The sequence below is a fragment of the Acomys russatus genome, chromosome 14, assembly GCF_903995435.1.
Source record: "Acomys russatus chromosome 14, mAcoRus1.1, whole genome shotgun sequence".
NCBI classification, from domain to species: Eukaryota; Metazoa; Chordata; class Mammalia; order Rodentia; family Muridae; genus Acomys; species Acomys russatus.
Genome location: NC_067150.1, coordinates 58,096,604 through 58,239,736, shown reverse-complemented (window position 1 = coordinate 58,239,736; position 143,133 = coordinate 58,096,604). Strand labels below are relative to the sequence as shown.

General features: G+C 45.4%; 3 protein-coding genes across 4 annotated transcripts; 2 read left to right on the top strand and 1 right to left on the bottom strand.

Moving 5' to 3' along the window:
• Positions 1-26,819: 26,819 nt before the first annotated feature.
• On the top strand, positions 26,820-41,834 carry Lactb (lactamase beta). 2 transcript variants are annotated; one of them, XR_007831831.1, is made up of 6 exons: positions 26,820-27,188; positions 27,502-27,568; positions 31,500-31,690; positions 31,995-32,346; positions 34,945-35,106; positions 41,309-41,456. XR_007831831.1 is itself a non-coding variant. In XM_051156704.1 (6 exons), exons 1-6 carry the CDS (start codon positions 26,838-26,840, stop codon positions 41,832-41,834), a joined length of 1,653 nt encoding a protein of 550 aa, XP_051012661.1. In that variant the 5' UTR covers positions 26,820-26,837. The 2 variants fall into 2 exon arrangements, 1 of the variants encoding a protein (XP_051012661.1); XM_051156704.1 differs by having other exon boundaries at positions 34,941-35,106; positions 41,309-41,834.
• A 2,672-nt stretch (positions 41,835-44,506) lies between these two features.
• Rps27l (ribosomal protein S27 like) lies at positions 44,507-47,749 on the bottom strand. The gene is made up of 4 exons (XM_051156703.1): positions 47,627-47,749; positions 46,849-46,957; positions 46,204-46,314; positions 44,507-44,664 (listed from the first exon to the last, which is right to left on the bottom strand). Exons 1-4 carry the CDS (start codon positions 47,630-47,632, stop codon positions 44,636-44,638), a joined length of 255 nt encoding a protein of 84 aa, XP_051012660.1. The 5' UTR covers positions 47,633-47,749; the 3' UTR covers positions 44,507-44,635.
• Positions 47,750-73,690: 25,941 nt separating this feature from the next.
• On the top strand, positions 73,691-140,937 carry Rab8b (RAB8B, member RAS oncogene family). Its single transcript, XM_051156700.1, has 8 exons — positions 73,691-73,895; positions 127,547-127,607; positions 130,601-130,661; positions 136,334-136,411; positions 137,282-137,371; positions 138,536-138,601; positions 139,808-139,858; positions 140,664-140,937. Exons 1-8 carry the CDS (start codon positions 73,772-73,774, stop codon positions 140,754-140,756), a joined length of 624 nt encoding a protein of 207 aa, XP_051012657.1. The 5' UTR covers positions 73,691-73,771; the 3' UTR covers positions 140,757-140,937.
• The last annotated feature ends 2,196 nt before the right edge of the window (positions 140,938-143,133 follow it).

Here is a 143,133-nt window from a genome sequence, read left to right as displayed (position 1 = left end):
ACCGGCCCAGACCCACTCCATCCTTAATCCCAGGGTCTCAGTTCAGCGGAGGCAGAATGTTTGAATTATGACTCAAGCGAGAGACAGATTCCCCCTCCGGGCCTCCCCTCCCCCGCCAGGGGCAGAGAAGGATGTGATTTGCTCTGGGAAATCCCTAAGAAATCATCTGTCTGCACAGAACGGTTTCCATACTGCAAGGCTGGGGGAGGCAACAAGCAGAGATCCCGGAAGGCGCATTCTCGAACTCCAGTCCCCAAGTCTCTGGCTGGACCCAGTCCGCAATCGCTTACCACTCGGCAACTTTAAGGAGAGTGAACTGGGGACTAGTTGCCACCACAGGATGTTCAAGTCATCCCTTGGTGGAGGAAGCTGAAGTCATGGGTGACATTCCCTGTGGCTCTTTGGAATTCAAGGGATTCTGTATGGTCTCTGGTATGAGCCTTAAAGCTCTGTTTTCCCTTTTTCACTTGGAATGTCACAACACAAGAATGTGTGAGATTTCCCAGGTGAGGAGAGGTCTGCAAGCCTCTTAGCTTCAGTCTGAATTGCTGAGCATCGTGTGTGTGTGTGTGTGTGTGTGTGTGTGTGTGTGTGTGTGTGTGTGTGTGTACAGAGGTCAGAGGCCAATGTCAGGCTTTCTCTCACTTTCTCTCCACCTTATTCTGTGAGCCAGGAGAGAGGGTCTCTCACTGAATCAGGAGCTGCCCAGCAAGCCCCCAAGGACCCACCCCCCGCAGTCTCCACCACCCCAGAGCTGGGATTACAAATGCCACTGGCATATCCAGCCTTTGTACATGTAGATCCCCATGCCTGCAGAGCAGACATCTTAGCAGCTGTGCCAGCCCCACTGAGGGACGACTTCAAGGTCAGTTCTACCTTGAACATGTTCCATAAGGGTTGTTCGTGGAAGGCCGCAGATGGTCTGCCTACCCCACAGTGAGGGTTTCACCCTTCCTGTTTTCAGAGTGTAATGGAGTGTGTTTCATGACAGGCTTTGAGACTAAGCATCCTTCCTGAAGAGAAGAAACTGTCCAAGTTGCCCAGAGTCATAAAATCATCAAAGATGTTAGAACTGGAAGACGGGCCTAATTTTACAGATGTGGAGGCAGAGACCAGATGGTTGATCTCACAGCTAAGGGGCAAGAGTGGTTGCGTTTGATTTAAGGTTTCTAACATCATACCCAGGGCATTTCCTGTGAGGCTCCTCCATCTGCCTTCTCATAGCTGGTGGAAATGAGGCTGCATATGAAATTAGGAAGGCAAATAATCGGTGGATGGGACCAAGTCATTTAAAAGAAAAGAGAGAGGAAAGGAGAGGGGGCTGTGGGGATGGCTCAGCAAGTGACACTGCTCACCACGCAAGGATGGAAAGCTGAGTGTACCAGCACAGGCCTGTTAACCCTGTCACTGCCGGGAGGGTCACAGGGACTAGAGAACCACACGTCTAGCTCCAGGGTCAGTGAGAGAGACCCTTAGGGAAGTAAAGCTACAGAGCCAGTAGGACACCTGACTTCCTCTGGTCTCCACATGTACCCATATTCTCACATGCCTGCATGCATTCTCTCTATATATAAACCCTGCATTCACACATACACACTCATACACAAAGAAGGAGGAGGAGGAGCAGGAGGAGGAAGAAGAAGGAGAAGGACAAAGAGAAGGCAAGAAGAAGAAGGAAGAGGAAGAAGAAGAAGGAAGAGGAAGAAGAAGAAGAAGAAGTCGACAACAAAGAGAGGGGCTGCTTACATGAAACAGAGGAAGCAGCTGTAGCTAGGGTCAATGAATGAAAAACGTGCAACCCCAGCTTTGACACGCATGCCCTCCACCTTGCTGCCAGACAGATAACACTACACACCCACAGTTCCATGATTTTACTCAGCATATTTTATTTGCGTCAACTATGACCTCAGTCAGTAGTGTTATCCCCATTTTAACTGATAGCCACGCTGAAGGCGCAAAAGGACACAGAGATGAGAAGTGGTCAAGCTGGGCTTGGAGGCCATCTCTGGCTCTCCACCATTAAGAGCAAGGGAGTTGCTGGACAAGGGAGGGGCCGTAGGAGTAGTTGGTTTGCGGGTGAACAGGTTCCGGTCTGTCTGCTGGACGATCCAGGTATCCTTCAGGGACCCTTGAACTGAGCTGTGGAATCCGAAGAAGAAATCAAACTTCCACCAACAGAGAGCCAGTCCCCTTCCTGCAGGGCACGGCCCTGGCTGTACTTGCCTGTCCCTGTGAAACCAGAAGGGCAGTGGACACATGCCCACTGGCTCCGCAGGAGATGAACAGGTATGGTCTGAAGCCAGGCCAAAGCATTCCACTGCTTTGCTGAACGGAAGAAAACCAAATGCAAGCACCCTGGATGGCTTCTCCACTTAAGGAAAGAACCCACAAGAGCGGAGCTTTGGACTCACTGCAGGCTACCTATGCTAACAAACCGGTTTCTACATTGGCTCATTGTTACTGGGCCCAGCCCTGTCCCCAAAGAAGCACACCTATCCTTTAAGATTCCTGAGCCGGGCGTGGTGGTGCACGCCTTTAATTCCAGCACTCGGGAGGCAGAGGCAGGCGGATCGATGTGAGTTTGAGGCCAGCCTGGTCTACAAAGTGAGTCCAGGATGGCCAAGGCTACACAGAGAAACCCTGTCTCGAAAAACCAAAAAAAAAAAAAAAAGATTCCTGCCTGTTAAACAGTACAATGACTACTATAGACCCTGGGTACTTTTGCTTTTATGAGCCCTTTCCTCCATAGATACATAGAGATGCGGCCCTGCCCTCCCCTCACTGACCCTTCTTCCTTCATAGATACATGGAGAAGCCGCCCTGCCCTCCCCTCACTCACCCTTCCTTTCATCCTCCAGAGCATTGTTTGCTTTCAAAAGGCAGCAAGCCTCTGTTTGCTGAAGGAAAATCCAAGGACAAGTCTAGTAGTCAAAGGCAGTGAGGGGCACGGGAGGCCTTCAAGAGCCCAGGACTGTAAAGCTGAGGCCTGGAGCTTAGCTAGGACTTTCCCACCTGACTCCTTAGGGTGTGGAGGAGATCTAGACCCCTCCTTTGAGTCTGCCATCCAGGGCAGCCCAGAGGCAGGAGGAGACACAGGTGAAGAGAGTGCAGAGCCTGTTGGGGATGGTCTGCTGTATGTTGATGCTAATTACTGCTTGCTGTCTCCGTGAGTGAACCTTTTGCTTAATAAAAAGCCATCCCACCTGGGCAGGGCAAAGGAGATAGGTGGGGCTTGGAGAGAAGGGGATGCTGGGAAGAAGAGAGACCACCACAAGGAAAAAGGAGAGAGACCTGAGGGGAAGAGAGAACAACCACCATGGTTAGCTGGAGGAGAAGCACACGGCTGGCATGGATGGAGAATCTGGCCCAGATAAAGAACATTAGCAAGTATTTGGGATTATGGATGGAAGCTAGCATGATAAAAGTTATTAGAAACATATGGCGTGGGATTAAGGCAGGGATCCCATGCCTGAGGTCCTACTATGGAAAGTAGTTTAGAGGATTAATATCTGCCCTGCCCCAGATTAACTAAGGCTATTTTAAAATATAACAAGTGTCTGTGTCTTGATTGATTACTAGCCAGGCCTACAGATAATATAAATAATACATGTAATTTTAAAAACAACAAGAAACCACATCCAATTCCCTACTTCTGCCACCAAAAGACAAACCCAGGTGTCACGCAACAGCTGGTGAGGGCCCTGTCCTGGGGCAGTTGTGGTGGCAGCTCCTACCTCACAGCTTTGAGAGAGAGAGAGAGAGAGAGAAGATGCAACAGTAATGCTTTTGAAAGATGGAGAATAGCTGGGCATGGTGGCACACACCTTTAATTCCAGTACTCGGTAGGCAGAGGCAGGCAGATTGCTGTGAGTTCGAGGCCAGCCTGGTCTACAAAGTGAGTCCAGGACAACCAAGGCTACACAGAGAAACCCTGTCTCAAAAGAAAAAAAAAAAAGAAAAAGAAAAAGAAAAAGAAAAAAAAAAAAAAGATGGAGAATAATGTTCTGTAGATTCAAGGGTTAGGACCAGGGTCTGGGTAGCATCCTGTGCAACAGAGAAGCATCCAGAAAAGAGAAGTGAGCCCTGTAGCCTAGGTCCTTGAAAACCTACCCTGAGCAAGGTAGCTGAGCAATACGCACAGGCAGGTTGGGAGGTAAAGAACGAGGAAGGGTACAGAAAGAGAGAGTACAAACATCAAATGGACAAGCGTGGAGCCAGCCAGATGGCAAAAGGTTGCCAGGTAACCAGAGTGACAGCTGCCCACGTCTCAGACTTTGCCCATTCACCAGCTGCACGCTATGTCCACTGTATTCATAAAAGGGTCAAGCGTCACAACCATGTCTGGTGAACCCGCATCAGGAACAGGCGTCGAGGAGGAGCAATGGGCTGGAATGAGTGGGGAGGAGGCCAAAATCTTGACAGTCGCTGTCAGCAGCCACAAGCAGAACCATCTGCTTAGTTGGTTCCCTGGCACAGGGCCCCCAGCCAATGGGCTATGCCCGAAGGCCTGTGAAGACACAGGAGACACGCAGCAAAAAAGTATTGGACCTAAAACATAAGCGAGGAATGACAGGAAAAGGAAAGCGTTTTAGTTGAGTGTCCAGAAAACATGTAACCACGTCAACCTCATTCACGATTGACTTTAGCGACCTCTAAATTCTCTGTTTGGAAACACTGCTAAGGTCTGACTCTCTTCTGTCTCTATCAGACTTCCTGTGCCTGTGGGAGATGGCCCGGAGAGCGCAGCCACCTGGGCAGTAAAGTGAGTATGTGCAGCTTAACTATTGCAAAAGAGAGACCAGTAAGATCCCGGTGCTGGGAACATGGCTCCGCAGGTAAGACTTCCTTTCTAGTTCATGTAATTTCTAGTTCATGTAAAAATGCAAGTGCGTTCATTGTGCCAGATATGATATTGAAAGCCCACTCCATGAAAGGCCTTTGGGCGTATAACAGGCTTACACCAGCCCCGGGCACAGGCTCTGACACACTGGGGCCCAGGCTTCACCGAGCCAGATACCAGTACGTGGGACTCCATGATAATTGGATTAGCTGAGCCTCAGAGACTTCCAGTTCAGAGTCTGTTCATATCTAAGTGCTTTTAACCCAGAAATGTCATTCAGGGGGATGAGCTTTTACAGCACAGGTGTAAGAGTTCCTTGGGAGGAAAATGAACCTTGCTAGTGTGATAAGCTGTTGTGGTAAGGCTCCCCTGCGGTTGATGGAGCAGAGAAAGGGGAGGGGGGAGACATACATGCTCGTGCACATGTGTGATGCACACATGCACGCACATACACGAGAGAGAGAGAGAGAGAGAGACAGAGAGAGACAGAGAGAGAGACAGAGGGAGGGGAGAGAAAGGAAGGGATGGAGGGAAGGAGTGAGAGAGTTGAAGGAAGAAGAGAAAAACAAACAACAAAATGAATAAGTGAGCACAAGAAGATCTGGTGGTAATTCATTGCTTGGCTGGTAGCAAGTGACCTAGGTAAGACCAGACACCTGGGCCACGGCCTGGCAGGGTCACCTAGCAGTGATGGGTCTCCTGGCTTTGGCTGGAACTTCTGCCAGCATCTTTGAAGGACGCCTTCTTTTCTCACTAATGACTTCATTGGTCCATCCGCTTGAGAACAAGACAGAGAGTAAACAGCATTCCCCAGGCATCTCTCCCCTCCCCTCTGCCCCTGCCCCCTCATGTTTCGTCTTCGATGCTGTTCTCAAGCTTGGACTGTTGCTGTCCTTGTCACCTGCAGCTGTGCTGTCTCTTTTCCTACCCTCCCCACCCAGATCCTTCACTGTGGTCAGCAGGATCCCTTTAACCAGGTCGACTGGATAGCTGTCAGCTGTCTAGCTGGAAAGGGAGGCCACCTGGCCTGATTATGATGGGATCTAGGCTTCTTCTACTTGCCTCACCCTCCACTGACTTCTGGGCAATGATGTCATCCCTGAAATGGACAGTGGAGGCATCGGTGAGGCCACTGGAATTTTCCTGCTCCCCACTGGCAGGTGGCTTGGGGAAATCAGTTTAACAGGTGCGTGTTGCTGCCTACCGTGGATGCTAGTGACCAGAAAAAAACAAGAGACTGGAGAGCACGTTTGGCCTCCAATAATCTCTCCATCGCGGAGCTTGACTTTCATAAGGTTGGACTGTCATCCACCCAGCACTTTGCCAATCCCTGGGAACTACGTAGTTTTCATAGCCGTGCTAAGGACAACTAGATTCGAGGTCAGACTTATCCCTGTGTAATAGACGAGAAGCTAGCTCAAGGTAAACTCCCACGGCCAGTGCTCTGTGGCAGGTGAGAGGATGAGGCAGGCTTGGCCAGAGGAAAGCTGTGACCCTGAGAGGCTTCAGGGGACCACGGACCCTCATTAAGTAGCCTCAGAGTAAGCAGTGAGTGCATTGTGGGTAGGGATGTGTGGGAGGCTGCTTGCATGACTCAGAAAGCGTTCAGGGCTCTCTTCAAATGCTGACATCACATGAAGTCATTGAATACGGAAAGACCGCTTCACTGATGAGAAGATTCCTCTAATTCATCTAATCCATGTATTAATTAACTCAGCAAGTGCATAAGTGCATTGAATACCACTCCGTGTCCAATCAATACAAGTCCATTTGCCAAAATAGTGCAAAATTGGGTTGGAGAGATGGTTCAAAATGGGTCTGGACTCAGCAACCTGCGTCCACATAAGGTGGCTTGTCCAGTTCCAGGGAATCTGGCACCTTCTGACCTCTGTGAACGTCTGTATGCATATGGTGTGCACAAAACTCACCCAGGCACACACACATATGCACATACATTTTTAAAGCTAACTAATTAAAAAAATCAGCATAACCAAACACCAAAATTCACCAAGTTATCAACTTAGCCAATTGTTGGCCGACTGATTCACTGAGGACATTTTAAAACCTAATTTATCTCTTGGCAACAGTTTAGCAACTAGAAGACTGGCTAAAGAAAAAATATTTTAAAAACATGTTTTTCTACACGAAACACTACCTTTCTGGTCATTTCTAGCCCTTATCTAAAATTGTTTTGACTGCCTCTGAATGCTTTCTTTACATGCTTTTTAATTATTTCATTATTTTATTTAGTTATCTGTACTATAACACATGTGTGGAGGTTAGGAATCTAACCCGGGTCCTCTGGAGGGACAGCAAATGTTCTTGGCTGCTGAGCCATTTCTTCAGCCCTCTTCATTTTAAAGGTCTTAGGCATCTTCAGAATAATTATAAGATGCTCTTTCTGGCTTTAAAAAAAAAAAAAATCCTCATAACAAATTTACGTGGTAACTTAGCACCATTTCACAGTCAAACTGAAGAATTAAATAATTTGCACAAATATTTCAGCCGAGTCTGATTTCAAGTCTGTCCAGCTTTGAAGCTCATACACATCTCTCTTCCTGTGCCGCAGCCTGAGTGTCCTTCTCTGTCATCTGTTACACAGGCACGATATTTGCATCCCAGAGTGCAGTGGGAGGGTGGGTGCTCAGAGGTTAAGCGCACCATCTGTTCTGCCAAAGGTCCTGAGTTCAATTCCCAGCAACCACGTGATGGCTCAGAACCATCTAAAATGAGATCTGGTGTTCCATTCTGGCCTGCAGGCAAACACAAGGACAGAATAGTGTACAAATGATATATAAATAAATCCTTAAAAAAAAAAAAAGAAAAAGAAAAAACAAAGAGATGGAAGCCATTGGCAAGGAGCTTTGCCATTATAAACGTGGAAGTGGAATCTCTTTGGAAACATTTACTTTTGATTATGTGTGGAGGCGGTGTGTGCAAACCCTCGGAGGCCAGAGACATAGGATCCCTGGAAGTGGAGTCACAGACTCCACTTGCCAACCTCCTGGCTTGGGTTCAGGGAACCAAAATCTGCAAGAGGCAAGCTTTTAACCGCCACGCCCCTCACTCACTGCTCGGGGATTCACTGCAGAGAATGAGAACACGCCCGAGGCTAGCCCACCTAGCTTAGGGAAAGATGGCTGAAAGGTGGGAGACAGGCCGCAGCTACTCAGGCCTTCCGTGGTAATATTGGCCTTGCTTTCCGAGCACTGCGAGGCACAGCCTGAAACACCAAGGCCACTGGCGCCACCTGCTGTTCACAGTCTGCACCCAGCTGGCTCTTGTCTTCCCTAGGTCAATCACTGCTTAGGCAGCCTTTTTGCTTAAGATTCAGCAAAGGTGATTCCTTGGTAGAAGTAAAAAGACTTGAGTAACTTTGCTTCCTCCTCCTCCTCCTCCTCCTCCTCCTCCTCCTCCTCCTCCTCCTCCTCCTCCTCCTCCTCCTCCTCCTCCTCCTCCTCCTCCTCCTCCTCCGCCTCCTCCTCCGCCAGCCTCCTCCTCCTCCTCCTCTTCTCTTCTTCTTCTCTTCTTCTTCTTCTTCTCTTCTCTCTCTCTCTCTCTCTCTCTCTCTCTCTCTCTCTCTCTCTCTCTCTCTCTCTCTCTCTCTTGATGTTGTTTTCAAGACAGGGTCTCTCTGTGTAGCCCTGGCTGTCCTGGACTCACTTTGCAGACTAGGCTAGCCTCGAACTTACAGAGATCCGCCTGCCTCTGCCTCCCCAGTGCTGTGGTTAAAGGTGTGAGCCACCATGCCCAGCTTGGCTTTTAACTTCTTAGAGTTAGTTTCTGTGTGTAAAATAAAAACCACAGGAATATTGCTTCATACTGTCATTTAGATGAAATACATCTTTTTTATTCTTGATTTTGGTTTTGTTTTTTACAGACAGGGTTTCTCTGTGTAGCCCTGGCTGTCCTGGACTTTCTTTGCAGACCAGGCTGGCCTCGAACTGAAATAGTCTTTAATTTTTTTTCATTATTTTACTTGATTTTATTTTGAAATGGGTCTCATGTAGCCCAGGCTTACCTCAAATTTGCTGAGTAACTGAGGATGACCTTGAACTTTTGGTTCTCTTGTCTCCACCCTGTTCTGAGTGGTAAGGAGAAAGGTGTAGGGGCTGGAGAGCTGGCTCAGAGGTTAAGAACACTGACTGCTGTCCCAAAGGTCCTGAGTTCAAGTCTCAGCAACCACATGGTGGCTTATAATCAGCTATAATGAGATCTGGTGCCCTCTTCTGACCTGTGGGTGTACATGCAGGCAGAGCACTGTATACATAATAAATAAATAAATCTTAGAAGAAGAAGAAGAAGAAGAAGAAGAAGAAGAAGAAGAAGAAGAAGAAGAAGAAGAAGAAGAAGAAGAAGAAGAAGAAGAAGAAGAAGGAGGAGAAGAAGAAACAACAACAACAACCAACAACAACAAAATGGAACCTCATGCGGCCAAACACCTTTGTAAGGCAAAGGCCACCATCACTGGGACAGTGCAGCAGCCTACAGAATGGGAAAGAATTTTACCATCTACACACCAGATCATATTCTTGCTTTTGACCTGCTGCGCCATCACACCAGCCCCTGATCTTATTTTATGAAAAAGAATTCCTATTTCTAATTGTTTCTACCATTTGGGTCTGAGTGTTTCCAAGATTCTGACTCACAAATCTCACATCACTTCTTTTAGACAAATGAGTAATTTTTTTGTTTTGTTTCATTTTTCAAAACAAGGTTTCTCTGTGTAGCCTTGGCTGTCCTGGACTCACTTTGTAGACCAGGTTGGCCTTGAACTCACAGAGATCCACTTGCCTCTGCCTCCCTGAGTGCTGGGATTAAAGGCGAGCGCCACCATGCCCGGTGGCAAATGAGCAATTTAAAACCAAAAAATTGGAGTGGTCTTTTCCCAGTCCAGCTCCCTTGGGAGCTGATACACAAAGGCAAGCCAAGAGGCTTGGAGGCTCGCTCCAAGAAGCTGTAAACACCACAGCAGATTCTGTTTGCCTGGAACTCTCTTCTGAGTGCGGACGGCCGTCATCAGACGGTAACTTGCATGCTGCCAATCTCATCCCTTCTGGACCGTTAGCTTATGTTGCTGCTTTAGAAGTTCAACAGTAGTAAATCTGTCAGTTGGTGAGTTCTAGGGCTGCATATAACTAATTCAGTACAATCCACTTTACTAAGCGTTTCCGCCCTGGATGTGATGGGGGAAAGGGAAGCTGGATTGGCTGTTCTTGCCCTCTCAACAGGGACTGGGTACCAACGTGCCTCCCACCTCTTCTGGGAAGATACAACCTGCCACCCAGACTTCTCATCTTGGCGCCAAATGTTTTTTCTCTAAAACATGGCTTCTGAAATTGCCCCACCCCCACCCCCGCCACCTTCATTTGATGGAAGAGAAATAGCATTTAAAAAAGACAGCATCTGGGACTGGTAGAGGTGGCTCAGTAGTTAGAAGCACTCACTGCTCTTGCAGAGGACTAGAGTTCAGTTTCCAGCATCCAGATAAGGTGGCCCACAGCTACCTGGAACTGTCTTCTAGTCTCTGCTGGCACCTGCATAAAGATGGACACATACTTAAACAGGTACACTCATTCACATAAAGAAAGGCACATTTTTTTAAAAGATAGCATTTTAAATTTATGTAATTAATAAAATACAGAGGCAGGCGGATTGCTGTGAGTTCAAGGCCAGCCTGGTCTACAAAGCAAGTCCAGGACAGCTAAGGCTACACAGCGAAACCCTGTCTCGAAAAACCAAAAAAAGAAAAAAGAAAGAAAAAGAAACAGGCATATGCTTGCAAGAAAGCTGAATATTTTCCATACCCTTTGAGCTAATAAGCCTTTGTGTTTGGAGACCTTATCCTAAAATGGAAAGTGTTGCATTTAAAAGTCTGCCCAAGTGATGCCTGGTGGCTCATGACTTTAATCTCAGGACTTGAGAGGCAGAGGCAAGTGGATTTCTATGAGTTCAAGGCCAGCCTCGTGTAAACAGTGAGTTCCAGGACATCCAGGGGTATGTAAAGAGACCCTGTCTCAAAACCAATAACAATAACAACAAAACCTCTTCATTGAAGTAACAATACCCAAAGCACCAAGATTAGAAAGCAAACTATAGGGGGCTGGAGAGATGGCTCAGAAGTTAAGAGCACTCGCACTCACTGCTCTTCCAGAGGTCCTAAGTTCAATTCCCAGCAACCACACAGTGGCTTACAACCATCTATAATGTGATCTGATGCCCTCTTCTGCCCTGCAGGCGTACATGAGGCAGAGCACTGTATACAAATAAATATTAAAAAAAAAAAAAGCAAACTATAGAAAACCTGATTCCTGACCCGAAGGGATCTTGACTAAACATATTCGTGGAATACTATGCTGGCATTAAAACGATCAGCACAGGGACAGGGAAGGTGGCCTAGATGGTAAAGTGCTTGTTCAGCAGGCATGAGGAGCTGAGTTTGGGTTCCTGCACCCACATAAAAGGTGGGTGTGGCTGTGTGCATGTGTAACCCCAGCACTGGGTGGGGCAGAGACATGGGGCCTCTGGGGTTTGACAGCCAGTAAGTCTAACTCAGTAAGATCTGGATTGGCAGAGGCTATCTCAGAAAATAGAGTGAGTGACTGAGGAAAACATCCAGCATTGACTTGTGGCCTCTGCATACACACGTATATATATGCGTGTGCACATGTACTCACACACATGCACAGTGAGAAACATGGAGTCTACTTAGAAATGCTTACTATAATGCTAAATGGAAAAATGACAGAATACAAAATTATATATGCACTTTCATTATAGTCAACCTGCCATCAGTACTCACAGATGATACCTAAGCTATACTGGGCAAATGCATGAAGAGTCATGTCCGAAAACTGGAATTCTGGGTGATTTTTTTTGGTTTCAATTTCTCTGTAATGTAGTTACATTATAAGAAGGAAGATAGTCATTCAAGGCAGAGTTCTATTCCTAGATCAGTTGGCTTATCCCGTGCCTCTTCTGAGAACAGGAAGGCAACTATTGTCAATTTGAGAGTGTCCCTTTCCCATCACCAATAGACTGTAGAAAAATCATAAAGCAAAGCAATATTTCAATGTACTGCAATTAGCAGCAGAGCAGGGAGAAACACCCTCTAGGTAAGACTTGTGTTCCTAAATCCTCAATGCATTGATCTGTTGCCGAGATCCCAGTGGTTAGAGTGCTTGCTGTTCTGGCAGAGAGCTGGGATTGAGTCCCTAGCATCCACTGGTTCACAACCCCTTGTAACCCCAGTTCCAGTGGGTCTGATGCCCTCTTGGCCTCTGCAGGAATTGCATGCACACGGCACACACACACACACACACACACACACACACACACACACACACGCATGCACGCACGCACACACACACACATACACACAAATACACAATAAAATGAGTGAAATTTTTTTGGAAAATTCCAGTTTTATTAAAATCACATTTTAGCTTATAGAGTTTAGCCCTATAAAAGTGCAACTTGCTTTTGCCTAACAGAGAAGATAACTCTAAAGGTTATAATTTATTGCTTTACAAAGGATGTTGATAACTTTTGTGTCTAACCTATCAGCCAGGCACACACATGGTGCACAGACATACATGCAAGCAAAGCACCAATACATACATGTAAAGTAAAAATAAACATTTAACCTAGCAACTGCCCCCTTATGTTTCTTTATGAAACTGCTCATAAATATTACATCTCACTCTTCAAACCAGTCTTGGCAGTTTCCTGGTTTACTCACAAATTAACTAGTGAACTTAATAATCCCACATACACATACCCTCCCTGTTACTGTGACACACTCTCTCTCTGTTACTGTGACACTCTCTCTGTCACTGTGACACACTCTCTGTTACTGTGACACACTCTCTCTCTGTTACTGTGACACACTCTCTGTTACTGTGACACACTCTCTGTTACTGTGACACACTCTCTCTCTGTTACTGTGACACACTCTCTGTCACTGTGACACACTCTCTGTTACTGTGACACACTGTTACTGTGGCATACTCTCTGTTACTGTGACACACTGTTACTGTGGCATACTCCCTGTTACTGTGACACACTTTCTGTTACTGTGGCACACTCTCTATTACTGTGACACACTCTCTGTTACTGTGCCACACACTCTCTCTCTCTCTCTCTGTTACTGTGACACTCTCTCTGTTACTGTGGCACACTCTCTGTTACTGTGGCACACTGTTACCGTGGCACACTGTTACTGTGGCACACTCTCTGTTACTGTGGCACACTCTCTGTTACTGTGGCACACTCTCTGTTACTGAGTCATCACTTGACCCTATTTTGAAGCTGTCCCCTAGCAACCTCAAGTTTTGACATCGGCACGGGTACTACATTCAGGTTGCTAGTGACAACTCAGCTTTAGTAACATGTCTTTAGACTATACTGCTGTTAATCTGAACTATTTGGGATTTGTGGGTCTGTGTGCTTGGAGGAAAGTATTTTATGGATCTCTAGTTTTGCTAGATTAATTTTTTTTGAATGCTAGCATATCTGTATAAGCTCATATGATGACCAGATCTAATTGTCAGCTGGATGAGATTTAGCATCACCCCAGGTAATGCACATCTGGATTCTGTGAGGGAGAAGTTTAGCTGAAGAGAAGGCCCACCCTCAGAGTTGGGAGACACCTTCTAATAGCAGCCTAGGTCCAAGGGAAAAGCCATGTTGCCTGTCTGCTTTCATGTCTTCCTGAAAACGGAAGCCCATACTGTGGTTGCTCCCATCCTCCATGGACACCAGACTCCAGCTTCTTTGCCTTCTGCCAGCAGCTCTCCAGGGAACGTCCAGGCCTCCAGGGCTAGACTGGACCTGCTGAGCTATGCAGCTTTGTGGACTGAGAAGCTACCAGACTCTCAGCTTCTCTAGAATGCAGATGGCCATTGGTTAATGACGCCCCTAGCATGTAGGTCTACCTAATAAGTCTCCTGTGGTGTGTGTGTGTATATATACACATGTGATATCGAACACAGGAGACACACACACACACACACACACACACACACACACACACACACAAATGCTATTGGTTCTATCCCTCTAGACTAGTAGTTCTCAACTTTCCTATGCTGTGACTCTTAGTACAATTCCTCATGCTGTGGTGTCCCCAACCATATACCATTGTTTTCATTGCTTCTTCGTGTCTGTAATTTTGCTACTTTTATTAGTCATAACATAAATATCTGTGTTTCCCAGTGGTTTCAGTCAACCCCTGTGAAGGGTCATTTGTTGAGGCTGCTGCCCTAGAGAACCTGACCTGACACAATGTGTACCATCTGGAAACTGCTACCTACCTTTATAAACTAAATGTATTTAATAACGCACCCTGAGCCACAAAAACCAAAATACACTCCTGAGTCTCTGGTACATTGAGGAATCCCTGATCCAAGAAGGCAAATATGAACAGGGAACCAGCTCTTGACTCATAGCTGGCGCGAGAGCAGTGTTCACAGGCCACCGACTCCCAGGATGCCTTCATCATCCGCGGAGAACTCACACAAGCGCACAAGGACCTGCTGAGAAAGGCTTAGTATCCCAAGGCAAAAAAAAAAAAAAAAAAAAAAAAAAAAAGTTCCACTTCTTTGAGGCCCTCTGATGAGTAAGAATGCATCTGCATCTCCATTTACCTACCTTGGAGGACTCTCTAGGAGAATAGACATAAAACTGTGCGGCCATTTTTGGCATTTCATGCCTCCACTCTTTCCCCTTGCAGGACCTGTCTTATCTCTCCAATCTTGTTCTCTTGGATGACGCTAGACCCAAACTCCTACACTTTTTCCTTGGCTTAAATTAATTATTAATCTCAAACTATTTAATCACTCTCTTAATCTGTTGCCTTAAATTGGCATAATAATCTCTACCTCATAAATACTGTTGAGCAGATTGCTAATAACAATGTGCCCAGGGCTGGAAAGATGGCTCAAAGGTTAAGAGCACTGTCTGCTCTGCCAAAGGTCCTGAGTTCAAGTCCCAGCAACCACAGAGTGGCTCATAACCATCTACAATGAAATCTGGTGCCCTCTTCTGGCCTGCAGGTGTAATGCAGGCAGAACACTGTATACATAATAATAAATTTAAACAACAACAACAACAGTGTATCCAAAGTAGTGACAGTTAAGAAGACCACAGCAAAGCATGACTAACAGCCTAATGCTCAGCGCCTAAGTGGGAACTAAGTGCCCGATAGCAGTATTCTGATCTGCATGTGTATATGTATTCTTATGTGCTCCTGTGCGTGAGTGCACACATAGAGGCGAAAGGTCAACCTTGGGTGCCTTCCTTGATCCTCTATCCACCTTATGTTTCAAGGCAAGGTCTTTTTTGTTTTGTTTTGTTTTTTGAGAGAGGGGTTCTCTGGGTAGCTCTGGAACTTGCTTTGTAGACTAGGCTGGCCTGGAACTCAGAGATCTGCCTCTGCCTCCTGAGAGCCGGGATTAAAGGTCTTTGGCTGGACCTAGAACTCATGGATTAGGCTCGACTGTCTGGCCAGTGAACCCAGAGAATCTCTGGTCTCCACCTCCCCAGTGCTGAGATTTCAGGTGCATGCTGTTACACTCAGATTTTACAATATTTTTTTATTTTATTTTTTAAAAGACTGATTATATTGTTTTTAAATTATGTAGGGGAAGGTATGTGCATGACTGAGTGAGGTGCCTTCACAGGCCAGAAGGGGGTGTCTGGGCCCCCCTGGAGCTGAAGTTACAGGTGGTTGTGAGCTGCACTATATGGGTGCAGGGAAGTGAACTTTGACCCTCTGGAAGAGTAATGTAATCTCTTCACTGTTGAACCATCCCTCCATCCCTCCATATCTTTAAAAAAATATGAGTGCAGTGCCCACAGCTTAGTCAGCCGCTTCCTGCTACCCAGCCTAGTCTCTTCTGAGCTCACTTGTGTCATGTCTGTGCCTCTAATCTCCACCATCCAAGCCAGTGGGCGGTGGTCATTGCTGCTGTTTGCAAACACATTCACAGAAGCCCATTCTTTGGATTGCAGAGTGACAGAGCAGTGGATTCCAGAACGGGGCAGTGTTTGAGGAGCTCATTAATCTTTCTAGTCTCCCCATCAAGGACAGCACAGAGTCCTACTGCCCAGACTGGTTGGTTGGTTTCTGGTTTTTCAAGACAAGGTTTCTCTGTGTAGCCTTGGTTGTGCTAGACCCTCTTCATAGACCAGGCTGGCCTTGAACTCACAGAGGTTCAACTACCTCTGCCTCCCCAGGTGCTGGAATTACAGATGTATGCCACAGTGCCTGGCTACCAGACTGTTTTTAAGGATCTAAAATCTGGGGCTGGAGAGATGGCTCAGAGGTTAAGAGCACTGGCTAGTTTTCCAAAGATGCTGAGTTCAATTCCCAGTAACCACATGGTGGCTCATAAGCATCTATATGAGATCTGGTGCCCTCTCTGGCATGCAGATGTACATGCAGGCAGAACACTGTATACATAATAAATAAATATTTTTTAAAATTAATCTAAAGCCGGGCATGGTGGTGCATGCCTTTAATCCCAGCACTCAGGAGGCAGAGGCAGGAGGATCGTTGTGAGTTCAAGGCCAGCCTGGTCTACAAAGCAAGTCCGGGACAGCCAAGGCTACACAGAGAAACCCTGTCTCAAAAAACAAAACAAAACAAAACAAATCTAAAATGTGCACACAGTTCCCAAGCACAGCACAGCCCAGACCTGGTCCTCAGATGCTGAAGATAATGAAAGCCAAGAACCCGATGCTGAGGCTGCAAGCCGATGCTCGTCCCAAACAGGTGAACACTGAACTTTATCAAGTGACTTAGGGAGGGAGGAGGAAAGTGAGTTCTGGGCAAGGAAAACCCGACAACAGAATGGAGCTGGAGTGACCCACGGTTTGCGTCACATGCTGTGAGATAAACTATGAACAGAGACGCGTTGGGGTGACTAACAGCATAGGTAATGGATAAAACCGTCACCAAGGCATTCAGTGCCATTGTTTTTTGTAGAGATGCCACCCACCTCCACCTACTTGGTGAATCAACATGTAGCCAAGGCCGAGAATCGTGGCTTGATGAAATAGTGGGTGTGTTCAGGCTCGGGTGTGCATAGAGCTCAGCTGTGAGGTTGTGGGAAGTCCCTTGGGTAGGTGTTGGACGCAACAGCACCACCTTGCTTTCTTCACTCATTCCCCTGTCCATAATGAGTCATTGGGAAAGAACAATGGGCCTTTCAGAGTGCTCTGGCCAAGCTCCCTCCCAAGATGCACTCGCTCGCTTGGCACACACACACACACACACACACACACACACATGCATGCGCGCGCATACGTCTCCCAAATTGCTCCCCAGTTGAGTGTGGCGGGGATGAGAGACCATTGGATAACAAAGTCAGCTTGGATAGTCCACAGGCTCCAGTGAGTTAAATGAGGTCGTCCAGGTATGTCATCAGTACACTTAGGACCAGAGAGTTGACTCTGAAAATGTGGGTATTCTCTCCCAGTAAATTGACTACATGCCACGTTAGAGAAAGGCATGTTGCAGGGGCTGAGGAGATGGCTCTGTGAGTAAAGTGCTTGCTGTTCAAACATAAGGACCTGAGTTCGGATCCCCAGCATCCACATAAAAAGCTGGGTGCGGGAGGTGCACCTGTAGTGTCAGGACTGGAGAGGCGGAGACAGGGATGCCTCGGGCTTTTTAGCCAGCCAGTCTAAGCTACTCAGTGAGAGCCCATTCAGTGAGCGACCCTAATCAACAGGGATGGAGGAAGACGCCAGTGTCAACCTCGGGCCTCCACATGCCCACACATACACACAAACAAGAAAATATAAGGAGAGGCAGTGCAGATAGATTCTTGGACATGAGCAACTGCTATAATGGGAGGAAGGAACATGGCGTGCCCCTCAGAGAGACAAGAGGCGACGAAGCAGAGATTGTTCTGGATTCCGTTGTTGTCTCTTGTGCCAGGAGCTATTTGGTTTGATTGGCTGCCAAATCCTAAAGTTCACAAGACAGTCACAAGTGTGGAAAGAAGCCAGCATTCCTCGGGTGAGATTCCCAGAATTCCCAATTTATTGTAAGCCTCTCATCCCTAAGGTCAGGCCCTCTCCGCTGTGGTTTTAGAAACACTGCAATCCCCGCCGCCCCCCCCCCCCCCCCCCCCCCCACAGACTCAGAAGAATGTTAGGGTCATTTGGAGGATGGGAGAATTAACAATGTTGGCCACCCACGGACATAAATTTGAATATGTAAACTTCCCCCAAGATGCCACCTCTGTGGGATCAGAGGCTCAGGGTAAAGAGTGACTCCCTCAAGCCGCAGACAGCCGGGCACTTTGGCCTTGGCATCAGATACATGGGAGCTGGCATTTCCTCCTTTGAAAATGTGTCCCACTTCATATAAACCTCACTTACTAACTCATATTTGCCTTGAAACTTGGTTTTATCTTTGAAACTTTCCACCGTTTGGTTTTTAAGAAACCCGCCGCCTCTCCCTTTTCTCTACTATCAACACCGCAGCCAAGCGACTTTCATGAATCTCCTCAGTATCCCCCAAATCTCCTCAGCACCCCCCAGCTCCTCAGTACCCCCCAGATCTCCTCAGTACCCCCCAGCTCCTCAGTACCCCCCAGAGCAGTGGTTCTCAGCCTTCCTAATGCTGCAGCCTTTTAATACAGTTCCTTGTGCTCTGGGGACCCCCCTCCAACCATAAAATTATTTTTGTTGCTACTTGAAAACCTTATCTTTGCTACTGTTATGAGTCATGATGTAAACATCTGTGGTTTTGGATGGACTTCAGCGACCTCTATGAAAAGGTCTTTATCCCAGCACTCAGGAGGCAGAGGCAGGCAGATTGCTGTGAGTTCGAGGACGGCCTGGTCTACAAAGTGAGTTCCAGGACAGCCTGGGCTACACATAAAAACCTTGTCTCAAAAAACAAAACAACAAAAAACCAATAACAACCCATAGAGCGCATCTAGTTCCAACTACACAGGATGCTGAGGCAGGGGGATTGCTTCATCTCAGGAGTTTGAGGCCACCCTGGGCAACATAGTGAGACCCTCTTTCAAAAGAACAGCAGTAGCAACAGAAAGCTATTGGTACAAGCTGAGAAAGAACTGTTTCCCTTCAAGAAACTGATGGAGTATAAGAGACCTTAGCAACCATGCTCTTCAGGCGTATGGCCCTGTCCCAGCTTTCTGACTGCAGAGAAGATGTGATCTGATTGGCTGCTTATGCTTCTGTCACCATGACATCCCTCCTTGGATGGGCTGTAAGCCAGGACAAACCTTTCCTCCCATAAGTTGCTTTAGTCAATGTATTTTGTCACAACAACAAGAGAAGTGACTAACTGGCCATATCACTGTAAGCCATCTTCTTAGCCCTGGCCTGGGATGAGGCAGAACATCAAGGTGAAAGGGCATGATGGAAGAAAGCTGCTCACTTCAGACAGCACGGAAACACCAGCAGACAGGAAGGAGCCAGAACCAGGGAGAGCCCTTCAAAGACACAGGACCAGTGGTCTTCCAGCCGGACCCCACCTCTCATATTCCATTCAGTTTGTTGATGAGGCTAGTACTTCCATGATGCATTGCTTCTCAATAGTGCCACCAGTTTGGGGGCAAGCCTTCAGGACATGGCCCTTTTGGAGGGACACTTTACATCCAGATCACAAGACCCCAAGTGACAAATGCGATTGATGCAAACTGATAAATGAAATTGCTTTATAGATTATTGTGCTTATTTAAGAGATGCAGGGTGTTGTAGCACAGAGACAGGTTGGAGAGAAGACAATCTCCCCGACCAGCTAATCAAAGGCTGCTTCCTGGCCTGTGGAGAGGGAGGTACATGTTCATGTGCCACCTGGTACCTGGTTCCACCTTATTTTGAGACAGGGTCTTTTACTGAACCTGGAGCTCACAGTTTGGCTCAGCAGGCTGGCCAGTGAGCTGCAGAGATGCTCCTGCCTCCATTTCCCTGATCCTGGGACTAGAGGTACTTTTGCTTTTTTTTTTTTTTTCCCTCTCCCTGAAACAGGGTTTCTCTGTGTAGCCTTGGCTGTCCTGGACTAGCATTGTAGACCAGGCTGGCCTCGAACTCACAGAGATCTGTCTGCCTCTGCCTCCCGAGTGCTGGGATTAAAGGCGTGCGCCACCTGGCCTTAAAGGTACATTTGCAATGTCATGCTTTTCATATGAGCTGTGGAGATCTGGACTCAGGTCCTCACGCTTGTGTGGTAAACACTTTGCTAACTGAGTCACCTCCCCAGCCCCATTCTTTGTTTTTATCAACCCAAAACAAAAATCCTTTCCGTTTTGCCAGGAAGTAAATATGTCTGAGACTATAGGAGAAATGGCCTGACTGAAAGACAGCATTGAATGTATCATAGCTCATTCATTTGCAGTGGGTCTTTGCTGCTTTTTCTTGTGGTGATTTTAGAAAGGAGTGTCAAACTGAGTGCTGAGATTTCACAAGTGTCCCACCACTCCTGGCATGGCATCTTGTTGTTGTTTTTAATGTTTAATTTTTTAGTTTGTGTATGTGTGTCTCTGAAGGTGGGTTTGTGCATGTTTGTGCAGTACCTATAGAGACCAGAGGAGGGCGCCATACCCTTGGAAATAGAGTTCTAGGAGGCGATCAGCTGTCTGGTGTGCGATTGGGAACATGAACGGTTTAACTGCTGGTCTGCCTCTCCAGCGCAATACTTTTATTTTTGGTAAAATAAAAAACATGTTAGCGGGAAATAAGCAGTTCTGATCATTTCCTGCAACTTAGTCTACTACTTGATTTTTTAAAAAAAGATTTATTATGTATACAGTGTTCTGTCTGCATGTACACCTGCAGGCCAGAAGAGGGCATCAGATCTCATTATAGTTGTGAGCCACCATGTGGTGGCTGGGAATTGAACCCAGGATCTCTGGAAGAGCAGGCAGAGCTTTTAACCCCTGAGCCATCTCTCCATCTTGATTTCTTTTTCACGTTGAAGCATATTTAACTATCACAGCAGCCTGCAATGTAGTTACAGATGAAGTGCGGCCAAAGCTGTGCAGTCAGTGGATCACCGTCTAAATCAGAACAGCAGGCACAAACAAACTAGGCGACTCCCACCGACCAGGGAAGCCTGGGGGAGGAGCCAGGACCTGGGCTGCACATGTTGTGTAATAGGCTTATTAAGGACAGTATGTGAAGAAACACATTGTGAGGCTGACAAGGGTTTGTTTGGTTTTTTTATTGCATTTTAAACTTAACCTTATTTGTTATAAGGAAATAACTGTATGCTCACATGTCCTGGTAAGTAATAAAACATATAACTTATAGATCCTATAACTTTTCTGAAAGAAAAGATTGGTAACATTTTATAAAACTACAGTAAAATACTATCCCTAAGATGGCAACATAAATACAATATGTTACTATAATTCCAGTTGCCCGGCTTCTCGCCTACTCTTTGTGTTTCAGAGACAGTTAGTGACAGGTGCAGCTGAACATGCCTACACTCTCTGTCCTTCTCCCCTCCCTCCCGTCCCTAGCCTCATCTAACCCACTAGTCGGTTCTTCACTTTGTCATCAGGACTGTTATAGAAACGGGCAGATGTGGGGCAGAGAGGCGGCTTAGCGGTTCAGAGCAATTGTTGCTCTTGCAGAGGACCCAGGTTCAAGTCCCAGGCCCCACATGATGGCTTACAATACTTGTAACTCCAGTTCCAGGAAATCTGACCCTCTTCTGACTAGGCACACACATGGTGCACACACACACACACACACACACACACACACACACACACCTATAAAGTCAAATAAAACTAATGCTTAAAATATAAAAGGAACGTGCAGGAGATCCAGCCGTGGTGGTGCACTCTTGTAATCTCAGCACTTGTGACACTAAGGCAGCAGGATAAGGAGGTTGAGGGCAAGCTCGGAAACAGTATGGCTTTTTCTTCTTTCTTTCTTTTTTCTTTTCTTTTTTGAGACAGGGTTTCTCTGTGTAGCCTTGGCTGTCCTGGACTCTCTTTGTAGACCAGGCTGGCCTCGAACTCACAGGTATCCACTTGCCTCTGTCTCCCCAGAGTGATGGGATTATAGGCGTGTGCCACACAGCGCCTGGCTCCATACTTAGATATTCTTACCTGACCATACTGGCCTGGCCTACTTCCCTGGAACTGCCATCTTAGTCTTGCCCTGGCACCTCCTTCTTCATCTGGGTCCCATGGCAACACCCGCCCCCACACACCACTGTCCCCACCTGAGTCCAATTCTCATTCTGTCTCCCTCCTCCTCCTCTTCCTCCTCCTCCTCCTCCTCTTCCTCTTCTTCTTCTTCCTCTTTTTTTTCTCTCTCTCTCTCCCCAGAAGTCCCATCTTTTCCTCTCCTGCCCAACTCTTTGTTTGACCTGGGTACAGAAATCAGCAATAGAATACACAGTGCACACAAACGTCCTCCAACAAAGTGGGGATACTTAGTGATTTCCAGGCAACCTGAGCTATGTAACATGACCCTATCTCAATCAACCAATCAACACAAACAAACACACAAGAAACCAGGGAGTCTAGAGAGATGGCTCAGTGGTTAAGAATACTTGCTGTTGCTGCAGAGGGCCTAGGGTTTGGTTCCCATCAGGAAGATCACAATTACCTGTAACTCCAGTTCTAGGGGATTTGATGCCCTCTTCTGGCCTCCATGGGCACAGCATGCAGGTACCTATATACACTAAGTCACACACACACATTTTTTTTTTTTTAACAAAATGAAGATAATAAATGCAGAAGATTTAAATAGACATCAGTCTACAGAAGATGTATGTGCTGCTTCGATATTCAGACAACTGAATTCATAATGGTTTTTTTTTAATTCTACTGACCATCAGTACAATAGGAATTAGACATGACTAGTCGATGAATACGTTTCTACACTAACCCACTTAGAAAAAGTAGCTTTTTATTTGTTTGGGAGGAGGGGTTTTTCTAACCTCATTCTCTCTTTTTCCTTCTGCTAAAGTGTACTGCCACGCATAGCATACGGCTTAATAAGAACATAGCACTGACAATTAAGGAAGAGTTGTGCACAAAGCTACTGAACTTCACAGCATCAGCTCTCAGAGGAAGTGCAAAACAGAACCTCAGTGAGATCCAGTTCCTACCTGCTGGAGCGACTGTCAACAGAAGGCCAGTGTTGGGCCAGGCATGGTGGCGCACACCTTTAATCCCAGCACCTAGGAGACAGAGGCAGATGGGTCTCTGAGTTTGAGGCCAGCCTGGTCTACAGAGTGAGTTCCAGGACAGCCAAGACTACACAGAGAAACTTTGCCTCAAAAAACAAACAAGAAGGAGGAGGAGGGGAAGAAGGGGGGGGGGCAAACATGCAACGCTGGTGGGCAGGCGAAATGCCACCCTTTGGACCACAGTTAAACACAGAGTTATGAGATAGATGACTCTGCAATTCCACTTCCAGCTGTAATCTCTAAGAGAAACGAAGACCTGCATTTACACAAGAAGTTGTGTTTGTAGCAGTTTCATTTGCAATGGTTGAAACAAAAAGTAACCCAGTCCATTAGTGCATAAGTGAGCCATGTTAGAGCCATATGTGCAACGCTACTGCCCATTGAAAAGCAGCGAGCTGTGCTCCATTGGCAGCACATTAAAACTGAAACAAGCCGGGCGTGGTGGCACACGCCTTTAATCCCAGCACAGGTGGATCGCTGTGAGTTCGAGCCCAGCCTGGTCTACAAAGTGAGTCCAGGACAGGCAAGGCTACACAGAGAAACCCTGTCTTGAAAAGCCAAACAATAGCAACAAAGCTGAAAGCTGACACAACACAGAGAAAGAATGTCAGCATGGTCCCTGTGCAAAGATAATGCTCAGTTTCATGAAGTGTTCCATATTTTTTGAAAAGTACATATATATATATATATATAGAATGGCCTGAAGCAGACACCCCTGTAACTACAGTTGCATTTTTGGAAAGAACATTGATTGTATCATAGTTCATTCATTTGCAGTGGATCTTTGCTCCTTTTTCCTGTGTTAATTTTAGTCTCCTCCCCCCTCCTGTCTCCCCTCCCTCCCTCCCTTTGAGGGAGCAGTCACACTCTCACAACAAAATTGGAGGACAAATTTAGAACAATTTCAAGTTGTATCTTTCTCTATATGAAAAAATAAAATAAATAATAATAAAATAGGCAAGTGAGCTTCAGTCCATGTGTTAGCATGCACTGACTCCAGAATAGTTATCCTGGGTGAAGACGGAAAGCTTTGAAAAGTGTGTGGCCCACATCTTCATAGGTGGACAATCTGGAAAATGCAAAAGACTGATCCTCCTGCCTCCACCTTCCAGGGCTAGAACCCTAAGCATGTGCCACCACGCCCGGTTTTCATAGAACCCAGCAAGCTAGGCAAGCTCTCTGCCAACTCATCTATCTCCCCAACCCACACATCGTCTTTTAAAAAGAAAAGTCTCTTAAAATTAGCACCTGTAATCACACCAAATTTCTGCTCCCCTGTGTTCCTAATCTCCGTGCAGGTTTGTGTCCGTCCCTGCAAATCAGAGTGTGCAGCCCTTTCTGTTTGGAGTTCCCAACTTATCCTTCATTGGGATTTTCCAGATTTTTATTTTGTCCTCAGTGGGAAGGGCCTTGGTCCCTGTGAATCCCAAGGTTTGCTAACAGGCGCTTAGGCTCATCAGGCGAGGCTCCTACCCTCCCCCAGACACTGACGTACAGAAATGATGCCTGCCATTAAATCAATAGGAGTAGAAGTCACTCGTGCACGGTATCCAGCTGTTCATGGTGAGAGCTTCTCCCCCAAAGTATGAACAGCCAATGCTACTTAAGGTCCCCTCCTGGTTTGAATTCTATTATTCAGACCCCCTAAAAGGATTCTTTCAAGTTAAAAGTCAAGATCAGAAAACAAAACTTTAGAGAGTTAAACATCAGGGAATGGGAGACACCCAACTGCAGTAATCCCAAGAAATCAGTGCAAGTATTTTTCTTAAAAAAGTACAAGGTGGGGGTGGGGAGAAGGGAGGAGCACGAGGGGGGAGGGGACACACAGGTCTCATGTACCCAGGATGGCTGGATTCACTATGTCTAAGAAGAGCCTTGAACTTCCGATCCACCTGCCTCCACTTCCTAAGTGTTAGCATCGCAGGCCTGTGTGTCACCACACCCAGGGTATGAGGTGCTGCATAGCAAGCTGGGGTCTCCATGCATGCTAGGCAAGCATGCTGCCACCTGAGCTATACCCCAGTTTCAAAAGCGCATTCTCAAACTCATCCATATAGTTTTCTTTGTGTATGTGTGTATATATGTGGGGGGGTGGAGGTACGTATGCATACATACATATGCATATGCATACATGGGGAGGCTGGAAGACAACACCAGATGTCATCCCCAGGAACACCATCCACCTCCTTTGAGACAGCATCTCTCACTGGCATGGAGCTCGCCAAGACGTGCCGTGCAATGAGCTCCAGGGATCCTCCTGTCTCTACTTTCCCATCACCAGAATACAATTGTTAGAAACAAAGAAGGGCTGGAGAGAGGGCTCAGAGGCCAAGAGTGCTGAGCCCTTCACATCAGGCACACCCTCAGCTGCAAATGCAAAGGCCACTTTATAATATAACACAAACAATTGAGAAACATGGCCAGTGGGAGCTGCTTATTTTATTCCCCCACTTAAGAGGGGAAGAGGGGCATTTTAAAACTACATAGATAGAAAAAAATAACATGCATTAGGACTTTTACTATTTAGGTAACCCCAGAAACTGGCAAATGCTGCAGGGAGCAGGACTGGGCATGCAAGGGCAGCTGTGCCACCCCAGTGGACTCTGGCCAGCGGCCTCCACCAGCGCCAGTGGGAAGCCACAGGAAGCACTAGCCAGAGAAGCCTACCTCAAACCTCCTGACAAGGGAGGAAGGCTGAGAGCGTAAATTTCTGGGCCACCACCTCCCCACTCTGTAGGTTTACACCAACTCTTTAATTCTCCTTTACTCCAATTTCCTCACGTGCCTGATGGCAATAGCCAAACAGCCAACCTTCCAGGGGGCTATGATGCTTAGTGGGGTGACATGTGTCAAGGGCTCAGAATTGTGCCCGGCACAGAATAAGCACTGTGTGTTTGCTAGCATGATTGTCACTGGGCAGGAAGGTGACTCAAGATATGAAATTACCCTAAAAGAATGACAAAACTCCACCTAAGTTTTTTTTCCTTTTTTCCATTTTCATGTGTGTGCACACATGTGTGCATATGTGCGTTTGCAGGTGAAAGCCCCAGATTACATAGGGAATCATCTTTAATTGCTCTTCTAATTTTGGATCGAAGCTGGGTTTCTCGATCAAACCCAGAAGACCTTACCAGTCACAGGCAAGCTCCATGCACACTAGGCATTTTCTCCTGGGGATTTGAGTTCCGTGTTTGCATGGCGAGTATATTTTAGTCACTGTGCATCTCAACGGTGCACAGGGGTGAGTGTTGTTAAGGTGTGCACAAAGCGGCAAGAGGGTGTTGCAGGGGCACTGGACAGGACACTTGTCTAAGGATGCCACGTGTGTTGGGGGAGGAAGAAGCAAGGGAAAGAAGAGTGAGTAGGAGAGAATAAGGAAAAGAAAGAGAGGCTTGAGGGAGAGAGAAAGTAAAGTGCGAAGAAGGAAGAGAAGGGAGAGAAAGAGAAATAGAAAAAAAATGAAAAGTGAAAAGAGACTGGAAGGAGGAATGTGGGATGCGAGAGAAAAAGAAGAGATGGAGGGAAAAGAGAAGGGGAGAGACAGAGAAGATAAAGCAAGGGGGAGAGATAGGAAAGAGAGGGAGGAAGTAGAAAGCGAGAAAGGGAGGGAAGAACCAATGAGGATTAGTAGCCAGAAGGCGAGAAGGGAAGCTGGGACCAGGCGCTCGATGCGCTCGTCGCTCACCCGTCCGGCCTCGGCGGCGCGGTACCGTGAGGCCCCGCCCCCGCCCCGCCCCTCGCCCAGCCCGCCGCGGGCCGGGCCTGCGCCAGCTAGAAGGCAGCGGGCCCCGGGGAGGCGACATGTACCGGCTCCTGTCAAGCCTGACAGCTCGGGCTGCGGCCGCCACGGGCCCAGCCCGGGGCGGAGGGCGGCGCGGGGCGCACGGGCGAACCCGCCTGCCCGTGCTGGGCCTTGGCTGGGCCGGCGGCCTGGGGCTCGGGCTGGGGCTGGCGCTCGGGGCGAAGCTGGCGGTCGAGCTGCGAGGCGCCGTTCCCGTTCAGTCTCCCACGGATCCCGAGGCGGCGGGCGCCACCGAGCTGCCCCACGATCAGGCCCCGGGCCCCGGGAGCCCGCACACGTCTCCGCCGCCCGCCGCCAGGGCCTTCTCCAGAGCCATCGAGAGCAGCCGCGATCTGCTGCACCGGATTAAGGTGCGGGCCCGGCGGACGCCAAGGGCGGCGGCTTCCGAAAAAGACTTCCCTTTTCCCGGCTGCCGAGCCGCGGGCTGACGCTCTTGGGGTTGCTGGAGTAGCAGCTGAGGTCACCGGCTGCGGAGGGGACCGCCCCTTCCCCTTTAGGGAGCGAGCCCAGGCACCCTTCGCCAGCAGCTGCTAGCTGGGCAGAAGCCTTGCCCCGCCCACCGGTGGGCGGGGCCGCAGAGTGGGCGGGGTCATGCGGCCCAACCTGAGAGAGCCTCCCTGTATACAGAGACCATTTTTGAACCGCCTTCATCTTTTCTTTTAGGATGAGGTTGGCGCACCTGGCATAGTGGTTGGAGTCTCTGTAGATGGAAAAGAAGTCTGGTCAGAAGGTGGGTTGAGCAAGTATTATTTAGCTGCTCATTTTGTTGTTACTTGGTGAAGTAGAATACTGTTATTTTACGGGTTGGAGTTGCAAAAAAAAAAAAAAAAAGCACATATTGTAGAGACAATGTATCTGTAGAACAATCAGGCTGTTTTATTTATTGCTACAAAGTTTAAATGTAACTAACTGGGCTAAAAGAATAGCTCAGTGGAAATCGCTTGCTTTTTCTTTGTTTGTATTTAGAAACAGGGTTTTTCTGTATCCTTGGCTGTTTTCAAACTAGCTCTGTAGACCAGGCTGACCTCAAATTTGTAAAGATTCGCCTGCCTCTGCTTCCCAAGTGCTGGGATTAAAGGCGTGCGCTGCCTGGCTGGAAATTCCTTGCTTAACTTTCATGCCTGGGTTCAAGTTCAAAAGTAAGTAAATAATTAAAATGTGACTGAAGTAAATGAGTGACTTCAAAACGGTCTGTTTCTTAGCCCAGTTTACTGTTCAGAGTGCATTTATTGGTCTGAAAATGGAATGTAGAACAATCTATTAATATCCACTATCACATATTAAATAACTCTTATGAGTGATTAAAACTTTAGTTCTGCAAATTTTTTTCTTTAATTCAGTCATATTTTTCCCCATTCCTCACCCTCAGCCCCTCTTCTATTTTTGGTTTTTCAAGACAGACCAGGGTGGCCTTGAACTCACAGAGGTCCACCTGCCTCTGCCTCCCCGAGTATTTGCCATTTCTGGCACTATACCAAGTACTAGGGACATTTGCTATCCCTTGTCCTTAATGAGTTGTGGCCTATTATTTTTTCTAGACAGAAAGGTTAACTGTTTGGTTTGGTTTGGTTTCCCAGACAAGGTTTATCTGTGTTATCTTGGCTGTCCTGGACTCTATTTGTAGACTAGGCTGGCCTCGAACTCACAGCAGTCCACCTGCCTCTGCCTCCCAGAGTGCTGAGATTAAAGGCGTGGGCCACCATGCCTGGCTCTATTGTTTAACAACAAAGAGCTCAGTTGGTACTGCTGTTAGGTTCTGAGTGAGATCCCTGGTACCATGTACATCAAAGTGGTACCAACCTGTGGTCCCACTGCTCAGGAGGGAGAAGATGGAGGGTCAGAGGTTCAAGGTCACATAGTGTCTTTCAGTCCACCTGAGGCACATGAGACCCTGATCATTCCCCCAAAGTTATGAGCTACAGGGAGCCATTTCTATTCGCTTTATGATCAGTTTGCCAGAGTATTATTTCATAACAGAACTCCTCCATTGTGGACAAATTGTTCCACTTCATCACCTAGGTTTTCAGTAAATGATGTTTTCAGGCATTATTTAAGGAAAGAAGTAGTTTTTTTTTTTAGGTTTTAGTGTCAGGGGTTGGCTCTCTCCCATGGCGGGGGGGGGGGGGGGGCGGGCGTCTCAACTTGGGCCAGTCATTGGTTGGCCGTCCCTCAATCCCTACTCTATCTTTACCCTGCACTTCTTGTAGGCAAGACAAATTTTGGGGGAAAGAAGTTTTAGAAGACATTGCCAGAAGTGGTGGAGGTCTTGAAAAATAATACATCCCTTTAGTGTACGTATATTCTAATCAATTTAGCTAATTTGTGAAAAATGTCGTGATAAAAAAATTAACAAGCCAGGCTTGGTAGAGCGTCTATAACCCTAGCACTGAAAAACTGAGAAGGAAGATCACCTTGAGTGTGAGGACAACCTGGGGACATACAGAAACATCCTGACTCAAAAAGTGTAACAGGCAGGGCTAGAGAGATGGCTCAGTGGTCAGGACACTTGCTGCTCTTGCAGAGCATCTGCGTTTGGTTCCCACATGTAAGAGTAATGTTTGTTCTCCTGATTCGGTTGTTGTCTGGGAGGCTCACTGCTTCCTTCTGCTAACCGGGCCTAGTCCTGGAAGCTTCTAGCCTCTGTACAATCTACCCTAGGGCTGGGATGTTTTCAGCCTCCGAGGCTTACTGCTTAATAAGCTCGCCCTTTCTTGTTCTTGCTCTGTGTGGGCTGGCTGGGCTGGCTGCTTCAACTCAGCTGTTCTGGTGGCTTTTATCTGTCACTCCAGTCCCAGAGGACCTGATACCCACTTTAGTCTCTATGGGCAAACAGCGTACATGTATGAGTGTCTTGCCTGCGTGTGCATCTGTACACCACGTGCATGCCAAGCTTTACAACCTGATTCCATCCCAGGGGCCAAGACAATAGAAGGAAAGAATTGACTTTTGTAAGTTGTCCTCTGGCTACTATATGTGCACGTACACACACACACACACACACACACACACACACACACACACACCAGAGAGGATTAGGAAGGAGAGGAAGAATAAAAGCAATAAAAAGAATTTAGTAAGTGCCAGTTTCCTAGGTGGAAACTTTATACAAATATTTTCACATTTACCATTTTATTCTTTCTGTTTTGTTTTTTGTTTTTCGAGACAGGGTTTCTCTGTGTAGCCTTGGCTGTCCTGGACTCACTTTGTAGACCAGGCTGGCCTCGAACTCACAGAGATCCGCCTGTTTTTGCCTCCCAAGTTCTGCGATTTCAGGCATGTGTCACCACACCCTGCACCATTTTATTCTTTTTAGGCTTCAGTTCTTTATATTTCTTCCATCTAATTAAACACTTTTACCCTGTTTAGGAGATGAAAATCAAACTTTTTTCTAGATGAAGCTTTAAAAAATTAGTGTATTAAAAAATAATTAGTGTTGTTGTGAGTTTGAGGCCAGCCTGGTCTACAAAGTGAGTCTAGGATAGCCAACGCTACACAGAGAGACACTGTCTTGAAAAACCACCACCACCACCACCAACAAAAATTAGTGTATTGTTTTTTTCCCCTAGTTGCTGCTGAATTAAGCAAGTGATTAGGGAATTTGACATACATGTTTTCACATTCATTTTATTTGCTGGCTATTTCAAAGAATTCAATGAAGACATTCAAAAATGGAGAAAACTTTAATATGAGGAATTATGAAGAATGGTGATGTTTACTTTGTAAATTATTTAAAATGTAGAATAGCAAACATGGTTATACAGATCTGGCTGCCCGACGTCTGTCACCGCACTTCTTGTTCCAGAATCTATATTGGTGAAATTTCTCTAGAGTAACAGAGCTTAATGAATGAACCTCCTTCTCTTTATATAGAAAGTGGTTTTATTAGAATGACTCATAGGCTGAAGTGCAGATACTCCAACAATGTCTGGCCATAAATGGAAAGTCCAGGAATCCAGTAGTTGCTCAGGCCGTGAGGCTGGGTGTCCCAGCTGGCCTTCAGTATGTGCTGGAATCCCAGAGAAGTGGGCGCTAACGCTGGGGAAGGACTAGACTTGCTAGCATGGTGCAAGCCAGCAGGCAAGGGGCACACGCCTTCTTCTGGTATGTCCTTATATAGAGTCCCAGCAGAAGGCATGGTCCACATTAGATCTGAATTAAGGATCTGGATTAAAGGTGTGTTTCCCCACTTCAAAGCATTAGAAGTAGATCTTCCCACTTCAAATTAAGCAGAAATCCCTACCAAGTGTTCCCTCTATTTTGGGGTTTTAGTTAATTCCAGATGTAGTCAAGTTGACAGCCAAAGATAGCCATTATGGCACCTGAGATCCCGGAGGGAAGCTCAGGAGTACCCTGAGTTCAAGACCAACCTGGGCTGTGTAGCAAGACCCTGCTTGAAAAACAAAAACATAAAAAAGAAGTGTATAATCATCATATTGTTAAGCTAAGAAAAATTAATAACGCCTGAAAGTATCAGATGGGAAATTGTTGAGTGTCAGGTAAAATTCAGTTCAGCTACAAACTTAGATCATTAGGCTAATGACTGTCAGTATTGGTAAGACTCTCACCCCGACCAGTCCAACTTTAAGTATCTCGTAAAAGTGACACAGTGTTTCAGTTGGTACAATTCCAGTGTCAGACTTCCTGCTCCATGTCCCCTGCAGGGTTAGGCTACGCAGATGTGGAGAACCGAGTGCCCTGCAAACCAGAAACAGTCATGAGGATTGCAAGCATCAGCAAGAGCCTTACCATGGTGGCTCTCGCCAAACTGTGGGAAGCCGGGCAGCTGGATCTGGACCTCCCAGTGCAGCACTACGTCCCTGAGTTCCCAGAAAAAGAGTATGAGGGCGAAAAGGTAGTGACTCTCACAGTTCGTTTGCCTGCTGGTATGTTACACTGTTTATACTGGAATATATTTTAAATACTTAATACAAGTCTTTGGTTTCTGTTTTTGTTTTCATAGGTTTCTTTCTCAATCTAGATGATAATCTGTTGCTACTCCTCTGTAATTTAGACTGAGGGTCTGCAGGTGGCATTTTCCCAGCAGCAGCCCCAAGTGGGGACTATGAGTCTTCTTCCTGCTCCAAGGCTGTTGTTGGGTTGTTATTGTTTAGTTTACACTGTAGTCAAATTTTAATGGCTTTCGTTTTTGTTGTCAGGTTTCTGTCACGACAAGATTACTCATTTCCCACTTAAGTGGGATTCGTCATTATGAAAAGGACATGAGAAAAGTGAAAGAAGAGAAAGCATATAAAGCCCTGAAGATGATGAAAGGGTTCCTGCCATCTGACCAAGAGAAAGAACTGAAAGAAAAGGGAGGCAACAGTAACGAAAAGAGGGACTCGCCTAAAGCGAAAGCCGAGCAGGAGACTGAGGGCAGATGCCGGAATGCAAAGCCTGCCAAGAAAAAGAATGATTTTGAACAAGGCGAATTATATTTGAAAGAAAAGTTTGAAAATTCAATTGAATCCCTAAGATTATTTAAAAATGACCCTTTATTTTTTAAACCTGGTGAGTGCTGACTCCTCCTAACACAGTTGTTAGTGTTCAGGTTTTTTTTTGTTTTGTTTTGTTTTGTTTTCAGAAAACCCAGGATGTTGTTATCCTGACTGCTTTCAGTAAGGTTAGTGATTGTAATAGGCCAGTATAGTCCCTGCATTGTGTGTGTGTGTGTGTGTTACACATGTGCATGCGCATGCCAGAAGACAACTTTGGTCATCATTCCTCAGGAAGAGTTCACCTTGGTTTTTGTTTTTTTAGTTTATTTATTGTGATGTGTGTGGAGGTCAGAGGGCAACTTTCAAGTCAATTATCCTTTCACCACATGAGTCCCAGGCATTGAATTCAGGACATCAGGCTTGGCGGCAAGCGCCTCTACTTGAGGAGCCATCTTGCCTCCTGAGAACCAATACTGCAAGTGCCATCACCCTGACTTTTTTCTGTGGGTTCTGGGGATTGAACTCAGGTCTTCCTGCTTGCTTTACAAATGCTTTCCCACCTGAGCCATCTCCCCTAACAGACAGGCAGGGCGCTGTTTGGCATTAGTGCCATGGAAGGTACTTGGTCACAGAAGATTCTCAGTCCCAAGATATTCGTGGCAGCTGTGGAGAGTGACAGGATAATAATTGTCCAATCAAAGCCTGGCGCAAGTGGGGGAGGGAGATGCTGCTGTGGCATCTGTACGTGGCTGGCATGGAAAGGGGTCAGCAGCCTGTTATGCACCTTTGTCCCTTAAGTAGCTAGCACTAGTCAACTTACCTTCCAAAAGCTAATGTATACAAATAATTGTTTTTCCTTTGAGACAGAGGCTCATTTGTGTAGCCCGGGCTAGCCTCAACTGTGATGCTCCTGCCTCAGTTTCCCAAGTGCTGGGATAATAGGTGTGTAGCACCATGCTGAGCTTTAGCTTTATTTTTATATGCTCTTTTTCTTAAACTTATCATATGTTGATGTACTATTTTCATTTTGAAAGTCATTCATGGGCCTGGAGAGATGGCTCAGTGGTGCAGCGCAAGCATGTCCTGCTCTCACAGAAAAGCTGAGCTCCGTCCTCAGCACCCACTTCTAGTGGCTCATAACCACCCACAGCTCCAGCTCATCCTGGGACTCAATATGCACTGCATTCCCCCATGTGCATAAATTTAAAATATATATAAATTAAAGATTTTTACTGTGAATCAACATTATTATAGATGTACTTAAAAGGTCAATGAAAATACAATTATGGATTTTGTATTTAAAGTAAAGTTTCTGCCCATTTTTAGTATAGATCATAAAATCTTAGGAATTAAAAACCCACAACGAACTATATGCATATGTATTTTTGTATTTAAGTATGTATTTGAAACAAAATTTTCATGCCTACAAACATTTTATTAAAATAACTCATAGCTGGGCAAGGATGACACACACCTCTGATGCCAGCACTTAGGAGGCAGAGGCAGGCAGATCTCTGAGTTTTTATATATATGTGTGTGTGTGTGTGTGTGTGTGTAACGCTGTATGTATGTATATATACGTATGTATGTGTGTGTGTGTGTATATATGTGGTTCTCTGTGGCTCATGACTAGTTATATCTTAAACAGTGGCATGTATTGATGGGAACAAGACATTTGGTGAAGGGATAGCTGTGTGTTGCTATGCAGACGTCCACTAAAGCTTCCATCAGGACAAACCTGAGTTAAAGGACAACCTGCGATTGATTCAGTGCATCCGCCCTTTGGCATTCACAACTTCTGAGCAATCGATAGCCAGAAGGATGATGCCTTTAGGTCACTTTTTAGAAAAGTAGCACGCCTTTAATCTCAGCACTCGGGAGGCAGAGATAGGCGGATCGCTGTGAGTTCAAGGCCAGGCTGGTCTACAAAGTGAGTCCAGGATGGCCAAGGCTACACAGAGAAACCCTGTCTCGAAAAAAAACAAAAAACCAAACCAAAACAAAACAAAACAAAAAAATAGAAAAGTAGCAACTCTGAGCCCTAATGGCTGCTAAAGCTGTGGACAAGGCCTGATGCCCCAGTGACCCAGTAACTCTGCGCTGCCCTTTTAATACCTCAGATTGTAAAGTAGATTTGTTCTGCCTCTTGGCCATGAGAAAGCCCAGGAGCCTGTGTGTCTTTCTGCACACGCCATTGCTCTTTGCTTCCAGGAATCCCAGGTCTTAGCTTTGGCCATCGGCCTTTGCCTGTCTGGGGTTCACTCCCACACTTTCCACTCCTTCCTCCCCAAAAGACAACTGACAGAGAAGTCTAATGTGTTTTTCTTCCACCTTTCCATTTTATTGCCCATTTGAAGGAGTTTGTTTTGCTTTGAGGCGGTATATATTTGCTTATTTCATTTTCAGATAAAATAAAAGTGCAGATTCACACAACTTTGCAGTGCTGTGCTGATCACCATGTGACTCTTATGTCCTGGCGCTGGACTAAACACGTACCTTACAGGGTTAGCCGTGTGTTGGCACATTACCTGTGACCTATTTTTAGATGTTGAAGTAACATATTATAGCTTTAAAACTATGACTGTTTTCAGTGGAAATGTGTTTTGCATGTGTTTGAAGAATAATCAAGCATTTTCTCCTCCTCTCCCCATGCAATGATGCCTCAAGGTAGTCAGTTTTTGTACTCAACATTTGGCTATACCCTGCTGGCAGCCATAGTGGAAAGAGCTTCAGGATATAAATATTTGGATTATATGCAGAAAATTTTCCATGACTTGGACATGCTGACAACTGTGCAGGAAGAAAACGAGCCAGTGATTTACAACAGAGCAAGGTAAGCAGACCTCAGCTGTGTCACATCTTCACTTGCCTGTCACTTTAAGAACCAGACTGTCCTTGTTGCCATGCCAACAGCAGCTTGCCACAGTTTTGGAGCTTTTCCACATGTCTATTTTTCAAGAGTAAAGTGAAAGAAAGAAAGAAAGAAAGAAAGGTGTTTGTGGTATCCCAAGATGCTTAGTGAGTCAAGCATGGTGTCTCACTCCTGTAGTCCCTGCCCCAGGAGGATGAGGCACAGGGATTGCTGTGAGTTCAAGAATATTCAAGGCTACCTAGCGAGTGCCACGCTAGAATGAGACTGTCACAAAGGGGAGGAGGGCACAGGAACAGTAAAGGGAGAAACAGTCACAGTGGAAGCAGCTGAGTAGTGACGTCAGATTCTGTCATGTGCACAGACAGTTGGTCTTTAAACATCTTTTCTTATTTTTAGTGTTGTGTTTACCTCTTCATTTTTCATTGCTTTCAGTTTATTTTGAAATAATTCATACTTAGAAAAAGTTGCAATAGTATAAGAAATTCACATGGGGGGCTGGAGAGATGGCTCAGTGGTTAAGGGCACTGATTGCTCTTCCAGAGGTCCTGAGTTCAATTCCCAGCAACCACATGGTGGCTCACAACCATCTATAATGTGACCTGATGCCCTCTTCTGGCCTGCAGGTGTGCATGCAGGCAGAGCACTGTATACATAATGATAAATAACTTTTTAAAAAAGTGTCAAATGAATTTAAGAAGAAAGAAAGAAAGAAAGGAAGGAAGAAAGAAAGAAGTTCACATAGACCTGTCACCCAGATTCCCCACATGATATAATTATGCCGTACTTATATTATCTGTTTGTATATTGGTGTTTCCTGAACCATTTGAAAATAAGCTGTAGACATGGTTGGTATTCATTACCTATAAATGGTTAAATGTGCATCTGTGCATCTTCTAAAAATGGGGACATTTGTGCAGTGGTTTAATCAAATCTACAGACTTTATTCCAATTTTGGCAGTTGTTCTAATAATGCCCTTTGTGACACACACTCATACGTGCACATGGTCTCTGGTCTAAGGACTTTTTTTAAAAAGCTTTTTTCTTTTTTAAAAAAGATTTATTTATTATTTATACTGTATTCTGCCCACATGTACGCCTGCACACCAGAAGAGGGCCCAGATTACATTATAGATGGTCGTGAGCCACCATGTGGTTGCTGGGAATTGAACTCAGGACCTTTGGAAGAGCAGCCAGTGCTCTTAACCTCTGAGCCATCTCTCCAGCCCTGACTTGTTATCTTACACTTCATTTATTGTTCTGTGTCTCAGAAGCTGCATGCTGTAAATTTGTCCAATTAATGGTAACAGTGTTTTAGTGGCTTTAAGGTGGTACCAGCTTTCTTTCTCTCTCTCTTTCTTTCTTTCTTTTTCTAAGGATACGTTTTCATTTTGTTTATGTGTGTCTGTGTGTAGGTATATGTGTGAGTGTGCAGTTGACCTAAGAGCCAGAGGAGGGCACTGGATCTCTGCAATTGGCTATGTGAGCTGCAATGGAATTCTATTAGAAGTATGTTTGTTCATACTAGTATGCATTTGTAGGTTACTTTGGTGAATGAGTCGTAATCTGTCATTACTGTTATATGGGCAAATGGTTATTAGATTGCATATATAATATACATTAAAGATTATTAGGTATGTGTTACGTATGTGCTTGCATGAATTTGTGTGAAATGTGTGTGTATGTGCTCATGGAGGCTAGAAGGTGTCAGATGCCCTGGAACTGGAGTTATATGCAATTGGGAGCCTCCTAATTTGGGTGCTGGGAACTGAACTCACGTCTTCTGCAAGAGCAATAAGTGTTCCTTGATGCCGAACCATCTCTCCAGCTCCCTATTCGTATAGTCCAGACTGGCCATGAACTCAAAATCCTCCTATCCCAAACTCTTGAGAGCCGGGATCAAAAGCATCTAATACTGTCCCAAGTGCATATTTTTAATTAGGGCTTCATCGTTGGTCTTCTGTATGTTAATAAGGAAAACGAGGACGTGCATGTTTGTGTCTTCATTGGGTTAGAGTGATAAATGCGCTCTTTACTATGGGTTCAGTTTTGGGGTTTTGCTTTGTTTTGGTTTTTTGAGACAGAATTTCTCTGCAGCCTTGGCTGTCCTGTCCTCACTTTGTAGAGGCCTAGAACTCACAGAGATCTTCCTGCCTCTGCCTTCCCAAGTGCTGGGATTACAGGTGTGTGCCACTGCGTCTGGCTCTGCATTGAATAGTTTGCCTGTTAATTTTTCTTGCATATTTCCAGCAATGCATGCTTTGAAGAACTTTACTGGCATGCTCAAAAGAAAAAGATAAAATAGTGGTACTTGGGAGATTTTAAGCTTTATTTATCTCATCTCCACATTGGTTTTGTTCAGTCTTAATGTTGTTTTGGCTAAATTATCACTTTAAGTTGCCATCTTATTTTAAAGGATTAAATATATGCATTGCAAGTCAGGCTGTGGCTTAAGAGACACCTAAGAAATCAGGTTAGCAGCACGGAGCCATCTCTCCAGGAGTCTACCCTCTCCCCTAAAAACCCAGCTCATAACTGGGTGAAGTAGGATGAGCAGTTAGCAAAAAGAGGGGATCCCAAGGATGCTTAAGAGAGCAGAAGGGCGCAAGAGCAGTACCAGGCCACCAGTGAGGCAGGGGATGACCAGGACACCAGCAATGACACTAGTGATACAGGATGACCAGGTGAGGACTGCAAGCAAGAATTAACCACAGATAGCAGCTGAATGAAGTGGAGAACAGATGCCTGGTTTTAAGGCTTAGAGAATAATGGAGATTATATCCTATGAGGAGAGTTATAGAATAAATAGGTAAGTAAGGGAAAGAGCAGATGTGAACTGCTTCATGTACTTCAGCGGTAAATAAAGAGAGACAGGAGACTGGTTGTTGGAGACTGTAGCTAGAATAATTTTTTTTCTTCCCTTTGGAAGAAACATGAGCTTTTTTAATGTGTGTGAGCCAGAGTTCTTTGCACAGCACAGAAAGTCCATCATGACCTCCGGCCTGCCCCGTGTCTCCTCCTACAGCGTTTCCTCTTGCTGCCTCCCCTCTCAAGCTCCCCCTTCAGCCGAACAGAATGATTTTGCTCCCTGGTGTGGCCTCATCTGGATCATTTGGAGGCTTGTAAGAAATGTGGAATCTGAGCAAAAGCCTCACTTTAATAAAAATCTCCAAGGATTGTAGCCTCCGCTAATTGTAAATATATTCTAGTTAATATCTGTCTGAAGGGATAGTTGATGGTCTGGCAGGATATGGGAGAATCCATCACAGGTGGAACGTTTCCTTCACAGTACATTTAGGACCTGGGAATACCTCTGCTGAAGACCGTATGTTAAAGGCCATGAAGGAAGTGTGGATTTTATTCCCAGGGCAGTGATAAACATGGGAGGGCTTGGGAAGGGAGAGGACAGGGGTGACATAATCTGTGGCTTCTGACTGGACTGTGGAATTCCTGGAGAGAAAATGTGAGAAGCGTAACCAGCAGAGTCAAGTTTTCCACTTGACTAAGTTTGTGAGCTAGGGTGTGGGAGCCAGAGTTCTTAGCATGGCACAGAAAGTCCTTCATGACCTCCCCCGTGTCCGGTGTTTCCTCCTGCAGCCTCCCCTCTCAAGCTCCTCCTTCAGCCGAACAGAACCACCTTGCTCCATGGTTGGCCTCAGTCATGCTTGTACAGTACTGTTTGGGCAAACCAAGGCAATCACAGGTGCGGGGGCGGGGCTAGGTGTAATGGTGGACATCTGTAATCCCAGTCGGTGGGTCATGAGTGGAGGACCAAGCTGCGTTACATAGTTGACTCTGCCTCAAAAACCAAACAAATAACAGCAAAAACTCCAAAACACAAAAAGGCTCACAGTAGAATTAATCTTTTAAAAACTGGAAGAAATGTCTTAAATCACTACAGAAGAATGGATGATGATGATGATGATGGAAATATCATTTGTAGATAAACTCTGGCTCCCTTTAGATGGCCCTGATCTTCTCTGTAAAGCAGGTCGTGTGGTGATATTCTTCTTGGAGCCAACGTGGGTAGAATGTGGAAAGTGGGAGCGGCTGAGGATAACTGTTACAGATGAACCAGGGGACAGGCGAGAGGAAGGTTTAACGCCACCTAGGGCTGGGGATGTGGCTTCGCGGCAGAGCACCACCTACTATGTGCAAGGCCCTGGGGTCTGTCCCCAGCACTGGACCAAGCAACCAGCACTGATGTCCTGTAGCCAGAGGACACAGCGATGCCAGTCAGCTTTGCTATATGGGTTTCTACTTTGCCTGGCCAGTAGAGACCAAAGAGAAAGGGAGCAGGGGCATTTGGTCAAGATTGTGTGCTCATGTGCCTCAAAGAATGGGACAATATCCTTGAAACCATAGCCAGCGTGACTGAAATAACTGATGCCACAGAACAGGAAAAGCAGGTGAAATCAGGAAGCATCCCAGGAGTGAGAGCTCAGGAGAGAGCCAGGGAGGTCGGCGGAGGATGGAGGGAGGTCGGCAATATTCGTGGGCGATAATCGTGGTGGAGAGCTGGGGAGCAAGTGATGGTGACAGGAAGAAGTTGCCAAGTTTCCGGTGTCAGCATGAGATTGAGGCTGACTACCACTTATGAAGAGTGGGGCTGAAATGAGCTTCCAGCCAGATCACTGAGGGCGGCAGTTAGCGACTCAAACCCTGAGAACACCACTTCAGTAAGGGTCGTGAGAGAAAGGATCTCCATGAGGGAGGTCGTTTGTCCCATGGTCTGCGGCGCCATTGCATTTGCATAGCACCCATGGGGCTTCCTCAAGACAACACTTGGCGCTCCGGAACCCTGCGTCAGAGCAGCACCTGGCTGTAAGATCTCCATCATAGTTATTATATACAAAGTCAACTACAGCTAGCAGCTGTTTCTTAAGCACCCATCAGAAATATGCAAAGTGCTTCATACACATAACCTAGGCTCTGCATGAAAGAAATATTAATCCCAGATCAGAGTACAATTCTAAAGTAGAGAGACAGCATAGGATGACAGGCTGCCTAGTTTTAAATCCAGCTCTGCCACTTCCAGGCCAAGTAAGTATTTATTTGCTTTGTTTTTGTGTGTGTGTTTTTCGAGACAGGGTTTCTCTGTGTAGCCTTGGCCATCCTGGACTCACTTTGTAGACCAGGCTGGCCTTGAAGTCACAGTGATCCACCTGCCTCTGCCTCCCGAGTGCTGGGATTAAAGGCGTGCGCCACCACGCCCAGCCCCAAGTAAATATTTATAATAGTACCTCCCTCGAAGATTCTCGGAACAAATTTGTTTCTATCTTAATGCTTATTAAAATAAGCTGGCATAGTAATAACTGTATGAATATTTGTTTGCCAAAATGATCATCCCAGTGAAGGTGAAAATTAGGATTCAAGCCAAGCTTTGCTGAACCTAGCCTCTCTGACAATCCCTACAAAGTGCCATGTCACATCATCCATCATAGGTGACATTTTGTTGCGTCATCATACATGGCATTTGTGTGCTATTTTTGTCCAAGAAATCTAATCTTTCAAATATCAGCCGAATTTCTTTTCTTTTTTTTTTTTTCAGTTTTTCGAGACAGCGTCTCTCTGTGTAGCGTTGGCTGTCCTGGACTCACTTTGTAGACCATCAGCCTTATTTCTAAACATCCTAAGGTGCACAGTTTTTGCTACAAAATTCATCTGTAGCACGTGACTCAACACTAAGTCCAAGGACTAGGAATATCTACCCAATGTAAATACTAACCTCATGCATGGGGCAAATATGTAGCTTGATCAGTGCATTTTTGCAAGTATTAAAAGTTAGATGTGTGCCGGGCGTGGTGGCGCACGCCTTTAATCCCAGCACTCGGGAGGTGGAGGCAGAGGCAGGCGGATCGCTGTGAGTTCAAGGCCAGCCTGGCTTACAAAGCAAGTCTAGGACAGCCAAGGCTAAACAGAAACCCTGTCTCAAAAAACGAAGTTAGATGTGCTTAGTATGGGAAAAGATTCTCCGCGTTAGTTCATTCAGTAGATTACCTGCCTACCCACTATCATTATCGTTTGAATTACACTGAGAATCATGGTTAGTTTGTAGTGACCATGACAGCCTACTTTATTTGTACACGTTCCTACTCACTGTCATCTGTAAAGTTGATGATAATAGACTATTACATTTTTAATGACCATTCTTACTTCATTTTAGATTTTATGTTTACAATAAAAAGAAGCGCCTTGTCAACACACCTTACGTGGATAACTCCTATAAGTGGGCTGGTGGTGGATTTCTGTCCACAGTGGGTGATCTCCTGAAGTTTGGGAACGCAATGCTGTATGGTTACCAAGTCGGGCTGTTTAAGAACTCAAACGAAACGCTCTTACCTGGATACCTCAAGCCGGAAACGATGGTGATGATGTGGACACCAGTCCCTAACACCGAGATGTCCTGGGACAAAGAGGGCAAGTACGCAATGGCGTGGGGCGTCGTAGAAAAGAAGCAATCTTACGGTTCCTGCAGGAAGCAGCGGCATTACGCCTCACATACCGGAGGTGCCGTGGGCGCCAGCAGCGTCCTGCTGGTCCTCCCTGAAGAGCTGGACCCAGAGACTGTAACCAACAAGGTTCCCCCACGAGGAGTAATCGTCTCCATCATATGCAACATGCAGTCTGTTGGCCTCAATAGCACTGCACTGAAGATCGCCCTGGAGTTTGATAAGGACAGAGCCGACTAATCAGAAACGGCACAGCTCCACAGTGAGCCTTTCATTCTCTGAAATGTTGACATTCCAAAATACATTTAAAAAAATTTTTTAAGAATACATTTTTAACAGAGTACAGCAACTTGTGGAGAATTATGTACCTCTAATTGCTTAGTTTTGTAATTGCCTTTTTATTGGACAATTAGTTCTTTACACTCAGGGAAATAACAGTTGTTTCTACTTTTTGAAAAAGTGTTAACTCTTGAAATAAAATATTCCGATAAAAGAAGGTACTTTTTAGTTTTTAGGTTTTTATTTTTACTTTCTTTATAGTCTTTCTCTATAGCAGAGGCTGCCTTTGAACTTCAATCTTCCTACTTTACTTTCCAAGTCCCAAGACTTAGAGATATGGGCCACTAAACTTGGCTAAACTATGTACTATTTGAATGTGTAATAGTGGAGTTATCATGAAGTAGAAGGCTGTAAATATTGACCTTTTAATATCTTAACAGTGAAAACACATTCATATGAAATGCATATGTATGAAAAAATATATATTTGAAACATATGTTTCAAAGAAACATGTGTCATCTCACCATTCCTGAGGCTCTGGAACTGAAGAGCAATGTAGTTGGGCGGGTCTGGGGCAGAGTCTGTAAAGAGGCTGCAGACAAGGTATCGTAGGTCCCAAGTATCTCTGGGACTGGAGGAAAAGCTCCCAGGATGGCCTGCAGTCCGTCCTGTCACACACAGGCCTCCCTATAGGGCTGCATGGCTGGTTGTGGGCTTAAGAGCAAGTTAAGGAGAGGAAGAGAGGATGGGTGAGCGGGAGTACAGTGTGGCAGGCGCAGTGCATGGTATGTTACAGGCTAGCCAGAATTCACAGTATCCTTAGGTTACACCACTGCGATCAGATACCTGACAGAAATAACGAAGGAAAATGAATGTTTGCATTTTCAGAGCTGCTGTCCGTCGTGGCAAGAAAGGCATGGTGACTGGAGCAGGTAGCACAGAAGAGAGCACTGTCACATGTGGCAAATTCTATTGTCTAATAACTACAGGTCAACCCTGACCCACTGTGGGAGTGGACTGGACACAGGGGTGAATACAGAGACTAGGAGGCAGGCTGCACTGATGGCTTCCCATAGTGCTGATTTTGGGATACTTTGTTGCAACAGTCACAGATGCTATATGCTGGAGACTAGGGCCTAACTGATAAGATTCTAGAATTCTCCTTAGGAAACAAATTACTTAATAGCTACAATTCCCAGTTCTGTTGGGCAGTAACTTCTTTCCATGACAGGTAGAATTGTTTCTCTACCCTCTGGAAGCAGGGTTGGCTTTGACCTGTTCCTGACCTGACGAATGTGGCAGTACTGCCCTGCTCTTTAGCTTTAGGGGACCTTCCAGCTTGCCGTCACTGTCTCAGACTATCCCACTTCGCTTACTGAGGAACCAAGATGCCCTGGACACCCACTAGCACCCACCAGTTATCAGGCCTAAGCGAAACCACGCTGGACCCAACGCAGCTCCACCTCCACTTAAAGCTATGTAAGCGAAATTTGAGACAGCAGAGTACCAGCGAACTTACATAACCATGAGATAAATAAGTCACTATCTTAAGCCATTAAACTTGGGGGTGGAGGGGGCTTGTTTTACAGCATATAGTCAGCACAACTATTTTGTTTGCCAATAAGGACATCTGGAGAAAAATACAATTTTAAAATACTTTTATTATGAATAGACACAATTCCTTTTTTAGCTAAAATCAAAAGGCCCACAACTATCAGCAAAGCACTAATTTTGTGAAAGGAATCATGCTAAGCATTTTGTATGTTACTGTATTTTATCTCCAGTTCTCAAACCTAGCTGGATCTGGACTCTGGAGGCTAATTTGACCATTATCCTGTCTTCTCATGTTTAAAAAATTCTCCTAAAAACTGGCTAGTCCCCAAAAGTCACACTTTGTGGGACACAACTCTATCAGTTCAGTTTAGTAAACTAAGTAAGTCACATCAAAATATAAATTAGGCCAGGGCCTAGGCCGGGATGGGGGTGGGGATGGGCGCGCAGCCTTTAATCCCAGCACTGAGGAGGCAGAAGCAGGGCTATCTCTGAGTTCAAGGACAGCCTGGGCTAGAAGCAGTGGCAGCTCCAGTCTTTGTTGCTACAGACGAAACAGCACCAAAGCCACAACCTTAATATTTACAAGTAGGCTTTAAACTGCATCTACAAGGCTTTTTTCCCTTTTCTACAAGCACTGGGATTTGAACCAGGGCCTTGGGCATGCTGGGCAAGAGCTCGATGACTAATCAACAGCCCCAGCCTTAGTTCTTTTCTTCCTGGGGTGAAGTTTTGGTACACAAGAAAACAAGATCAGGTATAGTAGGAAATGAGCCAGATGTAAAAGAAATTGAGAAACTGCTATTCTGACAATACAAAGAACAGTTACGCATGGATCAAAATAGCAACATCATGGCTTGCCAGAAAATGGAGCTCAATACAATTTAGAATGGTCTGAAAGTCAAATATTTAGGGTATGTGCACTCTTGAAATGGGACACAAACTAGTCAAAATACACTTTTAAGATGTTTAAACCAAGATCACATACACAGTACAACTAAATATATAGCATACCCACATGTACTTTAAAAAAGACAAAAGCAGGGCAGCGAATTTGTTCATAATTAAAACTTTATTGAAAAACTGACACCAAAATAGGAGATCATTGTTGTATACTTTATAAAATCAAAGGTAATTACAGTGTCTTGGTAGAGTAACTGAACTTGATAAGGCTTTCTGTGAAGAGCACAGACTCAGGAACTCGTCCATGATCAGTGCTGCTTTCTTCTAAACGAACAGCCTGCAGAGGAGCAACAACAGTGCGATGAACATCTTACTCTTTCTATGGTGTGACTGCTCTGAACAGTGTGATGAACACCTTCTCTTTCTCTGGTGTGACTGCACTGAACAGTGTGATGAACACCTTCTCTTTCTCTGGTGTGACTGCACTGAACAGTGTGATGAACACCTTCTCTTTCTCTGGTGTGACTGCACTGAACAGTGTGATGAACACCTTCTCTTTCTCTGGTGTGACTGCACTGAACAGTGTGATGAACACCTTCTCTTTCTCTGGTGTGACTACACTGAACAGTGTGATGAACACCTTCTCGTTCTCTGGTGTGACTACACTGAACAGTGTGATGAACATCTTACTCTTCTCTGGTGTGACTGCCCTGAACAGTGTGATGAACACCTTCTTTTTTTGGTGTGACTGCACTGGCAAAAGTACTTCTTAAATAAAAAAGCTTTAGAACTCTTACACGTAAGAATGCTAGCTTTTAAGCAGAAACCTTAAGTTTCTAAATATTATGATCAATATACACTCACTATAACAGCTGTTTGAGTTTATTCTGACATAACCACAATGGTCTGTTTTTTTCAAATTATACAATGGAATCTATTTAGGACCATAAACCTGCACTGAACATTCAAACTGTTCTGCCGATCCTCTTACTTCCCCTTCCTCAGTCCCCTTCAGTCTCCCTAGAAAACAGCTGATTCTTCTTCTCAGGTGTTAGAACTGTGCCAGCTGCACCGCTGGCCTCAGCTGCCAGTGTATGCATAGAGCTTCCAACGTCACGGCATGAAATAAGTTCCAGCTTCTTCTTTTTTTTTTTTTTTAGTTTTGTTTTTTTGAGACAGGGCATCTGTGTAGCCCTGGCTGTTCTCAAATTTACTACATACGCCAGGCTGGCCTTGAACTCAAGAGATCTACCTGCCCGTGCCTCCTGGAGTGCTGGGGCTAAAAGGCATGTGCAGCCACACCCTGAACTCTTGTCTTATGTTGACTCTGGACTCTGATCTCACCCAGCCACACTAAATTGATCTTAGACTCACTGCTAATTCACTTGTAACTCTTCCAGTGAAAACATGGCATTCATAGTTCCCCAAAACACCATAGGCAGATTTTCAGTATTATGGAATTGTAAATTTGAATGTCTTATTATGAAAATCTATATACTTATTATTTTTACTTATTGTATTAAAGTGAAGTTAGACTATCAAACTTTTTAAATTAAGCATTAAATAGTTGTCCATGAAAATAAAACATTTTAATCGATACAACTGAGGTATTTTCTCCTTAACTGGCAACAATTTTAAAAAACCTCTTTTATGCACCAAATATATAATGAAACAAGATTATTTTTTCTTTCATGTGTATTGTATGTCTGTGTGAGGGTGCTGGATTTCCTGGAACTGGAATTAGAGACAATTGTGAACTACCATGTGGACGTTGGGAATTGAACACAGGTCTTTTCTGAACTAGGGACTCTATAAAAAACACACAATAAAACATATTAAATCTCATTACTGGGTTAGAAAATGTCAGAAGATATACCTTCTGTGAGCCTGGCTTTTCCTCCTGTGGGCTGGCACAGCACTGTTGAACAGCCTACACAAAGAACCACTGTCTGAGCGTGGCTGAAAACCGTAGTAATCTTGTAGCAACCTACAAAGGGGAGGGGAGCATACATTAAAAATTGGAAAAGCAGAGGAAAACATAGTAACAGCTCAGCATATTTCTTAATATGCAAAGTACATGTTGTTTATGCAGTAAGTGATGTTTTACACATCTCCCGTAAACTCCAGTCCTAATAGACATGTCATCCTTTTCATGTTGTATCTTCAGAGTTTAATGTGTTTTGCCCTTAAAGACTGTCTCCATTTTCACTGGTCACATTTAAGTACTAAACGGCCACATATGGTTAGTGGCAAACACATTAGACAGCAACTCTGAGAATGAAGAATCAATACACTTTCATTGCATGGTGAATAAGAAAATTCTTCATTTTAATGAACAGCTTAAAGACTTCAAACGCACTTCACCTGGTTCCCATATGTTTCTACTAAGGCTTGAGTATGTTTATTTAAAATGTCCCCTGTGACAATTCTGTGACCTCATTTCTACTCAACAGTGGATCCTGACTTAAAGTTTGGATCGTGTCAGAAACTTCCTTTCGGACAAGAAAATTTGAAGGTTTACCTGGACATTTCACGTCCATGAAGTAAGAATTTGGGCTCTGCACCAGCCGTTTCTTCTTATGTTTTTTCTTTTCCTCTTCCAAGGAAGGGTGTAATAGGTCTCTAGCCAGCTGGGGAAGGAGGTATACTGTTACTGCCGCAGTCAGAGCACACTGCTGGCGGATTTAACCTAACACGGCGAGTAAGTAGGAGCAACAGGCACACTCGGCAGACGGAGAACTGAAGACGTTAACTTTTAAAAATCGGACCACTTTCACCCATACTTTTTCACCCATACTTTGGGAGTCCTTGCCCTGGGACTTTAGGCGCTCGGGGAGCGTATGGTAAAAAGGACCCCTTTCTTAGTTCGGCTGGATAGCCAGCAAAACCAAGACCGAGTCTGGCCCAGGCCTCGCGGAAGAAGGACCGCAGCCGACCCGAGCGAGGCCGGGATGGTCGCAGCCCGGAGGCGCCACATCAAATGGCCAAGAGCGGCCGCGTGCTCGCCCGGGGTGGGAACCAACGTGTCGGCAGCTGCAAGGACCGTTAACGAACGGAAAGCCGCCCCCCCCCCGGCCCGTAGGCTGGGAACTGCTCCCCAGCCGCCGGCCGCTCGCGCTCCCGCCCGGGCAAGGCCAGCCACGCCGCGCCGCCCGGGCAAGTCTCGACAAGCCCGCCACGCCCCGGCCCGAGCTGCGGGGACCGGCGGGAGACGCCGCGAGCTCAGCCGCCTGCGGAGGCGCCGGGCGGGCAGAAAGCCCGAAGCAATGCAAGCTCGAGCCCAGAAGTCAAACACTCACAGGCATGGTGACCGCTCCGCAAACGCGGCCGCTCCGGATCACCGCGGTGAGCGACTAGCTCGTGAGCGCTCCGCAGCAACTTCCGGGATAGAGGCGGCGGGGCGGAGTGGAGGGGTAGGCGGGCGGGGGCGGCCGCTCTAGGCTCCAGTCTCGGTGGTGCGACTCCCTCCGGGAACCGCTGGTCCAAGTCCACTGTGGTGGGCCACTGGGTCTTGGGCGTTGGATCTTAGAGGGAAGCCAGACCCGAGGTTGCACCCAGCCTGGCCTCCCCCTGTTCATTATGCAGTTCAGGTTAAGCGGGTGAACACAGGGAACACCAAGAACCTCTGTTCTTCACTGTGTTAAAAATATGATGGGGGCTGGTGTGTGTGTGTGCGTGTGTGTGTGTGCGTGCGTGTGTGCCGGGCGGCGGGGGAGGGGCGGACGAGGGAGCGGAGCTGGCTCAGCGGTTAAGAGTGTGTATTGGGTTAGAGTGTGTACTGCTGCAGCAGAGGACCTGGGTTTGGTTTTCTGTGTTCAAGCCAGCCTGCTCACAACTGCCTCAAACTCAAACTCCAGGGAAACCTGCAGCTCCTCCATAGTCTCTCGCACTTGAACACTTGCTCCCCATTTGGTGGTATTTGTTTTGGTAGGTCTAGGGAGGCGTGGCCTCATTGCAGAAGGTTTGTCATTGGACGGCGGCTTTGAGATGTTAAAAGACTTGCACCATTTGCAGTCAGCTTTCTGCCTCCTGTTTGCCCTTTAAGATGTGACTCTTAGTTTGCGGGTCCAATGGCCAAGCCTGCCTGGTGGCACATGTCCACAGCATGGACTCTTATTGTTCTAGAACCAGAACCCTACACAAACCTTTCCATTTATAAGTTGGTCATGATGTTTCTTCACAATGACAGAAAAGTAACTAATACAGTGGTTTTGTGGTGGTGATGTTTGGCAGTGGTTGTTTTGATTTTTGGAGATGGGGTCTTGCTATGTAGCCCCAGATAGCCTCAAACTCCTGAGCCTCTTGCCTTAGGCTCTGGAATGCTGCGATGGCACGTGTGTGTCAACACCACACCAGATATTGACACTGACGTTGAGGATGGAGGAAGCCAGCAGTGAGTCAGGGGATGTGGAAAGCAGAAAACCAAGAGAATGAACCCCCAGAAGAAATCAGCTCTCCCAGCTCTCCAGGGTTAGCCCAGCGACATCTAGGTCAAACGTTTTTTAAAAAAAGATTTATTTATTTATCTATTTATTATTTATATAGTATTCTGTCCTCATGTGTGGCAGCAGGCCGGAAGAGGGCACCAGCTCTCATCACAGATAGTTGTGAGTCACCGTGTGGTTGCTGGGAGTTGAACTCAGGACCTTTGGAAGAACAGACAGTGCTCTTAACCTCTGAGCCATCTCTCCAGGCCTGGGTCAAACTTTTAAAATACAGAACTTTATGATAACACATTTGTATTGTTTTAAGCCACTATACTTATGGTCATATCTTACAGAATTAATACAGTAATAAAGACCTGGGAATCAATCTTTTTTTTTTAAGATTTATTTATTTTTATTTATACATTATTCTGACTGCTTGCATACCTGCACACAAGAAGAGGGCATCAGATCACATTATAGATGTTTGTGAGCCACCATGTGGTTGCTGGGAATTGAACTCAGGACCTTTGGAAGAGCAGCCAGTGCTCTTAACCTCTGAGCCATCTCTCTAGCCCTCCCTGGAGACCAATCTTAACTTTCACTGTTTCCCTCCCCCACTCCTATTTTTCACAACTAAACAACACATAGAGAACATTCTTATAGACAAGGCTTTGGCTATATCAGGGTTTGAACTGTGGGACCTCTGAGATGGCTCAGTGGGTGTAGGTGCTTGCCGCCAAATGGTGACCTGAGTTTGCTCCAGGGAATTCATGTGGTGGATTGAGAGACCTGCCCTGCACAAGTTGTCCTCTTACCTCAATAAACATGCATACAGTGTTGGCACACATGATAAGTAAATAAATAAATGAATAAATAAATAAACAAATAAAGTTTTTTATTTCAGACTATGAGGTAAGAGAAAGAATTAGGATCTTCTAAAGGATACAGTTGATTTGGTTTGTTTGTGTGTTTGTTTGTTTTGAGGCAGGGTCTCTCTGTGTAGCCTTGCTGTCCTGGACTCACTTTGTAGACCAGGCTGGCCTCGAACTCACAGCGATCCACCTGCCTCTGTCTCCCGAGTACTGGGATTAAAGGCGTGCGCCACCATCGCCCGGCTAAGGATAGAGTTGAGAGAGAGGTGGGGAAGAAGAGGAGGAGAAGGAAGTGGAGAAGGGGAAGGAGGGGAAGGGGAAGGGAGAGGCGGGAGAGGACTGGGTGGCCCTGCCACGCCCGCCTGTATGCTAGAGAAGCAGAGAACACAATGGCTTGCCTGGTCAGGAAGCTGGCTGCCTTAACGGTCCTAATCTAAAAACTGAAAGTCTGGAAGTTCCCCCAACAGTCCTGGAGAGTAAGTCTCATGAGCTGAGGAATCTAGACTCTGTCAGAAGGAAAGTGGATTTCAGCCACAGTCTTGCTCTGGCTTCTCTTTTTTTAATCCAGCTGACGCCTGTTGGAAGGTTCCAGTAAGGGCAGAACCTGCACCCCAACCCCCCGTCAGTGTCCCATGGGGAAGCCTCAGTGGGCAGCCCCCACAGACACACAGGTACAGTCCCTCAGTTCCTGCCTTGTCTAAATCTAGTCAACAATGCCGACTGTTCCCAGAAGCCCAGAGTGTGACAGGCCTGAGGCTCTTCCTGCTCTAAGCTTGAACTGTCCATGAGGATGGTACACAGCGTTAAGAGTTTAGCCACGCAGGTCTTCGCTGCTCTTTCAGAGCCGGGATCTGAATTTTATCACTTTCCAGTGATGTGTGTAAACATCCCCATATAAGAAGCGCTAACCGGGGGCTAGAGAGATGGCTCAGAGGGTAAGAGCACTGTCTGCCTTCCAGAGGTCCTGAGTTCAATTCCCAGCAACCACATGGTGGCTCACAACCATCTATAATGAGATCTGGTGCCCTCTTCTGGCCTGCAGGGGTACAAGCAGGCAGAGCAATGTATACATAATAAATAAATAAATATTAAAAAACAACAACAAAAAAAAAGAAGCACTAACCTACACTCACTGTGTTCTTTGCTTTGCGAAACTTAGGGCCCTGCACATACTGAGCACGGCCACTTTCTGGAGGTTTTTGTTGTTGTTTTTAACTTTTTTGGTGGGAATGTCAGATTTTTTGCTACTCCAGGGTCAAGAATATTTTTCTTGACTGGAGCAAGGACTCATCCATCGAGTCTTGCCCTCCTCTACCATAGGGGACTCAGCATTAACTGAACCTTAGAAGTATCAAAGCAGCGGTGCAGGCCAATTACATAAGAGAGACACCCCCCGCCTCCCCACCCTCCTACCCCCCCCCCCCGCCCTGACAGTTTTAAAACTCTGGGCGATTTCTAGGGTTGAGAGCCATGTCCGTGAGTTTTCAAGACAGTTTAGGATTTCCATAAAGCAAAGCCCAGAAAGGACTACAGGCTACCACTAAAACATGCGCGCGCGCGCACACACACACACACACACACACACACACACAGTCTCTTACCATAAAAGAATACAACAAGCAGGCCAGCACCTTGATGCTGGACTTACCAACCTCAAGAACAGCGTATGGTTCATATATATCCCCAGGTATGGTCGGGTTTGCCTCTAATTCCAGCATTTGGGGAGCAGTGGCAGCACTACTGAGAAGGTTCCAGGCCAGCTTGGGCTACAAAATAAAGCCAAGTTTCAATACACTAACAATCTAATCTTAGTAGCCAGATGAGATCTGGCAGAATCTGTCCTGCAAGTCTTTGAGGGTCAGGTCTCTGGCCCTTTCCTCCTCTCCCCTGCCACTGCTACCTGCTAACCTGCCACTGTCTGCCCAAGCCACCAGGGAAGAAATGCAGGTACTTATTTTGAGCCATACTAAGGCACTCTCTCAAAGCTTATGGTGATGCCGCAGCCCATAGTAAAGTTGTTTTATGTATATCTTTGAGGCCAGCAAAGCCGAATGTGAATGGAATCTCCCCATTTTGTGAACTCTTATTGCCCATATTAATCTCTTCTTAAAACCCACTGCTGTCATGTGGGCTTTCATCTCTCTGAGTCTGCACTAAATGTTCCCCGTGTCTGTTCTCTCTCTCTCTCTCTCTCTCTCTCTCTCTCTCTCTCTCTCTCTCTCTCTCTCTCTCTCTCTCTCTCTCTCTCGCTCTCTCGCTCTCGCTCTCTTTCTCCTCCCTCTCTCCCCTCCCCCCATATTTATTATGTACACAGTGTTCTGCCTGCATGTACTCCTGCAGGCCAGAAGAGGGCACCAGATCTCAATATACGTGGTTGTGAGCCAGCATGTGGTTTCTGGGGATTTAACTCGGGACCTTTGGAAGCTGCCAATGCTCCTTAGCCTCTTGAGCCATCTCTCCAGCCCTGTATTTTCTCTCTTAAATGTTCACACGCTCCTCAAAGGTCAAGATTTGTTCTCCTCTCCTCAGATGCCAGCAATGAGGTGTGCAAGCCTGCCACTTGACACAACGGACCTGATGGCTGATCTTTGTGCACTAGCCATGTGGTTCATTTAGAATCCTAGTTGCTACTTTTCTGGACACCTTTTCTGATTAATGCCATTTATTTATTACTCCTCCCTCGATTTTGTGTGGAAACAAACAAACAAACAAACAAACAAACCCGGAGAGTACTGAATTCTGGGTAGGCTTCATTAACTCATTTCTAGAAACAGGAGAATAATCTGTACTAATTTGAGGAATAATAAGACATTACAGTAAATGTAGCTTCTTCTCTTGGGAAGTGTGCACAAGCAAAACAAATGGCATGCTTTCTTTCTTTTTTAATTTTACTTATTTTTATTTTATGTGCATGCATGTCTGTGTGAGGATGTCAGATCTTGGAGTTACAGACAGTTGTGAGGTGCCATGTGGGTGCTGGGAATTGAACCCCAGATCCTTTGGAAGAGCAGCCAGTGTGCTCTTAACTGCTGAACCATCTCTCCAGTCCCCGGAATGCTTTCTATTTTTCCCTTAGCTAAAAGCTGGTCAAAAGGCTATAATTAAAGGGCTTAAAGTATTAAGAAGAATGGTGCTTTCGTGACTTACAGTGAGAAACTGTGCTCAGCTACTAATGGAATGCCTTCAATAAAGGAATGCCTGCCCTGTCCAGAGCAGCAGACCATGTAACCCTCTCTCCCGGGGAGGGAGCCCAGAAACTTAACTGAAAGCTACTTACCTCTCAAGCTGTGTTCTAGACTATAAAATGGAAATAGCTCTGTGTGTGCATGAGAGGTCTAGACATGGGTGGTGTGTGTATAAGCCAGAGGCCCCCCCTCTGTAGAAGTCCCTCAGCAGCTGTCCGGCTAGGCTTTTGAGCAGTGTCTTTTTACTAGATTAGGTTGGGCTCTCTGGCTTCGGAGCTCGGGGGATCCTCCCGTTTTGCCAGTTCTGGGGTTGCAAGCCTGCACACCATGCCTGGCTTTTTATGTGGGTGCTGGGGCTCAAATTCAGGTCCTTGTGCTTAAGTGACAAGAACTTTATCCACTCAGTGCCCTAAAATAAAAATAATTTCATAAAGTGTTTCATAAAATGAAGCAGTGCATAGTATAACTCCTTAATAAATACCAGTTACAATTCATTGTGCTTGTTGATTTATTTATTTATTTATTTATTTTGAGGCAGGGTCTTTCTTTCTACGTAGCCCTTGTGTCCTAGAACTCACTCTGTCGACCAGACTGGCCTGGAACTCACAGAGCTCCACTTGCCTGTGCCTCCTGAGTGCCAGGATTACAGGTGAGCGCTAGCATGCCTGACATGCTTGTTAACAATTTTTTAAAAATTAGTTGGGGCTGGGCATGGTGGCGGATCGACCTGAGTTCAAGGCTAGCCTGGTCTACAAAGGGAGTTCCAGGACAGTCAAGGCTACACAGAGAAACCCTGTCTCGAAAAACAAAACAAAACAAAACAAATTAGTTGGGGCAGCTGATGAGATGGCTCAGCAGGTAAAAGCACTTGTGATGAAAACCCAACAACCCGAATTTAAGGTGGAAGGAATTTAAGGTGGAAGGAGGGAAACAACTCCACAGAGCTGTCATCTGAATTCCACCTGTGCGCCATGAATGCGCACACATACGCAATCCCATACAACAACAACAACAACTACAAATGAGTTTAAAATTTAAAAATCAGTTTGAGCTGGGCCATTGGGTGGTGTAGGCCTAGATTCTCAGCTACTTGGGAGACTTGGGAGAGTAGGACATCAGAATTGAAGGCTGAAGGCTTCCTGGGCTACAAAGTGGCCAGAGAGCCTGCCTATTACAGAAGGTTTGTTCTTTTTTCAGGACGTTGTATGCTACACCTTGTGGCATAGTGCTTGCGTAGCACGCATGACGTCCCAGGTCCAATCCCAGTACCAGGTGGGAAGACATGGTTTAGGTCTCCATAGTTTAAACTGTTCATGAGCTCCCACCTAGGGACTGAAAACTGCAACGTCTTTTCATGAGCCCCACCTTAAGGAATGTTGTGAATATTTTCTATCTATATAGAGAACTCAGTGGAGTTCATTACATTTAATCAAAAGAGAAGAGCTTGTTCTTACAAATTCCAGTAGGTGGCGCTAAGAACTACTTGTCCTACAGGTGTTGGCCAGGAGAGAGCTAGGTCTTCTTTATTTCAGGAGCTTCCTCCTTCATCTGCCGCCCCCCATCCCTACCCCATCCCCCAGACCCACCCCACCCATCCATGCAGGTGTTTTTCTTGGTCTCCACACTTAGCTATGTAAATTATTTCCTTAAGACACAGGCAATGGCTATATGGGTTTTCTAAAGATCATTACAGAGCATATTAGACAACTGACCATAGGTCCAATTTTCCTCCAATATTTTTTCCTAAGTATACCACTCATCTGAAACTAGTTAACTGAATTAAAATGACTTAAATTCCAAATTTCCCCTTTACACAAAAATGTCTCTACAGGAAGCACAGTGTTTAAATGTATCAAATTGTGGAAACGTCTGGTCCAAGAACCCAGCAGAGGCCCATTGTTATGAATGAGGCCAGACGAGCTGTCTTCATATAGGGTGCAGCCGGAAGCAATGGCGGATGGTAAGGGAGTGTTGGAGTACAAGGTATATGTGTGCTGACCCATGGTTTTGCTAGCTTCTGCTGTGTATATATTCCCACTGCGCTGCTGTTGAACCTCTGGAGGCGAGAAGAGGGCACCAGATCCCCAGGTGGTTGTGGGGTACCTGGTGTGAATGCTGGGAACCAAACTCTGGTTTTCTGCAAGAGCAGCAAGTGCCCTTAGCTGATAAGGCCATCCCTCCTCCTGCCCCAGAGTACTGATTCTGAAGGGTACAGGATCCTGGGTTGCACAGGCAGGGGACGAAGGCCTCATCGCCGGTGACTCAGGCTCTATGACAGGGAATTGCGATTGAGACTCACTTTTTTTTTTTTTTTTTTTTTTTTTTTTTTTTTTTTTTTGAGATTCACTTTTATCATGAGAGCTGAAGCCAAGAAGTAAAAGACCCACATTTTTTTCCTTATTAGAACAGGACAGTTGACAGGGTGGCCTGTGTCCCCTGCACTGCTGTAATAGGGTTCCTCAGAGCCTTTTGCTAGACACAGGACTGGCCTTTGAATCTGGGGAAAGGTCACACCTACAGATCAGAGTCAGAGTCCCTGAACTGGAGTCTGATCAGTTGTTAGAGAAACTGGAAAGGACTTGGCTGACTGATCCTCTTGGCTGGCTGGTTATTCCTGAAACATACATGGCCAGCATCAGCTGAAGGTACAGACCACCCTGTAGAAAAAGGCCAGGCTAGGCAAAGGCCTGGGTGGAGCATCATAAGGCCACTGAGTTCCCTACTCCACAAGAGAATAGACCAGGAAGTGGCTAGATGAAGAGAGAGCACTGTTCCAGGACAGTCTAAGCATCTGTTGCCTCTCTTCTTACCAGCAAAACTTCCCAGCATGCCTGTCACGAGCAGGCCAGAGTGATGAAAACACCAGCTAGGCACCAAACAGCAGATCCCTGCCTTGGCCCCTCTCCTTGCATGCCTACTGGCTTAGGCCTGGCTTGTTGAGTTTCAAGTAAAAGAGACCTCTGAGCTGAGCTGAACTGAGTACTGGTCATGTGCCAGGGCCAAGCCCCACGGGTGTAGGAACAAAGTCCTGTGAGGCCACTGGGAAAGGAGATGACTTTACTCTTGCTAGCTTCTCTTTCCTCACAGGGCAACCTAGTTTCTCATCTCTCCTCCCTGGGCTCTTCTGTCTTTGGGCCTTTCTCTCCACAGCCCACTTTCCCTCGCTTTCCTGTACACGGGAGGACTGAACACGGCCTCACCTGCTCCCTTTTATCTGCTGTCCTACTTCTGAGGCCAACTGTGGCTGACCAGAGCTCTCTGCCCCAATTCCAAATGTGCTAGAGAGAGAATCATTGTCTCAGTGTGGGTCTAGAGTGTCTTCCCCAGCCATCTGTGCCCAGGGCAGCAGGAGTATTTGAAGTAACAGTAGCCCCTGTGGAGGGGCTTGGGAAAAGGGGGGCGGTATAGACCAAATGGAGCCATACAAGGCACTTCTCCCTCCCAACCATACTCACTGCTGCCTATGGCACAGAAGCCCTCTCCAGGCTGCCTCATTGCTGCTTTGCCTTCTGCACAAAACACAGAATGTTAATTGAATATAGTTTATCGTATTTATTTATTTATTTTGAAACAGTATCTCATTGTGCAGTTTCGGCCGGCTTCGAACTTGCTATGTAGCTGAGGCTGGCCTTGAACTCATAGAGATCCATCTGCTCTGTCTCCAAGTGCTGGAGTTAAAGGCCTGTGCTACCATGCCTATTGGTTATAGTTTTTTATAGGAAACATTTTCTCCATAACATTGGGGGGGGGATGTCTACAACCTGATGCCATGTTGGTGTCCATAGTCTGTGCTGCCACAGGGGGCCATGTCTTGATCCATGGTCCTGCTGCAGCTGGGGGCCATGTCTGGATCCATACTTGAAGGAACCAAATAACAAAATCTGCAATTAGGAGTGAGAAGCAGAAAGCCAGGAGGTCCTGATCCAGGTTTATCAGACAGCATTCAAGGAACTACAGGCAAGGCTGTTCAGTCTGTTTCTGGGCTCAAAAAGCAATTGAAATTCCTTTACCTATAATCTGTAATCACTGTTGGTGATGAGAAGGAGGAAGAGAAGGCAGAAGGAGAGGAAAGAGGAAGAGAGATTCCTTCTGTGATTGCCTTGTGCTGGATATGATGCTGAGGACTTGACATGGTCTGTCTCATTATATGTACTTTTTTTCTTTTTCTCTTTCTTTCTTTCTTTTTTTTTTTTTTTTTTTTTGAGACAAAGTCTTACGAAGCCCAAGCTGACCTTAAACTTGCTATATGGCTGAGGATGACTTTGAACTCCTGATCCTTCTGTCTTCCATCTTCTAAGCGCTTGGATTACAGATGTGCACGACAACACCTGGCTTATCTAATGTCGGGCATCAAACCCAGAGCTTTGTACATGTGAGACAGGTCCTCAACCAGCCGAGCTACATTCCTAGCCCATTAAATCTTTGCAGCAACCCTAAGACAAGCAATATCATTTATCTCCATTTTCAAGCTGAGGAAACTGAGGCACAAAAACAGTTAAGTCCATTTCCAAAGTCTCATGAATGGCAACTTGCAAAACCAATAAACCCAAGTCTGGCCAAAGACTCCTGAGCGCGACCAATATATTTTAAATCTTCCAACAAAATGTAGCTTCTTAGCAGACATCAGGCTTTTCTCTCAGTTTCTTCGCCTCATTCATTCTCTCTCTCTCTCTCTCTCTCTTTCTGTCTCTCTCTCTGTATCTCTCTCTCCCTCTCCCTTACCCTCCTGTGTGTATGTGTGTGTGTGTGTGTGTGTGTGTGTGTGTGTGTGCTGCACGCATCTGTTCATCTGTCTGTCTGTCCATCTGTCTGTCTGTCTGTCTGTCTGTCTGTCTGTCTGTCTATGTGTTTCTGTATGTATATGTGTATGTCCTGTACAGAAGTGCTGGGGCTAATGTTGGAGATAGTGTAAAAATAAATAGGATCCTCTGAGGCTTCTGAGGAGTTCCAGATTTCAAAGGAGCTCCACGTCCTCTGCTATTAAGGAAGAAGAGGCTGTGTCAACATATTTAAAGCACACTGCTGAACATGCTCCGCCACCCTGAAAACACCAGACGGGGGAGGCAAGGAGCAGCCATGCCCAGTGTGCTAAGGCAGATGTGTACCACTGGCAAAACACCCATGAGGAATGGTCTGGGAGGAGAAAAGGTTCATTTTGGCTCCCGATTCCAGAGGTGTCAGTCCACGGACGGTTGGCGCCATTGCTTTTATGTTGGTGTTGAGACAGAACACCAAGGGGTAAGTAGAACGTGATAGAGAAGGCTGCTCACCTCATGGCAGCCAGGAAGCAGAGGTCAAAGGAGCTGGGGACTAGATACAACTTTTGAGGGTGTGCACAGTATATCAGTTACATTTCTGTCGCTGTGATAAAACACCATGACCAAAAGCAACTTACGGAAGGAAGAGTTTGTTTTGGCTTACAGTTCCAGAGGGACGAGAGTCCGTCACGGCGGTCACGCACACCAGTGGTACCAGGAAGCCGAGAGTGTTCACACCGGCATGCGACTAGGAAGCAGAGAGGGTGAACTGGAGGCAGAGTAAGGTTTTAAACTCTCAATCCAGTGACTACTCCCTCCAGCAAGGCCACGCCTCCTAACCCCCCCCCCCCTGCCCCGAACTGTGGCACCAAAGTAGGGACCAAATGTTCAAATGCCTGAGCCTATGGGCACATTTCCCATCTAAACCACCACATGCAGTGTCCTGTCAGCCTATTCAGCTGTGAAGCCATCGGTGGATGGATGGATTAAGTTTGTGAGCCTGTGATCCCCTCACCTCTCAGTTGCATCTCCATCTGGGGCCCAACCCACAGCACACGAGTCTCTGAAGATATTTAATATGCTAACCACAAAACCCAATGAATATGTAGAAGTTCCAATTCTCCGCAAACGCCTGTAGTTAGATGAACTGTGTGTGAGAAGCAGCATTCCCACTGTGTGTGAGAAGCAGCATTCCCACTGTGCTCAAAGGGGATGAACAATTCCCAGTGTGACTCAAACGGACCAGCATGACTTCTGGGGAACCAGATAGCTCTGCCCTTAAGTGTTCCACTCAATGAGATCCCAGTAAGTAAGACACAGGAGTTCTCAGTACACAACTGTCACCATCCACCTGAGCTGTCAGCCGGAATAACAAGCCAGGGAACCTCTGCAAGGGAGATCTCTGGAGATCGCTCCCTCTCCCAGTTGGATGCTTTAGATCTCCAGGATCTTTCCAGAATAGCCCAGAGTCTAAATGGAAGTATCCTGTTCTTTTTGGATGCAGAAAAACAGCCTGTCACCTGGCACTAGCTGGACCCAGTGGATTTTGGTGCTGCCTGCCAACCAGCCATCTGAGACGTGCACTGGTTTCGTGTTTGTGTCTCTCTATCACCAAGCCATTGCTTTCTGTCAGGGAAATACACCCCTATGGACAGGATTTGAAGGCTTAGCTGTGGCAGCCATAAATCAGGATGCACTCCAAACGTGGCCCACTTGGGGCGAAATAACGCTAATGCCCCTTTTCATTAATAAACAGCTTTACATTACAAAGTGCACCCCAGTCATCATCAATTAAACCTGCCCCCTCCCCCGTTGCCCTTGGAAGTGGGGCTGAATTAGTCTGCTCATTTCACAGCTGACAAAGCAGGCTTAGGGATTTGCTAAAGTGAAGTGGGGTTCAGTCCAGGAAACCTGGCCCAGTCCTTCCCTCGTTCACGCTTACTTGCCTGGAAGAGGCCTTCAGAGTGCTCAGTGCTTTAACCCCTTGCAACTTAAGGAAGTCAGCTGGGAAGAGGTGCTTGGTGAGGCAGCAGCAGCAGCAGCAGCAGCAGCAGCAGCAGCAGGGCAGCCCAGAGCATCATTGAAAACAGCCACGCCCCGTCTCTGCAGTTCTCTGAGAATTATAAATACACAGCCCTCCAAGTTTCTCCTGCTGGAACGGGAGCAGGATGTTAGAACCAGATGACACGGTGGCCGCCACCTGCCCACACGTCAATATCATTGCTAGATCCTTTTACTTGTCGCCCTGTGTCTGGGTTTCACACCTGCAGATTCAACTAACCACATTTAAAAATACTTGGGAAAACTGTGCCTACACTGACGTGTACAGACTTCTGTCTTGTCATTGTCCTTTAACAGTAGACTCTAAGGACATTTCCACATCCCTTACAGTGGAGTGAGCACCATAAGTAATGTAGAGATGACTGAATGTACACAGAAGGCAGCGCTATAAAAAGTTCTGGGTTTATGCAAAAGGCTTGAGCACCCATAGCTTTTGGCACTTGAAAGGGATCCAGGAGCTGATGTCCCCCACAGAGCCTAAGAGATGCTATATATTAGAATTCGGACTCCACTGGGAGCGTAGCTCAGGTGAGAGAGTGCTTGGCTAATAGGCACAAAGCTGCTGTTCTACCCCGAGCACCACAAAAACCAGGATTACGGTTGTAATCCTAGCACTTGGAAGGAAGGTGGAGACAGGACAGTCAGGAGCTCACGGCCATCTTCAGCTACATAGGGAGTTTGAGGTCAGCCTGGACTAAGTGAGGCCCTATCTCATTAAACAAACAAACAAAAAAGTGAATGACTAAATTCACATAATCAAGACTCTTAAAACACTTTTGGGAGGGGGAGAATTTATTTATCCTATATACAGTGTTTTGCCTGCATGTACACCAGAAGAGGGCACCAGATCTCATCATAGATGGTTGTGGGCCACCATGTGATTGCTGGGAATTGAACTCAGGACCTTTGGAAGAGCAGTCAGTGCTCTTAACCTCTGAGCCATCTCTCCAGCAACCCCTGGCCAAACACGTTTTAGTAAATGAGTGGACACAGAACTACAGGCCGGGGAGATGGCTCAGCAAGCCAGGCGCTTGTCTTGCAAGTGGAAGGAGTTGAATTTGATCTGTGGAACCCATTTAAAAAGCTGGGCATGGCTGTGAACACTTGGGGCCCTAGAGATGGTGAGATGGGAGGCAGAGACAGTTGTATCCCTGGAGTTCACTGTCCAGCCAGCCCAGCCAACTTGGCAAAGTTCGAGGCCAGTGAGAAACCCTGTCTCAAACAAAATGTGGGGAGCACCTGAGAAGCGACTCTGGAGCTCGGCTTCTGACCCCCATATGCACATGCACACAAAGGCGCACCCACATCCACATAGACACAAACAAAGTCTTTTAAATGTCAAGAAAGAAACAAAGAGCCAGCTGTAGCTTAATCCCATGCCTTAGTGCTTCTTTGACGACTCACAAGGCCCTCGGGGTGACACATCTCTCCAGGATTACTGCACATCTAGAGGATGTCTAAGTATGGGCTGAATGGCTGAAGGAGGAATCCTGTAGTGACTGGAAGCTGGGACCTGACATCTGCAGATTCACTTCTTTTCTGTGCATTTAAATGTCAAATATAGAGCCGGGCATGGTGGCGCACTCGGGAGGCAGAGGCAGGTGGATCCCTGTAAGTTTGAGGTCAGCCTGGTCTACAAGGCAAGTCCAGGACAGCCAAGGCTACACAGAGAAACCCTGTCTCAAAAAACCATAAAAAAAAAAAAAAAAGAAAGAAAGAAAAGAAAAGAAAAAGAAAAACAAAACAAAACCCTAATATATTCTGTATTGGTACATACTGAAGCTCTGCATTGTGGGACAAGTGTCTGAAATGTTTTTACACATTAACTAGAATTCATGGTCTTCTACTTCAAACAGATCAAGAATTTTTGTTTTATTTATTTATTTATTTTTGGTTCTGCAAGACAAGGTCTCTCTGTGTAGCCCTGGCTGTCCTGGTCTCACTTTGTAGACCAGGCTGGCCTCGAACTCACAGCGATCTGCCTGCCTCTGCCTCCCGAGTGCTGGGATTAAAGGCGTGGGCCACCACCGCCTGGCCAAGACTTTAAAAATAAGGTAGTATACTATTAGTATTGCTGTGTATTAGTACTATAATTTAACTTTGTTAGTAAAACCCAACCAGAAGATTATAATTTCTATAATACAAACATTTTTATTTTTTATTTTTTATTTTTTATTTTTTGGTATTTTCGAGACAAGGTTTCCTCTGTGTAGCCTTGGCTGTCCTGGACTCACTTTGTAGAACCAGCCTGGCCTCCAACTCACAGCGATCTGCCTGCCTCTGCCTCCCGAGTGCTGGGATTACAGATGTGCACCACCACCGCCTGGCTCAGACATTTTTATCTTTTTGTGCCTAATATATGCTAAACCCCATCTTAGTTATATTAAAGATACAATGTGAATCTAATTCACCTTCTTGAGAGATTTAAATAATTCATCTCTAATAATATTTCACCAGGCAGATCACTCTAAGCATTTTAAATGCCAGTATAGGAGACTCAGCTGGGTATGATGGAACCTGCTGACATAACTTATAACCCATCCAAATGACAGTGTAACAGGACAGGGGGGCGGGGAGAAGCAGACATATCTTAATTACTTGACATTAGTCCTTTTTTTCAAAAACAGCATACAAAATGCTCATTGAAGAGTCAAGATTAGGTGCTCGGAGATGGCTCTCCTAATCTTGAGACCAGACTTTGGCTCCCCCAACACCGATGAAAATGTCAAGTGTGCATGGTGGCCAGAGAGTGAAAATGGGATCTTCAGGGACAGGCGATAGCTAGTCTAGCCCACAGGTGAGCTCTGTGGTCAAGCGGGAGGCCCTGTTTCGGTAAGTAAGGTGGAGAGTGATTCAGAAAGATAGATGATGTCAGCCTCTGGCTTCGGCATTCATGCGAACACACGCGCGTGCAGAACAGCACATATATAAGCAAAAAAGAGAATTGAGAGTTTTTGTTTTGTTTTGTTTGGCCCTGTCGGAATTTTGGGTAACTAAGCCTCAGTTTAGTTTAGCAGCTGGGACCTCAGGCCCTCTGTGTGAGTGTGCTGGTGGTAAAGGTGACAGCAATTGGTACCACCCTGGGACTCAGCAGGACCCAGGAGGCAGGGGCGGGTTGTTTTGAGCCTTTGGTCAGGACTTCTGCTCACCATCCAGGCAGTTTCCTGTAAACATGGTGACTTTTATCTTTGACATTAGGACTTCACAGTCTGGTATCTTGGTATCTCAAATGCAGGGTTTAGATGAAACCGGTTTCCCAAACTATATGCTGTGGAACACAGATCCCAAATGACCAAAAAGGTGCAGTGAGCCACACCCTAGTATGAGCAGTCTCTGAGAGTCCGGTTCGAACCAGCTCCAGCAAAGCCCGGTTTCTCAAAAGGCCCTGGCCACAAAACCCTGTCTCCTATCACAGACCAACATCTGCTGACTCACTCAGTGACGTAGGTACACACTTTGAGAAACACGGCCATAAGCTGGTGTGATGCTATATCTGAAACAGATGGCTGCCTGAGAGATCGGTGGTCCCCCCGAGGACAGGTGGCCCGCCAGGAGCCTCAGTCAGTGGCCACATCCACTGGTCGATTTCTTACATTCTGTACTATGGCAACTACAACAAGGGTAGTCAGGAAACAGAAAAGGCAGCAGGAACTGAGCCCTGCAGATGAGCTCAAAGCGCTGAAATCTCTAATTCTGTTGAAGTTTTTTGTTATTTTTCTTGTTGCAGGGACAAAACACCTAGCAATTGCAACTTGGAGAGTTTGCCTCATTGGTCTGTCCTGTCAGGGAAAGCACCATAGTGGGAGCAGGAGGCAGCTGGTCACTTTGTATCCACAGTGAGGAATCAGAGGGAGACGCACACCCTTGGGCAGCTCACTTTGCCAGCCCCCTTAAGTCTGGACTCCAGGTCCATGGACCCGTGTTGCCCACAGGAAGGATGCGCCCTTCCACCACGGTTTATCCAGCTAGAAGCTCCCTCACAGACATGCTCAGTGGTCTGACCCCGCTAGATGAGTCTAGGTCCTGTCAAATTGACTATTAAAATTCACCATCACTAGCAAGCACTGTTAGTTGAAGTGAATAATGGTGGGAAATATATAATATTTTTGGTACTGGGACTTGGACTGAGGATTTCACATGTCCTAGGTAGGCGAGCACCCTAGCGCTGAGCTACTTCCCTTCTCCCGCTTCCCTCGTTCCAGATGACTTCTAACGGTGTCTGGCTTTTGACTGACGGCAGTATCACCGAACAGTTGTTCACAGTCCAAGAAGCTGACGAGGGGAAGAAAGGGGGACCAGGAAGATAGCTCAATGGGTAAAGGGGATTGCCAAAAAGCCCGGAACTCACAGGGTGTAAAGAGAAAACCAATCCCTGCAAGTTGCCCTCTGACCTCCAAATGCATGCCGCGTTCAAAGCCCAGGTAATTGCCTCCAACTGACAGATGAGCCACTTTCTTTTTTTTTAATATAATGAAATTCAGAAGACCCTTTGACTTCTTTTTTCTTAAATTGAAGTATTAGATATGAGCCATAGATTGTTTGTTGCAGGCCTGTGGGCTTTAGGGCCCTGCGTTGGTTGATTTTGGTCAACTTGACACAAACTACATAACACGTGAGATGCGGGAACCGCGCCCGAGGAACTGCCTCGGTCAGTTTCACAATTGCCCCTTGGGAGTGTCGGAGGGGCAGTTTCTGGAGTAACGCTTGGTGTGCAAGGCAGATGGTCCTGGGTGGTATGAGAAACAGGCTGAGCCAGCCAGTGAGCAGGCTTCCCCATGGTCTCTGCTTCACTTCCTGCCTTGAGTTACTGCCTTGGCCTCCCTTGATGGACTGTGATGCGGAAGTGTGAGCCAAACAAACCCAAGCTGGCTTCAGTTAGTGTGTTATCCCAACACCAGAAACCAAACGAGGACAAGCCCGGCGTCTCCGAGAGCATGTGTGTAGGCAGATACGTACACGCGTGTGTTTGGTTTATGCTCACGTTCGTGTGTACACATGTGCACGTCAATGTCGTCGGATGTCTTCTTCCATTGCTTTCCACCTTATTTACTTATTTTTAGACAGGCCTCTCACAGAACCTGGGGTTCACTGGTTGGTCTAAGCAGGCTGGCCAGTGAGCCCCAGACACCACTGTGTCTCTAGGCCTCCGCCCCAGCTAGGCCCTCCTCCCCCATGCTGTGTTATGGGCTCATGTGCCTGCACCGGGATTCTATGCCCAGCTTTTACCTGAGTGCTGGGGTTCCAAACTAAGGTCCTTTTCCTCATGTTTGAGCCACAGGCGCGTCAGTCTCTGAGGCATCTCTCTAGTCTCAGATAGCATCTCCTTTACTCCAGCTTGAATAAGCCTTGCGCACCATTTCACGTGCCCTTTGCCTCTAGTTAAAAGAACACAGGGCCTGGGGAGATGGCTCAGCTGATAAAGTGCGTGCTGCACGAGCATGAGGATGAGAGTTCGAGCCCCAGGACCCACATAAAATACCAGGCACAATAGAAACGAGATCCCTGGGACTTACTGGCCAGATAGCTTAGCCTAAGAGATGAGTTCTAAGCCATGTGGGACATCCTGCCTCAAAAAATAAAGTGGAGAGTCACTGAGGAAAACACCTGACACCTACCTCTGGCCTCCACATTCACACACACACACACACACACACACACACACACACACACACACAGAGCCTATATATGAACATGCACACATACACACACCCCCATACATGAACATGTGTGTATACACACACAGCTCATACATGAACATGTGTACACACATGTACACATGCACGTGCACACACACAAGTACAATACAAATAATTTTAGGCTTATAGTTCTTTTTATGTTGTTTTCTTGTAACAAAACCTCTTGGGGTTGGTGACTAAGGAAATAACAGTGTTCTCTCAGCAGTCCCAACTATAGTGTAGCCTACCCCCAAAGTAATGAAAGAACCAGGCAGTTTGCATTCTTTTTCTCCTAAGCTGCTCTGGAGTAGCAGATGGCACACACAAATGTTTTGCTCTTAGAGACATATGGAAACCTCTCTGTCTCATAAAAGCCTCAATGAATATTAAGCTAGTCACTGCAGAAATAAGATGTGGTAATCCCCTAAACAGGCCTAATTAGGCCATATAGCTACTTGGACTATAGAACATAATAGGTGGGAAATAGCAATGTGATAGGGATTTCATTAGCGGTTTTTCTACATCTGAATGTTCCTGACTCCTCCAAAGAATTACCTCCTCCCTTTATATCTTTTGCAGCCTATTTAGTTGTGGCCATCATTTTTCTAATTGTAAAACAAATTGGCTTGAGTTTTACATTAACCCTCCAGTTCTATCTGGACAGGGAAGGCAAGAATTTCAGAAAAAGAGAGGACATTTTATCATAGGTTCTGGAATAATCCAATATGTTCTCTTATTACAAGTCCTTGCTGTTATTTAATTAGTGTGAGAAAAAATTTTTTTTCCTTTTTTCTTTTCAGGAAATCATTATCCATACTAAGTCAAATTGGAGGTAGGGATTTGATTAGATTACACTAAAAATACATAACAAAATTGAGAGAGAGAGAGAGAGAGAGAGAGAGAGAGAGAGAGAGAGAGAGAGAGACAGACAGACAGACAGACAGACAGACAGACAGCTGGGGGGACCCTGTCTTTGTGTCTGCCACATGTGTGTAGGTACCCACAGAGGCCAGAAAAAGAGTTTGGGTCCCCTGGAGCTGAAGTTTTAGGCAGTTGTGAGCCACCCAGCATGCACTGGGAGCTGAATTTGCATCTTCTGGAAGAATAGCGAGAGTGGTCTTAATGGCCGAGCCATCTCTCCAGCACCAGAATTTAATTGTTCTCTTTAACCCCATAAATCTTTAGTAAGCGAATAAGCCATTGGCATCCCAGGAAGCACTGGAACTCCGCACTCTTTGGAAAGAGAGAAGTGGACTGAACTGAGTCATAGAGTACACCGAACGCTACTTAGAAGAAGGAACTAGGTGTGATGAGCTACTTGTCTGTCACTTCAGCACTGGACTCAGAAGACCTCTGAGGTGACTTGATTCAAGCAGGGTGTTTGAGGGCTCAGGAGAGCAGTGTCTGCAGGACCAGGTTGTCAGCCCTAAGGTACCTGTTAGGTATAGAGGCTGCTGTGCTTGTTAAGGTCACAGAGACAGTGACAGTTGTGGACAGAAGCCAGGCAACTAGATGACAGAGTTTCAGGGCAGCCGTGTCGGAGCCTGGCAGTATTTAACCTAATCTTAACCTTAGCTGCCTGCTGGCGCATGGTAGGAAAGGGCTTGGCTGTCCAACTGTTTGATGAATGCTGGCTTTGGACCATCCACCCTCCCCTCAAGGAGGCCATGTTTCTCTCTTCACAGCTAAGTCCTACCGCTTGACCTTCTGATACGTCCTTCTGTGTTTTTGTTTGGTTTTTCGAGACAGGGTTTCTCTGTGTAGCCCTGGCTGTCCTGGACTCACTTTGTAGACCAGGCTGGCCTCAAACTCACAGAGATCCACCTGCCTGTGCCTCCCGAGTGCTGGGATCACAGGCATGCGCCACCTCGAATGTTCGTGAGTTCAGCCCTGTGTTCCCTCTACTTGGCAGAACCAGACGCAAATGTCCCTGTGTATCCACCTTAAGTATAGTAAGGGTTCACTTGTGGCCTCTGGCCTTCTTTAAACAGAACAGAATTATGTGTGTAGGGTTAAGATTGACCCCACCCTCAATTCTGGGAGCTGCAGCCAGTCAACTTAGGCTCTTCTCTTGGGCCCTTGGTTACTTCAGGGAAGGGCTATGGGTGCCTGAAGAACTCAGTTTGAGAGCAAGAACTCAAGCTCTTGGGGAAGAGGAGCGGGTGCTAGCATTCTTCTCTGTCTCAGTATGGAAGCTGGGAGCCCAGAAGTTTCAGGAAGACATGTTGTAACCATATGATATGCAGCTGGCCTGTTGCAATAGGTAGCACTCCGAAGGGACATTATAAAACTGAGAGGGAGGAGCCAGGGCCCAGGCATGCAGTCTGGGCGGCTGGATTAAGCATCTCCTGTCATTAGATCTGTATCTGATTCTAGACCCAAAATGTTCTTTTACTCCCTACTGTAGCGTCTCAATAGCTGTGCTTTGCTATCGGATCAAAGTCCATTTACAGTGACCAAATGACTCTCTCAGGTGCAGGGTCAATGGGAGACCATTTGGGCAGTGTGCTGGAAGCCTCGGATTTAATACCTGTCACTGAATGGAGAATGAAAAATGTAAAACCAGCAACAACAACAAATTACAAGGGGCCAGCAGAATGGCTCAGCAGGTAACGCGCCCATCGCGTAAGCCTGAGGGCAGTCCCTGCAACACAGGGTAAAAGCAGAGAGCCGACTCCGAGAAGTTGTCCTCTGACCTCCACCTTCTGTGACACAAAATCCTATAATGTAACAATACTTAAGTTAATTAAAGGAATGAAACTTCATAACATTTTATTGTTAGAAACTTTGTTTTCACAAAAAAGAAATAAGTTAATAAGAGCTAGAATGGATCTCTTCCAAGTGTCTCTTGGAGCAGAGCTCTGAGCCCGTGCCTTAGGCATGGAAGCCACACCTGCCCTTTCTGAGAGCAAGATTGTATCCAGAAGGAGCCACCCACAGTATTGCAACTTGGACACCTTCTTTATTGCAGGTGACTAAGGTTCTGCCATTAGCCCCAAGAAAAGCTTTGCTGGTCATTGGCCTTGGCTCTTGCCAATATTCTAGGGGCCTTTTCCATAGTGAGCCTCCCTCACTTGTGGTTCCTAGCACACTACTGAGGGATGCATACCATCCACCCATCCCTTTACCCCGGCTTTGTCTCCTGGTTAGGCAAGCAGCTGCAGTAGTTTCATGTGTCAGTTCTTGAGCTAGTATCTGATTGTACATTTGAATCAAGTGAGATTATTTAAATTTTGCCGTGGTTTGACATTAATATCTGAACAATCAGGGTAGAAGCCTGAACAATCAGAATGGATGTTCAGATATTAAAAAAATTAACACCCAGCCAATGAAAATGGGTGCAATGGATGGAAATTAAAAACCGGCCAGTCAGAATGGTCCCTTGACTCGCACAGCATGTACCAGCAAAATGCCTGCTCACATCTGTCACTCAACTTTTCACTCATTCCCTCACCCCTCAACTAGCTGAGAACAAACCGAGGCCAGGTACCACAGGACAGATTTTTTTCTGTGACCTCCAAGTGGCCTTGCTGAGCCGGCTTTATAATGTGAGCTTAATGAATATTTGTTTGAGTAGATGTCATTAACCTGGTGATCGCTCAGGAACTATCCGTGGGTGGAAGAGTACAGCTTGTCCGTCTCCGATGAGGATAATTATAGAACTGTACCAGCAGAATATCACCAAACAAATGGAATGTTTTTAGATGGCACATAGGTGATAAGGGAATTGGTATTTTTAAGGGCTTATCTTTCAGTGTGATCTTGATAAGCTAGAAGAAGAATATATAATCAAACAGATTTCTTAAGTACAACAACGAATGGCACAATTACAGAACGAATAACAAATACAAAGAAGAGTATAAATAGAAAGATGCTGACGAGGCTCAAAGGATGTAGGCCTCATAGCTGATAAAAACTAAAATTTCCCTAAAGTTTCGTGTTTTAAGTTAGCTATACTGGTTGCCACAACTGACTCATGTTCATTTGTTCATTCATTTGATAACTTAACCCAAGTCCCTATTATGTGTAAAGTGTCCAGTGGGATACCCTGGAGAATCCAAGAAATTAGCAAAGTCTCTCTCCTAGAAGAGAGAAGACAAAGAAGTATACAAATTATTCCATTACAGAGAGAGGACTTATGTCACAGCTGAGTCATCAGTTGAGGAGAGTGACTGTGAAGGACATCTTTGTAGCCCACCGGGACAGCTGTGCTCAACCAGTGGCAGAGGGCCAGCGCCCAAGAGTAGCTGGGTGGAAGCATCAACAGGGAGGATGCAATCTCACAACACAGAGGCTACTCGCCCTTAATCTACCAGGCTCATGTAAGCATCTGAGTTCTTAGAGAACGCAATCAAAGGGCGGGAAAATCCCCATAGAAGCCAATTTCTACTTTGCCAAATAGAGGTCTCACCCACACTTAGTTTTCCTTAAGATAACATTCCTGGGCTGAGGAGATGGCTTAGCAGATAAAATACGTGCCGCCACGCACATGTGAACACCAGAGTTTGGATCCCCGGAAACCACATAAAGCTAGATGCAGTATCGGCGGTGTGCATTTGTAACTCCTGTGTGCACCTAGGATAAAGAGAGAGACACAAGAATCCCTAGACACTCATACGTCAGCTAGCCTGGCGCATGCAGAGGTGTACAATAAGAGATCCTGACCCAGACAAGATGGAAGACTGATGGCTGAGGATGACTGTGGCATGCACTGTCCCCCACCCCCATATACACAAACATGTGCACACACATACATAATATATGTACACACATTTCAAAACAAATTCTTAACGTATGCTGAAATTTTGCATAGAGAACGCAGTGTCTCTCAAGTTGCCATGGAAGAATAACTACCCCAGGATCTAGTAGCATCCTTGATGGTACACAACACGGCAGCCTTGCCGGCTGTCGGGAGCCAGCCAGCCAGGAGCGAGAGGATACAGAGAACAAACTCAAGCTTTCACCAAAACCGGCCTCAAACTCATACCACACCCCCTTTCAGTATTATCATCTGCTTTGTAAGAAAGTCCACAAGGAGGAACTGAGATGGACCCAGCCTGGACCAGCGGCCTTCGCTCTGGCAAGAGGAGACGTACCATGACTCAGTCACAGGGACGGGAAGAGTAGCTTCCTACAGGCGGGAAGAGAGATTGCTTGGGTCATGAAATACACACAGTGCGGATTCCTGAGATGTCTGCCTCTATCCCATTTTCACCTACAATATTTTCAGAACATAAGACTTCAGTCCACATTTTATTAACCAAGTTGAATGCGCTGGTCCATGCTCTCTACGGTGATGGGTTTGGGCAGATGGTAAAAAGCATGAATACACTGTTTTCCTAGGATCACTCGAATGTGACATTTTAGAAATGAGTCTGGTCCAATTGAGAAATAATGTTAACAAGGAATCTGTTGCCTGCTGCACTCCCATTCTACAAATATACCTATGATGAGACCTTTGAGCAAACTGCTTAGAACTAATGGTACCCAGTTACTATCACTATGACTGTGGTCTCTGATACACCAGTGTACAAAATCTGAGCATTAATAATGCATAATGAAAGGGAAAATCTGATTTAAAAAACAATATCAGTATATCAAAATAGTTCACCATGGGTCTACAAATGTAGTACTAGAAAGTCCCAATATTATATATAGTTGGTAGTAGAAAAAGGCTGAGGAACTGAAAATATGACAGAATTGTTTTTTTTTTTTTTTAAATCCCCTTTAGTTAAAAAAATACCCCTAAGGAAATTTAGGGACTTTAAATTTCTTAACTCTATTTTCTCTCCTGAACTTAGTTATTTTACTATATGTATGTCTCTTTTCACAGAAAGAGAATGCCAATAGTGGGACCTGAAATAGTGGCTGAAATAGTGGGACTGAAAGTTATTTCCTTTAAAAAAGCTTTTTAAAAACAATATATATGTATGGGTGTTTTAGCTATGTGTATGTCTGTGTACCACCCAAATGTGTGCAGTGCCCACAGAGGCCAGAAGAGGGCCCCCTGGAACTGGAGTTATGGATGGTTGTGAGCCATCACATGGGTGCTGGGACCCCCAACCAGGGACCTCTTAGACCAGCCAGTGAAACCTAACTTTAACCTCCGAGCCATCTCTCCAGGACTCCTCCTTCCAAAGTACTTCTATAAATACAAATCCTTAAAAAGAAAGAAGAGGACCAATGAGGTGACTTGACATGCAAGTCTAATGACCAGAGTTCGATCCACCAAACCTATGCAAACGTGGAAGGAGAGAATCCAACCACACAATACTTTCCTCTGATTCCTACACATATGCCATGACACGATCCTCACTTCCACCATACATATACTTACCCAACAATAATAAAAAAGTTAAATGTTAGAGAGAGAGAGAGAGAGAGAGAGAGAGAGAGAGAGAGAGAGAGAGAGAGAGAGATTAAGAAGATTCTAGTGGTCTTTGAAGACTTCCTTCCGCCTATTCCATGAATGAGCACCAAGGACTGGAATTGAGCCACCCAGAATTGTTCAGGCCCTGGGTGAAGCCAGTTCAGAGGCATGCTTCAAGACTCGGCTCAGGCAAAGAAGCTCAGTCTACGCTAGAGGGCATAGATCCTGTCTCCAAAGGCAGTTCAGTCTCCCCTCAGAACCAGGGCTTTGAGGGCAGCTTTGACCTAAGGCAAACCCTAGACATGAGATATTAAGTCAGCAGAAGCAGCTGCTGCCTCCTGGGTACTGTGTAATCAATAAGTGTGAGTCAATGACGCCTTTCATCTTCCCTCCACACAGAAAGCAAAGGTCATTATTAGGACCAACTAAACTTCCTGCTTCAATAGGACCAGACCTGCCCCATCATTGATATCGTACATGAAGGCATGGGCATCCAACATACATCTTAGAAGGGTTTGCTGACCTGTTCAATTAACTGTCCAAGTTTCCTCCTCCTTGCTCTAATGATTAAGTCCACTGCTACCGGTAACAACCTCTGCTAGAAGGTATTTCCTCATCTCTAAGGTAAGAGTTCTGTCCTGGTGGTTCTCAGATAGTTTGGTGTCAGGCAGGGTCCCTTTAATCCTCTTAAAAACTCTTGAGGAGTCCAAAGAACTTTTGCTGGTGTGTGTGTGTGTGTGTGTGTGTGTGTGTGTGTGTGTGTGTGTGTGTGTTGGGGCTGAGCTGAGGCTGTGTTTAACATATTTTAAATTAAAATTGAAAATGAAACACGGGACAGAAACGTCTGAAAAGATAAAGCTCCTGGTCCCCTTAGCTAACTCCTTCCCATGATTTGGACAGTAAACTCTCCTCTTGCAGGAGCTTGATCTAACAAGCACAGAACAATAAAGAATTAGTCCAGGGTAATAAATAATAAAGGATTGAACTGAATACGTCAAAGTGCTGTTTCCTCCCTTCCTTTTTGTCACCCATTAATTGAAAGCCTCCTGAGGAGTGATAAATTTAAACACAGCTAACACCTACAATTTCAAAGTGCTTTCACGTTCAGTATTTAATTTTCACTACAGCCCTATGAAGTAGTTTGCTTTACATCCGCTCTACAGATGAAAAAACTGAGATGTGCCAAGTCTGTGAGACTTCACACAGCGGCGAAATAGCTTAGCTACGACTAAATCCAAGTCTTACTGTCTACCTCTCCAGGGAGGAAGTTCCCGCCTCGGGTGCCGCTCTATTTTACAAGACGCAGAGCTGTACTGCAGCACATGCCTTCCCACATTCTCTTTCTCGCTTTTTTTTTTTTTTTTTTAAATCCATCCCCCTACAAGGAGCGGGGCGCTGTCTGTGATGCAGATCTTCTAAAATGATCACATTTGCCTGTGGCCTGTGGTTCAGAAGGCACGAGTGGGCATGAAGTTAGCGCGTTAATTCTACACTCTTTGAACTCTATAATTGAAGGGCTGTGCGAGGGGGCGAACTTCTGGGCTAGGGTCTGGGCAGGAACTGGAGAAGCAGATAATACTCAGCAGATGATCCACCGATTTCGTGGGCCATCGCATCTCTGAGAAAGCTTCGCTGCTCTAGGTCCAGGCGAATAGATGCGCTAACTGCGGGACTTAGATTCTTAGGTCTTGGATTTGAAAGGTGGCTACAAACAAAGAAACAACAAAGTCAAGTTCTGGTGGTGAGAGAAGAGGAGTTCTAAACGAAGTATCTCTTCCCGGTAAGGATGGAAACTCCAAGCGCACCGAGTCGTATTTGTTATCCACCCGGGTTGCTTGGACCGTCCGGCTAGGCACGCCCGAGGCTCTGCCAAAGTACTACAAATCCCATAAGCCTCGGGGCGCGGATGGTGATGACAAGGCGCGGGCAGATTGGCTGGAGCGGGGCGGGCAGCTCCTGTCGCCTCCAGGGGGCGGAGCGCGAGGCGGGGCGGGGCGCGGGCGGCTCGGCGGACACGCCCCCTCGCCTGAGGCCCCCTCCGTGCGGCTTTCCACCTCCTCCTCGCTCTCGGCAGTCAGAGAGGGCCGGAGCGAGAAGATGGCGAAGACGTACGATTATCTGTTCAAGCTGCTGCTCATCGGCGACTCCGGCGTCGGCAAGACCTGCCTCCTGTTCCGCTTCTCAGAGGACGCCTTCAACACCACCTTTATCTCCACTATCGGTGAGGGAGCGGCTGCGGCCCGGGACGGGAGCTGAGGCGTGGGGGGCGGGTGCCTGGGGGCCTGGGAGAGAGCACGCGAAGGCTTGGCGTCCCACGAAGGGGGACCCCGGGGGGCCGCCGAGGGGGGCTGTGCGCGCCGGAGAGGGCGAGGGGAGCGGGCGGGGACGCGGAGCTGCGGGCGGAGGAAGGGGAACCGGAGCCATCGGAAACCAGGGGTGTTAGGGACACGAGGGGACTCCGGGGCGGCGGCGGAGGTGTCCCAGAGGGACAGAGTCTGGGGGGAACACAGGAAATCGTACGGAAAGAGTGAAGGGGGGGGGGGGGGAGAGTGGATACGAACGTGGATCAGAAAGACAGGAAAGAGGAAGGAAACGTGGAGGGGGAAATGACGGGCTGAGGGCTTCAAAGGGGCTTCAAATGGAGAAAAGGGACGGAGGACACCAGGGACATGAGAAGTGAGACTAGGCGATCCGCACGGAATGGAGGGGAATGAATGAATGGCCGGCAGGCGAGAGGTGAGGCGATATTGGCCGTAAAGGTGTGCACAGAGGTGCCAAGAGAAAATGCAGAAGAAAATTGTAGGTGGGAGAAGGGCTCAGGGGACCTGAGGGCCGCAGGAGGCTGCTTGGTGGAGAAAGTGAGGAAGAGCTGAGTGCTAACGCGAAAGCAGAAGGGCAAGCAGCGGGTGTAGTGCAGGGGTTCAGCAGAGAGAAGAGAGGAAATGGAAACGCGGGGCGCAGGACTTTCCCCAGGAACTGGGAACTCAGGTTTCCATTTTCTCTTGACATTTTTAAATCAAGATTTAAGATGCGACTAATGGTGTTAAACTCGTCCGAGTGTTCACAGGTATTAAGGAGGCTGGCGACTTTTGGGGATGATGTGTTTAGAAATTTATTGCTCACCTCTTTACCCCGTGCCTTGGGAAGCAGCGTGTCTCAACTTTTTAAACTCTTGAGCTTGAGTAGTTAGTAATGTCTAAGCCAAGTGATTGAGCGTAAATTCCGCCTGCCTCCCTGTATAGTTTTCTTTGATTCTAACTACTTTTTAGGTGAATCATAACGTGCTATGTATTTTCCAGTTACTTCTAAACGATTCAAGGAGAATAAGATCCATTCTTCACTGGGGTCTGTCTTTATATCTGTAGTAAAAGACATTGTGCAAGTAAACAGGATCTTTAAATTGTAAACTGAAGAGCAAATCAAAACTGGTTTTAAACCTTCAGTAGAATGACCTTAACATTATTTCCCTTGTTAAGTAGCTGCAGTCAATTAAGTACCCCAAGAATCAGCTTTTTGTTTTCTGGGTGATCTTTCTGGCCTCTAATACCAGCTTATTTACTTTTTTTTTTTCCAAATAGCTTTTGAAGTAATCTACAAGTAATGGGGAACTAGTGTGTTGATAATAAGTATTTTTAAGGGTCTGGAAAGTTGCCTTGGAGATTAAGAGTATTTGCTACCCTTACAGAGGCCCTGAGTTTGGTTCATAGTACCCACGCACCTGGCACTTCACAACTGCCTGTAACTCCAGGTCCACAGAATCCAGCGCCCTCTGCTGGCCTCTGTGGGGACCAGCCGTCCACATGGTGTACATCCGTTTGTGCAGGGGGAAAAAGCTCATATACTGGAATTAAAAACAAAACAAAATCTATATTTAAATACTTGTGTTCTATAGGTGACATCTTTTAAATAGGTATAGAGCACTTTCCAGTGTGAATATTGGTAAGGACTCTCCTTGTTTTATTCTGATTTCTCTCATACAGACTGGATGGGAATCTGGGTGCGGTCATGTCTGGGCTTCAGGAAGTTTGAGTTGCAGGTTCTTGGCAGTTAGTCTTGAGTGGGACTTTTCTGAGGAAGCAGATTTTAAATGTCATCTCGCAAGTGTACTTGTAAGAGGCTTGGTAGAAGCTGGTACAGCTGCTAAAGGACATTCATTTTTGGTATCAATTTCAAAACCCCAACTAACTCTTTTTTCAGTGTTGACTCCAAGTGCAGTCCAGATGGTAAAGAACAATTTCTGACATGCTGGGGGTGTTGGGGGGGAGGGGAAGAGCTTTCTCTGCTCTCTGTGTGACCCTCTCAGAACTTTCCTCCTGCCCTGAAAGTGAGTAAATCTGGGACAAGAGAAATGGCCCAGCAGTTAAAAGTGCTTGCTGCCCTGATAAGAGGACCCAAGTTCAGTTCCCAGCACCCATACCAGGTGGCTCACAAATACCTGTAGGCCTGTAACTCCAACTGTAGGGCACCTGACCCCTTTTCTGGTCTCTCTGGGCAGCTCCACTCACATGTACACATCTCCTACACAGGCGCACACACATACACACATAAACTTATTTTTAAAAGGAAGAAATAAAAAGAAAAGGAATAAATCTCACTGAATCAGTATGTTAAATTCCTTGGATTCCTCTGTAATAGATTTACTAGCTCTGTGGGCCCCTCCCCCACCCCATCTCCCACTTTGTCCCATGTTTCCTGTAAGGATCTTTAAACACAGTATGTTTTAAAAATCACCCGGGTTAAGGATTTGAGTCAGTTGTATAGTATATGCTTAACAAGGATGAGACCTTGGGCTAAATCCCCGCCCCTCTGCCTGTGGGGTGTGTGAGTGTGGTGTGTATTGCATTCCACACTTTAAACAGTGACCCCCAACAGCTCAGATTAGGACTGTGAGTCTCCTGGGAACTCTTGGTCTTTGCACTTTCTGTGCGGTGACTGTGGTGAAAAGAAGCTTCAAGTTCTGTCTTCAGTTGATATGGAGGAGGGGAAACTCCCATACCCTTTACTTAGCCCCAGATCTCCAACAGGCAGGGGTAGCAGCAGCCAGAGAACGCACATACCTGAAACTAAAATGCTTTGCAGCTACCACGATGCTCAAACAGGAGGTGAGTCGCACAGCACTCTAGAGAAGAGCTCCACAGACTCCTCACTGGCTACAAACACAGACTTGAAATGTTCACATTTCTAGCAGCCATGCCACTCCTGCCAAGCCCCACAGCACATCCCCAGGTGATCTGAAGTTGTGACGGTGACAGTTGGTGGCCCTTCTTTTCCCATCATGACTTAGGTGACCGTTTGTGTACATTCCTGGGCTTCTCTGTGCCTGGGCTTGACCAGGCCTTGTAGCACTGCTGACAGACTTGATAAGCACCACACCCCGGGAGAGATCCCCTCTGAAGGGCTGGGGTTTATATGTGTTTGGCAGATAGGCCCCATGTTTGTTTTCTACCATGAAGACGTGCTTTCGTTTTAATTGTGATTTGCTACTATTTAACTATTTTTTAAAACGTGGTTCATCTTTAGACTGGATGGGGGCTCTGTTGTCATGAAAGAGAGGACTGTCATTTTGATTCTGGCTGCAGTTGTCTCATACACTTAGATTTCATTTCTCTAAGGTTTGGCACTTGGAGTCCTTTCTGTTCTTTGGCCTGGTAAAAGGTGGATTTTCTTTCACGTGACTTTCTGGCAATCTTCTAGTTTATTAGTCAGATAATACTTGCCAAGCATGGAGTGAGATGATTTAGTCATTTGGAATTACAGGCCTAATGCCTCAGACCAACTAATGAGCTTTTTTAGTTCAAATGTTGGAAAATTGAAAAACCTTTCATTGCCTCCAGTCCCCTCCCTTACATAATCATAACAAACATTTAAGTAAATACTTTTAAAAATAACATTAGAATGGTTAGAAATGGCGAAATTATTCACTGTATATTATGTTTCCCATTTTAATGTCGACCTGAAGGCCCCCTGGCATCTTGAAATGGCCTTGCACTGAAGAAGGTGCTGGCAGAACAGGGAGAGACCCAGACTGCCCTGCAGTGGGCCCTCCTCGGCTGAGTCCCTCTGCTGTTTCTCCTCTGCCCTGCCCCCTTCTTCCTGTTAGGTATTTCCTGAGTGGTTTCATTATTTAGTATAGTCATTGTTCGACGAGGGGAGAGTTGTAGAAATTATCTACTGTAGGCCTTGTCCTGGCTTTACACATGCTGAGCCGCAGCTGGAGCTCCAAGTCGGAGTCTTTGTCTTCCATCGTGGCAAATGAGTGTGATCTTTCTGTAAATTCACACTTTCCAGAGAGCAATTTTTGCGTATGTGTATGTGGGAAGTTGAGGTGTTTCCAGTTTGACTAGCATTCTGTTAAGGGAAGTGGTCCTAAGAGACTCTATGGGGTGGAGTGGGGTGGGGTGGGGGTGGGGCTTGAGAGGCCATATAACTTGGCACACAGCCTTTGCCCTTTCTTTCAGGCCTGGGGTTTCAGGTCAAGGGATCATAGTGCACCTGCCATTAGCATCCCTTCCATGTGTGAAATAAGTCATAGAATCATTTGTAGCCCCACACTGGCACTTGTTGACGCTGAATGCCAGTAGAGCACTTTCAGGCATTGTATTCTGTAGCCTTGCATTCTTGTCTTGGGTTCATTTGCCTTGAGTCAGCTAAGGCAGTGTAGCCTATCGGCCAACTGGGGCCTGCGGCCTGTTTCGTGCTAAGAATGGTTTCTTGTTTTGATTTGTTTTTTACATTTTAAAAGAAGTTATTAAAAATGAAAATGAAGAGTATGCAACAAAGGCCATCTGTGGCCCACAGGGCTCTGAAGTACTGACTGACTGGTCCTCTGAAGAGCAAGTTTTTTGGCCCTTGCTTAAAAAGTAAAGCTGCTTTTGGTTGGTCTTGTTTCAGAGCTTTTGTCAAGACCTACTGGCTAAATAACAAACTGTCGTATTTACATTTTTATCTAAGATGATATCAACAACTGGCTGAGCATAAGCCAGATCCATAGAGGAAGTCGATTTTCACTTTCATAGTTGTTTTCCTTGCTTTCAACTTCTCAAACTAAAATACCAAAGAACATGCATGTTCAAATCGAACATTTTGTGCATAAAGCCTGTTTTAATGCCATTATGGTCTCTCAGAGCTCCCGGGTAGACTTCCCATCTCAGTGCTAGTGTTGATAGCAAGGTCAGGCAGAAGTTGGGCTTCGCAGTGGGTGATGAGTGTTCCAGCCCATGAAAAAAGCCTTTCTGGAAATGCAGGCATGGGAAATTTTAGTGTTGGGTACGAATATGGATCTGTCTTAAGCGATCTTTAATAAAGCGCTTCTGCCACCCTTTTGCAGGCGGGGGGGGGGGGGGGGGGGGGGAGGGGAAGGGGGGGGGGTATGGGTTCACTTGGCAACAAGAGCAACGTTGTCTGTATTTACTGAAAAAAGCTGGAGGCGGATCAGCTTGGATATTGTTTTAGAGGAAAATAAGTCTTTGAAGACCAGGAGAAACTTAGCAGTTGATTTTTAAAACTGAATCTTAGAACTGAATCTGAAAGGAAGGACAGGACTGGAATGAGGCTAGTAGGAGTCACCTGGCCTTGGGCTCTAGTTCTGCCCGTCCACCAGTACCTCTGTATTGTGGATCAGCACTCCTGTGTGTTGGAACTGACCCCTGGGGCTTGCAGGATGAGAAGAGGGTTCCAGATGGTGGGGTGGGGGTAGATGCTAGGCAGTGAGCGGGACTGTGGAGTATGAGATGTTTGTAGCTGTGGAAAAATGAATGGAAAAATGCAGATTAAGATTATCAACTGGCGGTGGTGGAGCACGCCTTTAATCCCAGCACTTGGGAGGCAGAGGCAGGCGGATTGCTGTGAGTTCGACGCCAGCCTGGTCTACAAGTGAGTCCAGGACAGCCAGGGATACACACAGAGAAACCCTGTCTTGAAAAACCAAAAAGAAAAAAAAAAAAAGATTATCGACTGTTCCAGCCTGGATCAGAGTGCAGACTTAAATGGGTCAGGGAAGGGCCTCAAAGAAGGGCCATGCGTGGAAGGTGGTAGAGGGTGGTGGGTGGACCTCGGCCAGCTGGGCCAAGGGAATGCGTGTGGCTCAGCTGCGTGTTATCTTTGCCGTTTTGGAAAATACTCGCCCTTAAGATAGGCTAAGCTCTTCTTAGAAAACCATAAACTGGGCAGTTAAAAGGCAACTAAAGAGCATTGTGGTACATGTGAAATAGACTTATCTGTGGCCAGCTGAGGCTTGTGAACCATCTACTTACAAAGCGGGCACGCTGGTCAGGGATGCACGGTGGTGATGGTATTTGAATATGGGTCCTTCATCAAGACTCTGAATAAACCTCAGTCATTTTCACTTCCCAGGTAGGTGAAACAGAGTGGTTCATCTGTGCTGTTAGGGGGATGCTATGGTGAGTTAAGGGGTGCAGCAAGTCCACAGTCAGGTCTAGGTTTACACCCTCCTCCTAGATTTGTGGCCTTGTGTGAATAGATTGTTCTAGGGCCTTAGTTGATTCATCCGTGATGGAGCGTGATCATCTGTGTGTGTTTTTTCCAAGCAAAAGTAAGTCAGAGTCACTTACTACAATCTCCCAGGCCTATTATAGGACTGTGTGCTGAGTGAATGGGTGGATGGGTGAACTGTGAGAGCAGTTACAGGCTGGAAAGAAAGCACTTTGTGAAATTTGTTCTTCTTCCATGGTGTTAGACACGACTAGATTATATCTGAATTAAGATAAAAAGTGTTCAATTTGACATGTTAATATAGAAATGCTATCTCCTTTAGTGTAAAATGCTGTTTGCCTTTCTGTAATTGGTTTTAGAATATGAAAGATTTCGATTATCTCTTAGTGTGCATAATAAGCCATTTTAACACTCTGCTTCCAACCCCCCACTTTCCTAAACACCAAACAGAAAATGAGTGAAATCACTGGGTTTGCATTAGAAGAGCATTTCAGCTTTGTCTCTGCCCATTAGCCTCAAACAATGCAACAGATGCCTGTTAACAGTTTCATGCCCATTTTTAATTAGCAGATGGAGCCGTGTTTGTGTCTGTGTCTGCACAACACTTGTTTGAGTCTCAGGGTGGTGAGTAGATTAGGAACAGGCTGGGTTTGGGGCTGAATACAACCAAATTTTATTTTAAAACATTTATTATATATATGCTTATTATATAGAACCGAATTCATACCACTGGGATAGCCTGTATCTAGTGGCAATGTGTGCAGTTACGATTTCTCTCATCATTAACGGAGAAAACTTACTATGTTATGGTGTCAGTGAAATTGCTGTTTTGTGATATTTCTTGGATAGAAGTTATCACGAGGTAACTTTCTTTAGAGGTTCAGTGTAGCCCTCCGGCGGCGCAGTGGCCCGAAGGATGCTCCCGCTGGGTTGAAGAGGCTTTAGCAGAGCAGAGTGAGGAGTGTGCAGCAGCTCCAGAGTCGGGTGTAGGTTTGCACCCTTCTCCTACACTTGTGGCCTGTGTGACTAGGTTGTTCTAGGGCCTTAGCTGATTCATCTGCGATGGGGCATGCTGGCTCGGTGGGTGGGTGTGGCCTGCTGGAATGCTGCATTCTGCGGAGATCTGAAGCCCTGTCCGAGCCCAGCAAGACTGAGGATGCTGACAGGTTCCTAACATCTGTCATAGGCTATTTTCTAACATGAGCAGGTAGCTGTTGGCTGTGCAACATGCTATGACTAAACATTAGGTAATAATTATTAGATTTATTGTATGTAGTGATGTAACCTTTTTTAAAAAATATTTTTAAAAAATATTTATTTTCTTTTGTGTGTCTGTCTGAGCATATGTTCCCATGTGTGTGCAGGTTTCTGCAGAGGGCATCACGTCTTTGGACCTGGAGTTACAGGTGGTTTTAAGTACTCTTAACCACTGGGCCATCTCTCCAGCACCCCTTTTTAGAGTTATTTTCTCATACATTACATCCTGACTGCAGTTTCCCCTCCCTTCATTTCTCCCAGTTCGCCCCTTGCTCTCCAGATCCACTCCACTTCTGTTCCCCTTCAGAAAAGAGCATGCTTCCCAGGGTTACCAACAGAACACAGCCATAACAAGTTGCAGTAAGACGAGGCACAGACCCTTATGTCAAGGCTGGATGAAGCAGCCCAGTAGGAGGCAAAGGGCCCGAAAGCACCCCCACCCCCACTGTTCGGAGTCCCATAAGAACACCAACCTACACAGCCATAACATATACGCAGAGACCTAGCTCAGATCCATACAGGATCCGTCACTGTCCCTTCAGTCTGTGAGCTCCTATGAGCCCTGCTTACTTGATTCTGTGTCCTGGTGTCCTCGACCCCTCTGACTCCAACAATCCTTCCTCCCCTCAGGATTCCCTGTGCTCTGCCTCCTGTCTGGCTGTGGGTGCGCACATCTGCTCCCATCAGTTGCTGGGTGAAGCCTCCCTGATGACAACTGGGCTGGGCACTGATCTGTGAGGATAGCAGAGTGTCATTTGGAATCATTTCATTGACTCTTTTTTTCTTTTGCCAGTCATGTTTGGTTCTATCCTGGGTCTCTGGGCTATCCAACCTCTGGTTCCTGGCCACCTAGACAGTGCTAGGCATGGGCTCCCTCTTGTGGCTCAGGCCTCAGGTTGGACCCGTCATTGGTTGACCACTCTGACTTCTGCAGCACCATTACCTCAGCACATCTTGCAGGCAGGACAAATTGAAGGTAGAAGGTTTTGTGGCTGGGTTGGTGTCCCAGTCCCACCACTGGAAGCCCTGACTCCTTACAGAAGATGGCCGGGTCAGGGTCTGTATCCCCCATTACTAGGAGTCTTCTCTAGGGTCATCCTCATAATGCCAGGGAGTTTCCACGTGGTCCCCCAAATAGCCCCCATTTCCAGCCATCTCTCCCAGGACTCTTTCCCTCCACCCACCCTTCCATCCATCACCCCCACCTGGTTCCCCCTGATGCCTCCTTTTTCTATGCTCAAATTTTAAGTTAGGGTATTTTTCTTATTTGGAGTGGAATGAATGAGAAGCCGAAAGGAATTGGCTTCGTTGAGAAAGATGCTGCTATGTTTTTGATGCTCAGTTGCTCAGGGCTTCCTTTGGGAAACCACTTGAAGTCTAAGAAGCCATTCCCAGTAGCTCTGCGGGTACCCGAGTTGCCTTACCTGTAGGGCCTAGCATGTCTAATTAGGCACTTTGGTATTTACCTTTTGCTGAACCTTTGGATGTTTCCCAGGGAGCTCTTATCCTTGTCAGTCTGGAATTTTATTTCTTGGTCCACAGAGTAAATGCTGAAGCTCCGCATAGCATCATGTTCATCATATTTAGGTGTGTGGTCACTAACGTAGACCACAGTGGCACTTGGCAGCTTGCGGCAGTATGGCAGAGTTAGCTATGGAATCCCACCTCATCATCATCAAAACCAGCCACAGAGTGGCTAGGCCTCCAAAGCGTTTGGCTACCAGAGTTTGTACTGGCAGGGCTTCTCACATCATATTGAATGTTGTTGCTTTGGTGGAGAACTAGGCAGTAATTATTTTAATAAATCCTCATGTATAAAGTGGAAGGCAATCTTATCAAATTCTGTTTTGAAATATAGGACAAACGGATTCAAAGCTGAATTATAAGTATTTTTTATGACATGATGCAGTGTGTGTCTGGGATAGGCATTATGAAGCATTCCTTATCTCCTTAGACACGCGCAGATTCATCAAGTCCATTAGAAAGGTGAAAAGCTTGCTTTGTGAGGTAGCAGTGGCCAGCTGTACCCTGTTGCTTCTGAGTCCGGCGGGGCTGCTGTGTGTGGTTTTCTGTAGGGAAGTCTTTACCTTTTTCTCATCTGAAGTCCTCTCAGAGTCCTTGCTACAGCTGGAAAACAGCTCTTCATTGCGAGCTCTCTGTCCCATGGTTTACATGTACCTCCTCCTCCTTTCACTGACTGCCGTTAGCACCGCACTCCCACCATGGTTGGGAGAAAGGCTTGGCTTGGTGGAGGAAGAGGCTGAAAATGGCCCCTGGTTCCTCCTACCAGTTTCCTTGGCTCCTTCTTCAGTGTCTTGCTTCATGTTGGTGGCTGAAGTAACCCACTGGGTGAGGAGTTATGAGAATCGGCAGTGTCCTTTGCTTGCTGCTACTCTTCCGTACCATTTGGAGATGGATGGTAAAAATTGGTGTTTGTCTTAGTCCTGGCAGCAATGACACGTGAATGAGGTTGTCACCCTCATACAAAGGCGCTTGAGTTAGTGCGTTTCCTATCTTGCTTACTCACATTGTTTTAAAATATTCTAGGCCCACAAGTATGAAATTTGGTGGAGAATTTGAAATAGCTAATTTCCTGTATATAAAATTCCACTGTAAATTAAAATATAAAACCTGCGTATATATTACCATCAAAGATTACTGGGTGAGGTGGCACACACCTTTAATCCCAGCACTCTGGGAGGCAGAGGCAGAGTCAGAGTCAGGCGGATCTCTGTGAGTTTGAGGCCAGCCTGGTCTACAAAGTGAGTCCAGGACAGCCAAGGCTAACACAGAGAGACCCTGTCTTGAAAAAACAAAACGAAACAAAACAAAACAGAAAAAAAGAAAAACCAAAACAACAAAACAAAAAAGGTGTTTTCATGTCTTGATCCCTCAGTCTTCAACCTTGATAAATACCATTACATTATAAATTTAGATTGTAAATTTATAAATTTAATTTACCACATTAAAAAAAAGATTTATTTATTTATTATGTATACAGTGTTCTGCCGGCTTATACACCCGCAGGCCAGAAGAGGGCATCAGATCACTTTATAGATGGTTGTGAGCCACCATGTGGTTGCTGAGAATTGAACTCAGGACCTCTGGAAGAGCAGGCAGTGCTCTTAACCGCTGAGCCATCTCTCCAGCCCCACATTTTTTGTTTAAATGGTCTCTCAATTGCTGTATCTACAGCCTATACAATGGCTTCTAGCTTCTTTCTAGTTATAGCCCAAAGTATAGCATGGAAGGGCAATCCCCCCAAAAGATGACCAGTCTTTACTATGAAATACAGGGTGAAGCTCTTAAAGATTTATGGTTTGTTTGTGTGTCTGTAAGTTTTATGTGTGCAGGTGCCTACGGAGGTCAGAGAGTGTCATAGACCCTGGAACTGGAATTGCAAGCAATTCTGAGATGCCTGATGTGGTGCTGGGAACTGAAATTAGGTCCTCTGCAAGGGTAGTAAACGCTCTTCACCACCCAGCCATGTCTCTCGTCCCCTCAACTGCTTGAAAGCAGAATTGTTTGTTTCTTGTGTTTATCTGGAGGAGCTATTACACAGCACTCATATCCTTAAGCACACATAAAATCCATTAGGCAAGAGTGATGACTGGCTGTACTGCTATTTGTTGATTGCTTACAAAGTCAGTCCTCCATCTGTTGTTGCACAAGCTCCTTAGGCTGGCCACTTCCTCAGCGCGGCGGGGGGGGGGGTGCGGGGGGGAAGGCTTCCCTGTTTTCAGAGTAACCCTGGCAGCACCATTTTGTCAGTCTATTTATATCAGTGTCTATAAAGAAAAATGGATTTTCCTTTTCATTCTCAGATAATGATTATGCCTTCTCACCAGTAGGCAGGAGTGTTTGATGTGAAGTCAAGATGAAGAAGCAGTAGCCTTATTTACTCAGGCAAGCCTTGTGCTGCTCTTGCAGGCTGGCTAAGTGCTTGGAGCACCGAAGAGATTGTCTGCTCGTTTTGAATCCCCTGGTTGAGCACTGGCTTTCTGATTTCATGTCTCTTTTCTCTCACAACTTGTTTGCCTTCAGTGCTCCTGCTTCACAAAGAAACTCTTACAATCTGGATGTAGTTAACATTTTGGAAGGCAAAGAAGGGATTAAATTCAGGGATCTGGACTCTAAGGACATCTTGATTTTCTGTTTACTTTTGAATTTTAAAAAGAAGCAGCTGGAATTGGGGTAAGAGTTGAACTAGATCTCATTGCTTCTGAAGATGTACAGGGAATTTAGTAGTTAGTCAACCACTCAGGTCAAGCATAGCATTTTCTCTAAATTTGTCCCATGAACCACATTTGTGTGGGTGCTTGTGCATCAGTGTGCACTCGTACATGCATGAGTGTGTGTGTGTGTGTGTGTGTGTGTGTGTGTGTGTATTTAGAGGACAGAGGGCAGCCTCAGTTGCTGTTCATCAGTTGTTATCAACCTTGATTTTGGGCAGAGTTTCATTCAACCTGAAGCTTGTTGATTCAGCTAAGCTGTCCAGCCAGCAAGGACCAGGGATCTATCCACCTGTCTCTGTCTCTTCCTGCCCAGTCCTGGGATTATAAGCACATACCACCATGCCCAGGTTTTACGTGGACTCATACCACCATGCCCAGGTTTTACGTGGACTCATACCACCATGCCCAGGTTTTACGTGGACTCATACCACCATGCCCAGGTTTTACATGGACTCATACCACCATGCCCAGGTTTTACGTGGACTCATACCACCATGCCCAGGTTTTACGTGGACTCATACCACTATGCCCAGGTTTTACGTGGACTCATACCACCACGCCCAGGTTTTACGTGGACTCATACCACCATGCCCAGGTTTTACGTGGGCTCATACTACCATGCCCAGCTTTTGTGTGGACTCTGGGGGTCAAACTCAGGCACTTGCGTGACAAGCACTTTACTGACTAAGCCATCTTGCCACCCACAACCACTTTCTTTTTTGGTCTGAAAAATGATGTGAACGGAAAAAACAAACAAACAAAACCCTAATAAGTATCCAGGTCATCTACCACAGCAATAGAAAAGGCTGCAGAGGAATAAATAAATGGTGGTGTGAAAACACCAAGGAGAGGCTGAGGAGAGCTTATAGGAAAAAATTACACAAAAATCAGAACCCAAAGGAGGAGTGAGTTAGTGGAATGGGAGAGAGGAAGGAGGGAGGACTCTGGCAAGAGACTGCTGCCCGCATGGCCAGCGTAGCCCCCTGGAGGAACTCTGGCACTTGAGCCCACGGTAGAGGATGTGACCAGAGGGAAAGTTGGAGGGTGTTAGAGGCCAGATTGGGAGAAACTTTTTAGGCTTGTTAGTCAAGAGTCTGGGCCTTAGCCTAAGGGCAGCAGGGAGCCATGGGAGGATGTCACCAGGGAAGCCAGTTAGGGTTAACAATCCCAGCTGCCTCTTCCTCCCCTGGCCTTTTACTGTGGACAGACTGTTTCCCCCCTCTGTTCCTGTATATGACCCTCTGCATTACCACAGAAAATCTGAAGACTCGAGGACTGCCATGTCCTAGGTAAGGAATTCAAGGCTCCTGGAGGAGAAAGGACTCTGTCAGCCCCGTGAGCAGATAATGGAGGCTAAACCTGAGGCCTTTTGTCCAGAGCAGCCTGACTCTCTCAGAGTGGCTGCTGGAATTTTCTATGAGTTTCAGCGTATTGAGCATTTAAGCCTAGAAAAAGTCCCTTTCAGTGGTTTTCTGGAAGAACTGTGTAAATGAACCCCTAAACCCTTAAGTGTGCTGAGTGAGAACATGAACACGCCCCTTTGACAGGCCCCTGCAGCAGCTAACGCGGGTGTGCGTGTGTTGCCTATGGGGGGTAGGTCAGTGGATTTGTGGTTTCAGGTTGTCTCTTGGCCACTAGCCTAGTCCCTTAGGAAGCAGTCAAATCTGTGCACAGCAAAATGGGGGTGGGGGGGGGGAGCAGCGTTTAATTATGAAGCTGCCTCTGGTTGAAAAAAAAAAGGAACTAATTATATCAGAAATCTCCTCACTGTCTCTCCACATGGTGCCATTGGTTTGTTTTATTTATGTGTGCTTGGCCTTATACAGACTGTAATTTGCTAGGAACAACTACCTTAATTGTGAGCTTCCTTCCTTCTGCAAGTCAGGGTTAATCTTCCTGTTTTAGGGGGGTGAAATGCTATCTAACTCTGTTTGGGAAAGTTTTCCTCAGGAGTATTGTAGCACAGATCTATACCTGATTTGTTCCCTAAGTCTCAGTTTCCAGCATGGCACTGTGAGGCTGAACTAAAGAAAGCCTGAGCAGCTAACCCCGCTGTGACAGGCCCATGCGCTCTGCTGCATGAACTTGCACTTGGACGCTCAGCCACCACAAGCCCAGTATGTGTCTGCTCCCGCGAGGCTAGAAGGACTTTACAGGCACTGTGAAAATGGCATTCATCGCTCAATCTCAGGCAAGTCAGTAGTAAGCCTTCTGAGCATTTGTTTCTTCATGTGCAGAAGGGGATCTTGAGCTAGAAGCATCTAAGGCCTCTTTCAGAGCTCTGAAGTTATTATCAGCAGATGAAGTCAGAGAGTAGACAGAAAACCCCGAACAGTAAAAGAATTTGGGCTTTTGACCTGGAAACCCCCAAGTTCAACTCTTGCTTTTAATACTTCCTGTCTGAGATCCTATGGCAAGTTAACATTTTCTTTTCTTTCTTTCTTTCTTTTTTTCTTTTTGAGACAGGGTTTCTCTGTGTAGCCTTGGCTGTCCTGGACTCACTTTGTAGACCAGACTGGCCTTGAGCTCACATCGATCTGCCTGCCTCTGCCTCCCAAGTGCTGGGATTAAAGGCATGCGCCACCACGCCTGGCAAACATTTTCTTAACTAATGAAGTAAAGAATTAACTCCTTGTTGGAGCTTTTGTTTTGTTTTGAGAAAAAGTTAAATTCATGTGTGTAGCATAGTTTTGAAACTAGACACACATGCACACACACACACATACACTAATGTAAGCATACACACAATTGTATATGGCAACTATATAAATCAAGTCAGCTCTAGTTCACCATAGGTAAGTCTAGACAACTAAATGAACCTCAGAAGTCATGGGGACTTAGTAGGGTTTGATTTTCACGAGAACTAACATTGATAGAGTGTTTACTATATAGTCAGTGCTATTTTGAACAAAAACGTTTTTCATGGATTGACCTGCTGAGTCATTACAGTATCTTCATTGTGTTCTGTTATTGCCCCCATCTTCCACATGAAATAATTGAGGTACATTAGTGGAAACATAGTTGAATTTTTATTTTTGACATGTCTTTCTTCCCCAGCAGATTTTATTTCCCGGACTCACTTTGTAGACCAGGCTGGCCTCGAACTCACAGCGATCCGCCTGCTCTGCCTCCTAGTGCTGGGATTAAAGGCATGCGCCACCACTGCCTGGCCAGATATTTTTTTTAATTGGCTATCTTTAAAGGAGACAGTATAGCTTGTTCCTTTCTGTGTGTCCTCCCCAAGTTCTTCAACCTGCTCACTCTACTCCTTCTTCTCAGCAGAGGCTCTGTCATGATGTAATCTAGTGACGTGTTTAACACGGTCCGACACGCAGCATGCTCAGGAAATGCTGCGGTCCTTTGGATTTACCAAGGAACTTAGGAGGCACCCGTTAGGGTGGATTCTATAAACATACAGGCAGGAAGAGCTTGCTTCTTCAAATGAGGTGTGTGTGTCAGTGTTCTAGAAAATTTGTCCAGGAACTTTTGAGCTGTGTATATTTCTTATAAAGCGATTATTAGAAATGTTGTTGCTGGGTGTGGTGGTACATGGCTTTAATTCCAGCACTTGGGAGGCAGAGGCAGGAGGATCTCTGTGAGTTCGAGGCCAGTCTGGTCTACAGAGTGATTACAAGACAGCCAAAGCTACACAGAGAAACCCTATTTCAAAAAACAAAACAAAAATATATTGTCTAGACACATGTCTAGCGTGAGGGTGATTGGTTCCAACCTCACCTGGCCACCTGGTGTAAGGAGGCACCCGAGAGCAGCCCCTGACCTCTGTGCAAGATGTCAGTGTTATGGAACAACTTCTTGGCCTTCCAGCTACTGTATACTCCCAGGGGAGTGTGAATTTGGATGAAAATGCAAACAAAAAATTATGTAGATTACCCCGTCCAGAAGGGACAAATATTTTAGTTTAAATATCCTAGCTCCATACCCTCTGTTAGGGCTCCAGGTTTTAAGTGCAGTGAGTTTTGGAGTAAAATCTCCTGAATTTTAATGAATTTGTTTGCATACATGAATTTGAACAATACATTAAATCTTGAAACATTGGAGCTGATTTTAATGGAGTAAATTATCCAACTTGAAAGCTAGTTAATAGGTTTTTCTTTATCTAATAATCAAGCTGATGTACTTTAATCTTAGAAAAGTGGTTTGTCACGTTTTTATAGCATCAATACATGCTATTAATTTCTTTGTAATTATTAAGCTGTCTTATTAGGAAAATTAAGGAAATGAATGTGTCAGTGTAAGCATAAAGCACAATTCCCCTGAATGTTTTCCCTCTTAGGGTACTTAGTAGATCATGGTTGTATGTATAGGGCAGGCATAAGGCCTCAATTGGACTCATTTTATATAAACTTGTTTTGGACCAAGATGCTGAGGTGAGAACTTAAAAGAGGGAAGAATCTGGGAGGAGTTGGGGGAAGGACATGGATAGGTTAGGAATACAATATATGCAAGTCTCAAGCCTGAATTCCACAGTGAGTTCCAGCCCAGCCCAGGCTGGATGAAGATGGATGGATGGATGCATGGATGGATGGATGGATAAACAATAGGAGAGGATAGGTTCTATTCTGACTGTAGCGGAAAGGATTATGTTCAAATTTGTAATACATTTGACTTGCAATTTTAAAGACTGCATTGATTTTAAGACTTCGATTTTTGGGGCTCAAAAGCACTAAAGAAGACCAAAACAAACCAACGAACCAACCAACCAACCAACAAAAGGCCAAACCTGTGCTGTGGATCTCCATTTCCCAAAATTGTGATTCATCTAGAAAAGTATCTTGTTAAAAATTGTAGGGTGTTTGGGCTGAAGACATGGCTCAGTGCTTTCTGTGGGACCAGATATCAGATTCCAAGCACCCACATTAAAGCTGGAGGATGTGGGTGCTGGCCTCTAACCCCTGTGCTCTGGAGGCAGAGGCAGGCATCTATCTTCAGGACAAGCTGGGTAGGCTGGTTCTCAGAGACTCTGCCTCTCTAAGTAAAGTGGAGAGCAATTGAGGAAGACGCCAGATGTCCACCTCTGGCCTCCACATGCACACACCACTCATAGATTCATGTGCAGAAAACAATGCTCAGATGGTCAGAGATTTGCTTTTGAACAAAGTGTTAAGGTTTGGGATGGTGAGTTCACTTATGCTCACTTAGTACTGAACAATGAAATGCGCCTCACAGGGTGAGAACAGCAGTGGCCTGCCCGCATCTTCAGAACCTGTCGTCTGATGCTCAGGCACACAGATCTCCTCTTTGACTAAATGCACCAGCACTGTGTATGACTTCCTCCTCAGGAAAGGCTCTTGGGTTCAGCAGAAGTGAGTCTCCTTGTTGGCACATGTACACACTTCAAAGGCTGGGTAATTACCACATTGTTGCTTAGAGCCATTCTCCAGATATAATGATGAAAGCCAACCTGGTGTTGTTTTCCACTCGGAGTGTTGGTGTAAAGTAGCAAATGTGTGCTGGTGGCACTGATACCCCTCCACACACGCACAGTTCTTAGTGTGCAGAGACCCTCTAGAAGATGTTGTGGCTTTCCAGTTGACAGCATCTTCAGCACCCTTACCGCTGCTTTCTTCTTCCATCTCCTCCTCCTTTGCTACCTCAGTTGATGTCCTTGGTATGACACCTTCCCTCTCTCCTTCCTCCGTTTTATCTGGTTCTGTTTGCTCTGCTTTCAGCCTTATCAAGATCATCTTCATTCCTTTGTTGTTTATCTTCTCGAAAGATTTCTTGTCATCTCACTCCATTTATATATTTATTTATTTATTTTTGGATTTTTTGAGACAGAGTCTCTCTGTGTAGCCCTGGCTGTCCTGGACTCGCTTTGTAGACCAGGCTGGCCTTGAACTCACAGTGATCCACCTGCCTCTGCCTCCCGAGTGCTGGGATTAAAGGCGTGCGCCACCACGCCTGGCTCTCACTCCATTTATTAACCCTTACAGTCCTGTAACCCTCACAGTCCTACAGCTCAGGTCACCACGGCCTGTTGTAGCCAGTGGCTTGCCCACACAATACTGTGCCCTGAGGCATCTCACCAGTGTTTGGCACCCTTTACCACCCATCCCCTCAGCTTCCAGAACTGTATGCTCCAGCAGACTTCTCTCCTAGCAGCGCCTTCTGTTGCCATTGGTAGTTTCATTTTGCCTTGTAATTAAAGCTGTTTTCCAAGTGATTTTTCTCTTCTGGAAATTAGACACACATTAATACAATTTGTAATCATGCTCATGTGTATGATTCTTGCATTACTGTCCGTCCCTCCTGCCGGCTTGCCAACGCCGGGAGTGCAGGAAGCAGATGTACTGCTTTTCTTTGTTGGATCTCTAGCAGTCAGGCCAGTGCTTGACAGGTTGTGCATGTTCAGAAATCTTTTTGGCGGATGACAAAATAGTTTGGCAAGCCTCATGACCTGAGTTTGATCTAGTACACCCTTGATGGAAGGAAAGAACCAATTCCTATGTGCCATGGCCTGTGAGCATGTGTACATACACACGCAAACAAACTGAAAAAGAAATCCCTTGTGATTGAGGTAACTTTACCTCACTACATGTGATTCCCCAACTTTCTAGCCTATATTCCTATCCTCTCCCAAGCTCTTCCTTGTTCATCCTCTGACCTAAGGAATTCATTACCCTTTCATGAATTGTCATCTATCTATTAAGACTGCCATTTTGTTCTTTTCTGTATATAGGCTTAAAACCTGGACATCATCTTTGTCTCTTTCCAGTCTTCTACCTGCCCTGGTTTAGGCCTTCAACAGGGCTCACCTAGACGCTGCAGTGTCCTCTTAAGTGGCCTGAGCACGTTCAGTCTCACTTGGGCAATACCTGCTTGTTCTTAGTTCTGTCCAACACCAAGCTAGCTCTCACTGGCCTTATTCTCCTTAAAAATCACATTTTCTACTTTGCTTGATGAGACGCATCATTCTTGGTTTGTCATTGTAAACTCCCCACAGTGTGTTCTTAACAGGAGTCCTATATCCCAGGGTCCTGAGGTTTGCTGGGTGGGCTGCAACCCATTTCACCTGGCAAGTGTAGGATTATTAGTAGCCCTGAGGTAGTTTTTATGAGACTGACCCCTATAGACTCATATATTTGAATACTTAGTTTCCAACTAGTGGAATTGTGGGGAAGGATTAGAAGATGTGGCCTAGTCAGAGGAGGTGTGGCCTGAGGTTGGGCTTTGAGGCTTTAAAAGCTCATAGCATTCCCAGTTAGATCCTTGCCTTCTACTTGCTGGTTAAGATGTGAACTTTCAACTGTTTCTGCCACCATGCCCTGGCTCTCCTCCATCATAACCTTTGACACCATAAGCCCAATTAAATGATAATGAACTTTTTTTTTTTCTGAGACAGGGTTTCTCTGTGTAGCCTTGGCTGTCCTGGACTCCCTTTGTAGACCAGGCTGGCCTCGAACTCACAGTGATCCACCTGCCTCTGCCTCCTGAGTGCTGGGATTAAAGGCGTGCACCACCACACCCGGCCTATGATATTGAACTTTTATAAGTTGCCTTGGTCATGGTATTTTGTCACAACAATAGAAAATGAACTCTTAAATGAGAAGGATTACCATTTTCAAGTTTTTGGAATTAAAAATGTTTCTTTACTTATAAAATGATTATAATACGTGGTCATTATTTATCTGCCTGTCATTTGAAAATTAAACAAGCAAAAATATCACAATGGAATTCTTACTGTTTTATTTCTTTGAGAGAGAAGAGACCAGTTCTATATCACTTATTTTCCTCCAAGCAAATTTATGGAACAGAGAGTTGCTAGCTTTCTTTCTTTTTCTTTTTAGATTTTTATTTATTATGTACACAGTGCTCTGCCTGCTGTACCCCTGCAGGCCAGAAGAGGGCATCAGATCTCATTATAGGTGGTTGTGAGCTACCATGTGGTTGCTGGGAATTGAACTCAGGACCATTGGAAGGGCAGTGAGTGCTCTTAACCTCTGAGCCATCTCTCCAACCCCCAGTTACTAGTTTTAACCTCTTTTCTTTTCCTTCCTTCCTTTCTTTATTTTTCCCTGTTTTTTTGTTTTGTTTTGGTTTGGTTTTGTTGTTGTTGTTGTTTGTTTTTTGGAGACAGGGTCTCTGTACATAGCCATGGCTGTCCTGGAACTCACTAAATAGATGAGGCTGGCCTGCTTTCAACTTCTTTTATTCTTTCCATAACTACTTTTCTTGAGGGGGAGGAGGCTTGTTAATTAAATTATTTAAAAGTCTGGAGACCACTGTTATACTCAGAAGGAGGGGGTAGTTTCATGAAAATTTTCTCATTTTTATTTTTTAACCAGTACAATTAGATAAAGGAAAGTATGTATTTACCATGTACAACATGCAATTTTGAAGAATATAAATTGTGCAGTAACTAAATCCAGCTAATTCATAGGGTGTTTCCTCACATAGTTGTAACTCTGGTGGTAAGAGTACTGTGTATCTGTTTTAGAGAATTGTTCAGACTAAATGAATTATTAACTATAGTTACCATGTTGCAGGTAGGTTCCCTTGATCTTAACACTTGCTATCTAACTGAAATTTTGTATATTTGCATCAGTATCTCTTCAACCTTGTTCAGTTCCCACCTCTACCCCTTGGACTCTCCACTTCATAAACTCAAGCCTTTTCTTTTTCTTTTTTTTTTAGCTTCCAGGGAAGAGTGAGAATGAACAGTATTAGTCCTTTTTGGGCTTTGTTATTTTATGTGATTTAATGCTCTCCTTGTTCATCTGAATTGTGCCAAAGATAGAATTATTGGGGTGTGTGTATGTATCAAATTTCCTTTATCTGTTTGTCCTTTCAGGGACATTTAGATTCACGTCATATCTTACCACAAAAATGACAACTACATGAGATAACATACATTACTTAGCTAGGTTTAGTCACTGTACAGTGTGTATATTTCAAAATATGTTGTTCAAGGTAAACAAATAGATATAATTTTATCTCACTTTAAAAAATACTGCAGTAGCCTGGCTAGTGGTACTGCATACCTGTAATCCCAGCACTCGGGAGGCAGAGGCAGGTGGAGCTCTGTGAGTTCAAGGCCAGCCTGGTCTCCAAAGTCCAGGACACCAAGGGTACACAAAGAAACCCTATCTTGGAAAAAAAAAAACTGTAGTAATACAATAGTGCTGACATATTGAGATTGGTGGATTAAATGGCATTTATTTATTTACTTATTTACTTATTTATTTGTGTTGGGTATTGAATCCAAGATCAAACATGTTAGACAAAGACTTCCTATTTTTAATGTTTGCCTAATCTCGTCCAGTTTTCCATGATGGCTGTACTGAATACACTTCATTTCTGCCCATTGAGATCTTGTCTTTCCTGATGCTCCTTGTATGTGATATCCATGATGACAGTGTCAGAGTCTTCTTTACCTTCTCTACCCGCCCCCATTTCCTGCCGACCTAAGGATGCTTTCTCCTTCCTCAGTGGTACTTTGCACCCTGTAGCACCTTGGGCTTTTGCCTGGCACATACCATGTCCATTCTGTGTTATAGGTAGACCTGTTTGCCTTTTCTCCTCCCCGGCCTTCCTCCCCCTTCCTGTGGAAAATATCTTTGGGGCAGAAATTTGTTTTACCTTTATAGGTTCTTTGCATTTCTAAGTAGTGTACCTAATTATGTTTCTGGTGCTTGAAAATGTCATTCAACTGAAATTTTAGAGTGATTCCAATGAAATAATTTGATGAAGTGAAATTCTCGTCTTTGTGGGTAGAAGGGAGTTTGCAGTGCTGGGAGCCACGCCCAGGGTTTCATGTGTGCTAGGTGAGCACTCTCCCGCTCAGCCACATCCCCAGCTACCTTAGACGGCATTTTCCTAGTGATTCTGAGTTGCAGTTGCTTACTGAAACATTAGGAGTTTGCGTCCATTTATCTTTTGAGGAGAATAGTCCTTGATTCACGCCCGCTGTGGGTTGGGTGGCTTAATTAAGAAATTACTTATTTTATCTGGCAGTCATCCGCTAAACCTTTGCGGAAGCTGATTGTGATTTTAGTTTACAGAAGAGGTCCTGAAAAATCTTTCTTGAGTGATAGGCTACAATTTCTTTGCCTCCAGCCTTCTCTAGAGCGGTCCTAGCTTTGACCTGATCTGGGTGGGGCTTTTCTATGCTTGTAAGAAAGACCACGTATGTACTATTCACAGGCCTGTAAGAAAGACCACGTATGTACTGTTGTCACAGGCCTGTTGCCTGCATTCTTGACTTCCTTTTTGCTTTCCTCCCTCTTAATCCTCTGTTCAAGATATTTGTTCCTTCATGTTTCTGGGGAAGCCCAGGTCTTGCACATGCTAGACAGCATTCTGCCATTGGGCTTCCTCCCTGGACCTTTCATTTATTTTAAAACATGGACTGCTAAGTTGCGTAGGCTAGCCTGGACCTTTGATCTTCCTGCCTCAGCCTGCAGTGCTGGCATGGCACATGTGCATCATCATGCTTGGCATGCTGAAATCCTTGGTCACTGATCTGAATTGTGTAAAAACAACCCTGAGTATGAGGTGGGTAGTAACACTGTGAGGCCTACCTTCAAGCAACATTTGGTGTTCAAGTGCCTTCTGCAGAGACATTTTCAGGGTTTTCTTTTTCTCTCCTATTGAGGCAGAGATTAGTTTTCCCAGTGCTGGGGATCAAATCCAGAGCCTTGTATCTAATAGGCCAGTGCTTAACCACTCAGCCAATCCCCAGCCCTGACAAGCAAGTGCTTTACTACTCAGCCACACCCCCAGCACTTGTGTTTTGAGACAAGATTTCATGTGTCCCAGGTCGTCCTTGAACTTCGGATCCTCTGCCTCTACCTACCAAGTACTGAGGTTGTGGGACTGTGGGTTTTTGGGGTGTGTAGGTGAAGGTGTGTGCTAAATGGCATTGAGCTTGGACTCCAGCCCTGAAAGATTGTTTTAGATTTGCGGGGAAATTAGAGGATTTCTGGCACAGAAGACCCTGAAAGGAGTAGGGAGATGGTTGTGTCACTGCTTCCTCTGGCCTTTTCTTCTGAAAGGGGTGGGGCATGGGTGAGCAACGATGGTGCTGGTGGTGGCTGTGCCTATGGATGTGACCAATGGGCCAGGTGTTGGCCTTTTTTTTTTTTTTTTTTTAAACTGAACTGTGGGCTGGTTTTGTGTTGAGTGACAAGAAGGCAAACAAAAGACGAGAGATTGAAGAGAAGGAAGGCTTACCCTTACGTCCCCAGTGTTTTCAAGCAGCACACTTGCCCTCCTGAGTCAGAAGTCCTAATAGCTTTCAAGAGCCAGCACTCAGCTCAACCTGAGGTGACCTCTCCTGCCATCGGGTGCCACCATACATGTGACCCACCAAAGCCCTTTTGATATCAAAAGAACAGAAAAAGAGGTGAGGAGAGGGTTCCATTTTAGTTTGAGATGTGTGTCTTTACTGCAAAAGCCCAAATCAAACAGAAAGCTCAGCTCTGCTTTCTGTGAGCTTACGTGAGTCTTTTGTGTTAGGGTCTTCTTTTGGCTTCTCTGGCCTCCCTAACTTCTGTGACAATAGAACAAATAATAGACTGTCCTCTGTAGGTCAAAAGTATAGAAATTACAGAGATGACGAATCTCCTCAGATGCCCCTGAGGCTGAAGCAAGGTTGGGTGTGTTCTTCTTTTGCCATGTTGGGGAGTAAGGAGGATGTAACTGTCCTGCCTTAGAATGCATGCTTGCACCAGACCTCTGCACAAGGAGCTTATTTAGCCTGAGCAGGAAAGAATGCTACGCAAGACTTTAATGAGAACCTTAGTTTGAAATTTTCCTTGCAAAGCTTCTTGGTACTGTATTTACCAAACAGTTCTTTTTAAGTGTAAAGATGCTGAAAGTACGAATGTGTCTCTAAAGTTCAAAGTGCACCTGCAGGTAAGTCCATAGGTAGTTCTGGTGCATCTCTTTGCCTTGTGTCACATTTTCCTTGATGGTGCCATACTGACTAACCATCTAAAAGCTCCTTGCTGGTCATTCTTCCTCCTTCAGAAGTGACCTTTCCACCCAGTGTATTGACAAGGTGGGTTAGTGTACTAGTGTCCTTTGTGTGTAGCTCGCAATGCACACTAGATCACTCACAGCAGATGACAAATGGCAACGGTGGGCTCCCAGGCTGCCATGGCAAGGTGACTATGATGGGCTCCCCGGCTGGCCTGGTGAGGAGGCCATGATGGGCTCCCCGCTGCCCTGGTGAGGAGGCCATGATAGGCTCCCAGGCTGCCCTGACTAGGTGTTAAGCTTTGAAATTGGGGTGTGAGACAGAGTTGTCAGGGGAGGGTATTCACCAGCACATTTTCTGTTTCGGTTCATGTTCAGCTGTGACTCCTTTTTTTTTTTTTCTAGTTCAACCCAATTTTGAGTAGATTTAAAATAAGTTATTTTATTTTTGTATTAGAAAAATGTCACTTTTCAGCTACAGTAGGAGAAATTCTGACTGAGAATCAGAAAAGATAGTAGTGATCTGATACCACTTTTGACTCAAGGATAAAATGACAGAATCCTCATAAAGTACTGTAGGATACAAAGTTTTTTCTGTAACTAGACAGAGGAAAGGTGACACCACCTCTGAGATTTGCTGTAGGAAAAACATAAAGGGTTGGGGACAAGAGAATTACAGAATTTCCATACATGGTGGTGAGGGGGCAGCTTCTGGACTTCCCCAGATGTTTCCCTTTTCACTAAAAAGCCCCAGTGAACTGTCATGAGTGGTGTCTGAATAGAAAGACACTGGGACGTCTAAACGTGCTCATGAGTGGCCGTCTTGACCTATGAGCACCCTCAGATGTCTGTGCTTGTACTTTCCCTGGGGAGGGGATGTAAAAGAGAGCCATGACGTGATCTTGCCTGCCTTGCTTGCACAGTTTCAGAACGGAATTAAAAGCACATGTGATTATCAGTAAACACTGAGCTTTGTATTAGGGTTGAACAAGACTTTGGCAGAAGCCAGAGGCGCGTTCCGCAGTCTTAAGTCCTCCCTCCTTCCCTCCCCCTTCCCTCCTCTCCCTTATCTTTTCCTTCACGCCTTTTTTCTTTCTTCTCTACTCTTTGGAATGAAAAATGAACTCTAGGTCCCGACGGTTTTCTTTCTTTGTTAATGTGAGTATCCGATGTATGTGTGTGCATGCTCACGTGCACATGGCTGTTTGTGTGTGTGAACACAGGTGCGCACATGAGGTCGTTGTCTTCTCCCTTGTTGAGGCAGAGTCTCTTGTTCATGCTGTGTGCCAGCCTAGTTGGCCCACAGGCTTCTGGGGCTTCTTCCAAGTGTTCTCCTTTAGCCTGGTGGAGGTGTGCTGGGCTGCAGACTATTAAGTACATCTGGCTTTTATGTGGATTCTGGGCTCCAAACTCCAGTCCTCAAACTTGCACACTTGTTCTACTGAGCTACCCCCCAGGCCCTGTTATTTTTTCAAACTGCATATTTCTAGCCTGTTTGTAGATTAATTTTCATTTATGTATTTGTCAGGTAGTACCTGAAACTGTACTACCTGGTTCTTTCTTTATTTCTTCCCTCAAATATGTTTTTGTAAGTGTAAATGTCTTCTGGGTGTCTTTTCATTACCCCCAAACAGATGGGAGACCGTGTTGTGGTGACTCAGGGAAGTACCACCATAATGTGGGTTAGATCAGTTGAATGCTGCTTAATAAAGCATGGTCCTCTGTGTAGGGCCAAATGCTCGGACAGTCCACTGCGCTGCCTAAGGAAGTTCTTGTTCAAATATAGTCCATATCTATAAACTGGAAGGCGTACCTCTTAACTTTAGTAGACTGTGTTTTGGCCTATGGATGAGATAGCTTTTGTTTGTAAAAATAATGATAAAATGTAAGTTGTAAATTTAACTTGTAGTATGGAGACACCCACCGAGACACACACATAGATGCACACACACACACACACACACACACACACACACACACACACACACAGCAGGGAGGTTAGTCTTTCAGTCTTTTTTCTTGTCATAGAGAATTATTACATAAGGCTCCAGCTGTTTGTTTATATTGTGCTGGAACTTAAGGTGAAGAAACTGTCTCTCAAGTGTAATTGTCTACATTTTTCATTTAGTCTTAATTCTCATGTCTGTTCTCAAGAACAAAACAGCAATGGCCTTGGTCTTGAGCCAACTTGTAAATTGTAGAGGTTCCTCCAATTAAACTTGAGCCTGGTCAGCCCTTCCCAGATACCATGGTGTGGGAGGCAGAGTATCATGCAGTTATCTGAGAGCTTGATTTCAGTTGGAAAAAGAATCTGGCAGCAGTGCTAGGAGCTTCCTCTAACATGGGCCTGCTCAGTGTTGGGCCTGCAGTGTCTGCTTCTGGTGATGGGTGTGGCCAGGGCGGTTTCTCCTGCCTCCAGTTTCGGTGTTTTATTTCTGTTTTCTTATGTGCCCCTGAGATGCTAGTTTCTGCTTTTGAGACTTCCCTACTTTTTCCTTCTAACTTAAAAACTGCATGTCACCCTCCTCTGATTCCAAAGGAACAAGGAGCGGTTATTTCTATGGATTCTTTTTATTTTTCTTGTTTATTAAATAGGTCTTCAGAATTCAGCAGGGTACATAGAGCTCTTCTGTCCTCATGCCTCCCTTTGCACTGTCAGTAGGCCAAAGAGTTCATAATCCTCTGATGTTGTCTCCATTCCAGACAAAGACATGCCTGCTGTTGCTATGAGACCAGTCACTGTATTTACCCCAACTCACCAGCTGTGACCCTGGGATTCTGGGTGTTGAAGACATGTTTTGTGGCGACTCCTAGAGTACTGCCGCGCCTGGGCCCACCCCTCTTCCGCTCCCAGGTTAAACTGCCCCCTTCAGGCTCCTTCTGTAGCCTCTTTTCATTGTGAGGTGTGCTTTATGGGGACTCTAATTCACTAATACCACAGATCTTACTTTAAAAAGGCATGTTTGTACATGCATGTCTGTTGATTAGGGTGTCCTAGAGGCTGCCTTGGAGTTCCTCACCAAACTGCTTGAGCCTCAGGGGTATTAACAACTGTTTATGGCTAATAATGGTCTTGTTTTCATAACCCTGCATTTTCACTGAAAACTGAAGTGAGAACTGGCAGAAGATGCAGAGGAAAAAGGAACCACACTATACTTATGCTGACAGATCTGTGTTACCCAGGAGTCCGGACAGAAGGCAGCACCGTGAGGTGTGGCTCCTTGTGTGTGCTGTCCTTTCTGCTTTCTCTCTTCTTGAATAGCCACGTAAATGTTCTGATGTAGTTTTTAAATATTGAGTCCTAACGGAAAGTTTTGGCTTCTCAAAAGATGGCGTCAGAGTAGTTAACCTGGCAGCTGCTTCTGTGGGGTGTCTTCCCAGGAAAAGTGGGGCTCTCGCTTGCCACAGGGGTTCAGCTGTATCTGCGTGTCTCTTGGTGTTACTGAGTCTGAGCTTCTCTCAGTCTCTCAGTTATATGCGCTCACAGGTAGCCCCTTTCATTTAAAGAAGTAGTTGGCAGCTTATCAAAGAAGGTACATAGAATTAGGTGAAAGGAGCACAGGAGACTGGCAAAGAGAAGGCAGGGCTGGGGCGCTGACGGAGTCTTCACATAATGAGAATGAGGCAGTTCTCTCTGGTATTTTCCTGGTATGCAAAAGGTTCTTTATGTTTGAAAAATAGTGAGTAGAGTATAGGGGTTTTCCATCAGAAATTTCTTTTATTTCTTTTCCCTTTTCCTCTCCTCTTCCTCTCTTCTTCCTTTTGTCCCACAGAATCTTGGTACAGAGCCCAGGCTAGCCCTAAACTCCCAGTCCGCCTGTGATTTGGTAGTGCTGGACTTATGAGTGCTCACCACTACATTTAGCTTCCTCTGGAACTTTCTAATCTTCCCTGATATTTATTCTAGTAGCAGTTTGGGTGTTTAAGGTAACCTTTAGTTTCCTGTGTATTGCACTGCGCTTTTAGATGACCTGAGAAGACCTTGTCTGGCTGCATTGTATGGTGGCCCACGGCTAACAATTCCAGACCCTTAGCCACGTTTGGCCAGTCATGTGTGGCTGTTCAAAAGCTAGGGTGAGAGCAAAGGACTGGTGATGTCTATACTTTTGGGTGATCCCTACAAATTCGGGAAGGCTTTCATCAGGAAGGTGCTTACTGTGTGAGTGACTGTTTTCTCCAGTGGATAATTGAGTCATTGATTACACTAATGTGGTTTCCTTTACATCGTTTTTTTTTTTTAATTGAAAAATAATATAAAGTAAAATCTGATAAAGTAGGGGTTTCCCCCCCCCCCCAGAAGAGGGAGAGCTATATTATTATATTTGTGCAATTTTGTATCAGTAGCCAACATTCCTGTCAAAAACTTTCATTTCGAAATTCATCTTAATGGCAACATTCTTTCCTCTACGGAGATAGTTCAGAGCTCACACAGTCATCACTGCTGCTGAACTAGACATGAGGGTTCAAATGGTCAGAGTTGGGTTCGTTATGCCAGCCCACTCACTTTAGGATATGGTGTAAAGCAAGATAATTGTCTGACCCCTGGTGCGGGTTGCTTCGTTGGCTGGTTGGCTGGTTTTCAGAAGAACTTAGAAGCCAGTTGGATGCTAAACTATAGTATTAGCAAAGTAATAGTAGCTCTTTCTCTTTTAGGGCCTATAAAGTATAAATACCCATGAGGTTTTGGCCAGTTTTGTTTTGTTTTGCTTTTTTGTTTTTTTTTCAAGACAGAGTTTCTCTGTTTAGCCTTGGCTGTCCTGGGACTTGCTGTGTAGACCAGGCTGGCCTCGAACTAACAGTGATCCACCTGCCTTTTCCTCCTGACTGCTGAGATTAAAGGAGTGCACCACCAGGCCCAGCTTGGCCAGGTTTGCAGTACCAGTACCTTAGGTCCAATCAGAGGTCTGCTGCCACCCTATAACATTCATGCCACTATTGCACCAATGGGCAGATCTTGTGTTGTAGCTCGCAGTGTTCACAGCTGGGTAAGACTATTGATGATTTTTCTCCCCCAGCAAGCACGAGTGACTTTTAATAATGATAGCCTATCCCATTATAGCTGGCAACATCTTTATCCAATGGGTTGGGAGGCCTCAGGAGACAGTCTTGAGAGATGCTATTTGATCCCATTGTGCAGGGTTATCTAATCTGAGACTCATCCTTTTCTTTATACACTTCGTGCCTCAGCCATTCTGAACTGACTTAAGCTGGAATTTATGGCTTTGCAGGCGATCGCTCCTCATTTAAAGGATGTGGTTCCATTTTGTTCATTCATAGTAAGGTCAGTTACCAAATTCTGTCAAACTCTTCAGCATTTTCCATGATGGTCCTTTTTCCTCTGTTGAAGTTGATGGATGAGGGCATCTCAGGTGGCGGAGGGGAGCTTGGCCAGGCACCAGGGCAGGGCAGTGTTTCTACTGCCAGATCCTACCCAGTCCTTTCTGTGCTCCTTTCCCTACAAAACACAGAGAAAGCGCTAAATTATTGTCCTCCTAAGTTTAATACATGTTTTAGTTTCAACTACATTTAAGGTCCTGAAGTTATTATTTTACCTTCCCTCCCTCCATTACAGAGTGACCTTTCCTTACCAGCAACAGATTTTTTTAAGAACAAAAGAAAGAGTATGTGGCCTTTGGTTAATTTCCAGAATGTTCTATAAGCCATGTTTTTCCCTCAGTGTGAATTACAATTCATTATTGGGTCATGAAGCCAATTTAGTGTGTCCATAACAACTTTTTGTTTTTGAAGGAAGGGAATAAAATAGTCCAGAATGTAAGAATAGAAAATACAGAGTCTACTTCATGTACAAGGCCAGCCAGGCATGATGGCTCACCCTTTGAGTCTAGCACTCAGGAGACAGAGATGTGCTTCAGGTTTGAAGCCAGCTTGGTCTACATAAGGAGTTTTTTTTTTCTTTTTTCTTTCTTTTTTTTTTTTTTTTTTAAAGCCAACCAAGTCTGCTTAGCGAGACAGTGTCGGAAAGAAAGTATAAGTCAAGTAACAATTCTAACAAACGTGTGTGTGTGTGTGTGTGTGTGTGTGTGTGTGTGTGTGTGTGTGTGTGTAGAGGTGGAGGGGAGGGAGAGAATATGACAAAATTATTTCTATCCTGTGAGTCAAAAAAGCTCGAAATCCATTACTGTACCTTCATTTTGCCACTAAAGATTCAGCTCATTTTTAAAACAAGCCCTTTCAACAGAAGCTGCATTTGACTGAACAGATCCCCCTTTTCCATGAAAGAAACTGGCCCTTTCACTGTCAAGGCTCTATTGACGGAGCCTTGGCTGCTGCCTTGACTGGCCGTGTTTTTGTTAAGGTCTCTTGGGTAATGAGCCTATTGTCTCTTTCGGTTTTGGGCTTCCTGCTTCTTGGTCTTTCACCGTGGCCCCTGGAAGCCCTTCCTGGGGCTGGAACCATAGAAGACATTCCCACACAGCACACAGACCTCTGCAGCCCACAATTCCAGGACTGTTTCCCAAGATTTCAGAAAAGGTGGTTTCTGGGGAAGATGAGACTTTTCCGGCGAACAGGAAGTTGTCAACTCTTTTTTCTTTGTCTGTGGTAGTACTTATGTATTAGTTTAAATAAAGTTACACAGTTGGGGTTTATCTCATTGTGGGTATGTTTTATTTTATGTGGATTAAAAAATATTCTTACTTAATCCTGCAAGCCTGTTTAAATGTGGGGACCACAGTAGTGGAAGTCTTCGTTTGCTTCCATTTTGCTCATGACCGCACTGCTGTCTCCTCTCCCTCTTGAAGGAAGACATCTGTTTTATGTGTACTAATTACAGTTCTTTGATTTGTACATTTTCTAATAATCTAAAATCTCAAATGGCTTTTGTGCCTATTTCACTTTTGTGTGTTTATACATTAAAGCTGTCCAAATATGTAACTTTAGTTCAGAGCGTCATTAAGATGCATCCCAGTAGGATCAATTTAGAGCTGCTGAACCTGACTGTATTCCAAAGTAATTAATCAATGTCAGGAAGTATTTACTGAGTGCCCGGTACTCACTTGGCAAACAACTGAGATTGCAAATGAAGAGCTATAAGTAAAAGATTAGGCTCTCGCTTTTAAAGCTCTCTCCTTTCACTCATTCACTCAAATGGCCATCAGGAACCTCTCACTCAACTGCCTAAAGTGCTGGGCCTTCTGCTCAAGGCAAATTGTGAAGGTGAAACTTACTATGTAAAACAGCAAAAGTAGCCAAACTCATCTAGTGATACCCATTCTAGATCCTGTGGGTTTGCATTAGAGAGCAGCACTTGGGAGACCTGGGGATCAGAGGGTGGAGTTGTCGAAAAGTGAGGCCCTGCCAGGATTCAGGTGATGAATACTACTTCATACAGTAGAGAGCCCTGGCCCTTAGAGACAGGAATGCCACACACCAGAAGATAAAGGAAGCGTTTCTGAAGTGGCGTCCTAAGGAACTGTGAAAAATAGGGTTAGATATGTTGGGTGGGGCTTTGTATTTTAAGATGGGTAGATACATAAGCTAAGGCAGCCACTCACGTCCTGCCATGCTTCTTTCAGTCTGGAAGGACTAGCAAAACTATGCTGGATTTGGATGGAAGCGTTATGTCCGGAAAGCTTGGAGTCACAGCTGTGTCACTGGCTGCCCACGAGCTATGTTAGTGCTGTTTGGCCACATTGCTGACGCAGTGACAGACTTCCTTTTTAGAAGGCCTGCTTCCTGACTTGACAGCATATGACACTTGGGTCATTGGGTCAGCCTATCCCAAGCTGCCCAGTTGATTGTGAAGCTTCTATACATGGTGCGGGCTGCTTTTCACTCCCCGTTGGGGTCCCACCGCGTCTCCATCAGTGGCTGGCTGTACCTGCCCTTCACACGAGGCTATGGGTGAGGGAGGTGTGGTCTGTGGGATGCTGAGGCACGATCTGTGTCCTTGCTCTTCGCCTTTGACCCATAGGTAGAAGTGTTTTTCTCAAAGACATGGTAGGAGATAATTGTTGACACTATTGCACTTTTGATTCTCTATCTTGTTTTTCTCTCTGCTTGTTTATTTTCACTACTCTGTATTGTGGAGATCTGTTTTCATCAGCTTCTGCTGGGGCTTGATAACTCAAACCACAGTGCCACACATTTGGCTCTGAAGGCTGGGTATTGACTGTAGTCCATCATGTCCCTCGGTCTCTCTGTCCTTCCTCCGCTGCCCAGGCTCCTGGCCCCAGCCTTAGCTGCCTGACACTATGCAAGAGGAGGGTGCTCGGTCCCCTGTGTCCATGTCAGGGCCTGTGTCCTGCCTGTGTACCGTTCCCAGAGATGGTTTCTGTGTGGGGCCTGTTTCCCACTGGATCTGTCCATCCGTGCTTCTGTGTTCCTTTCTAAAGACCCAGGGCCCTCAGCTGCCGTAGCCCCATCGCTTCCACTGGTCTCTGGCTTAGGGATTGTATGCTCCCTGTTAGTGCTGAATCTCTTACCAATTTGCCTCTCAGCAGCTCCATGGCTTGTATAACCAATTCCAGTTCTTCAATTCCTCCTGCTTGGGCTGAGCATAGGAGCTTAGTGGGAAAGGGCTTTCTAACATTTGTGAAGATCTGGCTTCCATTGCTAGCACCACAAAACAAGCAGGCCTATTTTAAAATAAAGTGTACATGCTGATACCTTCTTATTATACAGTAAATTTCTTCTGTTAGAAACTCTTGAAATTATTTACTTATTAGACCGTGACTGAGAGGCATTTATTTAAAGAAGAAGAATTTTCTTTGCCTGCCATCTTTTTCTCCCCTTGAGAAACAGGTATAAAACCAGCTGTTTTTATTATCCCACACAAATGCCTCCTAATGAAGCAGCATCATATGATGGGGCGAGTACCTGGTTTCGAGTCCCTGGGCCCCGGTTAGGATCTTAGTCCTCTCACTTACTGCACAGTGGCTTTGGCCTCAGTGTCTCTGTGTGTGCATACACTCTCATTGTCCTTGCCTCCATCTGCAGGTGCTCTGTGATGATCAAAACAAAGAAATGTGGTATAAACATAAGTTTATTCAGGTGATACAGGGACTTCAGTGATGTCAGGAACCAGGGTGCAGGCTGATTTTTAAAAAAATTTGTATGCACATTTATTGTTTTGCAGCATAGTTTCTTTCTCATTATAAACTCAGAATTGGAAGATAACACAGTTAGACAAAATTATACCAAGCGTTCATCTCATTTTAGAAGATATATATATATATTTAAAAGATACCTCTAAATGCCAAGAACAATTTGGCCACAGATAATATCCTAGTTTCTGGCTCTTTGTAGAAAGCATCTTAGAACCAGGCGCTTTCCCTGCAGACAGCATGTCACAGTCCCAGCAGGCTTGTATGAAATATTTCAGTCATATGAGCAGAAAATTGCCTCTACCCATCTCCCAATATTTCATTTGAGTCTTGCTGTAAGGGAGAAATTCCCTCTAAAACTCAAAGTATATCTTTACTGATAGAATCCATTCTAGTTCAGAGGAGGTCATGATCAGCATGATTGCTAGGCCCTGTGTTAGAGCCCCAATATTGCCACTAAAAAATGATGGCGCTTGTCTTTAATCTCAGCATTCAGGAGGCAGAGGCAGGCAGTTCTCTGTGAGTTTGAGGCCAGATTGTTCTACACAGCGAGTCGAGGCCAGCTTGGTCTTCACAGCCAGTCCAAGACAGTCGGGGCTGTGTTACACAGAAACATCCAGTCTTGAAAACAAAACAACAGACAAATAAACAAGCCAGGGTGATCAGGTAATTTTGGGTTTATCTAGAACTGTTTCAAAATAACGTCTATCAACTGAGTGTGTGTGTATATATGGATATATGTGTACACACAGCATTTGTCACTGCATGTAAGTGGAGATCAGAGGAGGAGGAAGTTGGCCCCTTCATCATGTGGTTCTGAGAATTGAACTTAGGTGGTTGGGCTTGGCGGCAGGTGCCTTAACCCACACAGACATCTCACCAATTTTTAAGAAGTAAGTTGGCCATACTACAAAGAAGCAATACCTAGTATTCAGATCAGCCACGAGTTGACCCATGTTGTTTTGTGACCTAGAGCTATTGTCAACTGTTTCTTTCCAAATTTACTATAATTTGAGTTCATCCCACCAAGACGGAGTCTGAGAAGGAATTCTGGTAGTATGACTTGAGGCAGAATTCTCAGGTGTGGAGCATGCCAGGTAGGACTTAAAATCCGAGCTCTGCCCTTAAAGTCATCGGTCCTTGTTACTTTTACTTACCCTGACTTTACCTAGCTGCAGTTTCTGGCAGTGCAATTAGCCATTGTCTAATTTTTTTGTTTTTTGTGACAGGGTTTCTCTGCGCAATAGCCCTGACTTGCTCTGTAGACCAGCCTGGCCTTGAACTCACAGAGATTCACCTGCCTCTGCCTTCCAAGTGCCGGGATTAGGTGTGTACCACCACACTGGCTTGTCCAAATGTTAGATGAAAAATTATAGAAAAACAATCTATGAGTTCTTAATTACTTTTGTAAGAGTATAATTACTCTTTTATTAGTTAATATTTTAACTATGCCCAATTCATAAGTTAAACTTTGCCATGTTTATGTATTGAAAAAAAACCAGATACTTCTGAACTCATGGTAGAAGTCCATCATGATAAGCCTCTTACAACTTAAAAGTGGTTTTAAGGATCACATGGCAGGCTGGAGAGATGGCTCAGCAGGTAAGAGCATGTGCTGCTTTTCCAGAGGATCCAGGTTCAATTCCCAGCACCCACATGGCCGCTAACTGTAACTCTAGTTCTAGGGGGTCTGTTACCTTCTTCTGTTCTCCATAGGCAAGCATGCAGGCATAACACATGCACATAAAGGGTAAGTTAAAAAAAAAAAAGGTTACATGAAATGGCTCAGCAGTTAAGAGCACTGGCTGCTTTTCCAGAGGACCCGGGTTCAATTCCCAGCACCCACATGGCAGCTCACAACTGTCTGTAATTCCAGTTCCAGGGGATCCAACACCCTCACACAAACATACATGCAGGCAAAACACTCATGCACATAAAATTTTTTTTAAAAACGTCACATGGTCTGGCCTGCTTAAAATGTGGACAAAGTCATATGACACAAATGCCTACATCAAAGTAAGGGTTGACTGTCTTCTGTAGTTTGTTGTATGTGTATATCCAAAACCATCAGTGACACAGTGTGCTGGGAGTGTTAGCTGCTCATGCTCACATCAGCCTAACTGGCAGGGAACTGCATCTTGTTGCTGTGTACAACAACAGAAGGCATCATTCTAAACATAAGACAGCAAAGATCAGAATTCAGAATACCACTTCTGCTGGGTGCACATTCTGCCACACTGTTGATGCACAGGGACTGTCTATAGACAGGGTTGGTACTGTCAGAGTTTACAGGCATCCAGTGGACTTGGAATGTCTCCCTCATGGTAAAGGCTATACTGCTATGGCATCTTAGACAGGCTACATAGCCTGTCGGAGCCTCGGGTTCTTTATTGCTGGAACAGGAGATAAGAATGACCAGTGAGAGCACACAATCAATGTAGTCACATCTTTATCTTATGTCACTATGCTCATCAGATGAGGACATTGGCGTCAGGAGTTCAGTATTCTCTGTAGGTTGACTTAGTATAAATCAAAACCAATAGTTTTGTTTTGTTTTTAAATGCTGTGTCTTTTTTCTTCATTATTGTTGTTGTTGTTGTTGTTGTTGTTGTTGTTGTTATTATTATTATTATTATTATTATTATTATTATTATTATTATTATTATTATTATTTTGAGAGCAAGGCATCACTGTGCAGCCCAGGCTCACCTCAGACTCATTGTCCTCTTGCTTTACCCTCCTGAGCGCCAGGGATTACAGGCATGCCCGTCGTATCTGGCTAACATTATTATTGTATATAATTATGTTGGATAATTTTCAATTTCAGCTAGTCATCAAACCCTTAGAATTTAGTGAGAATTTCAAAGTTGACCCAGGATGCAGTTTTTTTGTTTTGTTTTTTGTGTTTTTGCTGGGCTGGTGGAGGCAACATGAAGAGGATAGGATAGTGTCAGGCTGTCTTAAGTGTTTCTAAGCAAAAGAAAAGTCTTCCCTTGCTATATTTTCCATTTGTGATAGGCAAATGAACTTGTGTATTCCCACCGTTGGGGAAATAATCATGCTCTAGCTTGTGGAGACAGCGTTAACGCAGGCAGTTTGGTGTCTTAGGTTCACCATCTGTGTTTATTCTGGCTTCTGAAGAGACCTGAGTGTGAAGCGAGCTTTGCACAGGAGCACATTCTAGTGCTACCCGGAGCTGCTCAGAACCCAGCACTCTTCTCTGCAGTGTACTTGGTGCCTGGCTCAGCATCAGGCTCCGGAAGTGCCCTGTTCTCTGTAAAATGAAATACTGACATTTGCCCTTTCCTCAGTCACAAAAGCGTGACTTTTATATTTGCATCAGCAAAACCTTCCTGTCTGCATCCTATGAAGCAGCTTCAGTGCATCTCCTGTCCCATCCTGTCCTGTGTGTGCTGAGATTGGGCTTAGACTATTTCCCACCAGGCTGCAGACTTTGAACAGGGCCCAGCCTGCTACTTCTCAGCTTCAGTCACTTTAGCCTTTAGCCGTGAGGCCAGGAAATGTATATTGCTTTCCCAAAGTAGATTAAACATCAACTTTTCAGAATGTATGTTTTTTGTTTGTGTTTTTCCCTGCTTTTTTTTTTTTTTTTCTTTGTCACCCTCAGATATCCCTGCAAGGCTCTGCTGTCCTATTGTCATGATTCATCTATTTCCCACATGGTCAGCAGCATTCTGCTTGTCGACCGTTTAGGACTACAAACACACAGTCACTGTGCTGTGTTTCTTAACTTCTTCACATCACTGTCATGTGCATTTCTCGACCTAATGACTATGCTGGGCCAAACTGGCAGTATGAAAATTGTGGCTCAGGCTTGCCCTAAGGACATCTTGAAATGACAATGCGTCTGTGAAATGGTCTTGTGAGACAAGGTTTCTGTTTGTCTTCTGTGTTAGTAACTTAGGCTTATGATGCTGCCAAAGCATTTTGGATCAGCCACAAACTAGGAAAATGCTTAACATTGGAAATCAACTTTTCAATTGCAGAGGTCACATTTTCAACTGATGTTCTTTTTTGCTTTCAAGCAAACAAAAGCCATCAACTGTTTATACATGAAATCATTCTGCCTCCTTTCCTAGTCAAGTAAAATCTTAGAATTCTTCTCCATCCTCTGCACCCATGAATTTACTTTAAAATAAAATATCTGCTGGTTTTTTGTTTTATTTTGCTTTTATAGGTTTAAGACCCCATTGTTATATGGAATCTTGTGGCTAGAAAGATGAGCTAAAAATATACAAAGCGAGCCAGGTGTGGTTGCAAATGACTGTGATCCCAGCACCAGGAGGCTGAAGCGTGGGGACCGAGAGTTTGAGGTTGAGGCTGTCCAACCTCAGCGCCCTGACCCTGTCTCAAAAAGAAAAGGCAGAGCATTCACCAGAGTGGAAGCTATGATCCTCAGCTAAGCAGCTTCTAAAATCCAGCAAACTCACTTTATCAAAGATTGCACTGTTGTCCTCTTCTGTTTCATAGCTGATTAGATTAATTGGATAAATTATAGGATGACAAACTTGGAATTATCTGAGATAATTAAAGATAGGGATAGAATGGACAAATAACATCTACAGATGAGGCCTGCTTGCCTGGGTCTGTTTGTGCAGATGCCACAAAACACACAATATAAAAGGAAGTTGGTGTTGACCCTTTCTTTTATCTCCACACATCCTCTTGCAGGTGGAAAGAGTGGGGGACACATTTGGTCAATTGGTAGCTAGAGAGTTGGCATACTCCTGGAAACAGCTACTACCCTTCTACTCCTCAGGGTTAGAGCAGCTGCTGAAGGCCGAACCAGTGTGCTTAACTCTATTTCTTTCCATTTTCACTCTCATCAGCTGTGCTTCTGGCCAGCTCACTTCCCTGAGGAATATTGGTAACGACAGAAGGACTGACAAATAAAGAGTGAATGATCCCCAAATAGCCATCTTCCCTTTCACATGGAGCGAGTGAGCTGGCTGTTCGCTGTGCCTCTTTCTTCCCCCATATAAACAACATATTTGATGCTGAAATCTTTGCAGGGCAGCCACTTAGAGCTGCTCTAATCCAGAAATGGAAGAATAGTCATAGTGAGTGATGTTTCAGTTACAGTGTATATATTTTCCTCAAGATTACTTAATGCAAGGATAATGTAAGAGTAAGCCCCAATTTCAACTTCCTGATTTGGAAAATCCTCCCATGTACACACTGCCCTGCTGTAAACTACCCTACTGTTACATGTTACTTTTCATATGCTCTTGTTTTCTACATAGCTGTAGACATAGTACACTTTATGTTTTGCTGCTTTGATACTGTTTTAACAAATACTTAGCACGTTTCTATGTAATCTTGATAATGTCCAAAGATCACTTTTAACAGCTTCAGAACATTGCTCTGTGGTGAATAAAGCACACTGTCTGCAGTGGCTGCTGGGTAAGGAGAAGCACTAAGGGGCGGGGCAGGACGGAGACACAGTCATTTCCAAGGAAGCTGTTCACCCCTAGCTATTGTAGGGGTCAAGGCCATCTCTCTCTGGCACCCAAGATCTCAGGTATGAAATCTCCAGATGAGTCTTCTGTATTTCATGCCTGTCAGTTGGAGCAGCTAATTGCCTGGGGATAGCATGCCTAAAAAGTATGTATTTTGTAGTTGAAATGTGTGCTTGAGGAAAGCAGGTGCTGATGGACACTGGGAGATTGTTAACATATATCTCCAAGATCTGAAAAGGTCTGCCAGTTTTGAAAGAATAGGAAAAGGCAACATAAATTGGATAATTCTCCTACCCTAGACTGGCAATGAGTCAGTGGAAATACCTGTGCATTAAAATATATGTGTGTATGTATATATTATATATTTTTAAAGTTTTTTTTTTTTTTTTTTTTTTTTTTTTTACAAAATATATAAAGAGCATACTACCTTGTCCTCTTTTCTTTCCCTTCTCCTCCTGTCCAACTCCTCTGCCCCTCAATAGTTTTACTTCTGCTTGCATGTCATATTTCACACATAATTTTATGGAACTCTGAAGTCTAGGAACCACAGATGAGAGGAAGGTTAGCATATTTGTCTTTCTTAGACTGCATTAATTTACCTACTGTGACCATTTCCAGTTGTATCTGACAGCACGACTTCCTTCTTTTTGACAGGTGAGAATTCCACTGTGTGCGTATTACACACTTTCTTTGCCCTTTGCAAAGATACTTAGGTTATTGAGAGATACTTAGGTTAGTTACAATAGTGAGCTGTTGTGAATAGGACCACAGTAAACGCTGATGTCTGGATAGGATTGTGAGTGGCCTCTTCTTAGCACTGGAGGGGTAGAAGCGCCTTGAGCCGGGCGTGGTGGCGCACGCCTTTAATCCCAGCACTTGGGATACAGAGGCAGGCGGATCGCTGTGAGTTCGAGGCCAGCCTGGTCTACAAAGTGAGTCCAGGACAAAGAGACCCTGTCTCAAAAAACCAAAAACCAACCAACCAAAACAAAAGAGAAATCTAGTTTTATTTTAAAAACAAACTGAAAAATAATTTGAAATATATCTTTGGTCACTTTGTTTTTTTGTTTGTTTGTTTGTTTTGTTTTGTTTTTTTTGAGACAAGGTTTCTCTGTAGCCTTGGCTGTCCTGGAACTCGCTCTGTAGAGATTTGCCTACCTCTGCCTATCACCACCTACCTATCTTTGGTCACTTTTAAGGAAAAGTATGAAGTGTGGTACTGAATGATTCTCTTAAACAGTTTAGTATTAGTCTGGCTTTATAAAATATCTCTCCTGAGAATGTTCCCACTCTTCTCGTGTTTGCATACTGGAATCTTGCAGCAGATAAATACGGAAGTACAGATTAAATGTGAAATCTGCTGTAGCATGTGTCAACAGCTCCCACATTTTATACTTTAAATATAGTTGTTCCTCATTCTTTGTGTTCTTAAAGCTTAAGGAGGCAAAGAGCTGGGTGAACAAAAGAGGGGAAAGAAAACACATGTGCTCATCTCCATCCCGGGGCCGGACCAGGTGTGTCCCTCAATCGGGAAGCTAGAGTAAAGACTTTAGATTTATCAAGCCAGCTGCTTGACAAAAACTCTTTTACTCCTCCTCCTTGTCCTGTTGTTGTTGTCATATAGGACCCTTCAGCACTTTATAGAGTTAGGAAACTGTGCTGTTCATCTTACGGCGGGAAGGCATCATTGAGTACATGTATTAATTACTTTTACGTGGTCATGACTAGATACTCGATGGCTTAAAAGAGGGAAGATTTATTTTGGCTCATGGTGTCATAAGATTTCAGTCTGTCATGGCAGCAAAGGCATGACTGCTTTACTGAGCCTTCTATGCCCACAGTGTGGCCAACCAGAGACCCCAAGTGAGACGACCTTCCTAGTGAATTACTTCCCCTAGCTGGGTCCCGCAGCCTTTAGTGTGCTCTCCATAAGCCTGGGACTGAGCGGTCAGTAATGAGCCTGGGAAGGACATTTCAGACTCAAAACGTGACATTCACTGATGTGAGCTTTAAATTCCTGTATCACACGGGAATGTGCTTACAAATCAGCATGGTGTGATCATGTGTAGCTTACCTTTTTTTTTAAAAATTAGAAGAATAGTATTCTGCTTATGCTATCTCTGATGATTTTGTCTCATTTACTGTCACATACTCCATCTTTTGTTTTAACATTGATATTAGTCGCTTGTTCTAATCATCCACCTGTTGTCAGGACTGCCGTGAGCGGTAGAGCTGCTCGATTTAACTGAGCCTCGGCAGCACTGGCTGGGATCAGCTCGATGAAGCAAAGGGTCTGCTGACAAGGCTCAGTGTGCTGGGTTTGCCCTTAGGTTGATTTCACAGCCAAGAAGGTGGCTGAGGAAGATGGGACGATGCAGCGTGGGCATGCAGGAGAGAGATGTCTTTAGATTCCTCTCTGCTTCCAGTAGTCTGGCACAGGACCTCCTCCTCTGTTCCCCACCCCCAATTTGCTGATATGTATTAACTGGGTGAGGTGAATTTCTAAGTTTTACATTTTGTCCTAAAAAACCTAAAATTCTTCTAAACTAAGTGACTCAGAGCATTCCTAGAAAACAGTCAAATTATTGCTAATGTTGTCTCAGCCATGTGGCATGGATGGCACTCCTTCCTGATAGTTCCTGTGTGAAGAGCTGGGTCTGAGAGGGAGCCCGGCTAGCTTTGTTTTCAGTTTTTGCACTGTGTCATATTGTGACTTAATTCTGTTACTTTCTAGTCTTTCTTTTTAGCATTTTCACATTTCTAAGTGAATGGATATGTGTTCAGTACTTGGGCAGATCCAGGAGGTCAACTCCAAGTCTCATAGCATTTTTTTTCCATGGGGAGGGGGAAAGGGGGCACAGCATTGCTGGAATGCAGTTGTCTTTTCCCCCAATTAATTGGCAATCTTTTTTTTCACCATGGCACTAATGTGTAAAATGAGGGATTTGCTGTTTGCTTTTCAAATTATTTTTTTCTGTGACTACAGATTTCCTTTTACCCCTAAGTGCAAAAATCCAACTGATTGAGAAAGTACAGATGAGGCAGTTCCAGGTCCCAAGAGTCTGGTGACTCATACGACGGGGTTTCCTGCCTGCAGAGGGGGCTTTTTTGGCGACAGTATATGGAGCAGAGGAGATGTAGCTGGTTTCATCTTGGAGCAGTTTAGTTCTTGAGATGGTCATGAATTAATCATGGTGGGAGAATGGAACTCTCTGTGCTTTCTGGACTTGGATATTTCAGAAAGAATAGTTCTCATATGTGACCCCTGTGAACAGGGATTTGATTGAAGACAGAGCATCTGTTTACAAAAAATCTGTAAAATCCTCTCTTGATAATGTCAAAGTCATTGTCACTTCCAGACTAACACTTAAGATACATTTCTTGTGTGTGTGTGTGTGTGTGTGTGTGTGTGTGTACATACTTGTGAGCATATACACATATGTATACATTCATGTGTGTGTGTGTGTGAGGTGCATATAGATTTGCAGGTACAAGTTTTCAGAGTCCATGCCATTCCCAGTTAGCTCTCTCTGCCTTGTGCTCGAGGATCAGGGTTCACCACTCTGAGCCACTGCTCCAGTGCCACCTGTGTATGAAGGCCAGAGGGCAACTTAGGTGTCGTTGCTCAGCAGCTGTCCATATTGTTTCTTGAGATAGCAAGGTGTGGCTAGGCAGAGATTGTCCTGTGTCTGCCTCCCCACCGCTGGGTTCACAAGCACACACTGTCATAGCCAGCTTTGGCATGGGATCTGAGGCTTGAACTTAGGCCCTGTGTTTTCAAGGCAAACACTTTATCTTTCTAGCCCCTTCGTCTCCATTTGAAATGGCAAGAATTGCAGTTGCTTAGTCACTCCCAAATGGTGAGCTGAGTGCTGGGTAATTTCTGCTGCCTTTTAAATCAGACTTAGCATACTCTGTGATGTCTGAATGGCTCTGCCAACGTGACCTGAGCTGTAGCTGTTATCATACTTTGCTTGCTATTTCTGTGTCTCTTGTCCCAGAGTAGTTGTCATTTGGTTTACTTTCTCTTTGGTTAATTAGGTGATTATATTTTAATGTTGTGGGCTAAAGCCCTTTAAAATTCTCAAATATAGACATTATTTGGAAGTTTGGGCACTGGAGATACGGCTCAGTTGTTAAAACTGTGCGCTGCCCTTGCAGAAAACCCAAGGTTGGTTCCCAGCACTTATGTGAGGCAGCTCACAACCACTTATAACCCTGATGCCTTCTGGCCTCTGTGGGCAGCTGCACACATGTGGTGTACATAAATCATGGCAGCTGTGGTGATTTGACTGAGAATAGCCTTCTTTCTCAGTAGGCTCAAACATTTGAATGCTTGTTCTCAGTGACACAAGTGTTTGGGAAGGATTAGGAGCGGCTGGGGCAGTCCTCGTGCCATTCCCGTTAGTTGTCTTTGCTGTGTGCTCATGGTTCAGGGTGTGAGCGCTGAGCTGCTGCCCCAGTGCCATGCTTGCCCGCTGCTGCTGCCATGTTCCCTCCATGGTAGTCATCTGCTTACTCTCTAAACTGTAAGCTCACAATAAGTTCTTTCTTCTGTTAACTTGTCTTGGTCATGGAGTTTCTACACAGCAATAGAAAAGTAAAGATGGAGTTGGTCCTGGGAGTGGGGTCTTTCCCTGAGTGCACCACTCCCTTTTTTCCATTTAACATCAGGCCTTTCTTTTTTAAACTTTTTATATCTTTGAGCATACCACTTGGCTCCAACATTTAATTTCCTGATATTATTTTTCTCCTCCAACTGTACATTTTTTTATTTCTTTTTTCCCTGCTTGTTCATTTTCACTGTAGACCTGAATAAGAGTAACCATTAATAACCACAAGACAACGGGGGCGTGGTGGTACACACCTTTAATCCCAGCACTCGGGAGGCAGAGGCAGGCAGATCGCTGTGAGTTTGAGGCCAGCCTGGTCTACAAAGAGAGTCCAGGACAGCCAAGGCTACACAGAGAAACCCTGTCTCGAAAAGCCAAAAATAAATAAATAAATAAATAAATAAATAAATAAATAAAATTAACCCCAGGACTGAGTCAGTATTAGTCTGTCTTGAAATCTCCTCTGCCAACAGAATTAGTCCCAAAGTTTTCAGTTTAGCCTCAGGCGCATTCTTAGGACAAGGACAAGAAGCAGCCACACTCTTTGCTAAACTGTCCCAAGAATGATCTCTAGCCTGTTGCTAGCATTGTTCTGCTCTGAGACCTCTTGAGCCAGGTCTTCATGTCCTGTGTGGCTCTCAGCACTACTGTCTTTCACGCTCCAACTGGGATGGCCTGTAATCTTCACTTACAGCGTCATTTGCTTTTCTAGTCTTCCACATCCCTCCAAAGCAGCCCAGCGTGGTCAGGCCTGTCACAGCAATGCCATGACACAGGCGCATACACAGGCACATACACACACAGGCACATACACACACAGGCACATACACAGGCACATAGAAGAAAGTTCTTAATATAAACGTGTCTGTACGGGCTCAGGACCTAGTCCGGTGGTGCAGTGCTTGCTCAGGTTCAATCCCTAGCACTGCCAAACAAATTAATCTGGGCTTCAGCACAGTGTTTTTATTCTGTCATGTGTGTTTGTGGCCTAAGATCAAGAAGTCTTCCCCAGTTTCAAGAATTAACTCCTGAGTTTGTTATCGCTTGTTAGCACAATCAGATGTAATGGGTACAGCTGTCTCATGAAAAAAGCCAAGTTGGTCCTTTAATTGAGATACCAGTGGAAAAGTCTAAAATAGTGCAAAGCTGTGCAGCTTTTCCGAGCAGGAAGTGGTGTTTTGTGTCACTGTTAATTTCTTCCACAAACGGGGCTTAGTTCACCACTTCCTGTTCATGGCGTGGAGGAACTGAAGAAGTGTGACAAGTTGCCGTGCACCTCCTAGTATATCTCCAAGCGAGCGCTAATATGTCACTCTTCTCCGTGTTTGCAACGACACATGACAGTAGGCAAACGTGGGGGCTGGAGAGATGGCTCAGCAGTTAAGAGCACCGACTGCTCTTCCAAAGGACCCAGGTTCAGTTTCCAACACCCACATGGCAGCTCACAGCTGCCTGTAACGTCAAGATCTGACACCCTCTCACAGACACATATTCAGGTTAAACACCAATGCACATAAAATAAAAGTAAATAAATTATTAAAAAAAAAAAAAAAAAGAAAGCCAGGTGTGATGGCACATGGCTTTAATCCCAGCACTCTGGAGGCAGAGGCAGGCAGATCGCTGTGAGTTTGAGGCCAGCGTGGTCTACAAAGGGAGTCCAGGACAGCCAAGGCTACACAGAGAAACCCTGTCATGAAAAACAAAAACAAACAAACAAAAAAAAATAGACAAACATGGCTGACAGTTTAGAGACTGTCGAGAACCGCCTGTGCTGTGTCTGAATTGTTAGTGACAAACACATTTGTAGCCTCACCGCTGGGAGGCTGGCTTGGAGGACTGTGAGTTTGAGGTTAGCCTGGGCTAAGTAGTGACTGACTCATAAGCTGAAACCAAGGGGCCTGGAGATGACTTGTCAGCAAAGAGTCCTTGCTGCTTCTCCTCCTGAGGACCTGGGTTTGATTCCCAGGACCCATACGGTGGCTCACAACTATCTGTAACTACAGTTTGGGGCGATATGACACCTTCTGAAGGTACCCATAGATGTAAAAAAATTTTGAAAACCAACCTTTTTAATTATGAGAGCATATATAGATTTCTTTAAAGAAGATTTTAATATTTGGGAAGCTTTCCCCCACCCCCATTTGTGGAATAGCTCAGAAATGTAAATACACAAGCTACATAACCCACATGCAGATAGCCTGGGCTTCCAGCTGTTTTCAAGTATGCTTTTAATCCGGGGTACATCTTTTCCTTTGTAATTATAAAAGCACGATGTTAAATTTCTGCCTCCTAAAGTGCATCAAAGGGCATGGACAGCCCATGTAGAAAAATGTTCAGCACTTTGAGTGAGCCTAGCCTTGAAACTGTGCTCTGCTATCATTTATTGAAAGGCTGAGTGATCCAGAAAATGGACTTTCCCACTATGGTTCTAGAGCTGGCAGCCAAAAGATCAGGCCATAACACAACACCATGTAACAGCACAGCACAGCACAGCAACAGTAAGGAACCAGATAGGGAAGGTAGGGTTGAGGGCCTCTCACCTTTCTCTACTCCTCATTCCCACGAACCAGGCAGCAGAGTTCCCCTGAGTGTTCCAGGAGTCTCCAGGACAGAGAGAGGACGAGTGTAGTTCTGAGCTGTCCCACCCACAGGACAGAACGCATCAAGTCATGCCGAAGGTCAGGGGAGCTGGCCTGCTGCCGCCCAGAGAGCGTTCCCAAGGCCAGGCTGAAAGTAGTCTTTCCCACACTCAGCCAGCCTCATCCTTCCAGAAACCCAGGGCAGCCCCTGTTCTCTTGAAAAGAGGTGCACATCTGCTGACCAGTGTGACTTCAGGGTAAAAGAGTTGGCCGCTCTTGCTCACCCGGTTCCTTTTCCCTGTGAGGCCTGTCACCTGTGGGTTGGGCTAAGGGTCAGTGTCTCCACCTCGGTTCTGGTGAAACCCATCTCTCCAGCTGCCTGCAGCTGCCTCAGTGGTTTCTAGCACCCTACAATAAGCAGTATTGTGAATGAGCACGCACTCCACATCACACCTCCCGAGCACCTTGAAATCTTGTGTCCTGTGGGTAGTCACAGAACATGCTCTCTTACCCAATGGGGGAAGGCATGGGGTCTTATCCCTTCTCTCTTTGCATGGAAAACCAGGACTTCTTTGTCTTCTCCAGGTCTCCTACTCTACCAAGGGTGCCTCCCCAACATGGTGACTCGCTGTAGCAGCAGTTCTCAACCTGTGGGCTGTGACCCCTCTGGAGTCGAATGACCCTTTCATAAGGGTCACCCAAGACCATCAGAAAACAGATATTTAGATTATGATTCATAACCATAGTAAAATTACAGTTATGAAGTAGCAACGAAAATATTTTATGCTTGGAGGTCACCACAGCATGAAGAACTGTGTGAAAGGGTTGCAGCATTAAGGAGGGTGAGAACCACTGCACTCGAGGCTCACAGGCCTTCTATTTTGAACACGGGTGCAGGGCCTGCTTGTCCACTGCTAAATCTTTTTAAGTCTCTTTCATTATTAAAACTTGGCTTGGCTTGCCTATATGTTGTGAATGGATGCCCGCCTTCACATTTGTTTACAAATCACTAATACTTGCTTTAAATTTTTATTATTTACCATTTATTTGTGTGTATGTGTGTGTGGGGTAGTCAGAGGTCAGTGTCAAGGGTCTTCTTCTATCACTTTTAACCTTACTTTTTTGAGACAGATGTCTCAGCAAACCTGGAGCTTTTGGTTCTGGTTAGGCCAGTCTGGCTGAGAAGGCCACACCCACCCCAGAGTATCTCTGCCCCACAGTCCTGGGGTTATGGACAGACACATAGTGCCACACCCAATGTTTTTTTGTTTTGTTTTTAAACGTTGGATTTGAGGTCCTCATGCTTGACTTGTAAGCACTTTGTCCACCGAACCATTATGTTTTGTTTATTTGGTTTTGTTTTTTGAGACAAGGTCTTACTATGTAGCTCTGGCTGTTCTGGAACTCACTGTGTAGACCAGGCTGGCCTCAAATTCACAGAGATCTTCTTGCCTCTGCCTCCCGAGTGCTAGGATTAAAGGCATGCACCACTACACCCAGTTTTTAAAAAAGCTTTTAAAAATAGTATATGAAAGGAGCTGAAGAGATGGCTCAGCAGTAAAGAACCCATTGCTCTTAACTGCTGAGCCATCTCTCCAGCCCCATGTTTTATACTTTAATTGACCATTGATGTAAATATAAATGATACTATTTTACACATGGATGTATAGCTTATGAAATAGAGTGTATTTTTAGTGGCTTTAAACAATTCCAGTAATAATTTGACTATATTTCTGTAACTTTTTCTTTTCAGTTAATGTTATTAAATTCAGCCGTGTTGATAGCTGTGGCACTGTTAGTGCCTCAGAGCATTCACTCTTCAAATACCAAGAGTGTGTTCTTGATGCTCTCCTGGTGGTGGGCATCTCAGATGTTACCGTATCTTCCCCTATCCTTTAAAGAGCAGACATCAGAGACCTGCACGTTCTTGTTCATGTCTCTTGGGGCAGAGGTGATCTTAAAATGCCAAAAATTAATTTTTAATCCATCATTTCTGTTGGTCTTTAAGGCTGATTAAATTTCTGCATTTATCTGGGTCTGTTTTCTAAGCCAGGGTTCTGTCCAGGCTTGTGATTCTGTGGTTCTGTTTCCTCTACTGCCTTCTTATAGTGAATAACATGAAATCAGTTATGAACAGCCATTAGCATAAGAATCATTCAGAAAAAAATTGTTGAAATGAAAATGGCCTTGAGTCCCTTGAGAATCTTTTCTTACAACTTGTTTCCTGTGTTATTTGAATAGATAAATACTAATGAAGAAGCCAAGCCTGTTTTAAAACCATCAAAAATTTTTTCCATTGTATTCTGTATTTGAGCAGCGCAGAGTCAGCTATGGAATTTGATCTCCCAACGTAGATGTCGGTTTAGGTTGCCAGCTGGGTGAGCCACACTTAGCTGTGGGTGGGTCATGGATTGCTCCCGAGTCAGGGTGACACAAAGCTGTCGCTCAAACACGAATTATTATATTATTCACTGCCAAAACCTGATGCTCTTTAAAAGACTATTGAAATAGGAAGGGCCTTTGACCCTAAATATAGTTAGCTCCTTCAGAAAGCTATGATTTTTTGAGATGTAATAGCCCTCTTCAATTTTATTCCTTTTTAGAATTTTTATTTTATGCATGTGTTTTGTCTGCATGTGTGTCCACACACCTCACAGAGGCCTGCACTGTGGTTGTTGGTGCTGGCGTTTGTGGCAGCTCCTCATCCTCCTCTCAGCTTCTAGTCATTGGGGAATTGGAACAAGCCTGGAGGCCTGTACCCCGACCACCACAGTTTGGCAGAAGATGTGTCAGATCCTTGGATTGCTCATCATCTTGCCTTTGAATTGTCTGGTTCTTGATTAAGCACTAGGTGGACTTGCCCTAAGAGAACTGCAGCAGGGACTGAGTGAGTGCAGTAACGGCTACGACAGGCTGCGGTGACACCGGCTATGGTTTGCCCACTTCACAGAGACGCAAATATGAATGTTATTGATGAATATTTGTGATGTTGTGAAAAGATTCATGCCAGCAGGCTTTCACTCGGGAACTGTTTTTAGTAGCCCATGTACTGAGGCAGTAACTCAGCTTGAGTAACTCAAGGATGGGCCTTAGCCTAAATCTTGGGATGGATTTAGATCAGTGCGATCTTGGCCAGTCCTGTGGCAGTGATGGCTGAAGGAATTCGGCCTTAGCCCACCAGAGCATGACACGCCTATGGCAAGCCCTTGAGAACTTAGACACAAAGGGCTGATGGGGGCACTTGTTTGGAACGTTCCCAGCACGGGACGTGAGTGCTGAGGTACCGATGCCTTTCACTGCAGACTCCAGGCCAGTAAGAGACTTTCTCAATGACAGGGAGAGGCTGGCCAGACGCTGCGATGGATTAAGGTGTTTACTGTAAAACTTGTCAACCTGAGTTCAGTCTCTAGGACTCACGCAGTGAAAGGAGTGATCAGATTCCCACAAGTTGTCTTCTGACCCCACTGTGGACACCCTACCTCCAATATGTAAGGATGTGGATTTTTTTTTTTTTTTTTTTAAGGCAAATCGTGCCAGAGGATCTGCACGTTAGGCTGAACTCTGATCTTTTCACATACGAGGGATGTACATGCACACACACTCCATTCATGAATACACGTATGAAAGAGAGCGGGCTGGGGATGCTGGGGGTGGGGGGAGAAGGAACAAATAAAAGAAAGGGCTTCTGGAGAGAGGAGATAAGAAGGTGGTCTGTTTCTTCTTTTCTCTTGCTTCTGTTGTTAGGAGCTGATATCAGTCAGAGGATAAGCTTGGTCCTCTCAGGAGGACAGAGAGTCCTGGAAAGAAAAGAGCCAGTCCCTGAGCCTGTCTCCACTGGGCTTACTGTATGACTTAACAGATCACATTAAGCTGCTTTGACTTGAAGTCTGTTACTTGCAGTTGAAAGTATCCCAGCTGACAGACACAATTTTATTAGTAACTTTGCTCTTAACCCCTGGAGTAGTCTCAGAAAAGTAGATGTTAAAGTGAATGTTGATCCACTGCATTTCTATTGATATTACTGTCAAGGTAATTATAAATAGCTTCATGTTCTAGAGGGAGGGATTTCTCATCATTTTAACTATTATGAGAAAATTCATGCATGCTTGTGTGTGTGTTTAGGGGGCACACACATGTGTGTGTACTTGAATGTGGAGGCCAGAGGTTAACTGTGGATGTTGTTGGTCATGTGCCATCCATATAGTTTTTGAGACAGGATGTCACAAGCCTAGAACTCATCAAGTCAGGCTAGGTTGACTGCAGCAAGCTCAGGGATCTGCCTGCCCGTCTCTACCTCGCTCAGCCTGGCTTGTGTTTTCTTTCCTCATGTGTTCTGGGGCTGGCACTCAGCTCCTCATGCTCCCAAGACAAGCAGTTTCTCACTGAGAAAACTCTCCCCGCCTCCCTCCTAGCCCTTTTAAGAACAAAAACAAAAAACCACCCCCTCCAAAGAAAAAAAAGCCTTACTTTTAAAAATTCTGTGTATAGGTGTGTGTGCCTATCTGGGAATGTGCACACTGCAGGTACCCACAGAGTCTTGAAGAGGGGGTCATATTTCCTGGACTGGAGTTTCAGGCAGTTGTGAGCCCCCCACTGTGGGTGGGACTGAACTGGCATCCTGTGCAAGGACAGCACACACTCCTGCCTGGGAATCATGTCTCCAGCTCCCCTCCCCAGCTTGTTTGTCTGTTGGGTATTGAGGATATGGCAGTCCAAAGCAGCTGAGCCTCCTGTCGCAAGTCTTTCACTTCTTAGGTTGCTGCTTGTCAGGATATTAATATCCTCCATTTCTAGTGCAAAGTCCTGATGGCTTTTCCATGTTAGCTAATGAGCTGTGCTCTGCAGCTAAACCAAGGCCAAAACACTGTTCATAGGGAAGTTGTCGTCAGGCCTGCACACTCTGCTCTGGGGCACACTAATGCTCTCTCACACATCTGTAAGGAAAGAAAGAAATACAGTTTAAACAAATTATGTTTAGTGGTGTTTATGAGTCCAGAATAATTCCTGAATCAGGAGACCCCTGGAGCAGGGCAGGCTCAGTGATACTCTAGGCTGCCACATGGCTGGATAACAATGACAGGGAAAGGGAGGTGAGGTACAGCAAGTGTGTTTGGCTTCACTAAAGCTTGGGTGATGGGATGAGCTGAGACCATGTTCCTTACAAAGCAGACCACTGAGTTAGCATGGTACCGAGTCAGGGTTTATTTCCTCTGAGTTGGGGCATCTGAGAACAGAGGCTTTCTCAAGCCAGACTTGTTAGAGTTAAATGGTAAGGTGCTTCTCATAGATCTGCTGCCTGCCATTTTGAAGCGTACAGCTCTGTGGTGGGTACCGGCTTCCTGATATTGTGACGTGCTCTCCAGAACTTGCCATCTGAAGCCCCACTTCCTACTCTCTAGGCCCTTTGCCCCTCCAACTAAAGGCTTTATTTCCCTGACCTTGATTGATGGCTCTCTGACAGAGGTGGCTCACCAGTTAGGAGCACGTACTCTTCTAGAGGACCTGGGTTCTTTTTGTCTTGTTTTATTTTTTGTTTTTGGTTGGTTAATTTTGTTTGTTTTGAGATGGAATCTCTCTACATAGCCCTGGTTGTCCTAGAAATCATTACGTAGAGGAGGCTGGCCTCCAGCTCACAGAGATCCACCTGCCTTTGCCTCCCAAGTGCTGGGATTAAAGACATGTGCCACCAGGTTCAAGTCCTTGCATCCACATAAGGTGGCTCACAACCTCCTGTCACTCCAGCTCCAGGGGACCCAACACCTCTGGCCTCTGCACACACATACATACCTATACACATATATGTGCGTGTTTTAACAATAATTTTACATTTTTGAATGTTAATTAAAAATTATTTATTGAATGCCTACTGAGTGTTAGGCATTGTTCTTGATGTGGAGGCCAAAAAAGAGATAAAGGGTAGAAGAAGGGTGTTTTGTTTTATTTTATTATGCACTCAAGCTCTCTGTGTGTGTGTGTGTGTGTGTGTGTGTGTGTGTGTGTGTGTGTGTGTGTGTGTCACACGCCTGCCATGCACAGAGTCAAAGGACAACTTTAACGAATTGGTGCTTTCCTGCTACTCTGGGATCCAGGATGGAACTCAGGTTGACAAGTGTTTCTTTACCCCCTGATCACCGAGCTGTTCAGAAGAGGATTTCTACAGGACACTGTGTCCCTGGATTTGGGGGGGTTTTAAAAAGTCAGGTCACAATAAAAGTCAGTGTTTACACCCGAAACAAGTGAGGGCAGACATAGGTGCTGCAGTGAAAGCCGTGCTGCACTGCTAAGTGCTGCTTTCATTACCAACTGCCCTGCAGTGCCGGCCAGCTACTGCAGAGGAAGCAAGTGGGCCAGCAACCTGAGCATGCTGGTATCACATTGTATTCACTCACCGTGCAAGGCCATTAGTAGAGAAAAGAATGATTAAGAGGCTAGTTTGTTAGATAGGCTTGAGTGGGATTTTTTCTGTTTCCAAATGCAGAGAGCTATGAAGGCTCCCTCGTGGAAAAGTACCATACAGGGAAGAGGGTGGAATCCAGTTGGTTTATGCATATGCATTACTGAAGGCTGGAGCTGGAACAGTCTTTTTGGGTGCTTCCCACCTCCCTGTGAAGCAGTAGCACACACGGCTGTGTAGTCCCCTCCACACTCCAAATGCTGCGGTTACTGTTCAAGGCCATTATAGGACACTCACTTTGTCTTTGTTCTGGAGAAGTATTGGAAACAGAGTTGAGTGTAAAAGGTAAAATGGGTGGAAGGAGGAAAGGAGAAACTAAGTCCAGCTGAGTGGCCAGATGAGGAGCTGAGTAAATTGCTACCCTTTGTATTATCGCTGATCCCTGCAGAAGTCCTTGTTCCTGGGGCTGGGGCTGTAGCTCAGCTGGTAGAGCACTTACCTATGTAAAAAGCCCTTGGTTTTTGGGTCTGGAAGATGGCTCAGTGGTTAAGAGCACTTGAGGCTCTTACAGAAGACCTGGCTCAGTTCTCAGCACCCACAGGGCAACTTACAACCATCTGTAGCTCCAGTTCCTGGGGATCTCTTGCCTTTTCCTGGCCTCTGTGGGCTGGTTCCAGGTGTGCCTGTGATACGCAGACATACATGCAGGCAGATACTGATACACATAAAAACAAATACATTTTTAAGAAAGTCCCTTGGTTCCCCAGCACTGCATAAGCTAGGGGTGGTGGAGCAGGGGTGCAGATGTGCAATTCCAGCACTTGGAAGGTAAAGAGACAGGAAGATCAACTCAGGGTCAACCTCAGCTACATAGTGATTTGAAGCAAGCCTTAGCTAATGAGACCCTGTCTCAAATGTTTTTCTTTATTCCTGATAAAGGGCAAAGCATGTGATAAGACAAGGGCTTTTCTCCTTTGTGCTAAGGTCCTAAGTAAGTTCTGAACTGTCATGGCTTGGGGATACATAAGTGAGGAGATGTCGAACTTTTGAAGTGCCAAAGTTTCAGACCACCTTTCAGGACTGCTGGGCTTTGGTTTCAGGCTCACATTACACGGGGAACTTTGAAAAGCATCTGTGACCAGCTGGGTCAGTCTCAGAGGGCTGGGAAGGAGCCAGGCCTAGTCAGGGGAGGGCTTTGTTTTGTTCTGTTTTGTTTGTTGTTGTTGCTCTCTCTGAAATTCCGAAATGTGACCAGGCCTAAAAACCGTTCTAGCTGTTTCGGTTTCAGACAGTAACCCTCAGGGAGTGTTATTAAGATAGATATATATATGTATCAAGTCCCCGCTGACATTTAAAACAGAATACGCTTTCCCTCCGGTGTCAAGTGGGCAGAATCTCCTTTTCCTTTTTCTGAAGTGTGCAGGTTCTGACAAAATAAATGAAGAGAAGGGACGAAAATTGTTTTAAGGAGGGAGGTTCTCTGGCTTTCTGTAGGGAAAGGCTGGGGCACGAGGACTGAAAGCATTGTGTATGTATTTCAGGAAGGAGAAAATATGTTATGTTCTTAGTGCTTCTGAATTATGTAACTTTGCAGGATGTGGTCCATTTGTGCCCGGATAATGAGGCCTGTAATCCTGCCTTTCACATGTGTGGGAATGCTTTGCAGAGTGATTAGCATTCCTTTCTCCAGCCCGCATTCAGAGGAGACATGCCATTCACACCCTCTGTGCACTCACATTTTCCACTGCGTTGGAGAGCTTTTTTATATATTTTTTTCAATAGAAATCTTTGTTCCTTCTCTAATAAGAGTTGGGTTGAATTTGAGGAACTTAGCATATCCCTCTTTGTTTTCTGGCAGGAATTGATTTTAAGATCAGAACGATAGAACTTGATGGAAAGAAAATTAAACTTCAGATATGGTAAGTAAAAAATGAAGACACATGGAATTTCTCCTTAAATTGGGAACTGAAAGTGGCTTAAAATTTGACTCAGGACATTAGAGACATTGTCTAATCACTCAGTCCTATCCTTGTAAAAACTAAGGGGAAGGAGTAAGCGCTATACATCCTCTGCTTTGGAGTGGGGAGGACCAGGGGGGAAGGAGTAAGCGCTGTACATCCTCTGCTTTGGAGTGGGGAGGTAAGGAGCAGAAATGGATCCAGAAGAGGTCCAGAGCCTGTTCTAAGCTCTGAACAAGAAGAAACAGATTCTCAAACGCATAAATTTTTTCATTGTAGTCGCAGCTGTGACTCAAACACAGCAAAATGGCTGCGTCCATGGACTGAAAGGCAGGCCTAACTTTTAGTGGAAACTGCTTGCTCTCTGTCCATCACTAACACAGAGTACTTGAGACACTGTGTGTATAAAGAGAAATGGTTTGCTTTGGATCACAGTTGGTCCTAGATTAGGTGGAACCATTGGTTTGGGTCTCTGATGAGGTGCTGGAAGGCACTGGCAGGGAATGCATGCCCAAGCAGGCAAGGACGGACTCAGGGCCCTACATCCACTGAAGAACGTGTTCCCCGTGACATGAGGACTTCCCACCAAGTCCACCCCTGAAGAGTCCCCCTCAAAGACCTTTAAGATGTGGCCTTTGGGGGAAACTTTTCCAAGCCATTGCACCTTCTCAGGCTCTGCTTTTTCTCACTGTAAATTAACTGAATTGATGAGATTGGAGGGTCCTCCATAGCTCTGATATTTTATAATTTATCAAGTAGGGCCTATTTAACTGAGAAATAAGTAATGGCTTGTCTTGATTCAGGCTACTGTGAATTTTAAAAAATATATAAATTTTCAAATACTTTTGATACCAAATGTACAGGGGTTCCCCTCCACCCCACCCCAATCAGTTCTACAGCTTAACTCAGTTCTGGCACTGTCCACCTAGAGCTAGCATCAGGTGTCATAGGTTGAAGGCTCAGTCCCCATAGTCTGCCCTGTACTCCGGGTGCTATTCAGAAGCAGTAAGTTGTCATCTGTCACTGCCACACACACCCTTGTTCCATCATGGAACTCAGGGCAACACATTCAGCCTGTGTGTGTGTGCGCGTGTCTGCGCCTGTGTGTGTGTGTGTGTGTGTGTGGTGTAGCGTACTCAAGTCAGGGAAGTATAATTAATCTACCAAGAGGTCCTTGGTGTCTGTGTTCCTCCTTGGTTGCTAAGCACAGATTAAGTTCCCCACATTTCTAATGCTGGTAGGGAAGAGAATAACATGCAGGTTTGCGTGAGTCTCATTCAAGATTATAGGCTGTTTAGTGACAGAGGTGGGACCATAGCTCTCCTGAGCCTGTTTCACCTTTTGCAGAGTAAAGATGATATCATCACCTACCTCATGCTGGGCAGCAGTGGGCATCACATGAGTACTGTGTGAAAGCACTTTTGTAAAGTAGATATAGATATTAAGGTATTTACTGCTTAATTGACTGTATTTCCTTTGAACTTTTATCCCTTGGTAGGGTTTACTGTGTATTGGATTTTCAATATATTTCTCCCTCTCTTTTCTTTGCAGTTAAATTGTATAATTTAGTTTGTCTTAGTATCACAGGAAGTCAGTTAGTTCTGGCTATAAATGGCAAATTTTAAAATAGTGACTTTCCCCCAATTATCAAGGAAATTTGGCTTCTTTTGTAGAATTGAGGCTATAAATTTAACTAGAACTGTCCATATTTCTGAGAGAGAGAGAGAGAGAGAGAGAGAGAGAGAGTCTGTGTGTGTCTTCCCCCTCACGGAGCCCTAGATTGGTGCCAGAGACTGAACCTAGGGCCTTGCTTGGCAAGTGCCCTATTACTGAGCCACACTCCCATTCTGTAATATATATTTTAGTGGTGTGTCATTAGCTCAAAAAGGGGAATAGGTGAAAGACTGTGTAATTCTTTGATTTACATTTAGTCTTTGGCAACTTGGAGACTGATGCCTGAGTCTGGTCCTGCAGGCTGTGTTCTGAAAGTGCTCTAGGGAAGATGTGTTCTGTTCTGCTCTGCTGAGCAGAGTGTACACAGTAGCAAGTCGGGTTCAGCAGTTTGCTTTGTGCAGAAATCACATATGCAGTCAAGAAAGCAAAATGCCTTAATCATGTAGCACTTACAGAAAGGATTATCGCTGCCTCTGGGAGTCCAAGAATTTAGAACTATGCTCTGTCTCCTCGCATGTGCCAGTTCCTAGTGGGACCTCCATATTTTCTCATTGCTGCTTTTACCAACAAATCCAAGTTTTTCATCCAAGTCATTGTAAGTTTTGACAGGCTCCCGTGGTCACTGCAGCATCCAGCTCCCAAGACGCAGTGTGCTGCCTTTGTGCTCATTCTCCTTCCTTTATCCTGCCACCACTGCACGTGAGCAGGTCAGAGTTTTAGCTCCTGTAGCGCGGGGTCTAACCTATGCCACCACTGCACGTGAGCAGGTCAGAGTTTTAGCTCCTGTAGCGCGGGGTCTAACCTATGCCACCACTGCACGTGAGCAGGTCAGGGTTTTAGCTCCTGTAGCGTGGGGTCTAACCTGTGCCATCACTGCATGTGAGCAGGTCAGGGTTTTAGCTCCTGTAGTGCAGGGTCTAACCTGTGCCACCACTGCGCTATGAGCAGGTCAGGGTTTTAGCTCCTGTAGCACGGGGTCTAACCTGTGCCACCACTGCACGTGAGCAGGTCAGGGTTTTAGCTCCTGTAGCTCGGGGTCTAACCTGTGCCACCACTGCACTGTGAGCAGGTCAGGGTTTTAGCTACTGTAGCACAGGGTCTAACCTGTGCCACCACTGCACTGTGAGCAGGTCAGGGTTTTAGCTCCTGTAGCTCGGGGTCCAACCTGTGCCACCACTGCACTGTGAGCAGGTCAGGGTTTTAGCGCCTGTAGCGCAGGGTCTAACCTCTGTTGCTGGTAACTTAAAATCACTCTTTCCTTCCTTTGTTTCAAATTTTAGGGACACAGCGGGCCAAGAAAGATTCCGAACAATTACGACAGCATACTATAGAGGAGCCATGGTGAGTGTGTTTTGGGGTTTCTAACCCTTCAGGTGAAAATAAACCAGGGGTCTTGATTGCCCACATGAAGCTGGAGCTAGCCCCCCTGCATTCAGCATGGCCAGCCGGGTGCTGGAAACCTGATGGGAAAGGACAGGCACATGGACTCAAACGGAGACGCTGGATCGGGTCTTTAGCTCCCTGTGATGGAGCAACCCTCACACACACCGTCCCAGCATTGATACACCGACTTCATACAGAAGAGGAAGAGGGTACTTGTCTCCTCAGGAGGTCTCGTTAGGGAGCTGGTCAGGCAGTACACGTCTGGGATGAGGAAGCTGCAGTTTCCATCAGTGCTTCCTGTACTCTCAACATTTGCACACAGACCAAAGAAAGGCTTTGCTAGTTCTGGCTTTGCCCATTCCCCGAGCCTGACCTGGGATAGGCTTTGCTAACTCCCATGAATCCAAGCCATTGGTGTCCTTATTTCCTTATCAGTAATACCCATTAGACCAGGACGTCATCCGGTCCTTACAAATTAACTAAGGGCTTTCTCTTCTCCCTACATAGTAGAATGAAGAGAAATAGTTTTTAAATGTAAAAATAAAGAGATTTTTAAGGAATTGAAAAAACTGTATTTGGTTTTTGTTAGCTCTATTTTGCTATTAGTCTTTATAGTAAGTAATTAGTCCGTTAGCTCTTAGATATTCTAGAGCTCCTCCATGTCAGCCGAGGTACTTTTTGAGGCACTTTTTGTTGAAATATAAATTACACGCCATCTAACAGGAGTGGCACAAGGAAGTCTATTGTTGTGAGAAGGGCAGGGGAGAGAGAGGACGTGATTTGAAGGAGCCGTGAAAGAGCGAACTTACAGAGCAGGAGGGAGGCAGAACCAGCGGGGCAGACAGAGAGAGGCAGGAGAACCCGCAGGACAGCTGGTGGGTTTTTTTGTTCTGGGCCCCTGGCAGCTGCGGCAGGTGATGATGTCAGAGGTTGCTAAGCAACCTATAGGCGGGCTAGGAGATCAATTTTGTGATCTTTTTCCTTTTATTAGTACTTTTATGGCACACTTAGCAAACCCCAAACCCTGTGACTAAGTGCTCATTTCTTGTTTCCTTTTGTCCCTCAGCACTATAGCCGTGTCACCTGTCTCTGTCTCCACCCTTGCAACCTAGCCTTGCACATGGCTCATCTCTCTGGAGCCTCCTTGACTGGCTTGGAAGGGACAGAATGATTCATAACTCTAGAGGAACTTGGCTGTCAGGCCATGCATGTCCTTATTGCCATGGCTCCATCACATGGCTGTTATCTGTCCTTACATGTGTCTCTAATGCATGGCACAAGCCAAGCCCGTGTTTGGTGAGACCAGTGTGCTCAGACAGTCTTTGAAAGCTATATGATTACGCTCATGGAGCCCTGGGTGGGCTGGGGCACAGCTTCTGTGACTCCTGTAGTCCTGGGAGTGACGACGGTCACAGCTGAAGGGGGCATGCTGTCCTTTGCACCAGGAGATCTGACCTGGGCCACAGGTTCTTCTGCTTCCCCCTTTCCACCGCTGTCATGCACCCTGCCATAAGGCTGCTGATTCCTTTTAACACTGTGGCATACCACTAGCCATTTAATGTGTTCTCCACACTCAGCCTATGATACTGTCTTAGAGTTTCTATTGCTGTGATAAAACATAGTAACGAAAATCAGGTTGAGAAAGAAAGGGTTTATTTCACCTTCTAACTCATAGTCCCGTCATCCAGGGAAGTGTGGGCAGGAACTCAGGGCAGGAACCTAAAGGCAGGAACTGATGCTGCGCCCTTGGAGAAGTTCCGTTTCTGACTTATTCCTCACAGCATGCCCGGCTTGCTCTCTTATACACCTAAGAACCACCTCCCACCTCCCAGTGGGCTGAACCCTCCCACATCAATTATCAATAGGAAAATATAAAGCATTTCATTAGCATAAAGACAGTGGCTGCTGCTCTCTTATTTTGCTTAGATTGGAATCTGAGGGAAGAAACTTCCTGTGGGCTTCAGGGATACAGTTGTTGGTGTTTGTTTCTCCCAGGGAAGATAAAAAAGAACATTTGAACAGGGGAGGCTTGATATAGGTGTGGGTAACTTTATTAGAAGCATCTTAGACACACTAGTGTTTGTGTTGGCCAGTGTTTGACATTTCACCTAGGTGGTCCTGCCATTCCCATGGTCCCTTTCCTACGAGAATAGGCAGGAGCACTGCCCTGTGGAGCAGGCGTCTCGCTCCATCCAGTCCATGGTGTGAAGAAATAGGCCAGTGGGGTGTGTTACTTAATTTAGACCCAAGGACCGTCTGGCTTTCTCGTGTTCCTACTGCTTCCTCTTCCTTCTGTTGCTTCACGTGACTACAGAGCGTTGCTACTCAGGGTACCATCGGCTTTTCCACTGTGAAGATAGGGACCTTGCTTTACTTCTTTGCTTTGCTGTACAGTGCTGGCTCCTGACACAGCAGATGATCCTTGCTGTCAGTGTGAGTCCGTGGAAGAGTCTCCAGGAGATGCTGTGCGGTTGAAGTCTTGGGTCTCTCAGGCTGTCTGTCCAGTGAGCTGTAGGCTGCTGTGTCTGCATGGGGTGTGCTGAGTCCTGTAGGTATCAGGCATGCAGCATTCTTCTGGAGTCGGCCACCTTGTAGATTTCTTAGTTTTGTTTTAAACATGTCAGCAACCTTACAGGCTTCGCAGCAAACCTTGATTGGACAACTAGGCTGCAAGGGAAAGAAGGGTCGTATCATCACGTCATCATTATCTCTCACAGACCAGCGGCTTCTTCTGAATTCTTAGGCAGCAGCTCTCACTGTAGACTACAGTAGATAGTTTCTATTTCTATTTCTAGCAAATCCATATTAATATCAGTTACCTAACAAACATAGGAAATAGTGAAATAGCTTTTGCTGTTGAAATCAAGGAGGAAAGTTGGTAATAAGTGACTGCTGTTTGTTGAGTCCGAGCTATGTTCTGGGTTAAGCAGTTTACGAATAACCTCTCATTAGATCCTCAGGAGAGCCTCGCATTGGAGACCGAGAAAGCTCAAACACTGCCTTCCAGGGTCTCTGTATTAAATACCTAAGCTAGAAGCTTCTGGCTTGAGAGCCTCTGCCCTTCACACTACACTGTGCTGACTAAGAGAAGGGACATTTGAGGCAGACAGGTCACATGAGTGATCATTTAGCTCAAAGCGTAATAGTGGTTACTTGGTTAATTTTAACTGTAGATAGCTAAATATTCTGCATCGGTAATTATTGCTTTTTTTTATTGTGCTAAACAATAGGTAGCATGCAACTTAAACACTTTTCTTTTAAAATATGCACTTTCTCACTTTAATAAAAATTTTAAAAACTTAAAATTAAGAAATGAAATTTTTATTGTATATAGCCAAAGTAAAATGTGCATTTGAGGCAAAGAAGGAGTGGGACAAAGGAGAGTATTGCTTGTATTTAAACAATAACATGCTTTTACTCCCAGCACTCATGAGGCAGAGGCAGGCATATCTATGAATTCAAGGCCAGCCTGGTTATATAGGAAGTTCCAGGTTAGCAAGGCTACATAGTAAGACTGTCTCAAAAAGAAAAAACCCAACAATACTTTTTCCCCTGGCTATTAAAAAATGGATATAGGCGGCTGGAGAGATGGCTTAGTGGTTAGGAGCACTAACTTTTCATCCAGAGGCCCTGGGTTCAGTTCCCAGCACCACACGGCTGCTCACAACTGTCACTTCAGTTCCAGGGGATCTGAAACCTCACATAGACAAACATGCAGACAAAACACCTAAAATGGATGTAAGTGGTACAAAAAAGCTTTAAAAATGCCAAGAAATCATCCCAAACCCTACTCCTCTAAGAGATAAGTCTTAATATTTTTTATTTGGAAGCCAGCCTGTGCAGGACTTTGCCTACCATGAGAGCCGTGGCGTTGAGTGATCAGGTACCTACAGAGAGGAGACTGCAGGAGGTTCGCAGTGGAGGCAGGAGGGCAGCTGAGACTGGCCAGCAGCCCCAGCACAGGGAGTGGAGGAGAATCTAAGAGGCTCATGCATGAGAAGAGGCTCTGAAAACACAGAGCCACGGGGCCTCCAGGACCTAGGGACCTGCTGTGAGGGAAGCACCCTGGCTTTTAGCACCTTTACCACGTACAGGAAGAAGAGAGGATTTGGGAGGGACTCCAAGTCTTCCGTTTTACTCTTGAGAATGTGTGGTGACTATTGGAAATACCTGACAGCTGGTGTCTAGACAGTGTTCCCTAAAGGACATCTGGCCATGTCTGCCTTCTTATACCCATCCAGGGCCTTTTCCCAATAGACCTGTGCATCTTCCCTGTTTAGCAGTCCCAGCCCTTTGTCAGGTCAACCCTGCTCGGTCTTCATGCCTTGGCTTTGCTCATTTTCTTAGAGACACTATCCCTCACCACCTCCCCAGATAAGATAATGTCCCTGCTTTTAGTTCAGAGTTCTCCACGCCTCTTTGTAGAGATTGCCAGAATTCTAGGTCATTGTACATTGGTCTGTTTCCTCTGCTAGCTTTTCATGAAGAGACCTTGGTTTTCTTGTTCACTGCTCATTGTACCCAGTTTAAGAATAGTATTTGGCTTATACTAGATACTTAACAAATTCTTGGGAGTTGGAAGGGTTGTTTTGGGGTGGATGAATATTTTAGATAAAGTTTTACTATGTAGCCCAGGCTGGCCTGAAATTCCTCTCTTGTCTCCTGAGGGTTAGGATTTCTAACATGGCCAGCCTTAGGATCAGTGTCTCTTCTCTTTCTCCATCTGCTCTCTCTTCCAGTGCCAGAGGTCAAGCCTGCAGTGTTTACCCACGCTGGGCAAGCACTCTGCTGCGCATTGCTGAGTGGGTTGATACTTAAGTGGCTGTAGCCCAGGTTCTCAAGTCCTGAGGGATGGTCCTGGCGATCCCGCGACTCACGGTGTTCAGAGCCTCTTCTCATGCACGAGCTTCTTAGCTTCTCCGCCATTGGCTTTCCTGGAGCTGCTGCCCTGGCCGGCAGCCACCTTCCTGCTTTTACCCTGAACCTCTTCCAGTCTCTCTTCTGTAAGGGCAGCCATGTTCAGCTCACATAGTACTGAAGAGAGGTCTCGGTGCTTAACATACAGGTGTTATTTGAATCATTTGGAAAGTAAATCTTTTAGATTTTACCAGGTGGGAGAATCTTTACAAACATGATGCAATGCCTTTAATTAACCCATGTAATAAGTCCATTGTACATTCATATGATGTGTTAGTGTCAGACAAATGGTAATATTGTGTTTAGCCCGTACTGAAAGAAAAAATCTTAGGAAGCATGGTCTTGGTCTCTGTAAAGGGGTAAGAAGAACGATTGTTTCCATTGTAATAAGCAATGTTCACTGTCCCTCTGTCTCAGCCAGGCCTGAAGCTCCCTTTGGTGCCAGTCATCATCACCTGTGGTGGGGTAGAAAGAGCATCTCACCTTTCCCACAATCACTAATTCATTAAAGTTAACAATGAAGATGTTAACAGAATTTGTTTATACAGTGACACAGTAGCAGAAGTCATTTGATTTTGCCCCTGTATTTTTCAAACTTATTATAAATCCCTCTTTAAAGACCAAAAAAGACAGAAGAGAGGCAGGTAGGCCTGTTGCGCGCTGCGAGCTCTAAGTATATGGAGTGTGACAAAACCTCTTGTTTCCTCCCATAGGGAATTATGCTGGTCTATGACATCACCAATGAAAAATCCTTTGACAACATTAAAAATTGGATAAGAAACATTGAAGAGGTGTGTACGGAAGGAAGTGGCGGTGCTGGACAGAGGCCTGATGGGAACATGTGGTGGGCAGGGTGTTGCTTTCTCCTGGAGGAGGCTGAGGTGCTGAGGAGCAGAATGGGCAGGGCAGGCCCACCCTGTCCACTGCGGGGCTTGGGGCAGAGGAAGCACCTACACCCCCAATGATGCCAGATGGACCTGCCCTACACAGATAGTGGGCAGAGGATCATTTTCATATTTAAATTCAGGTCAGACTTTAACACAACAAGATGTCCAAGTCCCCACTGTGTTTCACTAGCAGAAGTATATATCTGCAACTTTATTTTTGCCTTTTTAACATTTTATCTTCTTTAGATATTTGAAAATTGGGTTAGTTCTAGGATAGTTGGTACTAAGTTTTCTTTAAAACCTCCATGGCATTTAACAAAAAACAAAAACAAAAACAAAACAAAAAACAAAAAAAACCTGACTAGGAAATAACTTAGTACATTTGAACGAACCCATAGTTGATATTTTTAAATAGTTCAGAACCCAGATTACTCTGTCTACTGGGTGACTCAGTGCTAAGCATTTTTCTGCCTTTGACTAGAATAATTGTTTGAAAGCCTGACTGTTAGATAACCATAAGATACATTTATCTTACGAGTTCGGAGAACGAGTGCGGGCCTTCAGGGAAATGTTTGCACAGGCGCTGTGAAGGCTCTAAGCTGAAGTAACTCTCCCGTCCTTCTTTAAACTGTTTTCTAAATTGGGCTGTGTGCTGAAAGGAAGATTGTCTTGTCATTGAAGACGCTGATGCGTTTCTGACAGGGCAGGGTTTTCCCACTGAGTTGCTGTGGTCTTTCTTGGGCTGTTTTATAGTGCTGTGTTTTCTCCCTGCAGCATGCCTCTTCAGATGTTGAAAGAATGATCCTGGGTAACAAATGTGATATGAATGACAAAAGACAAGTGTCAAAAGAGAGAGGGGAGAAGGTAAATTTGAACCAGATGGATAACTTTTCTGTGCATATTTACTTCTGTTTTTCTCAATTCTTGAGAAGGTTTTCCTTTTAAGTCTGAAACTTTTCTCCAAGTGATCGGTGCAAAACATGTTTTGTTTTTTAGTCAATTTGTCTGTAAAACTCTTCTCTTAATTTGGGTATTGGTGCATGGGCGAGGGCTCTGAGAATAGGTGAAAATGGAAGAAGAGCTCAAACTTGTTACATTCCACGGAGTAGTTCATTCAGAAAGGAGTCAGGACAGTCACATTGGAGAGCCTCACTCTTAGACAAGATGAAGGAGTCAATAAGCCCCAGGTGGGCTGTGAGGGTGAGGTGGGCTGTGAGGGTGAGGTGAGGAGGGCTGTGAGGGCGAGGTGAGGTGGGCTGTGAGGGTGAGGTGAGGAGGGCTGTGAGGGTGAGGTGGGTTGTGAGGGTGAGGTGAGCTGTGAGGGTGGGATAGGCTGTGAGGATGGGGTGGGCTGTGAGGGTGGGGTGGGCTGTGAGGGTGAGGTGAGGAGGGTTGTGAGGGTGAGGTGAGGAGGGCTGTGAGGGTGAGGTGAGGAGGGCTGTGAGGGTGAGGTGGGCTGTGAGGGTGAGGTGGGCTGTGAGGGTGAGGTGGGCTGTGAGGGTGAGGTGGGCTGTGAGGGTGAGGTGGGCTGTGAGGGTGAGGTGAGGAGGGCTGTGAGGGTGAGGTGAGGTGGGCTGTGAGGGTGAGGTGAGGTGGGCTGTGAGGGTGAGGTGGGCTGTGAGGGTGAGGTGAGGAGGGCTGTGAGGGTGAGGTGAGGTGGGCTGTGAGGGTGAGGTGAGGTGGGCTGTGAGGGTGAGGTGGGCTGTGAGGGTGAGGAGGGCTGTGAGGGTGAGGTGGGCTGTGAGGATGGGGTGGGCTGTAAGGGTGGGATAGGCTGTGAGGATGGAATGGGCTGTGAGGGTGGGGTGGGTTGTGACAGAGAGGCTCCATCATCTGTTTCTTCTTGGGTGTGTTTTAGAGACCCACTAGTACTACAGAAGAAATTTCTAACATAATGTTTTAAGTAGACTAAGTTAAACCATAGGAATTCAGGCATAGATTCTTGGGGGTTTGACACATGGAAATCTACTAAGTGCTTTGTTTATCCAAGCCTCTTCCACTAAATTTAATTTTCTCTTTGTCTTTCAGTTGGCAATTGACTATGGAATTAAATTTTTGGAGACAAGTGCAAAATCCAGTACAAATGTCGAAGAGGTAAGAAATGTGTGATGACTCGAAAGCCTCCTGTGTGCTTTTATGCCTTGGGCTTTCACATGGGCTCTGCTTGCTGGATTTCAAGCATGCAGCCTCCACATGGAGTGTGTTAAGATTGCGCAATTAAGATTCTTGGAACAGAGGGGATACAAGTTCATATTAAGTTCAGTGCAGTCCTTTGTTTGGGAAGTTAGAGGTTGCAGACTGCAGTGTCCTCTGCTCAGTGTCGTCACCCTGTACTGGCCTGTGAGCAGACAAGCTGAATAACCTGAATTAAATGCCTGTGTCTTGAATGGATTCCCTTTGTGAGTGCATTTGAAGTAGATTATGCACGGCACTGTAATAGTGTGGCATTTATTAGATATAAAAAAGTGTTTTTCATAGGATAATCTTAATAAATTTCCATTACATTAGCTGTTAAAGCCAGATTATCTGGGGGGCTGGCAGGATGGCTCAGATTTTAGCATTGTGCTGGATAGTTTTATGTCATCTTGACACAAGCTAAAGAAGAGGAGACCTCAATTAATAAATGCCTCCATAAGATCAGGCTGTAGTCAAGGCATTTTGTTAATTAGCGATTGATGGAGAAAGGGCCCAGCCCATTGTGGGTAGAGCCTTTACTGGGCTGGTGGTCCTAGGTTCTATAATAAAGCAGGCAGAGCAAGCCTTGTGGAGCAGTGCCCTCCGTGGCCTCTGTGTCAGCGCCTGCTCCAGGTTCCTGCCCTGCTTCAGTTCCTGTTCTGCGTTCCCTTTGACAATGAATTGTGGTGTGGACGCACAAGCTGAGTAAGCCCTTTCCTCCCAAGTTGCTTTGATCATGGTGCTCATCTTGGCGATAGTGACCAACCCGAACAAGTGTTATCTGGGCCAGGGCTTGAATTCTTTCCTTGGGAAATAGGGTGCTACACAGAGCCCTGTCCTGTTCTTGGTGTATTGAGGAAGCTGTCCGAAACTTAGTGTATGCCATGTTAGGAACTTGTGACAGTTATTATATGCGTAAAATAGTTGATGAATAAATGACAATATGACAACACTGAAAAATAGGATGTAAGTGAAAAAGCCAATAACATGTACATGCTAAGATTTTAGTTATACTATTTTTTCAATTAAAAACCTTGAAGTGGTATATTTACAAGTAAATAACAAAAATTCTATATTTCTATTTTGAACTATAACTACTTAATAATTTTTTTGTTTTACCTTTAGGCATTTTTTACACTTGCTCGGGATATAATGACAAAACTCAACAGAAAAATGGTTTGTATCACTTGCGGTTTCATTTCATGACACAGCCGTCTAGTTTGGCGCTCAGCCGAGTGGACGGCGTGATTACAGTGTGCTCACATTAAACCTCGTCCTTCTTTTGCCTTCATGTGATTGCACCATGGTTCTAATTTCTATGGCTTTGGGGTTGTTTCTGCATCACGTCTGTCTCAGCTCTTTCCTCTCTGGCTCCTTAAGTAGTAGTTAATTGATTTTTTTTTAATCAAACTAGTGAAATAATAATAGCTGATAATAATAGCTTTTTTCATAAAATTATCTAGTTCAGTTTTCATATAATACATATTTGTATCGATACAGTGAGGCCTTGGACTTGCTCAAGTTGGCTTCTATTTCCAACTGTCAGTGATGAATCTTTAGGATTCCCTAAAGTTCATTTTAACATGGGTCCTGATGAAAATTATCTCCCTTCTATTACCAACCCTTCTTACCTCTAAGTGGTCTGCCCTGTTTACTGCTCTGCTGTCTTTAAACATCCCCTTAGCTCTGTTTCCATCACTGTCCTTGACACCCTTCAGGCTATGGCTGGCATGGCTTTGAACTAGGCCTAGAACATCCTCCCTAACACCTGATTAAAACCACAGTGCTAGCTAAGCCACCACGTACAAAGAAGACCGTGCCGAGACTTAACTGATTCCTTTTCTGCTGCAGTTTTCTGGTGAGCACGGGCAAGAGTATTCTCGCATGCATTCCCCCACATGCTGTGCTTTTACCTGGTAGGTAATTGGGGTCAAACCATGAGATTTTGGTTTCCTTAGAAGCTTCATAATCTGTTTTTCAGAATGACAGCAATTCTTCAGGAGGAGGTGGACCAGTGAAAATAACAGAAAATCGGTCCAAGAAGACCAGTTTTTTCCGCTGTTCACTGCTTTGATGAACTCTTGACTTCTGAGAGACTGCAGTACACCTAGAGAGCCCTTCCCTGCTTCTCTGAAAGCACAGGCTACCCAGCCTCAGAGTCACCTCGCCCGGCTGCTGCGGAGAGCACCACGGAACTCTAGACCTCTCAACCAGAACGCCCAGTGGATTCCAGCCTCATGGCCTAGCAAAAAAACGGGCTCCTTTCTTCAAACATGGAAGCAATGATGTGGAGACACATGCAGGAGGACCTAACTGATTTTTCCTTGTTTTACTGCCTGTCCTGGAAGCTGCTATCTTTCTGCACATGAGTGTCAGCCTTTCCTTGGTACAGCATAATCTTAGACTCTTAACTACGCACTTTAGTGGCATGAAGTTCTAGACTTGTATATTTGGGGATGTTTAAAGACAGCAGAGCATTAAACAGAGGTTGATGTACTAAAATTAAAGGATGGTTGGCCTGGGTCATGCGGCCAGAGTTCCTCTGTTGGTAGCATTCATCGAAGGGCTTTGATTTGTAGTGTTCTTAAAAAGTCACTAAATTCTGATAAACATTCAAGATTCATAAGAATGGCCATCCATTCACCAGAGGCTGTGGCTTCTTCATCCTTTCTGGCAGCTGTCAGCCTTGCCCATCCCTGAGTGGCTGTAACCCTTGTGAGGTTGGCTGCCACGGCCACCTGCCTGGAACAGCACGTGGGGAGCACTCCAGGCTCCCTGTCCCTGAGGGTTGTAGTTGCTGTCCTTTCTCCTGCCTGGCTTGTTGTCATTGCCTACTGATCCAAAGCCAATAACATATGCAAGTTCTGCATGTCTGCCTGTGAGTTTCATGAGCTGAAATTTCACATAGGGAGAGAAATGGTCACTAGGGCTTCATTTTCACATCCAGCTGTGGTCTTGTCACATGAGAATATGTAATATATTCTTTCTGAGTTTCACCCTTTAGTTTGTATTACCCAATTCTTAACCATAATCCCTATCTGTGAGAGTTAACAAGGGTTAGATTTAGATTTTGTTTGCAGAAAACATACCTATACAGAGAGAGATTAAACATATTGGTGTAGTTTTAAAAGATAGCTATTAGTCATGCTGAAAGTAATGACTTTTTGTTCTATTTGAGGTTAAAAAAAAAAAAAAGTAATTAGACCTAGCACATCCTCCAGAAATCTTGCCTTTTCATTAGAGCACATGTGGACCAGGTTTTGGCTTTCAAACAGCCATTGTATAGACCAAGCCCTGTATGTTAAGGTTTGTCATTAGAGAAGTGGTGTGGCCATCCAGGCCAAAGCCAACCAAAGGCTTCGCTGCCTTTCTCACCGAATGCTGGTTCTGAAGGTTCTTCTGTGGATGAACCCACCACACTGTTTTGGGCATAGTATTTAGTGTTAACCTTTGTGCCAAATACAGATCATAATGCTACTGCTGTTGTTCTAGCCTTCCATGTCCTAACAGAGGGCATAAAAACAGGTGACAGCAGCAGTCAGCCCTCCCCTTAGGAACTGGAGGTGGAAGTGGACGTGGTTAGCTGGTCGCACAGATAGTTCTGTTTCTGACCCAGCCTGTGGCTTCAGTGCTTGGACGCGTGAGGCTTCCGTCTGTGGGGCCTCGGCTGCAGCAGCCCCTGGCTGCAGGTACACCAGAGTTGTTTTTGGTGCATAAGCTGGCTACTGTTGACAAACTTCAGCCTTGTCTTCTTTTGCCCTTCTTACCTATCAGCTTAAAGTCACGTGTGGCTGTCCCAGTGTAAGCTGTTCTTTCACTGAGAATTGATTGTAAGTCTAACATCTTCAAATTAAATACATTTTGAAAAGAACCAGTATTTTCTTAGAAATGTCTTATCACTACTTTTCTGGGAAAAAAAAAAGTTCAAGCAGTTACAATGGTAACAAAGTTCTTTGCAAAAAGCAGGAGCCGTGACACCATATATGAATGTAATTCTCTTAGTATTTACCTCTGTCTGCTGTCTTAACACTTTGGTTTCTATCTCAGGGGTTGTCTGCAAACCAAAACTGACATGTTCTGTGGTCAGTTTTTTGTTTTTTACTTTAACCATAATGCTTTGCTTTTGATTTCTACACTCTTCTTGTGTCTTTTGTGGGTTAATAACTAGTCTCCATGAACTTCTCTTTGAAAGAGCCTGTAAATGTTGGGTGAGTCTAAAAGTGCTCTTTGAAGCAGCAGCAAACTGGGAGTATATCCTCTGTTAGATAGAAATAAATTGTCCTTGCTATTTTCTTACATTTACCTTCGCTGAATTGTATATAATTTGAGCTCAGACCATAGGAAATTCACTTTCTGCATGGTAAAAACAACCCAACAAATATCTACTTTGCTTAATAATGTACATACGGTGCATTATTTTTTCTATTTGTAGATGAATTTAGCAACAGATA

Bases quoted from the DNA above. Each gene is read 5' to 3' on its own strand.
- Lactb (XM_051156704.1), top strand. From the start codon at position 26,838: ATGTACCGGCTCCTGTCAAGCCTGACAGCTCGGGCTGCGGCCGCCACG. The intron at 27,569-31,499 runs GTGGGTTGAGCA...TGTCCCCTGCAG, and splicing joins AAAAGAAGTCTGGTCAGAAG to GGTTAGGCTACGCAGATGTG. The intron at 31,691-31,994 runs GTAGTGACTCTC...TTTTGTTGTCAG, and splicing joins AAGAGTATGAGGGCGAAAAG to GTTTCTGTCACGACAAGATT.
- Rab8b (XM_051156700.1), top strand. From the start codon at position 73,772: ATGGCGAAGACGTACGATTATCTGTTCAAGCTGCTGCTCATCGGCGAC. The intron at 127,608-130,600 runs GTAAGTAAAAAA...TTCAAATTTTAG, and splicing joins AAAATTAAACTTCAGATATG to GGACACAGCGGGCCAAGAAA. The intron at 139,859-140,663 runs GTTTGTATCACT...TCTGTTTTTCAG, and splicing joins CAAAACTCAACAGAAAAATG to AATGACAGCAATTCTTCAGG.
- Rps27l (XM_051156703.1), bottom strand. The intron at 46,315-46,848 runs GTAAACCTTCAA...TCCCCTTTGTAG, and splicing joins CATGGACGTGAAATGTCCAG to GTTGCTACAAGATTACTACG. The intron at 44,665-46,203 runs GTATATCTTCTG...GCTCCTCTGCAG, and splicing joins AAAAGCCAGGCTCACAGAAG to GCTGTTCGTTTAGAAGAAAG.